Raw genomic sequence first — 108,880 nt, 5'->3', positions numbered from 1 at the left:
AAAGGTTTCATCTGCCAGTCTTACCGTTGGTCTCACCTGACAACTTCACTTGGCCTCTGAGTCTGCAGGGAAATAACCTTTCAATGCTGAGGTCAAAATTATGCATTCAGACTGTTTTTTAGAAGTTGTTTCACTGGAAATATACACTAAAGCTTCCTGTCCCCCAGAGAAATGTGAGCCATTACAGATGCATAGGAACACTTCATTGGCAATAAATAGCAATGGGAAAAGATGAGATTATGACTGTTGCTTCAATCTGTCCTGTTTCACTTGAAACCCTTCTAATGCCCTGAAGCTGCTTTGAAGAGGATAGCACCTCACTGTCTTAAGAAATTGTGCTTCAGACAAGGGTTGAACAATTTGCTGTACCACTGTTTAGAAGCGTATCATTCATATTTGTACCAGCAGAAATTATCTGGAGTTTCTCCAGCCTGAAGAAGGCAAGACTAGATTTCAATACCTAAAAAACAATAAAGAAGGCTTTTTTTTTCCTTTTCCCCCCTCCTCATTCAGACCAACTCATGAAGTTGGTCCTTTTCCAAGTGACGAGCAACATGGAAGAGCTGTATGTTGTCCCACAAAGGGAAAGTCATTAAATAATAAAAGACTGAGGTCATGCCTGTCTTGAGAATGACTGCATAGTACAAAAATTAATAGGCTGATTTAAACAAAATGAGTATGAAGCAACATATGCAAAACACTGAGCTTGGTGAAGGAAGATAAAGCAGATATTACCTAATTTGCCATGAGGGCACCCTACTAACCTGTGAACCACAGACTCAATTGCATGACCGAACATAACATGGGACACCATTAGAAGTAGAGTTGTTACAGCCCTTTGCTTACTCCGTGGATATGACAGATAACGAATCAGGAGTTTCCTGTAACTTCAGGACTCTGTGAATGTTTGCTCAGTAACTGTGCAAGAAAATCTCTCTCCTGATTTCTGATATGTAGTCATCTCCTTCCTGTCTGAATCAACTACTTTGTCAATATGAAACAGAGCTTTGACAGCACTTGCTGCCATTTTTTTAAAAGGCTATGTAAGACTTCTTCCACTGCAAAGCACACTGCATTTTTGAGTTTGTTTCATTTAAAATAAGCCATAACACTGAAAAACAAAATCCTGCAGGACCATCCTCCCCACTTAAACCAGAGCTCTGCGGGAAATTGAATACAAGTGCTGCTTCAGGGAGTGAACTTTCATGTGTGGCTGCACGATGGCTCAGTAAGGAATAGCAGCAGAGATGACTTGTGGTGGAATTATTGAGCTGAATAAAAATGGATGAATTTGGGCACATGCACAGAGCTCAACTCCTCTAATATTCACACTGGGCCTATGATAATCAGCTGATTCAACAGCAACCAGCAGAGAAATTGGGCTTTGTCAGGAGAATCTTCAGCTCAGGTGCATGCTGAAAATGTGGTCCAAGCTCTGCACATGGTTGCATTTTTTCTATGGGTGTAACTAGTTTTATTTCAGAGCATAAGTATGAGGATTAATCGTGTTCTCAAGAAGACAGAAATGCTCACACTTTATATCTCTGTGCTATGTCCTCTCATCTCTAAAATTCACAGAAATCCCAAGACAGATGATCCTTTCAGTACATGGAAAGTATCCCTCCGCCCCTCCCTACAAATGGAACATGTAGTCTGTGAGTGCACTGAGGAGATCTTCAATGACTGCATCCTTGGCAGAAGGAGATCCCAGAAATGACTCCATAAATTCTTTTAAATGTTTTAAAGTTCTTGTTTCTTTACTAAGCATCCTGTCTGTGTTTCCGGCATCAAGATCAACCACACTTTCATACTTCGTAACAGGACAATGATAGGGAAACAACTAGGGCCACATGCAAGGGCCTTCCAGAGAGACTAAAGTGCACAGAGCAGGTGGGCAGAGTAAATAGTAAAAACATTATCAGAGTATTTACTGCAGAACCCTCAAGAGAGAAAAGTATCTGTAGTGATGTGATGCATGGAGCAGGAATGGTGTTCTCCCCGCAGTCTACCTCTCTTATCTATCAGCTTTTTTTTCTGTAGATTTCAGCAATAAATTTCTTTGTGAATTCTGAGTTCCTTTTCTTCAGGTTCCCCGCCTGAAAAAATTGCCAAAATAACTTGTGGTTTTCAGAGAGGTGTTTGTACTCCCTTGATACTTCTCTGTAATAAAAAAAGGTCTCTCATCTAGAAAAATTGTCTGTGGCACAGAAGGTCTCTCAGGTACTTCTCTCCAATCAGGTTTTACATTTGGTCCTGTATTAACTCCATCCATTGGTCAAAGCAGGTCACAGTGTCCCTCTGGAAAGATGAAACTGGTATTAGGCAACAAAGAAAAGTTTGAAAGGAGACTGTAGGAAACTCCAAGCTAGCAGAGGAAAGCTTGGATTGAGGTGTATCGTGCATGCTGCTTTGGATATACTAGGAAAAGCACTCCATGGGGAAAGAGGGGTTTTGAATACTGTTTTGCAGAGACATGATACAGCCCTGTTACATTCACTTGGCCTGGTGCATAGGTCACTACATGGTAATCTTAACACTAACGTAAACATTTCTAATTTGAGTCTAGGATTGGTGTTCTCCAACTTTTCCCCTCTCAGATTTGACTGTGAGCTTTGGTTACAATATCTTTTAAAAAATTATTCCCCATTGCAAGAGGCAGGTTTAAATTTTTAAATTTTTATGTGTAATCACCTCAATAAAGTATGCCAGACATATTTATCTGTGAATGTTTAATGAAAATTAATGACTGAATGAAAAGTAAGTAACAGATGCTAATAAAATTACTCTTTATAAACACATTAACTTAGAATGAAAGATCCAAGCTCCAGTCAGGGATGAATAAATAAACAAATGAAAGGAAGAAGAACAGAGTATTTTGGATTTCTCCTTACTGAAGAGCCACCTTGAAGGGCCTTGACAGTTATACAACCACAGAGATTTTGTTAATGCCACAAAAAAGGTCTGTAGCAGAGATCCATTCTAGGAGCTTTGGAGTATGCAGAGATATAGCTCATGTGGTCCTGACCAGTGCTCGGCCACATCTTCACTTGAGTGAAGTGCTGTATTTGCCTATCTAGGTGACAGTGCTGTTGGGGATGTTTCAGTGTATGGGCAGGCAACCTGAAAGCTCCAGCCTTTCTTCCTTGCTGTTCCTTTCTTTTTATGGAAAAACATTTGTGCTACGTTTATTTATTTAAACAGAAAAACAAATCAGTGTATTACAGAGAGCCCAAACATTGCCTAGTTGTGGTATGGGTTAGGTGTTTGCATTGAAACTGATGCTCTTTATTGTCATACTTATGGGTTTGATTAGAGAACAAAATAAACAAAGGCTAGTCCCTGGGAGCAGCTGTCTCAGCACACCATTACTATCAGTTCAAGGCCTCAAGGCAGGACAGCAGAGATCAATATACATTATTCTCCACCAGGAAGAAAGATCTGCCTGAGTGCTGGAGCATCATTAACCACAAGTATGCCACACTTGTGGAACATCCTATCTACTTTGTACTGAATAGTTGGGACAGCTAAAGAAATAACGTGATTAAGGTCTATATTGCTTCTATACAAAAGGTAAGTGCTCTCTCATATTACTTACTATATAATGTGAGAGGACTGACTGATGTTACCATGGTTTTCCAACCACAAAAGTCTGGACATCACAGTATAGGATGACAATCAGAAGAAAACATTTTCCTGCTCTGCAGGATCTTCAGTGAAGAACTCAAGCTGGTTGGCAGATGCACTAAGGTGGAAGAAGCTAAAGAGTACTGGAAAGAAAATCAGAGGAGATCAGCATTCCTTGGCAGATGGAGGGTAGAGGAGATATGAGGAAGAGGTTTCTTTTGTGTCTGCTTATCTGTGATTTGGTGAAATTGCCAAGTGACTTCAAAGGAGAGAGTGCATGATGCTCTTCTGTTCTTTCTGCAGCTCCTACTGCTCTAACCTTCATATTTAATAGGACAAAAATGGTTTGTACGAAGCTACAGTTGCTACCTGTAGCAGAAACCTGCAGGCAAATCGCTGGAACATACTTAAGAGACTGAGTCTGAAACTGTATGCATTCTTTGCCCTTCCTGTAAAGAGTTTATTTGAATGTTGCTTGTTGTGAAAAGAAGAATTGTCATATTGTTTTAATATCTCACCTCTGATGGTAGTGCAGTATTTCAGAATAAAGAATTAAACCGAGGGCATTAATTAGTGTGCAGTCCTTACCTGCAGTGTAGGGCAGCTTCCACAGCTTCACAGCATGGACCGCCCTTGTCAACGTGCCGCTCTCTGATTGAACATGACAGATTTCAGCTTTCATAATTTTTTAGAGATGAGCTGGAAACGAGAGAAGGGAGTGGCACATGACTTTACAGTGTTTGGGACAAAGTTGTCAGCAGATTTTTAAACAATGACATTGCTTCTGATAGAAAATGATTCTGAAGCTGTAATTCCTTGTTCATCAGTTTATCCAGTCTCTGGCTGAAGTTCCTGGTGTTTTAAATAAACAAGAAAGTTATGTGAGTTTACCTACAACAGGAATGAGTTTCTAGGTGGACATTATAATCTCAGTTTAGGTGTAACAGATGTTGGTTTATTTCAAGGAATTGATTATAAATGCACTAAGTCCACTTAAAAATTAAAATAATAATCTCTTCCTGAAAATGAGAGGTGGACATTCTTTTTGTTGGTAAGACCTAATCATGGCTAGGCTTCGCGAACGAAGATTTGGGAAGGCACTATCCACTTTTGCTACAGGCACGCTGGTGGCTTATGAGGCCAATACGTGACAGACATATCCGATTGCAAAAGGCGCAGCAGAAAGACTCCTTAGATGGTGTATTTTGCAAGACACGGTTCTTTCTGCGTTGCCTTTTTTCCTCGAGAGTGATCCTGCGTGTGTTCTCGAAGGAGACAGCTGCGTTATAGATGGTGTGTCTCCAGGCCTCCCGATTTGAGGCCAGAGTAGACCAGTTATGGTGATCAATATGGCCAAGGCTGAGATGTTGTTTCAGGGAGTCCTTGTATCTTTTCTTCGGGGCTCCTCTCATGCGGCAGCCAGTGGCAAGTTCACCATAGAGCAGGATCTTAGGGAGGCGGTGGTCCTTCATCCTTGAGACGTGCCCTGCCCATCGCAGCTGCGTTCTCAGTAACATGGCCTCAATACTAGTGACAGCTGCTTGCTCTAGTACAGATGTATTGGTCACATAATCAGACCAGCGGATGTTAAGGATTGTACGGAGGCAGCGCTGATGGAAGCGTTCTAGGAGACGCAGGTGGTGGTGGTAGATGACCCATGATTCGGAACCATATAGGAGAGTAGACAACACTATGGCTTTGTAAACACCAATCTTGGTGCTTTTCTTCAAGTGTTTATTACGCCATACTCTTTTGTGGAGTTTTCCAAAGGCACTATATGCCTTAGCTAACCTGTTGTCTATCTCTCCGTCGATCTTACCATCTGAGGAGATGAGGCTACCAAGGTAGTTAAACTGCTGGACTGATTTGAGCTCTGATTGGCCAATGGTGATGTGGGGATGATGGAAGACTTCCTGAGGTGCAGGTTGATGGAGGACCTCTGTCTTCTTTAAGCTGACTTCCAGCCCAAAGAGCTCAGCAGCATCTGCAAAGCAGGATGTTAAACGCTGCAGAGCTGCTTCTGTGTGGGCAACAAGGGCAGCGTCATCAGCATAAAGCAGCTCCCGGACAAGATGGTTTAAGGTCTTGGTGTGGGCCTTCAGTCGCCTTAGATTGAATAGACTTCCATCAGTACGGTATCGAATGTAGATGCCGTCCTGATCATCGAGGTCTGCTGTGGCCCTTTGGAGCATCATGCTAAAGAAGACGGTGAATAGGGTAGGAGCGAGAACGCAGCCTTGTTTCACACCATGTAAGACCTAATACTGTAATCACAACATCAGTCTTGCTTCCTTGGAAAAAAAAAACTCCTAGCCTAATTGTTTCCCAAGGAAGAGACTAACTGCTAATTTTAAGGAGGCCTTCTCTATATTTCTTCTGATCCTTATCTATTTTGCATTCAAAAGCAAAGTTAAATTTAACTTCTATTCAACTTGCACACTGTAAAGAAGACTTAGAAATCATTAAAGAAATAAAAGAAATTCTGAAAGAAATTCTGTGTTTCAAAGTGAACTAACCAAACATGAAAATGCCAAGAATATTTGAAATAAGACCTTATTAGGTAAAGACCCTGGCCACAACTATTTCATGCCTGTCTGCAGTCACACCATGTTTTTAAAAGAAGGCTAGTTTTTCTAATTCAGCCATTTGGGCAATGAATGAATTTCTTCAGCTTCTCTACTTTTTCCCTGTTTTTTTTCTCGTAGAAGATGCTGCTTATTATTTGTTCTGTAAATTCTAATTAAGGTTACAGCTGCTTGAAGCTGGAAAAGCTCAAATAAAAGACAGGAACAAACACAAAGTCTCTTTTTTCATCTGCCTTCTCCACTCTTATATTTTCACTGGATGATGGTGGTGTGTGTCTCTCGCTAATCTCAAAAACTACAACTCAAAATGTATGACTGCAGCTTGTAGTGAACAAAGCTAAATGACAGCTCCAAGCCCTGCTGCCTGCAGCCAGTGAGGTTGCTCACCAGAAGTGGAGAAGTATGGGATGGAAGGGGGGAGGAGAGTCCCTTGTAGCAGGTCACACCCTTCCCCAAGGTGCTTTTCTCCCCCTGCTCAGTCCCCAAAGGTGCTTTTGTGTGGAAAGACATTAACAACCTCTTGCAAATATGGGATGAGGTTACAATACTTTTATGTACACAAGCCTACTAAAGGAGCAAGATTTCCTATACAGTAGTAAGGCTATCACAATCCAGTTCATGGAAATGAACACATAGCTTCTACCCCAAAGAATTTACAGTCAAATCAGACCCAGGCAGCAAATAATATCCCTCCTGTTTCTGACACACCTGTAAACTCCGGTACTGTAATATGATAAATTATTTTTTGCTGCAATGTGAAATGCAAAGGAAACTATCTGATCTTTTCTTGCAGTTGCTTTTGATTCTCTGTTTATTATTCAAGAGTTTCCAAGGAGGTGGTGATTTTAAAAAATGAGAAGTTAAACAAAAGAAGGAAAAAGATGAAGTAAAATGTAAGAGGCTGCACAAGAGTGTGACTGCTAAGATCACACAGATATAAGATCACACGGAGATAAGACAGATAAAACACAAAAAGGCACTGGGGGTAAAGTGTGGAAAGAGGAGGTGGTGAGGTCCACGGTGTAAGGGTGGGCAGCATCTTACGCTGATCATATGCTCATGAAAACATTGTTATTCACACATTTGCCTTATTTTATTGTGCTTTGTTGTACTTCATGTACTCTAACATGAATTTCTGTTAGCTGAGTCTGAGGGGAAAGTGTTCCTTCTTGCTCAGGCCTCCAGTATGTTGTGGTAAGTCTGGCTGTAAGTGTTCCACTATTGAATCCTAAATACCTTCTGAAGGGATGTGTGGTTGCAAAGACAAATAGACTAAGAAGCAGATTAAAATGGGAAAAAAAAATAAAGTTCGTATTTTGTTTTGTTCACAGAGTTCACTAAGCAATTATCTGTCTTTATTCTAGAGATTTTTCCAAGAAATTATTCTCAATAAATGTTTTGCATTGTATCCTAATTGTGAATCTGTGTGTAATCCAGCTGCACAAACTATGTGTATTGAATTTCTCAGGGCTGCAGATAAATAAACTGGTGATAGCAGTGCTCTGGTTTGGTCAGTTAAGCAATTTGAATGAGCCAGGGGCAATATCCTTAAAGTAGGTAAGTACTTCTCTCCCACCAATGTTGATGGGAATTAACAGCCCTCATCTCTGTCAAAACTAGAGATTAAGCACCCAAGATTTTTTTCAAGCAAACCTCTGCTGGATAACATCACTGGATACTGTTTGTGTGCATTGTGTGCCTCATTCTGTCACCTTCTCTTGAAAAGCTCAGGCAAGAATCAATAGTTTAATTAAAATCACGAAAGACTCTTTTGTTCAGACATGCTAGTTTAAAGTAGTTCCATTACTTGGGTAGCAAAATCCATGCAGTATGGGGAAGTACAGAAGTGTTTTACACAGATAATAGTTTTGCTGATTGTTTCTTTCCAGGGAGAGGAGGGTGGGTAGGTTTAAATATGTCTCCTAACAAGCAATGGTCATGTAGTTAATTGCATATGTCTCCTAACAAGCAATGGTCATGTAGTTAATTGCAATTGGTAAGTAGGGAGGAATAGTTAAATATATATTTAAGTTTTCTCACTACTGACCTTTCCATTCTGCATCATAATATCATTTAGCTAAGCATTTATGTATATTCATAAATATTTAGATTTTAGAACATCTCAGAGATTTCAGCAGTATCCTTAAGTTATCTATGAGATGAGTCCAGATCAGTCTTGAATTTCCTTTTTCCCACCTGAGATCAAAACCTTCTGATGATGCCATTTCCTCTGATTCTTTCAGACACATATTGCACTTTGACATCCTTCCTGCTGCAGGCTATACAGATGAGTGTTCTTGGTCAGCCACGGACTTGTATCCTTTTTAATTTGTCTTTCATTGTTAAAAGGAAATATCCATTACCAAAAAGGGTGTGTTTTTATATCGTCTTGGAAGAGCAATGGCTACAGGGATGATGGCTGAGGGAGAAGAAATTAAAGATGAACATTGCTGGTGTGTTTCCTGTGTGTGGGATTGAGAACTGGTGGATCAGTGAAGTAAAACTTTCACTGAACAAGACTATATGCAGTAGTGGTAAAATGAACTCATGGTTTCAGAATTAAGAGAACATAAGATATGAAGAATTTATGTACAGCAGCATGTGTTCAAGAATGAACTCAGTCATGGACTCAGTTCAGGGCATCTGGCATTATTTACAGCATTTGATTTTACTTTTAGGAGCACAGAATTTCAGGCCTGTAGAATGCTATTTAAAATACTTTTTTATGACAGTTAAAATTAAACCTAAAGTTTAGGATGAACTCTGTCAGGAATTGTTAATACCCTCTTCTCCTGCTGGTGTTAGACTTTTCTTTTTATTCCCTTTAGCCATTCACAGAGCAGCACAATGGGATCACTACTGCTCTAGGATAAAAAATGATTAAGGAAGGAATCCTGTTGTTTTATAGGTACCTGTCAGTGATGCTAGAGACTATGAATAAAATCAGAACTCTGTTGTCTTCAGTGCCAAGCTTTGTGCCAAGGCATGGTCTCTACAGGGAGTTTTGCCACTCTGGTTATACCACCCATGTTAAAGCCAGAAAAAGTTTTATAGACATGGTTATCATGCATAGACTGGGATAGCCTGTGTCGGTTTGGGAAGTGGTTAAACTGTGCCAGGTGAAATTCCCTGTATTCCAGTAATATAAGTGCTGTAGGGCAGCTGAGGTTGGGATAGAGGGGGAGGGAGTGGGAAAGAAGCAGAGATGGAGAAGTAGGGAGTTTTGGTCTTTTCTTTTGCACTATGTTGCTCTTTCTGGAAGAAATTAAAAGCTTATATTTGTCATTGCTGTTTAGAAATACATTGGCTACCATTTTGCTCCTTTCAAATTTAATTTTGTAGAAATAGGACAATCTTTGCTGTGAGATTCTGCCTTACTTCATGCCAGTCTATATTTTCAGTTTGAACAGTTTTCCAAGATTACCAACAATAGTCCACTTGAAGGCAAACATTCAATTAGTAAGTCACAGCAGTTCACTCCTAATGTTTCCCTGAAGTTCGTCATTGATAGAGAAACAACATCACAGAGGCTGTAGCTGTAGACATTTTTATACTGCACTAGGGGAAAATAAATTGCCTGAAGCACAGTAGGACGTTTCCTAATTGGAGGTCAAGGAAATCACTGCAAATTATTACACTGCAAATAGTACAATGCAGAAGATTAACACAAATTATGGGGACAGTTCTCTTTCACAGAAGACGACATCAGTATCCAGAGCAGAAACAGTAAGCCAAATGTCTAGAAACATCAACTGTGTATAAGTGAAGAGATTTAGATAACTCACAAAGAGCCACTTCACTGAGTGTATTCTGAGACAGCCAAAACTTTACTGCCTCATGCATGAGTTGTCCTTTCTGCCTTGAAAAAATGGGAATGCTCCCAAGATCTTTATTCCTAGACAGGTCTGTTCAGTTCAATGGACTTTACAAGTTACAGCAGTGAAATCCTTATGGAGGAGGAATGATTTATCATTCTTAGATTATGGGTAGGATTTTGTTACATCAGTCTTCTCTTTAAAATCTGAGGCAGAAAAATAACTTCTGTTAATACTGTGCTTCTTTCGCTTCCTTTTTTTTTTTTTTTTTAAGTATTGCAGCATCTCATACATTTTGCTTTTTCATTTAAGTTCCAGTTCCTGGAATTCCATCTTGATTTGAGTAATTCAGATTGTATTGCAAGAAAAAGTTAGTTCTGGCATTCCATTGCTGAGAGTAATCTGAAAACTTGACTCAAACAGATCCTACAGGCTCAGAAACAAAAAGGAAAGTATAGAGAATTGTATAATTTTTAAATCTCCTGACTTTTAAGCCAGCCTCCTAATTTTACTTTTTTTTATTGCTACAGTTTTGCAGTAACTTACTATCTTTATCCATCTGCTTCTGACTTTCAGCAGTCCCCTGGAGTTGCTGTTCTGGGGTTGGCAACACAGATTACCTTAAAGCACTCTTTGCTATGTGGCATATTAAAAGGCAACAATGACTTTAATTAACTTCTTTATCCAGCATGGAATCAGAGTCCTTCACTCTTCTATCTCATTGTTCAGCCTTCCTTTACAATTCTTTTATTCCATTTACCTTTCTCTGGTACAGGTAATGTATCTGGATTGAGTTACTAGTGGGAAACTTACATAATGGGTAGTTACTGTAATTTACAGTAAAAGACACCTTTCTTTCCTCTTAATCCAATCTGTGGTAACTGAGTATTTACATTTCAGCTGCCCCCTAAACCTACAGACAGCATTTCATGCCTGACTCATTTCTTGGTGACTTGCAAAACTCTTCTGAGATGCTTTAAGTGTTAATAATTTTTTCCAGGCTTTAAGTAATTTAAATGTGAGGAGCTCAGCTTAAAATTTAAGCATAGATCCGATCCTTTGCATGGATATATTCTTTTGTTTTCAGGCAGTTAACAAAAAGAAGAAAAAAAAGAAACAAAAAAAAGGCAGAAGTCCACAGCCAAACATTGCAACATAGGTTGGACGCACATCCAGGGGTGGGAACAAAATAATCCTTTTCTACAGACTGTCTCTAGGGTCTGGTCCTGTTTTTCAATTGGCAAAAAATGGTTACAAAAGATTTTACACTGACAACAAAACCTCACTGCTGTTCAGGACAAGGTTGGCTTGGGACTTTTGAAGGCAAGGGGCCTCTGCAGGTTCTGCACTCTTAGTGAATCGTGCACAGTCTGTGAAAGTGAGCAAGGGCAGTAAGTACAAAGTTGCTCAGTGCAGTTGCAGTTGGTGCTGTAGCCAAGGTTGTTAATAATGCACAACATATCCATTTGTGGTTCTTAGAACACTAGCAGGCTGGCCTACAGGGTACCAAGAAAAGTGGACAGCTGGTGTGAAACTAGACAAAATACCAAAAAATACCCAGTTTTTATTTGCCCATCCTACCAGACAGTGCATTTGATTGTATCGTATGGGGACTCAATTTGTACAGGGTATATCTTGGCTGGTAGAACCCCATGAGACATTTCAGATGGGAAGCCTGAATTCTAGCCCGTGTCTGTGCTTTAAGATGTTAGCATCTGATGTGGCTGCATGGACCTGCTGCTGCTGAAAATACAGACTTCTGGAGTATTCAAAATTGTACACATGTAAATGAAAAACGGCTTTTACCTACCTCTGCTGAAGACCCTACCTGCAGAACTGCATCCAGCTCTGGGGTCCCCAGCACAGGGGGACCTGTTGGAGAAAGTCCAGAGGAGAGCCACCAAGATGTTAGAGGGATGGAGCACCTCTCCTATGAAAAAAGGCTAAAAGAAGTGGAATTGTTCAACCTGGAGAAGAGAAAGCTTCTGTGTGACCCACTTGCATTCTTCCAGTACCTGCAGAGACCCCACAAGAAACATGGAGAGAGACTTTTTACAAGAACATGGAGTGACAGGACAAGGGGAAGTGGCTTCAAACTAAAAGAGAGTAGGTTTAGATTAGATATTAGGAAAAAATTCTTTACCGTGAGGGTGGTGAGGCACTGGAACAGGTTGCCCAGAGAAGTTGTGGATGCCCTGTCTCTGGAAGTGTTTAAGGCCAGGTTAGATTGATCTTTGAGCAACCTGGTCTAGTGGAAGGCATCCTTGTCCACAGCAGGGGAGTTGGAACTGGATGATCTTTAAGGTGCCTTCCAACCCAAACCATTCTTTGATTCTATGATTTATCCAGTGTAGCAGAGGACCAGACTGCTGAAAAAGACAGGACCCATCTGCATCTGCTCTCTAGTAATTATTGGAAACTTGGTTCTTTTTCTGATATTTTAAACAAAGAAAAAGGGAGAAAGCATTTGGTTATAAAATTTTAGTTTGACTGCAGGTTGCCTATAGGAATGGGTCCTATTTATTCATCTTTATTTTCCATCCCGGAGGAATTTATACCAGACTTAACCTGAAGTTTAGGAAAGAAAAAAAAAACAAACAAAAATTGTGTGAAGTGACATCCAGCACTGCATCTTCAAAGCCTTTCAGATCCTTTGGCAGAGATAATCTGATACCTCTTTTTTTCATCCTAAGGATTCTGGTTTTCGTTTTTCTTATGAGGAGAAATTTACATTTACCACTCACAATCTTTACTAAATAGGTATATGCAGAGGATTAGGAAACAATTATTTTTTAAAAGGCAAGTTGACAGAGGAAATTATGCAGATGAAAGCTCTAAATGTTATGGATTCTGAGATGGCATTATTTATTTTTAACCTAAATGAATTTTAACAGGATTTGACAACTTCTCTATCTCTCTGTGTAGTTGCTTTGTGAAAGCCTTCCAAGAGCAATAACGGGCATTGCCTCAAACCTGAGGAATGTTCTAACAAATTTCCTTCTTTACCAGGAATCAGGAGAACTTCTGGAAGAAGTGAAGGGAGAGACACAGTCAGAATCCATGCAAAATATGGCAAATACATATCAAAGACAGAGCAGACTTAAAAGTGATAGCTGTGATTTTGAAATTCAGAAGCATTCTGAAAACTGAGAACAAAAGAATGAAGTAACAATTGATAAACTTGCTGATTCCCAAAGTTCTAACTGTATTGTAAATCTATTGCAAAATTGCATTTTAATGCAGAACACTGAACTGCTTTGTGCTTTGCCAGCTCTGGAAAAAGAGCCCAAATTTCTTTCCAGTTCTTGCCTCACACCTGAAAATGGCATATTTTCTGTTATTGTTTTTTACATACAATCTCTGCACATGCAGGAGAGATTTTCAGCAAAGGAAAGGCTCACATTTGAAGTGATGGTGTGGAAAATGTTCCATATCATCAGGTCCTTCACACATTACATAGATGTGTCAGCATGTCTTTATAAGGATCTGGAACAGACAGTCTTGGCAACAGAGCTAGCCAGCAAACTCTTTGACCCCAGATTCCTCTATTTTGATAATGCTGTCATGCATTTGACACAGGGTCACTGCTACCCTCTTACGTACAGGAAACTTTCATAAGAGAAACTGAGTAACTCTTATTCAAGAGAAATCTAGTTTGAAGTGATAAGCTGGAATCTGAATAAGCCATGTTAATTCCAGATAATTCTATTTGCCAAAATTCTAACAAAAGCACCCATATTCAGCTCTTTCTCCAAGCCTGGCAGAGACCCCTCCAGATCCTCAGAGAATGCAAGAGAGTTCAAAAGTTCACTTGTTATTTGCACTTCAACACATTTGGTTGAAATAATGTTTCCAATCTTTCTTTACACCACAAGTGGTATGTATTACCATTCTAAGATAAGAGAAAGTAAACCAGGTTAGGAAAAAAAATCAACACGTATATTTTAAATGTATTTATGGGATTTAAGAACCAGTGTATCAATATATAATGAGTAACTATTCTCCAGAATACCTGACATTTTTTGTCCAAAGCACATGAAGTATATCTGTGTATATCCATGATTAGTTCTCTTTCTCCAGGCATGCTTAACTTAATTTTCTAGAAAATACTTCTTACAGTTAAGAAATATTAACAGAAAAAAATTACTTGGATTTGCATAGCCTAGAACACGTTCCCACGCTGTGATTCAGAGGGTGGTTGAGTAACTGGGAATTAGATGACTCTGGGAGCCACAAAATACCCCACAAGGATGATACAAAATCTAAAAAATTCAGTGTTTTCTTTCCCGTAAGAAAAATGGGTTATTTTACCACCAGACTTGATTAAAGTTAATTCTGTCTCCATGACCTTTCAGCAACCCAGAGAAGTTACCTGATCACTATGGTGAGGAAAAGTGGCCCATAAAATCTTTTGGAACAAGGTATTTGGCATAAGTTGCAAGTTCACTGCATAGAGGTTTTGCAATGTATATTCACTAGAATCCTGAATCCATGCCTTGCTGTCAGTGTGGAAACAGAAATAGGTTTTAGGAGTCTCGCTGGTGAGGTCGTCCATAAATCTACCAGAGTAGATCTTGCTCATGTTGATAGACGTGTCCATCTCTCGGTTCTGCTTTCATGTTACTCCTTGTATACTTACCCGGTATTTTATTTTTGGGAACTCTAGCAGCTTCTGTTTTCCTGTTCATCTTCTCTGTGCCACCAGCATCTGATTGGAGGGAACTCCTATCACACTTCTGAGTCTTGCGGGGGCTCTCAAACTCATGTGCCAGTAGCCTCCATGGCCAGTTCCTCTCTAACCCCAAGCCATTTTCATCTTGGAAGCATCCAACAACAGAATCCTAACAAACTCTCAGGTCTGCTTTTGGGACATGTGAAACTTCAGACTCAAATTTCAAAGCCAGTGATGTCTGATTCCTTACACTCTATCGCTTCCGCACCTCCCCCTTCCCTGCCACACACTCCTCTATTTGGACTTCTCCGAGGACTCCTTTTTATATTTGAAATATCTTGACACATGCTGGTGTGAAAGATTGGTAGGGGAGAGAGACTCTACCAGTATCACAAGTTTACTCTCAGTAACAGTTAAGAGGAAAAAGTAAAGACCCTTTTGGCTTTGTGCAGTGTGAGAAAAGTACAGCCCTCCTCCAGCACTGCTGCTGGTTTCCCAGTGTTTGTAGAGTAAGAAGGGCAAGAACAGCCAAATCTTGTACAGGTCAGATGCTCTGACATGGACCCCTAGGTGGGCCCAATTCTGCAGGTAGATACAATCTCCATCCAGAGTCCAGCTGGATAAGTCAGTCTTGGTCTGACCACACACTTTCAGAGGGATGTTTTCCTTTCAAGCTGCGCATGGTAACAAACTGCCTTTGGCATCTGAAGGCTCTCTACTCAGAATGTACTTACAAGCTTCAAAGTGGTGGTTAAAATGCCAATGAAGGACATGATTAGTTGCAAGCTTACATGTCTGTCTAACACCACAGTGCAACAGCAACACACTGTAACTTACCATCTGATCTAACCCATCCCCATTTTTAACATGCTGCTGCAGCAGTTTGACTCAACCAGCCTTGTTGTATGCCTTAGGTCAGTTCAGATGTGAATGATGCAAGGTGAAGTTGCTATGCTGAAGGCAGCTCTCTGTAACCCATTTATCTGCCCAAATTACCACTGGCAACAGAAGCAGGCTGAATTTCAGAATGTGAGGCTTCTCACAGTCTTCAGTGTGCTTCCACTTAAGCAGCTCTGCTTTGACTTCCCATTGCTGAGTTAGCTCTGCTATGCATCACTAAAACTACACTCATGACTGCTTCTGCCAGAAGTCCCTAACATTAAGAGGGCTTCCAACCATCTCTTCTCACTTTTCACAGGACATTCTCTGTGCTAGAATTGCCCCAGGACTCTGCTGAAGAAAAGAAACTCTTGAGCAACTTGTAGAATGGCCTCCTCCATTGTTTAGGAAGAATTCTTTTCACTGCATTCCTCAGGCTGTCATGAATCTTCCTCTTGCACAACCAGCCCTTCCAGTTTGACCAAAGCTGGGCCTTCATCTGTATCTTCCAAATCAGAAGTTGTTAATTTAGGTTGACATTACGCCCTCACATATGTAGGTGCTAAGAGACCCTTAGAGTTAAAAAGACAGGTTTTTGAAAGTAAAACAAAGCGGGAGCATGACAGTCCACCTTTCCATTTTGTTATAAGGCAGCCTATAAGTACTAATTTTATGACACTGCCATTTCGTTTCTCTAGTATGTTTTGGACCTAGTTGTAAGAACACACTAAAAGCAGGAGCTGTATCTAATATGAAACATTTGTTTTCACTAGCTGTTTACTGGAGAAAGTTAACTTTTAGTTTTTTTTTATCATTACCATTTTCCAATTAAACAAAGTAGCAGCAACTTTTAATTCAATATTTTTTTTTTGTTCAGTAACTTTTTAACCTACCAAGGTTTTTTTTGTGAAAGATGATGAATGAGAGATTCATTTGTTAGTTCACCATTCTTCTAAACTTGCAAGTACATTGAGGGAAAATATTTTTTCTCTTCTAGACATTAGGCTTGAATGCAATAATTTTTGTATTTGTTGCATGATATGGTTTAATTGATTTGCCAAAGTTACAGGATGAGGGATAAAGAGGGAGTGGATTATAGGAAATGAGAGCCCACTAAATGTCCTTCAAGCAACTAGAATGTAACATTCATTTGCTAAAAAGGGTGAACATTACATAGTTTAGGAAAAGATTCTTGGACTGTGTTAGTAGATTAAAAAAATAATTTGTTCCTATGTAGGACTGTGAAACAAATAGTTCTGCTGTTGTATAAAATATTTTCAATTCTGGCAAATTGAAGGAAAGTCTTTGTGGCCCATTTCTGTTGCAAACTACATGTGTGCTTGATGATGTGCATACAAACAGGGACTAAATAGCATAGTTGTAAACAGCTAGCCTACTGTAAAATAATTACCCACAAAGCAATGTGTGGGGATTGCTTTAGAGCCCTCATGAATACTCGGTCCTATAAAAACTAGTGAGAGTTTTAAGAACGCATTAACATATATGGCAAAATTTGTGGAATTAATATATTTGGAAACTGGAGATACTTGGTTTTTTTCCCCTACCAGATGAAAACTTTCCCCAGTTTTATATATAGGTTGGTTTAAAATAAAATCCCATTCAATTGGTTTACATACACACATTTTTTTTATGCCAGTTTTGTTTGCTAAAGTTAAGGCTGCTCTGCTCTTGGAACCATTTCATAGCAGAGAAGACATGTCACACAGACAAAGTATCTGAGCAGCTAAAGTACATCTAGTCAACACAGTAGCTCTGTTGGAATTTTATGCATTTCCATAGTGGGTGTTGAAGAGCCTGTTTATGGAAATACAGGAAAATAGAGGAATTATATGTATGCTTAAACATATAACAGCTATAACTTTCTGTGTGTAGGCACATACACATCTATTTCAGGTTTTTATGAACCTGAAATGATGACTCTTGCTGAAGCCTGGGGAGATGATCTGGTGTGACAGGAATGTCAAAATCACTGGATACACCCTTTCCAGCACCAGGCAGAAAAGGAGGCTAACAGCAGTGTTACTGCCACCATCAGTAAAACATGCTTTAATTCCTAGATAATAAGCAAACTGACTTTTTAAAAAGAAAATATTAAAACTTCTTCTTTCCAAGTTGTACTGTATTCTGGTAGATGAAAGGGAATTTACTGCAGATCTGTTCTGTGATGGTTGCCTCAGTAGTAATTATTATTCTTGCGGTGTGCTCATGAAATGCAATCTTAATGGGCTGTGTTTCCTAAATACAAAATAATAAAAAAAAAACCCAACAACTTGGGAGCAGAATTTATTGGGAGAAAATGTTGGTGCATGAAGGTAGATAACATTTTAATGACAGTTCCTTACTAATGTTTTATTAAATGTCCATAAAATGATACAACCCTAGTGACATACTGTAATCATAAAAGTCTGTAAGAACAGCTGATTCCCTTGCTGCTATCACATAAAAATACAAGCTGTGATAATGGAGGATGAAGGTATCAGTAGAAAATGACTGTTAGGACTAACAGCAAAAAGAAAGAATGGAAAGTATGAAGGAAACTGACTCCTGGAATAGTATAATATCTGCCTGAACAATTAATAATAATTTTTAATGAATCTTCAAAGACCCGAGCGTCAAGTAAAATGGAATTCTTTGATTGAATCATAGAATAGTTTGGGTTGGAAGGAACTTTATGGGTCATCTAGTCCAACCCCCTGACATCTTCAACTTGATCAGGTTGCTCAGAGCCCCATCTGACCTGGCCTTGAAAGTTTATAGGGATGGGACATCTGCCACCTCTCTGGGCAATCTGTTCCTGTGTTTAACCACCCTCATTGTAAAAAAATGTCCTCCTTCTATCTAGTCTAAATCTACCCTCTTTTATTCTAAAACCATTACCCCTTGTACCACAACAGGACTAAAAACTCTCTCCCCATCTTTCTTATAGGCCCTCCTTTAAGTACTGAAAAGTACTGTAAGGTCTTGCTGGAGCCTTCTCTTTTCCAGGCTGAGCAACCTCAACTCTTTCAGTCTTTCCTCACAGGAGAAGTGCTCCAGCCCTCTGATCATCTTCGTGGCCTCCGCCGGCCCCGTTCCAATAGGTCAATGTCCTTTCTGTGCTGAGGACACCAGAGCTGGACACAGCACTCCAGATGGGGTCTCACAAGAGCAGAGCAGAGGCAGAATCAACTCCCTCAACCTGCTGGCCACACTGCTTTGGATGCAGCCCAGCATACAATTGGCTTTCTGGGCTGCAAGCACATATTCATGGATCACGTCCAGTTTTTCACCCATTAGCACCACAAAGTCCTTCCTGGCAGGGCTGCTTTCACTCTGTTCATCCCCCAGCCTGTGTAGATAGTGGGTCTGCCTCAAACGAGGTGCAACATCTTGTACTTGGCCTTGTTGAAACTCATGAGGTTCCCAGGTGCCAAGTGGATTGCTTGTCCAGGTCCCTCTGGATGGCAACCTGTCCCTCGGGCATGTCAACCACATCACACAGCTTGGTGTTGTCCTTGAACTTGCTGAGGGTGCACTTGATCCCACTGTCTGCGTCACTGATGAAGATATAAAGCAATATTGGCCCCAGTACAGACCGCTGTGGGACATCACTTGTCACCAACTGCAATATGGACACTCTGGATGTGACCATCTAGCCAACTCCTCATCCAGCAAACAGTCCACTCATCAAATCCACCTCTCTCCAATTTAGAGAGAATATTGTCATGGAGGACCATTTCAAAGGCCTTGAAGAAATCCAAACATAGCTTTTCCCTTGTCCACTAGAGTAGTCACCCCATCATAGAAGGAGGCCACCAGGTTGGTCAGGCAAGACTTGTCCATGGTGAAGCCGTGCTGATTGTCCAAAATCCCCTCCCTGCCCTCCACGTGCCTTAGCAGAGCTTCTAGGAGGATCTGTTCCATGATCTTCCCAGGCACAGAGGGCCTTCACCTCACTGCCATGACTTTTCAAATAACAAGGAGGATTGCTGTTCCTGCATCACCAAACATAACATGCCTTAGTAAGCTGGACTTGCTTTAAGTGCTCACATCTTGAGTTGTACTTCATTCACTAAGGACAACTGAGTTTTTTTCACTTCTCCCTGCCCCCAACCAAACTACTGGATCCCAGTTACCTAGAACCACACAGTTATAGTGATAAGGGCTGGAAGAATAACTGCAAAATGTACCTGTAGACACTTCATCCCTAAAAAACCACAGCAACCAACTTATTTCTCTCTCTTCCTACTGTGATCAACTAAGTATGAACCATTCATCAATGGCAACTGCTAATCTCTTTAAAGGCTTAGCTGAAATGGAGTTCAGAACAGCAACATAAAGCTAAATTCAGCAAATATACACCTACTCTGGAGGCTTCAGAGGAAAACTTCCAGTAATTATACTGCTAAAGTCTCACAAGGTGACATTTGGAATGGGTGTGTTTTTCATGCAGGCTACTGATGTAGTGGTAGCATCCTGCAGTGGTTCCCTGCCTTGCTTGCTGCTCTGCCTTTCTTTTGCTCCCCTGGGTATCATCATTTCCTCCTTCCCTCTCACAGCTCTTTCCCCGAACTGGCACTCTGGCTGCCAAAGGGACTTTGGCCCTGGAGGAAGCAGAGGAAGTCCCAGATGAAATACATGTGGCTTGAGAAATACTGTAGAAGATGGTGAAACTGGGATGGTAAAGATGTAGAGTTAAGGCCATGGTACTGATGGTGGGGCTGTAACACCACAGCACTGTGAATTAGCAAGGAAGGACTTGTCATCCAACCTTTATCATTGGGTTACATAGTGTAACCCCACTCAGGTGACAGACAGGCAGTCTCTGCATCCCTGCGTGCTAGAGGAAGAGCAGAAAGCATGGAAGTACACGCCAGTGCTAGGGAAGAAGAGCTTAAGCACCAAGTCAAGCCATGGTCCTTTTAGGGAAGGGCAAAAGAAAAATAAAGGCTTGACATTGATGTTTTTTCCTCTGCTGAAGGGAGGGAGACTGGGAAGAAGATAAGATGGTAAATACAGTTGTTGACAGAAGCCCAGGCAGAAGACTCACATTAGGTTTCCTCTTGATACACTTTTGTCTGAGGTTCCAGGTCCTACAAGAGAACTGTCTCTCTGTTGACAGGTGCCCTAATTTCCATCTTCACTGATGAGCCTGGCACACAGCATGAAGATACTGGGGTCTGATGCAGCAGGGAGCAATCAAAGCCTCAAGCTGGGGTAGGGGCAAGGTCTCAGGTCCTTTGATGAGGGAAACCTTGTCTACCTTCTGATAAGGAAACCTGCTGTGGGGAATACAGGGCCTATGGTGTGGAGTGGGATCATGTGGCCCAGGAATGGGCCTCCTGCTCGGCTTCCTCGCAGGGTACAGTAATAACACAGTGTAAATAGTGCATGCAGCAATTATCACCTCACACTGGGACGGGGCACCAGACCAGTGTCTGCCTATTTTGAAAAAAGATAAGTGTTGAGGTCCTGCTTCCCTGGGCTGCGACAGGTGCCAGTAGCCATGACAGAACAAAGAGAACTGCCTCTCAGCCAGCTCTGCTCTGTGGCTGATGCCACCTGACCCAACATGACTGCAGCTCATGCTTCCATCCCATCTCCACCCAGCCCTGCTGAGCAGCTGTTCCATCTCCCTGTGGTGATGTGGCAGCCAGCAGCCCTTCCCCACCTGGAGTTGCTTCCAGCCTCCATCAGAAACCAGCTCCTTGTTCCCATGAGTAGGCCCAGACCTGAGTCACAACCACTTTCACTTTTCCTGCAGGGATTTCCACCAGCCCCTCATGAAACCAATGAGAACTACACATACGTGACAGCATGGCTGAGGTCCCTGGTCTGCTCTGTTAGAGAGTCAAGAGTGGGTAAAGGAAAAAAATCGACACTTACCTTTAGAGCTCAAATGTTTTGTCATGACCAAACCAGTTGCCCTAAACAGCCTATGCAAAACAGTAACTTGCACTGTAATAACCTGCAATTACTCTGCTGGAAAATCCTGAAGATTCCCTGGTGAAATTTCCTGAAATCTCTGATAGCTATTGCACAACCCCGGAAACCATCCTTAATTTCATATTTGCTTCTTCCAGCAGGGAGATACATCACATGATGCTGGTAGTGCCTACAACTGACTATCAAAGGCAAGAAATGAATTCCAAAAGGAAACATTTCTGCCAGAATATGTATTTCATCCAACAAGATTAAATCAACAAGGTTATCCAGAGGCTGGAGGCTGAGGCTTGGTAGATGTCAGAATTAAAATACATGCATTTAAAAGAAGTGCTACCAAGTAACTTGGTGTGGTGGCACCATTTCTCATGTGGCAAATCCTCCACTATGGCTACCTAGTTTAACCCTGTATGTCTAAATTTAGAGCTGAAAAACAGGAAAAAGGGCTGAGGAAGGGCTAGCATACTTTCTTGCTGGTGTTACATGTTATACTTGAATATAGTTATTTTCTTTAAGAATAGGACAATTTGATGTTTAGCCTACTTTATGACATGAAGCTTTGGAGAACATTCCACCACAAACTGCACTGTTTAATTTCTCCTTAATTTGGAGACATTTCATTTAATTAGAAATGTCACAGAGATGTGCAACAGTGATCAGCATTCTGAAACTTCTAGCAGGATGCCATCATATTTTTTTAAGTTTAAAGTCCCTTTTCAGAAAAGCTGTATACAAAATACATGCTGAGAGTATAAATCAGTAGATTTGGTGCCAACTTTCACTCCAAGGCAGGAATTCTTTGAGGCAGGTGTGAACCAATACACCCACACCCTTGACCACCATCTCCTATTTCTTAATTTACGTGGCTTCAACTAATACTTTCTCAAGTTTAGCTTTCTACTCTTGCCCTATCATTTTCATTCGATCAAATGTTTCCAGCTGCTCGCTCGGACCCTGGCTGAAACTGTATCTGTATTTATGCCTGGTCCTTTTCTGCCCTGTTCATCACTAAAATCCTTATGATGCAGATCACTAGAGGTGACCTTTGGCTGGTTTTTTTTTGGTCTCGTCTACCTGTTGGCTATTTTCTCTAGCATTTTAAGACTCCATTTCTCAAACCATGAACAATTTAATTTTCTAGGTATTTATGAAAACCAACAGAATCATATTTTTCTTTTCTTTTGGTGGTTTGTTTGTTTGTTTGTTTTTTTGAAGCTGGGGACAACCTTGTAAAGTAAAATTCTACATGGGTATCTACAGTTTCCCAACATGATTATTTTACATCCAGCTGAAGTCTCCATTTCTACCTCTTAAAATGCATACACACACTTCAGCTGTAAGGATTTGTCTTTTTCCTTTGTGACGTTACTGCTTCCTACTCAAATCCTTCTGTCATAGTTATTCTTTTGGTGTCAAGGAGTAATCTTTTATCTGCTTATGCAGTGAGGTCCCTTTATGATGGTTGTAATACAGATGTGGAAAGATGGTTAGTATTGGTACGATTTTATATCTCATTCACAACCATGAAGTATCCCTACTCACCCTTTACTCATCAATCCATAAAACAGTCACCTAGACACACAGTAAACCCACTGCACTTTTCATACTCACGAGTTACTTTGTTTTTCCATTGGCACTGTCTGAAGGAGAAATTAATTCCCATGCCAACACCTTGGACATAGCCTTTGATAGGGGCTTCTTGCTAACCGTGTGAAGACTTTATGAATGTCTGCGGTTAGATCTCAGCATATTGCTGCTTAAACCCTCCCTTTTGAATTGATACTACCTCAACAGCTCATCCATCAGAAAAGAGTAGTACAGAAAGTTCTCTTCCCAGGACAGCCTGGGATGCTTTTTAAATTAAAATCTCATTTCATGACAATCTATTCAATTCAAGTGATTGTATTGGCAGTGCTTTGCACTGAAGCAGTTTTACTGAAAAGATCCTTTATTTTTTCATAAATAAAAAAGAATATATTTTAAACTTTTTTTCACACATGAACGTAAAAACTCTGAAAGCCTTCAGAAATTAAAATTAACTATACAAAAGTTGGGCTATCAATGTTAAATACTTAAACTTTTGTTACCACTAACTAATTTGTATCTTCTATTGGTATAAAAATCTTCATAGTAATGGGTAATACAACATAAGAATTTCCTTTAACTGACTGTATTCACATTTTCAATATATAGCTTTTCCAACCAAGTCGTATCAGTCTATGCCTTTCTTTTTCGTGTAGTTCCATTAAGTTCTGAAGGGGCCATTTGCAGCACTTGCTGTTGCTGCTGCTGCTGCTGCTTTGTGGGACAGGAGAACCATTCTTCTGAGCTAAACAAAAATAAAAGTACAGTTGCTTATAAACAAAGCTTTTGTCTTATATATATATATATATGTAATACATATATATAACACAGAGTTCCCCTTAGTATAAATAACATAAATCCCATATTTGTGCGCAGCTTTTTATTTAATTATTTTGTTAAAATGAAGAATAGCATCAGGCTAATATTAGATACTTTAAATACATAACCATTTCAGTTCTATATGTGGATAAAAATTAAAATAGTAACCAATACAAATAATAAAGAGACATAGCAATATAGTGAACACTTGTTCAGAGATTCACAGAACACAACTGGATAAGATTTAAATAATCTTAAAAATATGACCGTAGTTCAGCAAAGAATGATGTAGTCATGAGGATGGACATGAGAAATGGAAAAGTCAGTTCCATGTCACTTTAAAGATACAGACATACAGATTTCCCAGATTCTGTGTGTGTGTGCGTTTGTGTGTGTGTGTGTTCAAATGCTCCTTAGCCACAGAGGGAATTCAGAAGAAGATACACAGGTAAAGAGAGAACTGTGTTAAATACTTTACTGCCAGTTCAGCTCAGACAGTTACTTAGAAAAAGCTGTGTAAGTATGATTCTTTATTCTGTAAAAATAATTTTTTCTCTGTTTATCTTTCCAGTATTTGAAATCCAACCTGAAAAGAGTTTATAGACCAAGTCATCTCAAATATTTCTGGGGTGTAACAGAGTTGAATATACCAGAAAACACAGGGAATGTGAATGCTAGAAGATGCCAATCAATCAGTTCATAAAGAGAAACAGAACTAGAATCATTAAGCAAATCTTTATATTAAGCTTAAATAGCAGCAGAAATTAAAAAAAAATATTGAAAATCAGCTTTATGCAAACTCTACTAATTGTTGGTTATTGCATACAAATATGAATTAAAACATATGCAAAATAAACTAGTTTTTGTTTTGAATTCAGGATATGAGAAAATAATGACTAGATTCAGAACAGACTTACCTATACAATTTTTTCACTGTTTCTCTTCGCATTCTTTTGGGAGGTATAGGAGTGTCAGACATATCTAACATTATAGGCTGAAGTAATGACTCAGCGCCTTTATCTGATAAAGCAGGAGTCATACCTATGAAAGAGTTGCAAGTCAGAACAATAAAAAAAAAAAATTAAACCCACTGGTTATAAATGGGCCCTGTAACAGATAGAGTTAAACCTCTGAAGTAAGGCTTTAGATATGCCATAAATTTTATGGTTACCTTATGTCTCAAACCAAGTTCAAAGGTGACAGGTAAAATGATCTGCTTTACTTATAACGGTCACAGAGTAAATGTTGATTTTTTAAATATATTTTGAAATATTGTAAATTATTTGATATTTACATAAACCCCATTTCTAACTCAGAAATACTATCCTTGCAGACTTAGGGGTGTTTCTTTTTATAGCACAATGTTTTGATTGTGTTTCCTTAGCAAAAGCCATTCAGCCAGCCACACAAATAGTTATATAATCTCTTATTAGTGAGATCATAGTTTCATGTTCACAAGACACTGACTGACCACATTTTTATTATCTGAACACAATACAGGGCAGTGCTGCTCTAGGCACTATCTACAGCATCATAGTACTGCATACAGTTTTTCTATTCTTGCCTTAAAGTGTGACATCTCTAAGCTCTTAATGTTAACAATTTTCCTTCATAGTTTGAACTTCTTAGTTTGCAAGAGCAGAATACATCTGGTTTCAGTTAAGTCTCCTTTAGGACACCAAAATTATAATACAATAACCTACCCAATTTCTGTTTTACTAGCTTGAGGCTTTTCTCTTGTTCAGCAAGTTCCTGTTTTTTCTTTTGCATTTCTGGAGTGTTCAGAGACTGCAAATGTAAATCAAGGTCCTTATTCACATTATCAAGTTTAACCACTGCTGCACGGTATTGCTGAAGAAGATCTAATGGAAGAATAAAATAATAAACCACAAAACAATAAATATTTGGCCATTTTGATTTAGAACACTAACAAATACAATTCAGACAATGTATAAACCTACAAGAAAACATATATTTCAAAAGCACTACTTAAAAACCACGTAAACTTATAGTGGATTGGTAGCTGTTATTAAAATGACTGTAACGGGAGGCAAAAAATTATATCCAATATTTTGATTCCTCTTTTCTTTTTGAGCCCATATCTTATTTCACAGTACCAGCAAACTCTGAAAATGATGTGGGAAACTGGTATTACTTTACACATCTTGTCCCTTGTGTCTCCAAACAAATTCTCTACCTTTGATGACATTAAATGCTTGTAGTATGCTTTGCTTTGAGCGCTACAAAGCAGAAGCTTGTATTGCTGACTTGAATTGTATTCCACCTTGTGGACCAAGAGAACATTTACCGAGTTTCACTTTGTCCTACCTACGGAAATCTAATCAAGCAGACTCAGAAAAACAAGGGTATAGTTTGTTGACAAACCTTTTTCCTCTTTTAACATATGAGAAAAAGAATATTTCCTTGTCCAGGCACTGAATAGATCAAGTAATAAAGGAAGGGTTCAAGCATGTCAGCCTAGGCTCATTCCTTTTACTTTGGTGAGCGTTAGGTGGCTTGCACCAAGCTTAACTGAACACTAAGTACCTACTTTCCTTTTATGCTACAAACATTGAAAAAGAGCATGTCAGAACTAATGCTCAGAGTGAAATTCAGTTCAAGACAAGTCCTGTGTAATGAGATGGTGTCCTTTAAACAGAATTTTACTATGTTTTTCCTTTAAATGTCTAGCATCACTCCAAGTGAAATTAAAACATGCCCTTTTCTTTTACCATGATTACAGAAAATGCCAGTTTAATTTATATGGTAATAATTCAGTTCAACATTGAAAATGTGTTGATAGACAAATATAAAGTGTCCTAAATGCAGCAAATTTTAGCCTGTGGCTGACATGCTTACTATGTTTACCCTATATGTAATAAATTTTTTACTGAAATGCCAGTAAAGATCCCTTTAGTCCTTATTTTTTTCCTCCTTCAATTGGTTAACGTTAAGTAGTTTGTTCATATATAAGGCTACTCCAGTAGGTGCATGTGTTCTCTCTCATTCTCCCCCCAGTCCTCTCCATTGTACATTTCTAGGAATACTGTCCTGGATAAACTTCATGTCCTTTTTTTGAAAATAAGGTATTTCATAGCATTATTATTTGTGAATAAGACTTTTCAGTGTTTTACTAATCATTCAGGTCAGCTGTTACATGACAGAAACTGCCAACTTCAAACTTAATTTATAACCTTTGCTCTCAAATGAAGATTCCAAGCACATAATGAAATGGAAGTGATCTCATAAGAAATAAAAGGTACCTTCTTGCTATGGTAATAATGCAGCTGTTGTGTTTATGAAATATTCTCTCTTACGAAAACAGGAATTTTTCTACCACTGCTTCATAGAGCTTACTTGCACAGTAAGAAATTCTAAATTGATGTATGGTGTTTCCAGAGTAGAAAGACCTGAAACTTGTTTTTCAAGGATGCTAGAATTCAGTCAGCTCAAGCTTCTCATGCCTGCTGTTTGAATTAATTACCACAGCTTATAGTCCCTAAATAAGACTAAGAAAAAGAGGGGAAAATCTCATTATTATTATTTTTTCTTCTTTCAGGAAATTTAATAGCTATAAGCTTTTAAGAAAAGAGAAATTCATAAACAGGACATTGTACAGGTCCTATTTCTTAAAATAACTTTATGCTTAATTGAAGTTTTCCTTTCTCTATTACTTAAGAGAATAACAAACATAAGCAAACAATATAATTTTTGAAGTTTTGTATTTTTATGACTTCATTAACCTACCTATCTGTCCAGAGAAAGTAGAATAAAGTTTTGGCATTGGTGCTCCAAATACCATTCCTCTGAGTTTGTCCATTGGAGGAGCTTTATTCTGCAGGCCTCCAAATTTTCCATTGCTGCGAATCCTGTCACCCTCCCTCGTCAGCAAGGTAGGGCAATGTGTAATTTTTACAACCTACACAAGTATAAAAAATGATACCAAATTAGTAACTCCCTGAAAAAAATCTAAGGTTTCAACAATGCTGCTGTGAAGCTTATTTTTCAACTGCAATGCAGCTTGCTCTCTAATCGAAACTTATTTTATGAAATTACATGTCATGACTTTTGCTTTTCAAGGAACAGAATGCATATATTAAAATTAAGCAGCACTGTCAATGATTATGAAGACTAAATTTTTTTTGGGGTTGTGTTCTCAGTTTTTAGCAGAACTCAGAAGGCAGAATTTAAATTTATACTGTGGAAAAAGCTTATTATCAACATATACTATGAAGCAACCGCCATCAGTACCGTTCTACATTCTTATGCAGAATCATTATTTCAATTGTAGCAAACTCATGAGCTGAAATGGAAAGTGTACCATTAAACCTAAATAAAATGGGTCACAAAGAGATCCAGTAAGTTTCACATCAAGTTTTAAGTCAAGTGGACCTGAAATTTCATCAAGTGCCTTAGACTCCTGTGTTTCATTATACATACAGTGACTAGGAAAGTACTGAAGGACTTGCATTTAACACTAACAGCAAAAGTGAAAATGTTTATCTTTCCAAACGTGGTGCCATGTGCCATGGCAACATTCCCATAACAGAATTTGTTAAAAGGAGGTAATTTTGTCAGTGTCAATAATAGAGATTTCATTCATGTTAAGTACTTTGAGACCCCATAGACAGTAAGCACACTTCCCATTAACACAGCATTAAACTTGGAAATTATACTAAGTTTGTAATGTATTAAATATGTAGCTATGCACTATATCTGTATTATAAAATATCAAGAATAATTGAAACCTACCTCTTTTCTGTAATGGTTGGCAGCATCCAAGTTATCTATAATGATAGTGTCACCCAAGAGCATACCAAACACTGAAAAATATAATTTTTTGAACGATGAAATTTCTCTGCAACAAAATAACTTGAGTTTTGAAAAGTCAATTCTGAGGCATCATTATTACATCTTTTCAGATAAGTGCAAGGGAAATAGCATGTAAATGATTTTTTTTTTCAATGAAATGTTATTCTGAGCTTGAGATAGATATGTAATCTGCTTTCATCAAAGAATTCATAAAGAAAAAAAATTAGTATGTTTAATTGCCTTTTGGCATAATTGATTGTATTTTCCACGAAGACACACATAATATAATCCCAAATGTCAGTAAATTATCATCTTTTTCAAGTCCTCGTGGAATGATGAATTTTTTTCATAGTTTCTTAATATGTTTCTCAGTATTCAATGGATCATCAAAGAAAAAAAACATTCACAGGCTGATAATCCAACTGAGCTTACTCTGCTGCTAAGAAAAGACTGTTCCATACAAAGTCTAACAAGGTAGTCTTGCATGAGATATGTCAAGCCAATGTGGTTTTAAATTCCCCCAAGAGACAATATCTAACTTTCTGAAAATGCACAGGACTAAATATTGTTTTTTATTAAGAGTAGAGAGGAATATTTCAATAGTGGGAATTAGTGAAGTCAAATAAAAAACTTATTGAACTAATTACAGATTCCAACTCTTCATATAAAGGAGCAGGTCTACTTAATTTAGGAAAAAAAAGTGTTAGAAAAGGTAGGTATTCTATGTTGTTAGAATTGAAATTTACATAAAAATTGAAAGCTTATTCTTACAACTATTAAAGCACAACATACACAGTCATGTTCAGTCTGCATGTACATAGATCTAAGCATTAAACATTTTTGAGAGGAATAGGACTGGATAAACAGCCTAACAAAAAGAGTAACTTCTGCAATTGGAAATATCAAACTAATCTCATGATTGTCAGTTTCTGCTTACAGGAGCTTGGGAATAAGATAATGCTGCAGTAACTTAAAAAAGAAAAAAACTCTACAGTACATGTAAATAGAGAAAATGAAAATAAGACAACAAGTAGAAGACAGTGGTCATGGTTGAAATTTTCACAACTGCTGTTTACGAATAATTAATACTAATGTCCTCCTCTTTTTACCAGCAGACCTCACCAGGAATGTACACTGGTATTTGCAAACATCTCAATGAAGATTACTGAATGGATTATGATTTGTGATGTCTCTATTTCATTTTTTAAAATGAAAGAAGTTATTAACAATTCCTTTCATATCATTTACCTGTTTGACAATGCTCTACGTTATCTGGAAATGTTAACAGATCTCTGGCAAATACAGGATTTCCAATTGGTTTGAAGAAGGTTTTTCCATTTCTTAAGTGAGGTAAAGGTCTGGTTAAAGAAAGAGAAGAGTGAAGGAGAAGACAATAAAAAAGCAATTTGTCCTTATTTCATTACTGCTTCTGACATTGAGTCAGAAATCTCAAACTGAATTGAATGCATCTTAATGCTTCCACATGAGGTGGTAAAATGCTCCCAACATGATCTTAAATGTCACTTATATTAAAGATGTTTTGGTCAAACACTGATTTTTAATGAAATATTATTTCCAGCAAATTCATATGACTAATTTTATGGACAAGTTTTAACGCACCATGTTATAAAAACTGAGATTTTGGACCCCACAAATAAATCTGTACATCAGATCTTTTCTAAAGGGCATTCTTCATGATATTAGCAGTCATTGTCATAAACAAATGACTTTCAGGAACAGAAATACAGTATTATCCTTTATCTTTCAGGCAACTGAAATAGCAGCATGAATTTCTATTACTACAAATGATTTTAGGGAATGTACTCTGAAATAGAATTTTGAAAAGTTATTATTTGAAGCACTAGAATTATTTAAAAATAAGTTCCTGCTTGAGAAAACAGGTAGAAGTGAAGAAAAAAAAAGGTAGATTGTCTTCTCTTTTTAATAGAAACACCTTATTAGACAAAGACCATCACACAACAGTTAAGGACATAAAGCTACGATTTCAGCTAACATTTCAAGTTACATTACTGTTGCTATAGTAGTGAACCCAGAAATTTTATACATTGAATATTTAATAGGAGTAAAGTTTAAAAAACAAATTAGACAAAAAAAAAATTTTTCTCTACCTGTTCCAGTCTGGGAGTGTCTTCTTGTAAATAGAATCAAGGGGTAACACTTGTTGCCGACCTTGAGTTTCATCAAAAATAGAACGAGCGGCTTCAGTCGTCAGTGTGACCACACAGTCCATGTCACTTGCCAAATGCCAAGAGATAACTTTTGCTGCCTCGTTATCCTCGATTTGAGCTAAATGTGCAATCTATACCACAGAAGTTAAAATAGTCAAAACAGAAATCAAGATCACCTCCCCTTTTCATGCTAAGCACAATAATCCTGCAACTTCAATCACACATTTAATTCCCCTGTTGATGGCTGTTAGAAGAGCTGGTCATCTGATTTGAGATAGCTATCTTTTTTCAAATACTCCTCAAAAACTACTTGCATATTCAGTTGGCTAATTTTTCATCACTACTGCTTCATGGAAACAACAAAACGCATTAGAAGGCTCTCTGAGAGAAAACTCACCTTGCCCAGAATATCTGGGTTGCCTTTTGGATAGTTTGGGAGGGTACAAGTTCTCCTTGGTTGCTTCATTACTCCTTCTTGATCCAACATCTTTTTTTTTAGAAGTGAATCCACATACTGAATCTGAGAACGTAAGTTTAAAATGAGCAAGCATGTATCATTGGACTGAGCAGCAGCAGTAGTTACTTTACCTCAATTAAGTTTCTAACAAAAAACATTCAATAATCTGAAACAGATTTTTAATATATAGGGGACCCACTCTACATAATCTCAGAGAAGAGGGAAGGTATCTTGTAATTGCAGCTGAACTTTTTAATTACTCCTTTTATTCTTCTTTTTAATTTTTGAAGACTTCAAGGAGTATTTCACAAAGAGCTAACAGCGCTTGATTAGGGCCAAAACTGAAGAAAGTTTAAAACAGTAGAAGAGACAGCCATGAATGTACAAAACCAAACCATTTCAGAAGGGGACTATGTCCAAGTCTGAAAAATTTAGCCAGCAGGGGGAACTTGGGTACCATGATTGCAATTTAATTCTACTGATTTGTGATTAATAACTGTAACCTGGTTTTATTTGATCTAAAGATACTTGTTTACACAGGTGGGGTTTCTTAACCTTCTTTAAAACCTTTCTTTAAAATATAATTGGATCTTTATGGGAAATTAGCAATGGGCTACATTGCCCTGAATCTTTCAAACTTATTTTTACATCAACTTTGGCAGTAACGTACACAATTCTCTAATTTTCTGAAGTGTTTTCCCTTGGTCTACTTATGCCAGAATATATCCAGTGTATATTGATCAGCCTGCAATAACCCATTATAAAAACTAGCAATACCAATAACAGCAGTAACCTTAGCAGCAATGCAAAAACAAGATCAAGATATAAAAAAGAAGGGGTTTTTTATTTCTCTTGCAGTTTTTTTAGAGATATTCACATTAATAGAAAAAAAAAAAAATCTTAAGTTTGACATTGATCCACAAATTTTCCTATGGTTTAAATTTTCATGGTTTTGGTAACAGGTGTGATTCAACAATGTTATATATTGATATCAATTTCATATTAGGATTAGCTTTATTTGAAAGAAGTTAATGGAGTTTAGTAAGAAGTATGCCTTACTATGTTTGTCTGTGGTAATTCAATTTGGTGCTTTTTCAGTTCATTCTTCAGGAAAGTTTCTCTAGTTTCAGCTTCTTTAACCTGACCTGAAACCGATAAAACCAAGAGACAGTAAGGAAATACTAGAAAGCAACAGGTCATTTTTCAAAATTACGCCTGCCACAGCTGATCCTATTTGCTTCTTAATTTTAGCCCAGAATGTCAGGATTTGTCCACAAAGATCTTGTGATTTGTGCATTTTCTAAGCAATTTCAGCAGATGTCACTCCTTCAGCTTCAAGAAGCAAAGGGGCCTAGATTTCAGATCAATCTGAGAATGTAAGCTGTTTTTAGTTTTCATCCTCAATTATCCTTCTAAATGGTTCTCCAACAGGTAAAATGGCAAGACAGAAGAGAAGAGTGCTAGCTGGCACTAATCTCTTTTGTCTGTTATAGGGGACACCACTTTCTGGACACTATTTCCTCAACTCTCATATCTGAACTGAAGCAATTTTGAAAACAAATGAGTAAACAGGTGCTTTCCATTCTCTATTCAAAACATGTTTATATTTGAAAATGTTACTTCAGCATAAAGTATAATGCTGTTCTCTAACTTACTGCCTACAGAGGTGCAAAAATCTACAAATATGAAACAAATGTTTTTTATCTTTTACACTGGAATTCAGGAATTCATATTCGTAATGGAAACATGCAGTATTAAAATTTTACAAGAAACAGCAGCATATTCTAATTCCGGCCTGCTTTATTTACATTAAGTGATTACTCAAAACAAAAATTCAAAATGCAATTATTAAAACAAATCTTCTGATCAACAGGCAGGATGATTCAAACAAAAAAAAATGCAAAGAAAACTTTTTTTTTCATTTCTCCCATTCCCATAAACCACTGCCCTCATACTACTCTTCAGTTTAACAGACTATATAAAGGATTATATTTCCTGATGAAGATATACTTGAATAGCTACACAACACTTCTGAATAATGTACACAGAGTCAAATATGAGGGAAAAAAGTAACATTTTGAAAATGTAAGACTAACTTTTTTAGAGAGGATTATCTACAGTTCACTTCCCAAAATTGGTTTTAGGCAACTGCTGAATTTCCAGATGTATGAGCATTCACACATTCATTGCAAATATGGGAGTGAAAGACAGTCACGGGGAAAAAGAATCAGGCCACCAACTTCAATTACTTCTTCTGATAATTCTGACGTAAGACATTCTACCTCAAATCAAGACCCTTTATAGGAAGGTACATCCAAATAATTAGATGCTTCCCTGCAAGCTATACTCCCTTCTGTTCTCCTCTAATTACTGTCTCTCAATTTCAATACTGATTTTTAATCCCCTTCTCTATATTCTCAAAATTATTAAAGGAAAAAAGTTAAAAATTTCGAGGAAATTGATCTACATATTTGATTGAACTTACATTTCATTTCAGCTACAAGCTGGTTAGTAGTATCAAACATCTTTCTGTAAAGATCTATGGACTTAGATAATTGGTCTTTCTCCCTTGTAAGTGTTGCCATCAGCTGCTGCTTCTTGGAATCTACAGAAATAAGCATATACACTTTTAAAAGAAAATACAGTAACATAGCTTGTTTAAACATTAGCAAAAATCTATTAACCTACTACATAGTTCTTAAAAAGTATTATGGACCTAAAAATACCTGGTTCTAAGAAAAGCAAGTATTTCAGAGCAATTGACACACACCATTGTAAAACATAAATGAGAGATGATATGGTTCCAAAGGTTTTTTCAGAGCTGGTAGATGTGGCTCAAAGACAAGAATATATTCAGTGCTATCTCTTCCAGGACTGTCTTCAGCCAGCACTAGATTCTATTAAGACAAACAAACATACATAAGTTTATGCCCACACTAGAGGTAACACACAAAATAAACATCATTCAAATACTAAATCTTGTAAGTTACCTAATGCCTGATATCTAAACAGTATTACTATGGTTTTAAGTATTCAGTTGGAAATGCCTTTTACAACTATTAAACAAAACTAAAATACAAAGATATAGCAGTAGCCATTTTATTATTTAAGAATTAAGATTGTCATTTTACCTGTTTAAAAAGTCGTATTATTTTTGGCTATATATTTTATCTCAAGAAACAGATGCTCAGAAAAAATCTCCTCTGTACTGTTCTGTAAGCAAGATTTCCTCATGTGTACTTCATTCAGTATGTGAAATGCAAACAGAACATTAAAAAGAAAGACCTGATGCATAAATATAGAGAAGGAAAAACAAACTATTCCCAGTGCTTAGTTAAAGTTACTGCTGTTACCATGGAAGTAGACAGCAAGTCCCAAATGAATGAATAATATATATCCAAACACTATCATGAACATTCTGTTTCTTATTAATTCCTTATGGAAAAGACAAACTGAATCCTTTGTCATTCTTTATAAACATGGTAAATATTACAAAACCATAAAAAATGATAAACAGAAATAAAATTAGTACAGGCAATATCTAAATGTGCTGTTACTTTGGGAAAGGTATCATGCATAAAATGAATAATGCTTATAATAAAACTCATAATGTTTCCACCTTTAACATGTAGAAATTGCTACTCAACTGGCCAAATCAAGAGAGAGGTGGTTGCAGCCTAAAAGAAGAGATAGATATATAACCTTCAAAGATAGTCTTCATGGCTTTCAAAAATATTGCAGCTACATATTTTATCAGAAGTCTGTAGTGGAAATATCTTTTCCTTAGAAAACATATGCTAATAAAAGTCTAAACATTTTTCTTCATTAAACAAGTTTAGTATTCCTGAACCTGTAAGGGTAAATATGTCATATTATCAGATTATTCCCCTCCCCATTACAAGTCATATGAAAAGTACATTGCATCACAACCAACAAATTCTTTCCACATGCGTTTTGTGAGTTGTTTCAAGTCAGCAAATTCAGTATAAACCAGATGACTGAAAACTGCCTGAAGAGAGACTGGATTCACTGAAACACAATTATTGCCTATGGGTGACTAGGGAACACGAGTTACTGTCAAAAGCAGAAGGATCTCATCAGGTCCCAGTAATGAGAAGGAACAAGCACACAACATCCTCCACCCCCTATCAAACCAGGAATATATAAGTAGAAAGAAAAAAAAGTCTGCTTACCCCCCAAAAAAAAAAGTCAAAACAAGCCAAATTAAAAAAAATCCTAACACACTCCCCCCTCCATTACATAGGTTGTTGTCACTGAAGTAAGACTGGAGAATTTAGATCACAACAGTACAACAGCAGGTACATGGAGATAAAACAACCCCTGTTATTTCTGCATCAATGAGAAGTCAGAGAAATTATCCAGTAATTTTATCTGAACTGTCAGAGGCCACCCTATGGGGTTCTTATTATCCTCAACAGTATGAAATTTGAAACACTGTTCAATTTCCACCTCATTACCAGAGGTGTAAACGCAAGATTTGCAGAAAAAGAGTTGTTTTGTTAGCCCACCCTTAGCTATACTTTTGCATTTTTTCTCACCTCACCTGCCTGAGAAAAACGTCTTCACAAACCAAATAATGTATTACTCCTGAAACTTGGTTGAAGAACAAGAGAAACTCAAGAGTGTACTGTAAATTGATTATTTTATCTGATACCTCTATTTGGTCCCTGCATTTCATTTTTCTAGCTTGTGACATTTTTTTGTCACTTTTCCTTATGGATTAGAGTAGACCAGAGTTTGGCAGATTGTTCAGTGAAAAACGTTTGCCCATGTTAACTAGATGTTTCTAGTCCTTGACTGTTATCAACAGAGAACTATTTACACTGTGTCATTAAGTTTCATATATGTAGTTCCATTAAAGCAGTCAGTGTACTGAACAAAATATATTATGAAGAAGTTTGTATGTAGGACCTGTAGATTTTAGGATTGTAGTGGGGTCTTACTGTGGTGATTTCCAATATGCATTTGGAGGTTTTGTGTTCATTGCTATGCAATGTCTGGTCTGTTGCAAAGCTGCTTCCAATGAGCAAGTTTGAAAATGTGGCTGAGAAAACGTCCTAAAAAAAGTTGGATTCTCCTTCAGTACTCCTTCTAACTGTTCGAAGACTTCCATAGACTTCCATAGACTTCAGACTAGTAAAACATCTGACAACAATCAAATGAAGTAGTCAAATGAAATTCTGCTCTGTCATTCTTATATGATATTTCAGCAAGTTGAAGAAAACAAGAAACAAATATACAACTGTTTCACCACAGGAATAGTCCTAGTTCTCTGTAGGCTTTTAAGAGAGAGATTGTGACCATTCCACAGAGAAGAAATTCTACACTCAGTTGGGTTTTTTTGGTGTGTTTTCAACAGTTTCTGCTTTTGTGCACGTTTTAACTCGTGTCTTTTGTATTATATTTTGTAACAACTGTGACAGATAGAAATTGTAGGCTTTAAAAATTTAATCTGTATTTGTTGTAGAAAAAGTGACTGTGGTGATCTGACTATAGTATGCAGTAGTTTCAGAGGTATGCATGTTGGTACAGTCAGAGATTAAAACCGAAATAAGGTAGTAATTTTTAGCAGCCAAATGCACCAATAAGTGAAATAAAGCATAAAGAAAAATGGTACTTTTATCTTTACTTCTTCAAATGATGATAGGATGCCTTTCTGCAAAGTATATATAGCCCCACTTAACTTGAGAAAATGTAAAGAGAACCTGGTAAAATTTAATTACAAATGTACGAAGAGGTTAGTCTAAAGGATCTTAAGATATTACAGCCAGAAAGTATTGTAAAATACTGCTAATATTAATGGTTTAACTACAGATTGGTGGTTATTTACATGTGAAATTCAAGTGAGGAAAATATTTGTCCTAGATCCCCCTGCCTGTCCCAGTCCCTAAGTGAAAGTACCTGTACACTTCCCTCACTTGGCAAGGATAAACAGTTTAACGAATGTCCATCCTTCAGGTTTTCTGAAAATCAGCAACCAAACATAGAAGAAATAAGTTATCTACTCATCTGTATGGGAAAGCTACAACATATACTAACCCTCCACAGAACACAATGAGATGTAAGATCAACTTTGACACTGTAGGAAAATAAACCTCATTAGATCCATTGCTCATGGAGCTCTGTATTTCAGTCACACTTACAATTGCAGCTGATCCATGCTCAAATGGAAACTCCACTGTACTGACTTTCCCCTGAAACTGTGGGATCTCTATATCTTCTTCATTAGGGCTTTTAATTTTTGCTATTATTCTGCCAACTAGTTCAACTCCAGTGTGGTTGTTATATTCATCCTGTAAGTAAAAAAGACAATAAAGTTACTTTGGTACATGAACTGAACTAAGTAATCCATTTCTATAGTGCAGTGGATTTGCATGGTAAGGTGCTAGCAATGGGGGCCTGCAGGGGTGTGAGGACAGGTGGGGGCTGCCCCATGCTGGACAGGGCCAGTGCTCCAACTGACCCACTGTAGGACACAGCTGAGCTCTGAGGAGCTGCTATGGATTGACTGTGACCCCCATTCCCCACCCACCTGCACTGTTTGGGGAAGGCTAGGGGAGTCTGCAGCAAAGTTGAGCCTAGGAAAGGGTGGAGCAGAAACTGTTTCTTTATTATTTTTAGTCTTTGTTTCTACTCAAATCTTTTTTAATTGGTGACAAATAACATTAGTTTTTCACAAGCTGAGTCTGCTTTGTTCATGGTGGTAACTGGTAAATTGTATCCCTATGAAGATGCAGAGTCCAGGAAATTTTATTTTTCATAATACAACATTTGTAAGAGAAACTGTCTCCTGGAAGAAAAATCATGGAGAGAAACATCTGCAGTATATACAAGTGCTTTCCCACCAAAATCTATTCTTGAAACAAATTCTTCCTGTGGCAACAAGAAACATGTCTGACAGCAAGGACCGAACATTTAAGTTTTGGTCATCTGTACATAAATGAAACAAGATGCACCTGTTCATACGCTGAAAAATCACAGATTTACATCTTTCTTTTTTTATGAAGTTACTCTGCAAAGAAACAGCAGCAATGCCTTACAGCAAAATTAAAAATACTTTTAGTAGTCTTATATATTTCCCTAATTATGATTTTGTATGAACGTATAGTTACCATTATATGAAGGTATAAATCCTTGACCAGTGTACGGCTCGTAAGAGCTCGAACATTGGAAACTGCTGGAGTAGCTGGTAAAGAATCAGGAAGCAAGCGCACAGGGTCATTAGGTACAACTTCAACTATAATCTAGCAGAAAAAGGAAGAAGAATAAAATAAACTAAAATAAAATAAAGACTGATGTAATTAACTGCACACTTGGGTTGCTCAAGAAGCACTGAAACAAATACATGAGAAATTTATGGACAATCTTGAAATAAATTAGCACAACCATAAAGCAGTTCTACTAGGTTGCAAATCATGCAGCTCTGTTATTCCATCAAATTTTTGGTTATAAAAGTTAATGAAAACATATTTTGATAATCAACAGTTTAAAATCAGTAACTATCAAAAATAAAAATATAATTTTTTGCAAAAGTTGCAAGTGAAAGTATTTGCATTCTGAATCTACAAAGTATCATAACACTTCTCACAGATGATTCTATATTACATGCTATTGGTTACATGCAATTAATTATAGATTCAAACCTGTTCACTGTTGAGCATATTTGTCTTATCCATTGCAAAGGTAAACTGGATACTGTAAGTGCCCACTCGCTCTGGAACCACTTTATCCCTAAATAAACCAAAAATAAAACCCAAGCAAACACGAGTCAGTACTGAAGTGACAAGTATGTAAGTATGCAAGCAATTCAAATTCTGAGTAGTCCTCCAACCAGTTACAAAGCCATAATACTCTTCTTATTTAAGGCATAATACTCTTCTTTCAGCAAGGAAGCCATCAAAGTTTCTCAAGAATTAAGATGAGACTTTTGGAAGCTTGCGTGAGGAAAGTCTCCTTCGAGAGTTTGTCTCTCCTAGCTGATAGGAAGTTTGTTGTGGCTCTACTGTTCAGAAATCTGCAAGTCTACTTCATTTCACTTCCCATTCAATGAATTTTCATAAAGGTTCTAGAGCAAAGCATAGACGCGTTTAGATCTGCAATAAATCCTCTCAAAATCTAATAAAATTTACATAAAATTTGAATAGCTAATTCCTTCCCTTACTCAGATTGTTCAAAGTCGGGTAACTTGGACCACTTGCCCACACTGAGTCCAGTGAAAGAAAAAACTGTTTTCATTTTATCGTACAGCATTACAGAGTGTAGACTATTGGCAAAGAGCCCCTACCATCAAAACATGAAGGAAAGACCAGACGTTCTGCTGCTATAAACAAAAGTTCACTGAGCAAGGAAGGCCACATGGCATCCAGAAGACCTTCACAGTGTTTAACAAGGGATAGCAGTGACTTACGAACGCTTAGAAACTTTGGAGGAGACCCAAACAACCAAGATTCAGATATTTCTACGAGGATGACTCGTGGCACTCTTGTACTGCTTAATAAGACTTCTGTTTTCAATATACAGCATTTAATCTGTTTTGTTAATATATTAAGATATTTATTTCTTCTTCTTTTGTTTGGGAAGGAGTGATATGCAAGATTCCCCGGAATGCATAACTTGTAAAAAGCAAAATTCCGAAGCTTTAATATTTCTAGAATAGGCCATGACTTTTCTGTGTTTATATTTCATATAGAGAAGAAAGAATTCTATCTTCTTTTCTGCGTTTTATCTAGCTTAAGACTGAAAGTAGCATCTGCCTTGTCAGGATGCACTAAAAAAATTGAGTTGTAAATAACCTGCTAAGGATCTCATAGCTGGACAGATAGAGGCTTTATGAAAAGAAGAAATGACAATTGCTATGAAAGTTGTAAGACTGCATAATAGCATTCATGTTACTGACTGGTAATAAATAGATGAAAACCATTTGACTATGCCAAGAACAGGAAAACTTGAGACAAACCAGTGATGCCACAGACACTGGCAGCAAGGACTAAAACGTACCTTTTCTACAAGGGCTGCTAATGGGCAGTGTCTACTGTCTTTTCAAAATTTTCAGTATGGTTGGGAGTTTTAATTCTGGACATTTGTGAACAACTAGTACACTACGGATACAGATGTCAAGATTTTCATAATTCCATATTCAAGTTTATACAGGTTAGTTTATATCACATTGACCACAGTGCTTTTCACAGGAGAACATTTATAAGCACGACTACACATCAGCACATTCATTCTAGTTTTCTTTTTATGGAGGTACAAATACATGATGCAGAGTGCCTTGTTTTGATAACATTTTAAGAAGTTCTTATGTTTTAATTATACCTACTAAATATTTCTCAGAATGACCAAGGTTACAGAAATGTACCTCATAGTGCAATCTGAAGCAATCCTTGGTTTCTAAAGAAGTTCATTTCATAACCTTGGACCAGCCACACAAAAACTGTTCTGTTAAAAGCAAAACTGCATCCTCATTTGAGTCTCCATGTGCTACAGCTGCCAAATTCAGCCTTAGACAGCTTTGGAACCTCGAATGCCTTCAAGGTAAAGACAGATCTTGGAAATTATACACAAAGCAATGCCTAAATAGTTTTTTGAGTTAGCTGTAATCTCTTAAATGAAAAAGTCTTCATATACAAATACATCACCTTGCTGTACATTATTAGAGAAGCTAAAAAGACTGAATAAACAAGGGTTGTAGCAATTGCCCTCCCAGATGGGTTAGTTTCCTGGCTGGATATGACAGAGTGAATTACAGATGGAGGTACGTGTGCACTGCATAAAAAGCTGAGTCATACCCCTGGATTTGAGTCTCAACTCCCAAGAAATAAGTTTTGAAGATTTAATGCTACATGAAGGTCTTTTTACAAACTGGATGCCTGGTTTCCGGAACTCTACTATGCTCCTCAAAAGGGAGAGGAGTTGCAGCTGAGAGACAAGTTAGGAAACTTCTTATCACCTCTTGAAGTGCTGCCATTCAGACTTTCCTGAGATCTTAACATAACTGAGATGCAGTACCCTACCTCTGTCCTCTAATGCAGAAACCAGGATCAGCTGTACAACAGTAGTATCTGCTGCAATAAGGTGATCCTAAAGTCTGCTTTCTGAAAGCAGAAGGAAAGCTCACTCCTAGGAGGCAAGAGCTTGAATCTCAACAGCCAGTACTGTAACTAGTTAGCTGATCCCATTGAGGGCCTACCAGAAATAGATGTAGAAAGAATATGGCAAGTCAGGCAGCAGCTTAGGATGAGCTCCAGTTCTGTTGCTGGTCATCTAAGACAGTATCTCTGAATAAGTAGCTCAAGGAGAATACTAAACTGACAGGGCCAAGATTATGGTTGAGGATCAACTCACAGCTACAGGAGGAATTAAATAAAGAGTTAAGTCTGCTTTGTACAGCCTGCAATTCTACATCAGTTGAACATCACACTGAAAAGAATTAAGGAATGTTGCTATACACATGACAAGCTGATGATGTAGTCTCTTCATTGCTAGCATTTCTCACAATGCATTCTAATATATTATCATCATCATGGCCAGTCTTCGCGAAGGAAGATTTGGGAAGGGTCTCTACCCACATTTGTTACAAGCGCGCTGGTGATACAGGGCTTTGCAAATGTGGGTAAGGCCTTCGAGCCTGCGCAACGGATTTTTTAGGTGAGAAGCAGCGTGCGCTGAACTGAGCCTGCCCTTTAATCCTAAGGTTTATCTGCCGGGGCCGAGCGAGCTTGGACAATGGCAGTCAGGTCTTCAGGACGCAGTTTTGATTAGAGTGACCTTCTCTTAGATGGAAGGCCTTACAGGGCTGACGAGCTCCATCTGCCCGGGTTTAGAGTTGTCCTTCTCTTCTGTGTGTTCCGGGGCTCCCCTCTCATCTCCCATGTGGCACTGTCCACACAGGCGAAGCTCCCATTCTCTCGCTCCTTTCCGTGCCCAGGGTCAGGCCGCGCCGCCACGCATGCGCCCGGGGCCGGCCGGGCCGCGCCGCCACGAAACTGATATATTATTTTAGACTCTTCTCTACTCTCAGGTTAAACAAAGTCTAAAAGTGTCTAGGGAAGAATTTAACCCCATCTCTTTGCATCTTGCCAGTATCTTTCACCTTTTCTTAGAACTGTATCCTACTAATTCTATAACAGACTGTTATTATCAAAACATAAAACTCTTGTTTCTATTTTAAACTATGTATTTTGTATAGTAAGTTGCATCAGTAATTATAAAATAAATGCTGCTATACCTGAAGTAGAAGAAGCCATCTTCCTTTTCATCCTTCACTTTACTACAGCTAAATGTTGTAACCTGTACAGAAAGATCCAAAAAATTTAATGCAATATACTGAAAGTACCTTACTTGTAACATGCTATCAAGTCCTAATGATTTGCAGTACTGATAGCACACAGTAATTCAATGAGATCACCTATAATTTAGGCACTAGTTTCATATCCTTAATTATTGGAATCTGCAAAATTCAGGGTGACAATTTTTAATCCTCTCCCTGCTATGAGTTAGCTACTGCAGAGCAGTAACATTTTTGTTATTATTGTAGTATTGATACTTGAGCAGTCTGCCAACTTGCAACAGGACAGATCCTCACAAACAAATATGGCTGATCTGTAATACTTGTTAGTTAAAATCTAGAACAGGATATAGATCTAAGTCAAATGAAGGAAAGTTTCTACTACAAATATGCTTGGCCTATTCTGGCATTTTGACATCAGTTTTGAAAATGCATTTTGATGACTTACATCAATTGGTGATCTAATCCGGCTGCTCTGTGCTTCCCACATTTTCATACAAATCCGTGCTGGATTAATATTTTTAATAATGGTGTCATCTTCAGAAAGAACACTAACCATAAAATCTGCGGGATGAGAGACAACATTCTTTGAAGATTATTTTTATTCAGAATTAAGAAGCCTAAACTTCACTAATTTCTGTGTCTGTTTCACACCTAAGACAAAAATGCAGGCATGACTCTCTCCAAGACTACAGTGCCCACCCTCAGGTGTACCTGAGCTCATCAGTAAGTCAAATAATTAGGATGTTAAAGTATTTTATTTATGTAGTATTTAATTGATATGAGGCTGTTAATAAGGAATTAATTACCTAATTTTATTAAAAAATGTAATGTCATATATACTATATAAGTTATCTCCTGATGAAGCTGTTTACTCTCAAAACCTGGATGATTTATATCACACACTACACTTGAAAAAGGTCTACCTGGCAGGGAGGTTGGAGCTAGATGATCTTTACAAGTCCCTTTCAACCCAAACCACTTTGTCATTCTGTGATTCTACATTATGCTTCCTTTAGGCAAAACTAAAATACCCTGTGAATTTAATCAAGTTCATAACACTATATGGAGTATTCTAAAGAAAAAAAACCTCTTGCAATAAAAATGTTGGCTGATCAAGTTAAGATGGTAAAGAAACAAGCCCCAACACCCCAGACTTTGTATTTGTGGGGGTATTCTGCTTCTCAGCTCCTCGTACCACAAACACATCCTTTTTATTCTAAATTTTGAACAGATGTTGTTGGTATTTCATAAAGGCTTGGGAATACAACAAATGGATTTGTATGAAGCAGATTTTCAATTTTTTTTTGTCACCTTTGGGTGACCTTCATAATCTGAGAATCCAGAAACATTTAGAAAGGAATAGATGGGAAAAAATCAGATGCTTAGGCTGATATCTCACTGAACTGAAGACGCTCCTAAGAGAAACAATTTTTAAGTCCATCTAAAGAGAAAGACTGAATTATAGGAAGGACAGTGTTCTGTAACATCTTATAGAGCCTTTGGTTAAGAAACTTGCCAAAAGCTGTTTAAGAAACCAAGTACTCTATATCAGAAGGATCGCTTGCATTCATACATTCGCCAGCTTCTTCAAATACCTTTTTAAGGCACCACTTTCCTGTACGAAAGTCATAGTTCCCAACTTGCTCCCATTTCTTAGCCATCAAGTCACTTAGTTATATTTGTTATAATCCTTCCAACAACTGCCCAGTACTGAAAACATATCACCTGATCAAAAGTTTCCTTGACCTCTCCTGAAACTTTCTGAAAACTGCATCAGATTTGCCACCTTACTTTATTCATTTCAAATAAAGGCCAAATTAAGTAGGATTAGCATATTAGAGTTAATAACTTTAATTTATAATTAAGTGAATATCATTCGGTATAGGAAATTTCTTAGCATTGCATCAAATAGATCTCAAAGTCATCTACTGAAGATTCAAATGTGAATTTTAATTTTATTCTTTTAAAATCCAAGGCAGGATTCAAATGTGAAAAAAAAAAGTAGTTGGGAAACTACTTTACTCTCCTGCACAGATACTATTGACAAAATACAGTAGGTTTCCCAGGTCTCAAGTTTATTTTTTTTTAAATTTCACTCAATTATTACTGAAGTCTTTTTATGCCTTCCTTAATACGGCATTAAACTTAAACTGACAGAATCTTCTTGCTTTCTATTTAATTTATGTAAACAGGACTTCAGCTTCCTGAAGAGTATCTTTGCAAGATACTGTATCGCCCATAGTTATTGTAAAGAAGAGTTGTTTCGCGAACTAATGGAATTAGTTAGGATAGGTCTCTTATTCATGCCAAAGTTTCCATACAGAAAAAAGCAAAAGTTTCAAATTCTGTTTCACTTTTAGCAAAAGATATTTCCTCAAGGTTCTAACTTACTCTTCTTTATTTGTTTTCCTCATTGTAAATACTACTGGGATATAAAACATGAGATGGTTTTTTGTCTTTAATGAGTCAGTGGTCTTAGCTGGAAGGAAAAGATCACTGTTTTGTTAGAGAATACATCAGGAGAAAAGAGCATTTTGTACTGTCCCTGGCATACTTCTGATCACTTTCTGGTTCCTCTTGACTCATGGTTGGCCTACAATTTCACTTCATTTCCTCTGTCACTATTCCATAGAAAAAGGGATGAGGGGAAACATGCATGAACTAGCTCAGATCAACTTTTGGGAAGATCAAAAACTGAAATATGGTATTTCACCAGAGATATAGAAGAGGTTCTGTAGTTTTACCACTAACAGATGGATAAAACCAACAATTTGGAACAAATAAATAAGAAGTCCTTTGAAATGCTTTCCAAAGATGACCTACATATTTCTTCTCTCCGAGTGTCACAGATGCATCTCAAATACAGCTGTAACAAAGAACTGAGATAAAAGAGACCAAAAAAGCAAAAAAATATACCACCAGAATCACTAAAACAGTTTTTCACAGGTTTACAAAGCTCTTGAGTGATCCACTAAAGGGTCTTTATACTTACCAGGAAAGGTACCTCCTGCTGGAAAAGTAGGACTTCTGTCATATTTAACATTCAAGCAAACGGGTTTCTCGGGATCAGGTAGGACATTTACTGTGATTATAGGACAATCTAATGTTGTCTTGTTGTATAAGGCTCTAAGCTGTAAAATGTGCTCTCCCCTGCAATATACAGAAATCATAACCGATATAAAATCTCTTCTGAAAAGGCAATTTTCAACAGGCTTCGAAAGTCTGAATCATGTATGTGAAAGCATGACAAACAATATCTAGTAGTGGCAAAGTTGTAGCAAAGAGAAGACAAACCCAGAAGTGTTAATGCAACATTAGACAAGTAAAACTGTGAGTATAAGCTATTCTTAAGATATTAGCTTACTGAACTTAATTTTGCATTATATTTCCTTAGTCTGATCGTGTTTCATTGCCTGTCTGTAAGACACTAGCAACCACAGCTTCAAGTAGCAGAAGGCAGTAAAGCAGAAAGCAAGCACAACTAATATAAATACTGTCTGAGGAGTGTTCTGCTTTGACAGTTTCCAAAGAACAAATCCAGCTACCATTCACATGTAGCAAAGTGCAGTGCCAGTATATAAGGATTTCAGTGCTATCAAATAACTAATTTTCTTTACAGTATTAAAAACTTAATTTTCAAGTTTTCACACATAACTGGGAATACGGTATTTAATTGCATAGAGGCTGTACTCCCCAGCCAGTTTTGATTATTCTATTAAGAGTATGATGATACACCTGTCTCTAACCTACAGTACTATATTGATAACTAATATTCATAATCTTTCTACCATGACACAGGCATTATAAATACACTAAGCACCATCAACAGCATTCAAAGTTATTTTCTTCCAAACGTGAAATAGTACTATGGGCCAAATCCTGCAGATATGAATGCAAAGAAATAATCTAAAGCCAACCCAGACTTGCAAGAAAAGCTCAGAGGTACAGGGAGTGGATAGCAGAACTCTGAATAAAAAAAGATACAAAAATGATGAATTTGAAAAGCCAGATGGGACATATGAGTGTAAGGGGAGCCAGACACGAGGAAGTGAGTGTGAAGAAGCACATAAAGAAGCAGGAGCCACAGGACACACATCTGCCTGGAAATAAGACTTCCTTAGTTTGAGCGCAAATAAGAAAAGAAAAATATATATTTTTAAAATTCTTTTGGACACTCCACCTAATCCTTTAAAACAATGCCTAGCACACAGAGAGAGTGGAATTTCAACACTCAGAATGTGTTCCTATTTTGAAAGCATAGTGTCTGGAACGGGACACTTAAAGACTGTACATTTCAAATCTTTTGAGTGGTTTATGACACCACTTGCACTTGGTGCAGGTTGACAATTATAAGCTGTGTTTTACCATCACCAGAAAAAAACAGGATTCAGAAAATTAGATTAGCAGCTTCTCAGTAGACCAAAAGAAGCAGCTAAGGAATTTTATTTAGTTAAGCACTTAATTTCTTAAAACTCAAAATTTGGCCATCTACCAGCATACAAGCAATTAATGTTTGATCTCAGCTCTAGATTAATACTTGGTAGGTACTTTATGAAATGCACAACTTAAATACATCTAGCAAGTAATATTTCAGAATTCAATTTTTTTCAATCTATTTTTCACTACTTACCTAGGTCCATGAATACTAAAAACTCCGAGGTTAGCCCTACCAGTGTCATCTGTTTTATGTTGCTGGTTTGAAGGAACAATCTGTCAAATAAAAAAATTTTATTCTTTTAGTGATAGAGAAGCAGCATCAAGCCTTAAAAGAAAACATGTATCTCATTTGCCTGCACACTGTCTGTCGATTTGAGCTGTAGTCTCTTTGTATTTTTGCACTCTAAATTAGGGAAAGACACTGTTATGAATACTAATTTATTATGAGTACTAATACTGTTATGAATATTAATAAAGAAGTTTCAAAAATCTCTGCCATCTTTTGTAAACAATCACTTTATCTGAAACAAGGATATTTTTCTTCATCAATATGTTCAAATATTTTATTAATGTTATTTTTTTAATTGCTACTGATACTATCATGTCATCCACAGCAGACATTAATCCGAGTAAATTTTCAGATCCAAAAGCCTTCTAAAAACTATTTATTCCCTTTTACAGTGTTTCTCTAGTCTGCACAGAGATTTCTGGGTAGCAAAAGTTAAATAATTATACAACTGCAGTAAAAACAACTACGACAACTGTCTCTCAATATCATCTTGCTGCCAAAAATGTGAGACTGTTAGACAACCTAGAAGAAAGCGTTAAGTGATGAAGTACAGTACCTTATTTATCAAACGTCATGATAAGCAAGATCTCTATACTGTAAAAAATGGCATTTAATCAAATGTTAATCATGATAACTTCTTGTCAGTGTTGTTTTGGGTTAACACCACAAATGGTTTATACATCTTCTGTTAATCTAGCACATTAATTACCTCCAATTCTAAGTCCTTTAAGTCTTATGATTAGCAGTAGCTTTGAGTCATGCCTGCCTTACTTAAATGGCAGAGAAGCTATCACTTCACTTTCCTCTTCAGCCACAACTTTTTGAAACTATTGCAGATGGCAAATGCCTATCCTCTCATAGAGACAGGTGGGAATCTTAAAGAATACTAATACACCCCTTGAGTAAGCAGAAGCTATTTCTTCTGCAAACTTGTGTGCATGCTGCTTTAGCCTTACCCAAGAAATAGCTTGTCAATGTATCAAAAGAACCTCAGACAGTATCTTCAGAGTTTGGTGGACAGCAAAGCCACGGATACATTCTGAGTTACTCTGTAATGAAGTCCTCACTAGGGAGGGAAATCAACTCTTTGACTGATGATACAATGCAACAATGTGGCGTAAATGTTTGTCATTATCTGAACAGTGCTTGGCGTTAAATTGCTTTCCCTTTACTATTTCAGCAGAAATTTCAGGAGACTGTCTAGTCTCCACTCAGACAAAAATAATGATTTTGGACCACTTGAAGTGGGCAATCTTCTTTCAAAATTATTTTCCTTCCTGAACCTCATGTCAGTAAGAAAAAGAATGAAACCACTTCGGGGGGGGGGGGGGGAAGTGAAAGTTGATTCATCATGGATCAGCTATGGGAGCATGAGTTTATCCCTAGCAAGTCACTAGAGAAAAGCAATGACAAAAAATGCGTGCTTAATGGTTCAAATGGAAGGCAGTGCTATAAAGACAGACTAAGAAAATTGCCAAACATTTCATAAATTCTTTTGAAGAGTATAATCAACTTAAAATAGGTCTGTATTTGAAACTACCATCACAGACTGAAAAGTTTTAAGTTTTACAGGAACCAGTACTTTGTGCACTTCCACCGAGAGTTCAGAGTTTTTATGTTCAGCTTATACTCATTTAGTTTTGGACCTGTAAGATAGAAGATGGAGTAAAGGAAATGCATGCTGCAACTGCATATTAGACTTTGGAGACTTAGAGACTAGGACGTGAAATACAGAAAGACAGTTTATTCAAGAATTTCAGTTCCCAAAAGCTTCTCAGTTCTTTTGTGAGACTGTGCATACAACCTATTGGAAATGCCAAGTTCTCTGAAGAGGTTCTTCAAGATACTAATGAATACTGATCTGATGTTTATTCAACAAATATACAGTTGGTTGCTCTGTTTATGTATGAAACTTAACCTTTAGAAATTACACTGGTTTTAAGCTCTAGGAGAGCATGCCGTAATAAACATATTACAACAATGATCCGCCTTGGCTTTCAGAACACCTTCTCCTGGACACATCCACCTTAGATAAAGAACATGTGGACTCTCTAAAACATGATGCTGGTCCTCCTTGGAGCAAGGCATAAAATCGGAAAAGACACAGCCTGCCACCACAACAACTCTTTGATGAGGCAGCACAACCACACGGTGTTACTGTCAAGGTTGTAGGTTCTCTCAAGAACAGCATAACGAGAAACGCCAATGAGCTGCAGCTGCCATCATAAAGACAATAATTGGGGCAAACAAAAATATCCCGAAGCATGAGGCAGGCTTCTATGGCAAGAGATGCAAAAGAGCCAGAAGAAAAATATTCAACACATCATGAAATCTCCTTAAAAAAATCCAAGAAAAAAAAGTAGTAATAGCATAGTTAAATTGGGAAAAAGGTGAGGTTGTGGCACAATTCTTGAGAAGTGAGCAAAAGACAGTTCCTAGCTGTTGTGTATTCTGAGAGAACTCAGGGACACAGATACATGGCAAGCAGGAACAAAAAGGGAACAAGACCAGCCCTGCATGAAAAATGTTATGCCCAGAGGTGGATGAATATATCCTGTACTGATAACATATACATTCAACGTAACAACCTCTGCCCTAACAGTTAGGAATGTTTGACTGCTTGACTTTTTTTTTCAATAACAAGAACAAAAATTTTAATTAATGGAGTATTCTGTCAAACTCCTTTCTTTTAACAGACCAATGTGGAGACCAGCTGACACATCTTACTCAGGGAAAGGGCAGCAACCACTTAAATTTGGGTTAGATTTGCATCCTCATTGTTTTAATTTAAATTTATTCTGCCAATGCATTTCACAGGGATAATTAAGTAGGACTTACAGACCATAAGTCATACATTCAAGAACCAAAGTCAAAGAACCACCAGATAAAAATTATTTGGTTGCTAGTTGGGACCATATCATCATCGTTACTGTCATTCAGTCAATTACTTTAGATACCGTGAGGAATGAGGTGTTGTGATGTGCACACAAAATTTGGAAAAAGGTTCTGCAGAACACCTGGAACCTATTCTAACACTTTGACACTGTCCTATAGGATTTTTGTTTTATTTGTGATTGCTATAATGCAAGGAAACTGAACGATCTGTCCTGGGAACTCTTTACATTATTTGTTGACACTACTATTATACTAGATTAATTATGCTTTTGTGTTCTTACAATAATTAACTTTCCCAAAAATGTCCTGAAAATTAAGATAATGTAGACATGACAAAAAAACCTTGTGTTAAACAAAGTTCACATAATAAAGCCTACGCTTACCTTTAAGTTGTTACTCTTCGTAAGGTTGATTTTGACATTAGGTTCAGGAGATGGATTTCCCCATTGATCACATAACTGAACAATAAGGGGCCTGTCCAATTCTCTACCATTAATCACTGCAATAGGCTGGAAGAGAAACAAATACATTATACTATTCTGTCCTAGGTATCTCAGATGTTCATGGAAGGTCAGAAATTCCCAAATCAATGGTATCCATAATTTCAACACTATTTGTCTCCCATAATAGCTAGACCATGATAGAATTGTATCCAGGAGGGTATTTCTAGAGTTTCCTTATTTACATTCTATTGTCATAACAAAATGCACTACTTGGATTGCACAGGTTACTCAAGTCGATGTGACTAAAAGGAAGGACATGTTTCTGAAGAGGACTATCAGTGTCCTTGTTGTAGGAAGAGCTAATGGCTTAAAATATTTTTTTTCTGATATACTTTAACAGCTATCTATAGAGCAAAACCAGTTACGCTACTTGCTGAACCTTTTATTTTCTTCAGTAACTTCCTTCTCCATTTTCCCAACACACCAGCCTGGATTCCTGCCCTCTATTAAGAGATTCAGTTTTCTTTTTCCCTCTTTCACTCTCCTATTCTGGTTTCTGCTGCAACTTCAGCATTATCATTCGATTAGTCAAAGTAAACAAGGAAAAACAGTTTAAAATTTGAAAAACAATTGAAAAACAAGACAAATAAATGTATAGTACCAAAAATCTTCTGCCTTCTCATTCAAGTCCTGTACTCCATTCTCCACTTACTGTAAACATTTGTAAATTTAGGTACATTTGAAACTGCCTTCCTACATCCTAAACATCAAAAAAACCCAGTAACAGATAAAGGAGAGATGATCTCCCAGCTGTCACTATCATTAAGGACTGTGTCTTTGGAAAACAGCAAGGAAAGATGAGTGTCAGGATCCAACCCACAGTAAAAAATTACTGCACCAAAGAAAGGAAAAAATATGCCACCTGTAGAAATGCAAATGGGGCAGAATAAACAGTTTAAGACATACTGAAGGAATACAGTGTTGTAAACATACACATATGACTTAGATTACTTCAAAATAAGTTCACTTTTAAAAACCTAATGTAGTTAGCTATTGCATGAAAAATGCTTCATATCTATAGTCCCATTTAAAACACATCTACATAATTAGATTGCAAAATACTTACTTAATATTGCTTGTGTTATGTTGTCCTGTAGAGAATAAAAAAATGCCTCTAGAGCAGTCATATTCTGACAATTTTACAAGTATAAATACTAAGAAATCACAATCCGTGGTCCCAAAAGCTCTGGAAATAAAAGACCTGACTAGTGATCATGTTGCTTTTTTTCCAAAACAAAACTATTGAACTTACCTTTTCTAATTCTGGCCAATCCACAAACTGCAATTTAGCAGGCAATCCTGCTATTAAATTCACCCTGATAAAGTCAGAAAATTCACGCCAAGCAAAGCACAATTCTTTGCTTCCAAGCAAACAGGGTTTGTACCGAATACCTTTTACTTTCATTGTTTGAGTACTGTCCTATTAAAAAATAAAGAAGATTTTATAAAGAACAAGTGAAGTATAGTTAATTTTTTTCAATATAGTATTTAATATTAATACTGTCTAGACACTATTTGCTGTTTTTACTGTGAAAACAGTGGATTAAAAATTAAAATGCAAGCTCTATGCCTTCTGTTAAATTTAAATGAACTTCCTGAGTAAGAAGTGATCAATGAAATTGAGCATTTCTCAGAAACTTGTTTTCCAGTGTATAAGTTATGCACAACTTGATTATATCTAGTATACTTTAAAAGGTATAGACATTAGACCATTCTACAAAGTTTTTCAAAAGATCTAAAATCAACTGTACCAACACAAATAAACACAGAAGAAAAGACTAAAAACAAGACAGAAGAACACACTGAACAATGGACTAGAAACAAAGCAAGCCTGACTCAAGCACAAAGCAAACTGGTCCCCACACTGGATAGCTGCAGCAGTGATAAGGTTTTTAACAGATGCTGCTGTATTCCTTAGAACTGGATCATACAATTTTAAAGCTTTAAGCCTCTTGTTGCACATCTTACCAACTAGTGTGTAATTTTGGTTCAATTCTGTGTGACAGAATTCAGACAATTACCACACAAATGCCACAAAGAAATAAACTATATGACACTCTTATAAATACCTGCCAAGTTATTTTCAAATTTGATTTATCAAGTCCAGGCCCAGAAACTCCTAGGGAATTTACACATGCAGATGTCACTGTCTGAACCTGATTTCCAAACTGATCTGTAATCATTACATCTGTTAAAAAAGATGATGATGATTATTAAGATGATTACCTCGGCAGCTGCTTTAATGAAACATTATACAACATATGGAATATAAACGTACACAACATAGACAGAGTAGAGAAAATTTACATGACTGAATCGCAGAGTGGCTGAGGGAGGATGGGACCTCTGGATGTCACCTGGTCCAAAGCCTCTGCTCAAGTAAGGCAACCTAGAGCCAGCTGCAGCCAAGCAGTTTCTGAGTATCTCCAAGTACGGGGACTCCACAAACTCTCTGGGTAATCTGTCCCAATGTACAAACTAAGAGCCAGATTTTATCAGAGAGTAACTCCAGAATTGTATAAGGGCCACTAGAGAAGTCTGATCATCTTTCCATGAATAAGAATATAAACCTGCTTTTTATATTAAAATAGTTAGAGATAATTTACTCTTGCTGACATCTGTATACAGAACAGGCTTAATAAACTGCAAAGAAAAAGAAATGTATCTTAAAAGAAATGGAAGAATATGCAAATACTCACCAATTTCACTTTGTAGTTCTTCGCCCATCCGCAGTGTGTTTGAACCTTTTAGTTTACATTTAATGTGTTTGGGATCATCAGGAGCTGGTCTGAAGCAGCATATGAATATTGACTTACTTTTCCCATCAAGGTAAACATAACATAATAGTAGGCATGATAAATATCTTGATGCTTAGTCATGTAATTTATTTTCCTACTGCAGATCTGTGAAATGACTAATTGCTGCAAATGTACCCCAGCATCAGTGTGCTTTGACCTAATTAGCTTATTTTAACCTATTAACATCACACAAAATACACTAATTTAGAATCAGATTCATCTTAATAAACTTCATAAAGATATAAGGAGAGCTAACTGTCTAGACTCACTAAGAGTGATAAACACACAATTTTAAGTTCAATTTACAGCCTATCTTTTTTGACGGAGAAACCAGATGCAGAACTAACTTCATAGTGATATTTCTCTTCAGTAACAAGTGACCTAACTCTAAAACTAGTGATTTTAAGAGCTATTATTTACTGAAAATTTTCAAAGATAATCTTCTTCGGTGTATGTATACTTACACAAGTGATTACTGGATACAAACAGATCACGAGTCTTTCACATAGATAATGTTCTTACACGTAAACAATTTGCACAAACTCTTCCTCCCTCCCCCAAACTTACATTCTCCTGTTAATTTGCCAGCTCATTTCATTATTTGAGCTTCGCAGAAAGACTTCTGTTTTATCTCAAAGTACAGATCTACAATGCTATGCCAACAACATAATTAATAAAAAGTATTTCAAATGAACAAACCTGACTGTGAATGCGCTCTCCAAAGACACGTGTTCATCAAGATAAGTAATCAGACAGTAACGTACATCTTTTACTGAGCTTGGTACTTTTACATCAGGTAATAATCCCTGCATCAACAGTTCTCTGTCAATTTTAGGTGTCCAGTTAACCTAAAATTAAAATGTCATAAATTAATCAAAAGCCAAATTATTAATAATTAACTACATAATACATCTTTTAACCATTCTAACATAAAGGCAATAGAAACCTTCAGTGGAAAGCCTGTACATTTCCCAACAGAAACCAACACTATCTTCCCAAATACAGTCAATTCCTCAGAAAAAAAATGCACACAAATCCAAACATACATTAAGTTGCCCTCACTAACCTTGAGTTAGAAAAGATCCAATTCTGAAAAACCTCACCTAAAAAAGCGAATCTCTATGTTTGTATTAGACTCCAAATATGTAAACAGACAGGGAGATAAGACAGGCAAACAAACCTCCATAAGGAACATGCTTTTTCAAAAGTTCCTAAATGTTGGGAAAGCCTCAGATCTGAAGAATCGTAACTATGTCCTAATTATTTTACGTGTTTAGGAGAAGCAGTGGAAATACTAACCTGCTTTTCATAGTACTACCCTGAAGCATTATTTAACATTTAATTAAATAAAACAAGAATATTTAAAAAAAAAAGTAGAGAGTTAAGTTCCCATGTTTAATAACACAGTCTTGAGGAATATTATTTCACAGTCTGATGTCTATGGATTTTAAGGGAATAAACTTAGTATCTCTCCCACATACCATGCTGCTGTTTAGTTCAAAGTACTTGCCTTGATTTTTTCTGCAGCAGCTGCAGTTATGGGTATCTCCCTTTCTGCCTCATCATACATCTGAAATATAAGCTTGTTCATGATACGGCCAGCAACGCAACTAATTTCATCCTGATGTTTAATTTGAAGAGCTTTTTGTCCGTTCATACTTAAGACTTGTAGTCTTGCAACATGACTGCTAGGAAGAAGTTTAATAATCTTTTCCACTGGTGGCACATCTTTACAATTCTACACATGGGAGGGAAAGAAAAGACATATAATTAAGATATTAAATGTAGATACGCATAGACATAAGTCCATAATAGCTTATGCCACTCTGGTTTACCAGATGTGATCAGGTGTCCAGACATGAAATCAGCTTGACTTGTCAAAAGTAAATCAAAAGGATGTGCCAGTATACTTACAACTTTTTACAGATATTAGAATTGATGCTAGCTATTTAGAATATTTTTCTATTCTAGAAATACTATGTTACACAATTTACAAAATACTTCTTAAGAATAATATAAGTATCCTTTCATATAGGTCATATTGCAATATTAGTATTTGTTTACACATTTTTCCAGGGTAAAACACACACAGGTGTTATTTTCTGCAGCAGTGTGAGTCTCCTGACTACCAGAGAACTGGTATGTTCAGTAGCATTTTTTTAAAAAAAATCATATTTCAAGAGCTTTAAAACTGAAATGCTACAAAAAACTATTGATTGCCATACCTTTTCTGACACTAAATGTTTATGCAATGACAATGCAACTTGTCAAAATAATCCAGGTAGCAATAAGGGGCAGAAAATACGCATATTTCTGAAAACACCTCAGGGATTTAAGAAATAAAGAGTAAGAGGTGAAGAAAAAAAAAAGTTAAAAAAGTTAAAAAATTCTTTGTCTTTTTATGATTTCCTAGAGATTAAAAAGTGCAGCCACCTGATTATCAGGCTTATGGTAACTAAACCAGTAACTTTTAGGGGTTGATTCATAAAAGATGTAACACAGTACAATAAACTGTTTTCAATTTTTTGTTCATGCAAACTTTCCAAGCAATACTTACAAGTATTTCAATTCTTGCTTTCAGTATCTGGTCTTTCTTGATATTCTGTACATGAATAACTGGACCAGTTAAAATGTTTGTTCCTCCATTACTGCAGTCCACAGAATACATAGGAAGGTCTGAAGCACCTAAAAACTATTAAAAATGTAAGAATAAATTTCAAGTTTCTTTGACAGAAGAAAAATGATTACTCTAGAAATTATTATTTGTACAAGTCCCCATATATATATATATATATATATATGACTATATACAGAAAAATTTGATATATTTCAGTTTTCCAGAAGCCTGCAAGACCAACACCTGTAGTTTTCTGGAGGTGATAAGAGATCTGTGGGAGAAAGGAGGAAGTTATAGAAATAAAATATACTATCCATCCAACTGCTTTGTACTAACACATAAGCATTAGTCTCTTCTGTCATTATGCAATAAATTCAATTAAACTCTGAAGTAAACATAATTTTCATTAATTTACTAAACATCACGCATTAAATGAATTTAAACATTGAGTTCAACATAACATACTATTGCAAACCCAGTCTGCAGGAAGACAATGTATGCATATAAAGTTTAAGTGGAATGCAGACTATTTTGCAGTGAGAAAAACACTTTTCTTTGTTCTTGCTGAATTTCACTAGAATTGGAAAAGTTACTTTCCTGAGTAAAAAAAAAAAGGCAAGTTGCCAAAAGAGCAAGTTTTTTTACTTCTTAAAGTCAGAGCAAGACATGCATTCTCTTCTGAGCTTAGATTCGTGCCTATGATAATAGTCTTATCCAATATTCTTTTTGGCACTAGACTTGCTTTTTCAACTTAAGAAAAATATCAAAAGTAAGCTGTAGGAAGTTATTTTTCTGAATAAATTTTAACATTGGGTATATCCTCACATAATTTTCTCCTCCATTTCTATGGTCTAGTTCCACTGATTCTAAAACTTATTGAATGATTTATAACAGATGAGGTAAGAGAGTCACAGTTTGGCTACTGAACTGTAGAAACTTCAAAAGCATTATTAAAGATATTAAACTCTATCTAGATTCCAAAATAGACTCTTCTCTCAGCTCTTTAAAAAGAAGGTTTCAAAATTCTTATGGCACATAATGAAATGCAGTTTACCTTACAATGAACAATCAACTCTGGCTGTGCTGTTATATTTCCTGATTCATCCAGTACTTCAACCTGAAAGGGAAAAGCTGTACCATTTTCAATCTTCAGAATTTCTGAATCTGGTTTTACTTTCAATTGATGAGGAGGACCTGTAAAAATGCAGAATTGCAGAATAGTACTTATATTTTAGCTAACTAGTGAAACACTGAGTTTCAGTTTTTGCTATCTCAAGGAGTTTTTAAAGCCAAGCTACCAAGGTATGTGTGGTAACAAACCATCATAACCAACTCAGGTGTATTGGTTTATATTTAAAAGTTCTAGACCCTTTTTGTCCTTCAATACATAACACCTGCCAATCTTCTGAATTCAGTATGGAATGGTTAGACAAGATGAAATACAGCATATACAAGGTGTAAACACAGGATATGGGTCTGTTTACATACTAATGGATTCACATTGATCAAAAAGAACCTTGGAGCTTTCTTCTGACATGTTAAAACGCAAAATATTCATGTTGAAATATCTGATTAATTGCCAAAGCTATCACAGCTAAAATCTGCATGCAAAGAAATGCAAAAGAAAATTTTGTTGTCATTACTTGGACAGTAAAGTGAAGCTATTCAATTAAGTCTATCTCCTTGAACATATAATTATTTTTTATCAGTTTTAACAAAGAGAAGGAAGTAATAGATTACTATTAAAAGGCAAGTCCCAAAGGAACAAAGAAGGCAAATTTTCAGAAACATTCTTTATGCATGATGCATTAAAAACTTTCATTTCAAACTCAGCAGTTGAAGAACAAGAGACTGAAATAGCTTTTATTCACTGCTTCCTCAAAAAACAGCTTTAAAAGCCAAGGATAAGTCCAGTGAGAAGAAAGAAGAAGCATCATCTCTACACTGCCAAAAGCAAAAGATTCTCACGAAGGACAAAGCTGCCTTCAGTCCAAGGTAAATAACAGCAATACACAAATACACAACACAGCCTGTCTCAAGTTCAGTCATTCCACTCTGTTTTCTATATGAAGCCTTACCTCCTCAAAAGACAAAGAATAATGGAATAAACTGCTCATTGTTGGCCTAACAAAGCTTGAAGTACACAATTTCTATGCAAAATGATACACAGAAGCCTCAAGTTGGGTAATCTGGAAGGCCAAAAATCAGCCTTCAGACTACACCTTGCACTCCAAATTCAGAAAAACCCAATTAAGAAGGGATAACAGGTCTCATATAAGGGAATCCTCAGCATCAAGACATCCACAAAACAAAGTTCTGGTAAGGGCAGTGTCCTTACAGACTTCCAGGTTCCTCTCTTGCATTATGATTAATTCAACATGTAACATTAAAATTTCAGACACAATCCAATTGCCAAAGCATCCCCTTTGCTGGGATAGGAAACTGAATGAGCACTTACTCATTCACAACATTTTTTCTACAGGGAGAACAGGTCAATGCAGACTAGTAGAGGTTAAAGATCTTAATGCTAAAGAAAAATTAGAAGAAATTAATTCATTCAATGTTGCTAGGTTAGAAAAAGATTTAAAATGATTAAAAAAAGAAATGAAAAATCAGTCTCGAGCAAGCAGAAAAATTCCAGCTGCTAGAACAATAGACAGTATTGGGCTGTATGATGTTACTCCTGCCAAGAATGACATGCCCTTACGTTTATTTAGTTTCTAGTCATCATTTGGATGAGACAGAATCATTTTTTTATACTTCACTAAATGTTTAACTTTCTTGGGAGAAGTATTTCATTAATAGTGTCAGAATAAAGTTCAACAGGCATTCATTAAATATTTTAAGAATACTTACCAGGCTGCAATCTTATTTTAATGATTTGCGTGTCTTCTTTCAAACCAGGAAGAGTAATCTTCAGATTAAAGTTCTGACAAAAAGAATATTTTAAATATTAACCTTAAAAAACCCCATACAATAAACTGTCTAACATAATCATGTCACTTCACATATATGTAAAATTTATCTCTACAAATTTTCTTGCACTGCTAAAAAAAGGGAAAAAAAAAAATCAACGTTTTTTCCCCTGTACTGAAATCTATCATTTCCATGTTATACTCAGAGACATTCAATCCAGGATTTGCATGTTATACTACATGCAAAACCATTAAAAGCAGCTATCATAACTTGTGGTTTCCTGCTTAAAGGCTGTTTTAATGGGAAAAAATATATCAGTTAAAAAAAAAGCAGTTTTAAAGAAAGGGTCAGCAACTTTTGTGTTTGTTATACCTTAGCAATGCACAACTACTGTCCATCTTATCTTTGGATAAGGCCATAAGAAAAACAACTGCTATAGCCTGCACCACTAAAAGCAACTTTCACATTAGAATCAGAGAATGAAACAGTCAAGTCAATCTTAAAAGCTCCAACTTAAAAAAACTAGTTGCACTGCAGATATGTGAATTTCATATGTTATATACATAAGATATTTGACAATATTTAGTTGCAACTCATGAACTGTCATCTGTATATGCTCAGAAACACTGTCTCTGGAAAAGTTTAGTTTCATAATCGTGGCATATGCCCTTGCCATGCCTCACAGTATATGTGCAACATTAACACCTTGTAGATTGCATGAAAACAACCAGGCAATTCTTCTGGTTTGCTTGGTGGGAAAAGTGCAATGAGGCCTGGGCAGGCGCATCACAACTGCAGCCACATCAAATACACGAGGTCCCCAGCTGATGGCCAGACACACAGGTGCATGAAAACTCTCCAGCTCTGACCAGCCACCCAACCATACAGGTCTGCTGGAAAGCCAAACAGCACGTATCAGCTGAAGCCCCACTAAAGTAGAGGGGAAAAGCAGATAACCCCGACATTAACTATTACTACTCATCATCCTAACTACAAGAGTGAAAGATTTCAGTGCTCCCTGTGATAATTCAGTGCAAAAGTCACCAGGATGATTTGGCTTAAACCAACTTCAGCACCAGTTCAAACTCAGACAGCTGATTTAGTCTGCTGGGCACACTCTACCACACATCCATCCATATGGTGCTCAGCCCCTCCAGCTCCAGTTCCATCAGATAAGAGAGTGCAGCTATGAGAAAGACAAACTGCTCAGGGTAGAACTATAAGGGATAATTTGAAAATATCCCTAAAAATAAATAAACTAAATACCTGCAGTCATTAGTGTAGGCCAAACTTACCTAACACTATGTGACAATTCATTTTACATAAAAATTACTTGTTCTGTGGGTTTTTTCGTAATATGTTACTTCAACTTTAAATATGTTAGCCTACCTTGCCCTGGCAACTATTGATACAGCCTTTAGCAGTGACACCCTTAATGACACACTTTGCTCCCACAGGTATGTCGTCATGCTTCAATGTTAATCCACTAGAAAAATATATAGAAAACACAAAAGAATAAATTTAGAAACAAACACGGTGTTTCACTACACAAGATACTTTCAGATACTCTTACGGAAATAAAAGCAAAAATGCCATCTAATTTATGTGAAAGAAATCCCGTATATCACTGAGACAAACCCCACAGTATTACTATATTATTGCCACACGAAGAAAGGACAAAAAAGGAGAGATGGTTGAATTACCTAGCTTCAAGAATTGGTCTCATGCGAGATGACAAGTGTGTTGCATGACCAAATTCATCCTGCAATTCCAAAGGAATGTTAAAAGGTACTCCAATTCGAAAAGGAAGCTCCAAAAGACCAACCAAAAATTTCTCTGGTTTGCCCTCTAAGAGAAAAGAATAACACATGTTTAGAAAGAATTATGTGTGCTCATTGGATTTTTCTTGATTAAGGTTGCAATTAAGTCAAGCGGTTTGCAGCTGCAAAGTAAACAGGCTGTTCAGAATATGTAACCAAAGTTATTGTTTACTGATTGATCGTCTTTTTTTAACTTACACTAACATAAAACAATAGTTAAAACATAACAGCATAAGAAATATAACAGGAGAGTATTTAGAACATCACTACAGCACCTGAAACTGGACCAGTTCCTTGCAGACAGCTTTTTTTAAACATTTAAGTGCTTTAACTATAGTAAAATAAAATCATTTATGCAGCAAAACATTTTTGTTCTACAACTACCCCAAATCTGAGAGATAAAGATGAGTAATAATGTGTATTAGAAAAAGAAATGTGAGTGCATCCTCCCTGTGAAATCTGGCCCCATTAGACTGCCTCCAATTAGGCCCAAATAAATGAGATCAAGCAGAATGGTAACAAATAGGAGCTTGTAAATCAGTCATGTTTCGTGGAATCGAACTGTCTTGACCAACCAGCCTTTAAAATAAAGAAGCAAGGCACTGCTGAACTAAACAGTAAATATATGTCCTATGAAATAATTTTGAACTCAAATTAACAACTACTTTCACTACCCACAGGTGTCATTATCAAAGAGATTCCTTTGCACAAGAGATGACACCTTGTACTGGCCAAAATTATTTACTGGTTATGACAAGAAAAAGATCTCAATCTTAGAGTGCCTACAGTTTTACTTACAAGTAAATGATAAAACTGTAAAATGATTTGAGAAAATAACAGTAAAATAACCACCTAAAAAAACCTTAGGAAATTCAGTTTTAACCAGCATTTATCATCATAAACTATTTTTTAGTTTATCAAGAAGAACTATAAATAGAGAAATAAAATATTTTGTTCCTCAGACAAAAATGCTGCCTTTTCAGTTTAGATTGGTTTTTTTTTTTTATTTTTGGAACCTACATACATAAAAGGTAACACAAATGTTAATATTTTGGAATAACGAGTGTGAAGATTTATGGCTGCCTTTGAGACAACACAAAACAACACAACAATAAAGACTTGAAATATTCAATTTTCAAGACTCCACATATTAAAAATGTTGAATAAAAAAAGCAGCAATACATAGCAAAAGCTGCTTTTGGTATCCCTTGTGTTAAAAGATTCAAACTATTAGTTAATTAGATTTTTTCAAGTTTATATTCCTTTCCAAGGCGATTCATTTCAATTGTTATGGCTCAGGAATCTTTAACTGAATGCTTCTATACAGGGGAACCACACTACTACTGAGAAAAATTTTTAAAATGCAAAATACAACTTCGCAACTTTTAAGATTCTCTTTTCATTTTGATAAAGAGATAAAGGAGCAGACACAGTTCATTTTTGTTCAGAGATTTCTTTTTCTTTTCTTGGAAATATCTTGAGACTTCAATGACAAGTTTTCAGACATATGTTTAGATAGTTACTTTTCTCAAGTAATGCCAAACACTTTTTTCCTGTATTATCATACAAGAATACCTCTTTCTACTGTGCCAATAAGAAAAAGCTTTTAGAAGAATATGCTACAAAGAACTCTTTTCTGCTTAAAGGGTTTGCATTCAGAGCCTCTTCTTTTGAGGAAGAAATAGGAGGCTACTGGAAACAGTGATTTTTTTTTCTTGATCTTCTGAAAACAGATGTTAGCTTTATCTACCAAAATTGTAATGAAAATATCCATTTTAAACGCTAAGGAATTAGTATTATTTTTACCTTCCTCTTTCCCCACCCTCTTGTAGATTCACAGAATGGTTGAGGTTGGAAGGGTTTTCTGGAGGTCCTCTGGCTCAAGCCAGAGGCTTGTGACCCTGGTTCAAGCAGGGCCACCCTAGAGCAAATTGCCTAGGAACATGTCCAGACAACTTTTGAATATCCCAGAGCATGAAGACTCCACAACATATTGGGCAACTTGTCCCAGCACTAGGTCACCCTCACAGTGAAAAAATAACCACAGAGAGTGGTTATCAGTGGCATGAAGTCTTGTTGGAAGGCAGTAAGCAGGGGTTGCCCCCAGGGTCAATACTGGGTTTGATTCTGTTTCACGTCTTCACTGATGGTCTGGATGATGGGGTAGATTGTACCTTCAGCAAGTTTGCTGATGATACAAAACTGGGAAGAATGGCTGATAAACCTGAGAGTTGTGCTGCCATCCAGAGGGACCTCAACAGACTGCAGAAATGGGTTGTCAGAAACCTCATGAAATTCAGCAAGAACAGCCCCCAAGCTGTCAACCAAGTGCCTCGAAAGCAGCTTTGTGGAAGATGGCCTGGGGTCCTGGTGGATAACAGAGTGCACACAAGCCAACAACGTGTTCCTGCTGCAAAAGCAGCAATAACCTTCTTGGGCTGTGTTAGAAGTGTTGCCAGCAGGTGGAGGGAGGTGATCCTTCCTCTCTCCTCAGCATATGTGAGGCAACACTTGGAGTACTGCATCCAGTTCTGGGCATATTACCTTACAACACAGAAGCATGGACATACTGGAGAGAGTCCAGCAAAAGGCCATGAAGATGATGAAGGGACTGGACTGGAGGGTGGTGATGCACTGGAATAATTTTCCCAGAAAAGTCGTTGTTGTCCCATTCCTGGAAGTGTTCATGGCCAGGTAGGATGGGGCTTTGAGCAACCTGGGCTAATGGAAGGTGTCCCTGCCCATGGCAGGAGGGTTGGAACTAGATGATCTTTAGGGTCCCTTGCAACACAAATCACTCTGTGATTCTGTGATCTCTCATATGAAGAAAGACTGGGAGAGCTGGGGCTCCTCTTCCTGGAGAAGATTCATGGGGATCTTATCAATGTCTGTAAATAACTGAAGGGAGAGTGTAAAGAAAGTGGAGGCAGATTCTTTACCGTGACAGAGGACCAGAGGCAATGGGCACACACTAAAACACAGGAGGTTGTCCTGTACATGCTGTGTGATGGAACTCGGGATGATCTGCTCCATGACCACTGCTGGCATTGAGGTCATGCTGACAGGCCCATAGTTCCCTGGATCCTCTTTCCAGCCCTTCTTGCAGACAGGCATCACATTTGCTCACCTCCAGACAACTGGGACCATCGTGGTCAGCCAGGACTGCTGGTAAATGATGGAAAGGGCTCAGTGAGCACTTCCACCAGCTCCCTTAGTACCTTTGGAAGGACCCCATCTGGCCCTATAGACTTGTGTGTTTCTAATGGTATTGCTGACCATTTGCCCCCTTGGATTATTCATTCTGCTCCTTGTCCCTGTCTTCCAGCTCAGGGGGATGGGTACTTGGAGAACAATTGGTCTTATTATTAAAGACTGAGGCAAAGAAAGCATTAAGAACCTTATCCTTTTCCACTCTGCTTCCCTTCCACATCCATAAAGATGGAGATTCTCCTTAGCCCTCATTAGCCTTCCTAATGTATTTATAGAACATTTTTTGTTGTCTTTTACAGCAGTAGCCAGATTAAGCTCTAATTGGGCTTTGGCTTTACTAATTTTCTCCCTGCATAACCTCATGACATCCTTGTAGTCCTCCTGAGTTGCCTGTCCCCTCTTCCAAAGGCCATAAACTCTTTTTTTTCACCTGAGTTCCAGCCAATGCTCTCTTTTCAGCCAGGCTGGTCTTCTTCCCTGCCAGCTTGTCTTTCAGCATACGGGGACAGCCTGCTCCTCTGGCTTTAAGATTTCCTTCTGGAAGAATGTCCAGCCTTCATGGACTCCTTTGCCCTTCAGGACTGGCACCCAAGGGATCCTGTCAACCAGTCTCCTAAACAGGCCAAAGTCTGCCCTCTGGAAATCCAGCGTGGCAGTTCTGTTAACCATCCTACTTACTTCTTCAAGAATAGAAAACTATCATTTTGTATACATTTGATCAATGTGCCCAAGACCAAGCCAGCTTCTGACCATCACATAACCCACCAGTCCTTTTCTGTTCACAAACAGTAAGTCCAGTGGGGTGCCCTCCCTGGTTGGCTCCCTCACCAGCTGTGTCAGTAAGTTATGTTCCACACACTCCAGGAATCTTCTAGAGTGTTTCCTCTCTGCTGTATTTCCTGTAGATATATGCTTAGCTGAAGACCTCCAGGAGAACAAGGGCTAGTGATTGTTATACTTCTTCCAGCTGCTTATATATTTCACCGCCTGTTCATCCTGGTTGTTGGCCTTCCCCCCACTTCTTACACAAACACTCAACCCTACTGTCACCATCATCAAGCTCTAGAAAGTCAAAACACTCCCAGGCTACCCCCCCACTTCTTCTTTGCCTATCCTTTCTGAAGGGGAACATAAATATAAATAGCCATGCAGGAAAGGCTTATAAACAAAAAGTAACCAACTACTAACAGATAAACGCAGACAAATAAATCAGGAAATGAAATCATCTTAGAGGGTAAGAGATACAGGACTAGTAAAACCATACCAAAACCACGCTGTAACTGTACATTGTGTGTCTTATAGTCTTCAACAGTGTCATTAAAACCGAAGTCTATGAATTTTGGGGGAAGATAAGATCTATACAGACTACTGTAGGCCACATACATATACACATACCAGAGTGTAAGACAAGATAGATTAACATTAAACATATTTAACAGTATTATTTTTATTCTGGTATTCTAGTTAAGTATTTTATGACAGTTAATCCAAAGAGACAGACTCAATACAATCAAATGAGAATTTAGTTTTGCACAGGATTCTTCCCTTAATTAAAAAAAAAAAAAAACCCACTTAAATCTCAACATGCATATTTTAAATGTATAACCTGTTTCTTTAATGAGTTTCTGTGGTTTATGCATGAAAGTTGGCCTAATAAATACTAGTTTTATGAAAGAATATTTATGTCCACGGCATGAGGAAAAAGAGTGATTCTAATTAAGTAGAAGTTTCGTTTTCTAAGTACATTTGGGAAAGTTCACATTAGGGAGCTTTAGATTGCATCAGAACTTTTTTTTTTTTTGTAAAACTGACTGTACAGCAGAGTCAACACACTACAGGTCTGATCAAAACCTATTAGGAAAAACTTTTTTTCCCTGGAAATGCTTCATATTTGACATGTACATGCTACTTTTCAGTGCTGAAAATTACCTCTCAATTAAAACATGAATAATTTTGATATACAATGAATCAACTAGAAACAGTAACAGTAGAAGAAAATAAGATGGGAATTCTTACCTATAATAGTGAATTTAAATACTTTAGATGGTAGAGGCCTCCCTGCGTAAGTGTCTGCATTACTTTCATTCAATACGACTTGCAGTTTCAAGGAGTAGTTCCCAAGTTTCTGAAGATTTTCTAAACAAAGATAAAAATACACTTAGAAAGAAAAAATCCCCTCTCCAACCAAAAAACGAAACCAACCAACCAAACAAAAACCAAACCTCAAGATATTGAATATGCAAACTTACCCATTTTCTTAAACCAGTATGGCCATTTGCCTCCATGCTGACTGATATGGGAAATTATTTCTTTATTCTCAGTAGGTGCTGCAAAACAAATACAAGTATTTAGATTTTACACCACAAGTTTGCATCTTTTTTAAGCATTACTATCACTTATTACTATCACTTCTAGATCTACTAAATATCAATTCAGCTCCCCAATTAAACACATTGATCACAGCTAATCCTATTTTAATTAAAAACTGCTAGCCTCAGACACATGACACAAAGTAGCAGCCTTTCATTTGGTAACCCTTCATGTTCCTGCTTCACCTAGTCACTCCAGCTTTCTCTTTCCCTCAGCTCAAACCCACTTTATTTTTTGATATGCAATGAATCAAATAGAAACACTAACAGTAGAAGAAAATAGGATTGAAATTCTTATCTATAATAGTAAATTTAAACATGGTAGAGATGGTAGAGGCCTTCCTGCACAAGTGTCTGCATTACTTTCATTACCATAAAGTCATAATTAAAGGTCAACCTAACCTTATTTTTTGGCCAAAACTTTCAAGCCCCACTTCATCGTAGCCCAGATAAAAACACTCCTCATATCCCAGATGTCTTTCCAGTCCTTTCTTCCCTGCACAAAGTGTTCCTAACTCAGCTCAGACAAGTAGTTTCTCATAGTCTAGTTCTCCTGCTATCCCACCCTTTCCTTTGGCAGCTGTTTCAATGCCCATCAGACTCCTCTGCTTTATCATTCTCTCAACCCTAATTCAAACTCCAATTTTGAACCAAATCTTCTATAATAAGACTCTCTACTAACAGACGAGGTATGAAGTTTCTTGTGACTCATCTCTGTGTGTACTCAGTCCACAGTACATTCTGCCAAGTATTCCATTCATTGAAAGAGAAACATTTTGTACACTGTTGGCCTTCACATGGTTGTAATCATGTTACTCTTGTTTGTACAATTAGGGGTTTGAGTTTGACAGGTATGCCATGCCCAAATCTGCACTTACAGGATTTACTCACTGTTCTGGTGAAGAACAGGGGAACTACTCTAGTGATACCTCAACTGACTAGAGAAAAAAGACAGGAAGCAGTAGAAACAGTTTTAAGCACAAACTGTCATCAATGAATCAAGTTGTCAGGAGACACAATAGGTCTGAAGGCAGACTTTTCAGTGATCAGAAGCAAACGGGTTTATTTCTCCTAGGAACAACACGGACAAAATAGGATAATAGAAACACCATGTCTCTCTCAAGTCCATATATCCTGAACTCAGGATGGTGTATCTCAGTTAAGGTGGCATAACACTGATTTGTCATGTCAATAATCTGTAATACGTGAACACCTTTTTTTTAATTCCAATCTCTTTATGCCCCAGCACACTACACTGGACAGTGGTCATGCACAGCAGACAGTTCCCAAATAATGAGTGCCATTAAAATATGATGTGTATTCTTATGAAACGTATACTAAACTGAAGCTAAGATACTTCTATTTGGTTTTCTATGTATCACTATAATAATCTCAGTGCTTCAGAAAGGTATTTTTTACAACTCCAAAATGATAAAGGAATTGGATTTTCCTATCATATAGGGAAATAAACAAGGTAAAAAAGATTTTAACTTTCTATAAATTTCAAATACATTTGACATGGCAGAATTGGAGTTTTCAGATAATTTAGTGTTCTAATATGTGTTCAACACAAAACTGAGTAATTTCAGCTGCCTTGGACAGAACGCAATTCTTCAACAATGCAATGTCAGAATATCAAGGGAAGCACCCACAAATGGAAGCCACAAAACAGCAAATCACAGTAAATCACTAGATTTATACTTATTATATGTATATACACAAAGAAATACATTATCCATTATGCATTTATAAAATAATAAAGACAATTAAATATACTGAAATACTCACAATGTAAAATAACCTTGAGTTCAACAAGAAGTTTCTTTGAACCTCCATGGCTTGTACCTGGAAGTTTTTGCATTGTTTCTCCTTTTTTATTCAAAATTTCTATTCTTAACGCTCCTATATTTAAAAGGAAAAATAATGGACTTTTAAAATATACTGTGGATTATAAGTGATCAGAGATTGCTGTATGCTTCCTTTTTTTAACAAGAGTGCATAATACATTTTTTAATTGGCATTTAATATTTTATTATTTGGAAGAAAAAAAATATACCTATTGGTGTACCAGCAAATCTTGTTTCATTTGGTAATAACTCATCTCCTTCAGGCCATGTTACCGATAATCTGTCAGGAAGTCTAATGGAAAAGAAAGGATGAATAGTTTTTCAGTGATATAACGAAAGGCTAATTTATCTTTAGTTGAATATACAGGAAACTATTTTTGGGGTAGAAAAAAAACCCCAAACCCTGAACTATTTCTTCTTGGTTTATAATTTTGTTTCTACTGAAACAGCTGACTGCTCTCCCATTTGGGAATAAAACTGAACTTCTTTTTGTTGCTGAAGAAATACTAAAACTGTAATTAGAAACTCCACAATTATATAATTACAACTCAGTGCTTACCTTGCCATTTCATCCTCTATGTATTTTTTAACGACTTTCTCAGACACTGTTCTGTCAAGTTTTGAGATTGGAATAATTCTCATTTCAGCATACAACGCCTGTGGTTCCTGAAATAAAAATTCAGTGCAGTTATAAATGGTCAGATTACAGTATGTCAGAGAAGACCAAGGGACTAGACAAGTTGACATAGACATAATGTAACAAACTAATAAATACTACCTGCGGACAGCACAAGACACTGTTCTAAAATTTGCTGAAATCACAACGGTTAAGAATGGTTGAAAACATACTATTGATACCAACTGTGATACTCTATTTGATATGCAAATTTAAATGAATCAGATTGTTGACACTGGATAATAATTTTAATATATTTATATTAAAACTACAGTAACTAGTTTGATTATTTCTAGATTGCTGAATCTCAAAACCCACATAATTTTCAACAGTTTAAAAGTAATTTAAATAAATCTGACACAGGATTTTGTTTAAAGATTTCATAGGTAAACTAGGCGTGTGAATCCTTTCTATATTTGTCTTACCAAAGCAATTTGAACCTCTCCTCCAGTGGCAAATATATCCCCATCATGGTCTCCATACAAAAAAAATTTCTCGATACTTCCATAGAATATTGGATGAGTCTTAATACTTTTCACCTGCAACGAGAAGACAACAATTAATGGCAATGCATTACTTCTGCATCAAATACATAGTATCTGCCCTTTAGAGGGTTCAAATCACCTATGACAAAACAAGCAAAACCCTAACCTCAGTGAGCAACTAACTTACCAGCTGTCCAGTTTTGTATATTTTTCCATCCCACTCTATTGCAGCATACATTGTCCAAGGGCTCTGCAATCTCTTGGATGGTATATCAGTACGTACAGTTATTCCTTTAAAGACTGTGAATTTTATCTGTTTGTCATATTTTTCATGACAGTCTTTGAGCCACAAAGCAAATTCCCTGTCAATTTTCATTCGCTGCTCCTATGAAGAGATTACAAAAGAAATACATATTAGCAATGTATTAAAAAATTTAAATCTGACCACTTCAGAAGCCGGAACAATTTTAAGAGCAGAGATACTGTACTCAAACATAGAAAAAACTAACAACAAAATCAAACCCCAAAGATTCTTCAGCTTGAAAACATGACAAAATTCTAGGAAAGCTACACTTCAAGTCAAAGGAAAGTGCTTCCCCCAGCAGCCATATTCCTCCATGAAGGGTGTCTTTCTACAAAAACTGTCATATAACATCTAAACAAAGTAACTGTTTGAGAAAATAAAGGGAAAAATACTGAGTCTTGTTTTCTCAGATTTAAAGATTCAGCCTTATTACTCACTAAAACAGAGATATATCTGCTACAAAGTCCTGCAGAAATGCTCAAGGTGAATGTTATTTAGAACCAGGCAATATTCAGTGATATGAGCAAATCAGCAGTGAGCAAAGGTTTCTGTATCATGTGCATTAAACTTTATCAAGAAGAAATACTTAACATAATGCAACTATTACCTGTCCATTGAAGATTCTTGTGAACAGAGTATTTTTATCTTTTAGCTTCAGCTCCAGATCCATGAAAGTGAGTTTGTTTGTGCTGACCTGGAACTTATCATTGGTAAACAATGCACCAGAAATTCTGTAGTAGCATTCAACTGGTGCCAATCCTCTCTTCTTTGGAGGAGCACACCAGTCAAAACTGAAACAAAAGGAGAAAGACATTAAAATCCACCTTTATAAAGAGAGGTTTACATTATGGAAACAGACTGGTTTACATTGTAGAAACAGATTACCACTTACTCTTCCACGGTTGTGTATGGTATTAATCTACCATTCCAAAAACATTCAAAAATAGGCCTTTTTCCTCTGGCACCTTTTTCTACTATAAAGCAGTCATCATCATCATCATCGTTTAATCCTTGATTTAAAAAAAAAAAACAGAAAAACAAAACCAACATAAATTCATTAAAAAAACTAATATAAAAAACCAGTGTAGACTAAATTAAGTTGAGCACAGTAGCAGTGCACATGATATCAAGCTAGTTATATACAACATAAGGAATTTTTTTCATATTTTAAATATACCGAGCAGAAAAACTAGGAAAGCTAAGTAAAAATTTTAAATAGGAGTTGAATATTACCAAATCTACCAAATTTGAAAGTTTTGAATTTGAATAAGTATTATTTTTCCTCTTAGTTTCAACTGATGTTCTTCTAATATCATAAAATCTCTTCACAACTAAGCTCAAGATTTTGTAAAAAAAAAAAAAAAATACCAACACAGTATATTTGAAACTCTTCAGCATTTGAAAACTCATCACAACTGAATAAACTAATTTTAAATTAAGCACTTCAGACTACATGTTGTCCTTTGCAGTATTCTGCTATCAGAATCTTTTGAATCTAACTGCTGGTATTTTATTAGTTTCTTGGAGCAAAGATCTAACAGTCAGGAAGATGGAAAGTTTCAATCTGACTACAGTCCATGAGAGTTTATAGTTTGAAATCAGACAGTGTTATGCCAAAGATCAGGTTTACACAAATAAGTTACCACAACAGCCAATTTATTCACAGGATCTGTTCATCCAAAGAATGTGAACTTTTTTGTTCTGACACAACTTAAATCAGGTAATAATTTGCACTTTGATTTCAATTGTTTTAGTTTTTATTTCATTTAAACATTTAGAGTAGTGGAATTGTCTATGATAGGACTGACAAGTAGCAAAACATTTCACTCACTTGATGGATAGCATGGATCATCAGGGTATGTTTCTTTATCATACAGGAAAGGATGATATCGGATGATGCCTTCCACTATACCTTCTTCTTCAACATGTGCCTTAAACTCAAAACTATCTGCTGCAGTATTTATATACAATGTCTGCATGTCATCTTTGATCTCCCTCAGATTGACAATCTTTGGTACTTTTCCTTTTTCGAACATTGAAATCTGGAAGAAAACAAGTTGATTTTTCCTTAGATCAAAAGACAAAGTAATTAGCATATTGACACTTGACTGTTAGCAAATGAATAAGTTCCTATGCTGCAACGATAAACAGTTTAGCTTTAAAAAAATTAAATTACATACACATCTTAAAATGCTGTAGTTGAAAATGCATGAATAAAGAGAAACAGGCACAATATGAAATAAGCTGCCATTAAAGAAGACTTTTGACTAATATGTATAAAACCTCTTACCTGAATGTCGATGTTGTTGAAAGGGCTTATGTCTTTTGTTACAGCATTAGTTTCATTTCCTTTTGGTCCATGGATATAGTAGTGATAGATATGTCTGAAATATTTAAAAAAAAAAATATGCAAAACCAGAAAGTGAAATTCAGAAATCGCACATTATAATTTAAAAAAAATCTAAATAAGCTCATATTTCTATTAAAATATCCAATTTTTGGATAAAATAGTTGGAAACAAATTGGAAAAAGATGCATAAGTGAAAAAAACCCCTATGATTGTTACATGGTTACCAGATCTTTTACATCAAAGCACAAACTAAAAAACTACTGTAAAATGTTCTGCACTCTGGAGATGAGAAAGAACTACAGACAAAGGTTTCCCCACTTTGTTTCTGATACCAGTTTTGTATCAATCATCTAACAGCAATTGAAGCATTTAACCAACAATCACTATCCTTAAGTTATTTACAAATATTTGAATATAGGCAACAGTCAAGGATGTGCTCAATTCTTCTATTTCTAAACAGTATTTTCTAATGGGCATTTTTGCTCATTTAAGAAACTTCAAAAAACACGGTCAGATAGATTAATTCATTTCATAGATACGAAGTTTGCGAAAACTGAGGAACTTAACTCCATTTACTTCAACTTCTCAGCAAGCTAGCTAGTTCTTCCAACTTCAAAGACTGAATCCTTAAACCTTAGGGTGGTGGCATGCAGAAAAATGAGATTATACGAGTCAATGGGACTGAATGCACCCGCAAGCGCTTTGCTTCTGACATCCACTACACTACAAGTGCCCCAAGGAGAAATTTTGCTTCCCAGCAAAAAGCTCCTCATGGCCTCATTGCTTAGGACTTTACAGTATGTCCAAATTGCTTAGCATTTTGTCTGCTTTTTCTCCAGACTTCAAAAGGTGCTCTCATGGCCTTAAGACATAGTTATTTCAGGGGTTCGTCTCCACTTCAAAGCATCCAAAACAATGAGGGCTCTGCTGTAGCCCATTAAAGCAGAATGAAACGGTGGCAAAAGGCATGGCAGAAGGGTATGTGGAGGTGTTTGAGGGAAAAAAGGCCATTACAGCTGACAGTGACGCACCAGAAAGCTAAATCTGATTAGTTTTACTGTAACAGCTACAGGGCATATACTTGAATAATTGCACCGGGTCCATTTCAGATGGAGGCAGCTCTTTCATTTCAAGAGATGGCTGGAAAGAACTAATGTACATAACCCACAGCGTGGGTGTTTACCTGAACAGCACCTAGAAGCTAATAAGGGACCTAAGTTAATCTGTCAGTGCACATATACCTCTACATTTTCATGAAGTTAAAAAGGGTTTTGGCCACATGCAACACTGAATGATGTTTCATACGATAAGGTATTATCTAATCCTTATGTTAATCCTCATTTTAAGAATTACCTATTATTATTAGATTACAGGTAATACAAAAATTAAAATTATAGTTCGAAAACAAAGGTCTATAATTTGCCAGATTTCAAATTTGATCCATCACTTCCTATTTCAGATCACATTCACAGAGAGACAGATCACCTTAACAGGTAAGACCAAACAATTCACAGGTATCTCAGACTTCCCTTTCTCCAGGCTCTGCAGGCCTACTGATGTAGTACTGAGTGGACAGTAGCATATATTGTTCTCCCTCTTAAACTGGGATGAAGCAGCAACACCTTTTTGTCGTTGTTTAAAAAGCCAACCAATCAAAAGATTTCAAAAAACTATAAATACAAAGCTCTATACCAAGGTTAGGAGCACACCAGGGAGCAAAATAACTGATCAAGTTATTAATAATTAGATAACTAATTATTACATTAATAATACAACATGAAATATACTACTAAAAATTACACTGCATAATTATGTATCAATTATCAAGTCACATTAAAACTGATGCTTGTAAACATCTTTGATTTAGGGGGCCACATTCGGTTGTTCTAGTTTCTGTAAAATCAGTTTAGATAGGAAAACTAATTGTAGCATCAACAAAGGCTGTATGAACAGCTTTAACAGGAAGAAGGTCAATGGCTGAGAACAAAAAGGAAGCAATCCATAATTAGCTGACTTTGTTAGTAGCCCATTTTTAACTAAAACCTTTCAAATCATCAACTTACGCCAGCTGCCTTGTCCAAAGGTGAAAGTAGTTTTTCAAGTACTGCATGTGATCTGGTTGTACACCTGTAATGACAACTGCTGTGAAACTCTCTTTATCCCTTTCTTCTAATATTAGATTATGAAGAAATCTTTCATCATCACTTGTGATGTGAGTAGAGTCAGATGGCTACAAAAAGAGTAAAATAATAAAAGTAGGAATGTAAACTGAATTTCTGAACTCCCATCAGCTTTGAAAGAGATTAAAAAACATAACAGGAAAGTGAAACAGAACATGCGATGCTAAATATCAAAAAAGATTAAAGTTTAAAATAAAAGTTTCCAAACTAAAGTCAACAAGCTGAGAATGTGACATCCCTGATCCAGTTCATTTTCAACTCACTTACATAATAGCATTTGAAGTGTTCAGCCTAGAAATGGATTTAATCATGTTTAATGTGACACTGTGGGATATCCATGTTCTTCATCCATCAAATGGGACTATTATATGTATAACACATGAAGTCTTTTTTAAGAAAACAAAGCCAGAAAAAAATTATTTGCTTTTAAAGCAGGCTGCTTTCTATAACAAAAACTGAAGTGGAAGAAACACGCTTTTGCTGTAAAAAAGAAATGGTGAATTTCCAGATGAAATATCCAATAGTATCTCACAGAAACAAAAATTCTCATTTATGGAAGCTACTAGTTATCTTTTCCTGGATGGATGCACTTTATTCTTATGACAGGTTTCTAAGCTGCACAAAATCACAGTGGCTGATGTCATGCTTCATGCTGGACCAATGGATACTCCTTTACATTTGCTACATACAGAAAAGAAGCTATTTTTAAAACAAAGATTGAGATCTTTACAGTCATTGCAAACAACTGGTACAACCGAGAAGATAAGCTGCAGCAAATGCAGCTTCGTGCCTCGTTTTGCAGGAAAGCAGGCAAAACCCACATCACTAAGCCGTGAAAGGAGACATGCCTTACCTGCCCATAGGTGGTGAAATAATTAATCAAGGGTGTTCTATTAAGACTTACTTTTCTCAGGGAATCAAAGACTTCTCCTTAACCCAGAGAATAAACTACCATGGCACTTTCCCCTACATTCTTAGCATCCATCTCAACTAGAAAAGTACTATTTACTTATTGGCAATATTAAATGGTCCAGGGAAGTGAATGCAGTAAAGACAGGTGACTATTATCCCTTGAGAGAAGATGATCAGCTGGGGTGCCATCAATGTCACTTCTCTTCAGTGTTCTGGCCTTGTTCTACAATGCCTTATGTTTGATATTGATTACATCTTGATTTCTTTGCAAAAGTAACTTCCTTTACCAACTCAATGCCTCAAAGACTCAATTATTCTTCTCACCCTAGTAATCCATTACAACTTCTATTTCTGCCATAGCATTCTCTTGCTCACCTATGTGCAGCGCAGATCATTTTTCATGTCATTGAAGAGACAAATTCACACACTTTATTTCACATTGCTATAATTAACTGGCCTAGGTATTTCAATGATTGGCAAAAAAATTCCTAAACCCGAATTATCTATCCATTACCTTCACATCTCATTTCTATTACTTGAGTTCTTCACATCATCTCTTCCCTCTTGGATAGTTCCAAGTTATTTTTTTCCTCTAATAGAACTTTACTTACATTTTTTAACTGTGTCAACTTTAATTTTATATTATCACCACAACTTTTCCAACAGTTGATTGCACCACCTTCTTGTACCACCTTTAGTAGTATCTACACACCTCCTTCAGCTACTTTCCTCCAACTTACATCTTTTTAATATTAAATACGGAGGGAAAGCATTTGTGTCCTCTACAAAAAAGCTGATTTTGTCTGCTTTTATTTTCAAAATAAAATAAAAGCAGACTATTTTATTTACAAAAATAGTGTCTATTTTTGTGACTCTACCTTCTCAACAATATTGTACAGAGATTAAAAACAAAACCCTGACAATTCAGTTTTTGTTGCAAGTCACTGACCCAAGACTGGCACGATAAAAACCTTATTCATCTCCTGTTCCTTTCTCACCCATATAAAAGGCCAAGAACACTGATATATCCCACTTCATATGGGCTTAAGGTCTGATTACCTTGTCACACACAGCACCCACTCTGCCTCCCATCTGCACCCTTAGCTATATTCTTTGCCTTTACCACCTTGCTCAAAAATATCCAAAGAACAGTTCTTTTCAGTCTTCCTCCTTATCTTACAGCTTTTTTGCTCAAGCTTTTCCTCTTCATGAAAAGCATCTTAATTTTCAGCTGAATAGTTCACTTATTTTACAAAATAATGAATATTTGTAAAACCGCTGGGTTTTGTTGATCTGGCTGGACTTCTCTCCCAGAAGTTAGTTCTTCTACAAATTTCTACATACACAATTTGTTTCCCTAATTTATTCATTGCTATTTCAAAGAACACACATTTTCTTTATGTTTCATACATAATAAAAAAATTGCTGTGCTTAGAAAAGTATTTTTAAATATATGGTATTTATGACCCTTAATTTTAACTGACAAGAGAAAACAGAATCATGTAGAAATAAAGCCTTATGATAGTGTCTTCAAGTTTCCCATTACTTCCTTTTACACTCCAGAGTGAAAATGATTCAATAAGATGAATATATTCTCAGATAAGTATTACATAAATATTATATAGTTAAATCACGTTAACCTGGGAAAGGCTTTCAATTACAAAGGAGAAAGTATTAAGGCTATTTACCTTTCTGTTTCGAATGAAACCAGTATATATTGCTTCTTTGTGTTTCTCCTTCTTTTCAAAATCCTCTTTAGAAAGGACAAGTTCATGAACATCCTGAGATTCTGCAGGTTTGCTTATCATCTGATTTTATTAAAGAAACAGCATTTAAAATCAAAATTAGACTTAAAATGAACATAATAAAATAGTTTAATGCTGTGATTAAAAGCTAGGAAATAACAATCTGATTATGTAAAAATGTTTTAAAATAAAGACTGACATTTACTTACTCTGGCAGACTGTCCAACGAAGAACACTGCTTGTTTGCCTCCAACTCCAAAATAAGAGATATCACTATTTAAACTACGAGGCACTGGCAAAGGGCGTACATATCCTGAATGATCACTGAGAAAAAAAGTGCCCTTAATAAATTTTCTCAAGACAAAAGTAATGTAAAAAAACAATGAAACTTCTAATCTAAATAGCTTATATTAAATTCTTCCTGCTTTCACCTTGTTAAAAATCCTCAAATTTAGACCTATTAAAACTGTAATATTGAAATGTATGTGCCTAAGATTCTTGATGTATTCTTTCTGAAAGAATGATGACCAAGTAAGCATTTTCCTAAGTCCTCTTATAAAACATTTCTGTCCCTTCTCACAAACTAAATCTTATTCAAATGAAAATGCTTAGAAAGCAAGCCTGATCCTTCTGACAGCATCCTTTCATAAAAATACTTTTAAGTCAAAATGGGAAATAATGCCAACCAACCATTAAATGCAGGCTTGGAAAGACAGAATATGCTATCAGTAATTAAATTCCAAGTCTCTCAAGTCAGCCTGAACAGTCTTACCTAGTTTAGGACAAACATCTGTTTTTAAATCATAACAGTCCCAAATGAAAAAAAGGTGTAGAGGTTAACCTGTTATAATCTGCCCAAACACTCCCTTTGAACGGTAGCAACCCACAGTTTAAATCTGTAGCTTTAGAATACTGTACATTTCCACTGTTACTGAACTCACCTGCAGCAATTTCAAAAAGCAGTGAATTTCTTTACATATGACCCAGAACCACTTTTTATGCACTTATCTCCAGATGTTCGAAAGATTTTGCTATTCTATTTGGAGATGCTTGCAATGCAAAAAACCTTCCATTAACCATATTACCACTTTCCACTGCCCCACTACTTTTTACAGTAGTTACTCAGATGAAAAGACTGAGGCTGTAATTCTCATCCTCACATTTACTATTCTATCCTAATATTCACACAGTACCATAAGATCAGAAGAGCAGTTTCATATTATGAAGCTTCTCTACTTCCTACCTACAAAAAGTATAAATCTAATTATGTAATCATAAAATGACAGATTTTAGCTAAGTGTTGGTACAGAGCTATGTCTTAAAAGGGTATTTTGTGAACCTTTGCAGAGTTTGTTAATGGTTGTAGAAATATTTAAAACTTTCTAACCTTTCAAAGTCACCTTGTCTTGTAAACTTTGACAATCTATATACAGCCCAGTTGTTAAGCTGTTTAGAAGTCATTCCACTTCCATTATCGATCACAGCAACAGCTGGTTTTCCTTGGGAATCATCAAATAACTGAGGGGAAAAAAACCAACACAACTCAACAAGGAGCACCAGTAAAAAGGGATAATGTGAACTACACCTAAAAAAGGTAGAATATCTCCATCTTACCAATTTTATCTGTATGCTCCGAATACCGGTATTTCGGGATGTAGCTGACAGAGAATTATCAATCAACTCAGCAAGGGCAAATGCTAAAGAAATTGAAGAAACATAACCCTATTAAATAGGAGTCAGAAAACAGACACCCACTTACCTTACCTATTCACTTAGCCTTAAGGAACACATTTCCAGCCAGACTCTCTAAAAAGAAAGTTTTATTTCCTGCAATTTACAAGGTTCTTCAGAATGCTACAGTGCAAGGTGCAAGTTATACTGGCCATACACTTCAGACATGTAAAAGAAATCCCTTGAGTATTAGTACCATGCATCAACACTGAAGCATGTGGCATTTTCCCTCAAGTTGTTTTTGAAGTATAAAACCAGTTCTACATTTTTTTGCAACTTTCTTCATTGCGAACAACAGCAGTTGAGCATCAGTTATGTGATCCATACTTACTGTTCCATATCAAAGAATAATGGTCCTTCAGCAACATGTGAAATTGGTTAAGCACGGCCTTAGATATGTGGCAAATAAGGAGCATCAGTTGCAGTACACTTACACAAACTCAAAAATGCTATTTGCTCTAACAGTCAATTCTAGTACAAAACAAAGAAAAGTAGACAGTTTACCATAGCTAGCTTGCAAATTTGAATTACTGGTATGTTGCGGAATTTCACAAAATACCTCAGTATGGTCTCCAAGAGCAAGAAATAGTAACACATTCGAAAAAATATATACCAGTAATGTCATTACAGAAGTGGATCTAAAAATTATTCTGTTTGTAGTCTTGATCATTGTAATCTCTTTATGATTGCAGAATTATGACCACAAGAAGACTTATGACCACCACAACTTTTGGGCCATTTTAAAAGCTTCTGTGGTAGCAATATGAATACATTCAGTGCACTCAGAGCACGAATCCTTTTTTTCTCTGTCACCTATTGCAGAGTACAGACAAGTTCAAGAACTGACATAAATGCATATGAAAAGTTTCTCATAAACACCCGAAGCTTGTTCACTCTTTAAGAGAGAATGATGACTTAAAACCACTGTAGCAAACTGTTTTAGCAATAACAAGACAGAGGAAAATACTGCAAAAAGTTTACCATTCCTTCAGTAGTAGAAAAGTTTGCTGTACTACTAAAAAAAAAAGAAAAATCTACCCACTTCAAAAAGACAACATTGAGATTCCATCTTTAGATCACTTCTCTGATTCATCAATAAGTCTGTTTCAAGCTTTGGGGTAACTGTATTCATGGAGAGAAAACAGCAAATGTATGTTGGTGATACTGTCCAACAGACCAAACATAAGTTTAAAATTATTTTGAACTACAGTAAAATGTGAAGAAATTTTCATTATCTAGACCTGCAAACACTGACAGGCAAAGCCCAGTTAAACTTCACACTGTTCTTGCTTGCCCAGTGCTTCAGCCTGTCCAGGTCTCTTTCCAAGAATAGCTCTCTCCTGATCTGTCTACCTCACCATCCAGTTTAGCATCACCAGCAACACTGATAAATTCACAACAGAGAAGTATCTCATTCTACTGCTTTTGCTCTTATTTTTCTTGTAGTTTCCATCATGTATGGAAAAACACAGCTTTTAACAAGTGAGTTCAGCGTCTAGGCCAGAAGAGACCTTCAAAGATTATGTTGTTCCAACCCCTCGGCCACGGGCAAGGACATATTTCACTAGATCACATTGCTCAAAGCTCCATCATTGAACATTTCCAGGGATGAGGCAGCTACAGCTTCTCTGGGTAACCTGTTTCAGTGTCTCATCACCCTCACAGTAAAGAATTTTTTCCTTATGTTCCATCTATATCTACTCTCTTTCAGTTTAAAACCACGCCACGTCCTGTCACTACAGGCCTTGGTAAAAAGCATATTCCCATTTTCCTTATAAACATATTTTAAGTACTAGAAGGCTGCAACAAGGTCTCCACAAAGCCTTCTCTTCTCCAGGCTGAAAAACCACAACTTTCAACATGTCTTCATAGGAGAGGTACTCCAGCTCTCTGATCATCTTTACGGCCCTCCTCGGACATGCTCTATTAGGTCCAGGTCTGCCCTGTGCTAGGGGCCACAGAGCTGGGTGAAAGTGCTCCAGGTGGATGTTTCACAGGAGCAGAGTATAGCTGGAGGATTCATCTCCCTCGACATGGTGGTCATACTACTTCTTACACAGCCCAGGATATGACTGGGTTTTTGTGTGCTGCAAGCACACATTGCTGGCTCACATCCAACTTTTTGATTGACCGGTACCTCCAAGTCCTTCTTGGCAAGGCTGCTCTCAATCCATTCAGCCCCCAGTCTGTATTGATAGTGGGGATTGCTCTGACCCAAGTGCAGTTCGTAGTTCCCACAGTACTCCTTTTTAAATATGAGTGTGATGTTTCCCTTTTTCCAGCTACTGGAAATTTTGCCTGACTGTCAGGTCTTTTCAAATATCATTGAGAATGGTTTGCTGACTACATCTGACAGTTCTAGACTCTAGGAAGCATCTCATGGGGTCCCATGGACTTGTATATTTAGGTTCCTCAGATGGTCTTGAACCTGATCTTCTCCCCTGATGAATGGGAATATCCTTCCCCCAGTCCCTGCCTTTAGATTCAGGGACTCAAGAATTGTGGGAGGAGCAACCGAAAGTGAAAACACAGGCAAAAAATTGTTTAGTACTTCAGTTTTCTCCATGCCAGTTGCCACTAGACCCCTCCCCTCCCCCATTTCATTTATTGAGGGTACAATTTCTTTTGTCATCGTTTTTTAATGTATCTGTAGAAATCTTTATCGTTCTTTTCACATTCCTTGCCAAATTTAGCTCTACCTGTGCCTTAGCTTTTCTGATCCCATCCCTACATTCCCAGGCAGTATCCCTGTATTATTCCCAGTATTCATGTCTCTGCTTCCACTGTCTATGCATTTCCCTCTTGTGTTTTAGTTTGACCAGGAGGTCTTTACTCAGACATACTAGTCTTCTTTGCCTGATTTCTTGCACATGAAAATCAATAGTTCCTGTGCTCAAAGAGAAAAAAAGTCTTTAAATAGCTGCTCTCTCTCTTCTATTCCTTTACCCCCAAGGGCTGTTTCCCAAGGTGTCCCATCCACCCCACCCTTAAGCAACTGAAAGTTTGCTTTCCTAAGGTTTAGAGTCCTGACTATATTTTTCACCTAGCCTATATTCATTGAGATCATGAATTCCACCAGGGTGTGGTCAGTACAGATCAGGCTACTACCCCTCTAGACCCTTCCAGTAGGTTCCTCTGTGCTGGTGAGCAACAGGTCCACTAATGGCTGCTGGCAAGAACAAAGCACAGATCTCAACAGAATGCTTTGGGTGGTCTAATATAGCAATTCCCGTGCACAGGGATACACACATCATTGACCAAACTATCAGTGCACTTTGAGCACAGTAACCCCAAACCTGAACCAAAACAGCGTCTTCATCGCAGCAGGGAACAAATGAAGCGCAGAAAGAGGAAAGGGGGAAAAGGAGACTGGTCCTTAAAAATATATTTGCTATTTATAGATGTCAATATTGTTTTAAAACAGAAATCACAGTGGGAATGGTATCATACTTGAGTCTTGATAGTTGCACTTTTTTCTGCACAATTTTGAACATGCTGCACCTAAGAAGTACATACTTAAAAAGTAATAATAGCCACAGACAGAATTTTCACAGAAGCCATAAACAGAAATTATTTTTTTCAATAAAACAATACAAAATGCTGGTTACATATTTTATACACCAGTCAGATAAAAACTAATTAAAGTAGTATCTTTTAAAACGAATACTTGCTCTTTTTGGTAAGTTAAGCCCTGTAGAACTCCTGATGGGAGGGCACACAAAATTCTACAGTAGCTCATAGAAGAACTGTTCACCAAATTCAAACACAAAGTTTCTTTTGTTTAGTATAGGAGACAAAAACCTGATAACACAAATGCTCCCTGTCTGGATGACATCCACAAGATTATTCAGTTATTTTACTTCTAAAATATTCAAACTTCTTTAAAAAGTATTTGAGGAGATACCTTTATAAATCTGGATTATTACATGGCCACTTTAATTCATTTTTAAAAGAAAAATTTGCATGAGGAACATAGTTTTTTTTACAGTTAAGACTTTTTTTTCACCAGCTATAACTAAAAGTTAAAAGTTAAACTAAATTTAACTCTTAGTTATAACCACATTATATTCATACGAACACTGTTTAAAAACAATTATCTTGGCAACTACTTACGCAAAGGATTTTGCCCTTCGCTGGCATAGTACTCGTACATGCCACTTTTGACAAGTGTATCGTAGTGGGGCAGGAAATCAATTCGTTCCTTGGTTGCCAAAAGCAACATTTGATCAACTGACTGCAGCAGATATAAAGTGACTCCATCTTGAACAAGTTCGCCTGCAATGAAGATGAAATACAAGGTTATATTGAAGAGCACTACAAATTCTGCTCTCAAAACCAGTACTGGTTTACCCTCAGGTAATCTCTATATTTTCTTAGGCATTGACTGCTCAGCATTTAGCAACAACATTTAATTTAATATCTTTTCACATTTCCATGCTTAATAATGTAGGTTTTCTCAGGTGATAGCTACATACATGCCATTTTTCCCTATCATTTACAGAATTTGTAATGGACGGTAAAAAAATTACTTAGCATAACTGTCCTTCATACTAGCAAGTAGTTGTCGAAAACTTGCTTGTGAAAGTCACCTTTGTAACAATTCTTGGCAAACTATTACAGGACTTGTACTTTCAGTTCACTATTGCATTATTTCGTGTCATAGAGCATTAACAATCATCACACGATCCTGACAATCAATATAAGAAATAGCTGTAATTATTTTGCCATCTAAGATACTTACTGAAGTTGTCTTCTGTAATTTCCTTCCTATTTGTTGTGGTGATAACAAACTTTTCATCAGTAGCTATGCCAAATGCCTATAAAAATTGGAGGATATTCAGTTATGACGACTAAGTACTCCAAAAAGATTCAGAAAAATTAAAACAAACAAATAATAAAAAAAGGTGGTCTATTTACTTTGTCACAAACTACTAAGTGATCAATACTTTTCCTGTACTAACTCCTAGAACACAGTTCAAATCCAGAACTTAACTTCATTTGCCTTCTCAGCTTAGCCAAATCTGTCTGTACTAGAGTTGTTTGTTTTTTCACCTGCTTAAAATATGCTCTAGTGAGCAATAGCAATTGTCAGAAGGAGGAAATGTCTTAAAGGTAATCACCTTGGGGGCTGAAGAACAAGAATGAACAGCTCTGCTTCAGGCTGCACCTACAACAGCAATAGTTATGACCTAGAGGGTGTCCCATATTTAACTGCACTGTTTCGAGATACTAAACCAACCTAGTATTTCTTAACATTGGATACTTATTAAAGTCTTTGTTCTTCAATTATATCATACATTTAAAAAAATAATAGATTTCTTTCAGAAAAATTCGTTACCACTAAACCACTGAAGTTTATTCTTCTGAACCTAAACAATCTTTGCCACTTTGATGCCTCCAAATTTTGAATACGTTACTGTAGCTTTTGACTTGTTATCCTGCTTTCTACATGCATTTAAATGCCTCTGCATTTGCCCCTATTTTTGCACCCTGATGTTCAACATTAATCTCTTTCTCAAAATAATAAACTAAATATCTGTATTTTCTCCTGTCTTTCTGGGCCTTTGAAACTCAAGAAAAAGTCAGATCTAGTCTCATCAAACTCCATCAACCCATTCAGTCCTACAGTCACAGCTCAGACAGGTGCTTTATGCACTTTTAGATATTCTTCCCTGAAACTCTGGAGTTCTCTGCAGCAGTTTGCCCTCATCATTTCCCATACCTCTTTCTTTCCATCCCTAGTACTCCGACTCATGAAAATACTTTTAAAACACTGCTTGAGGTTCCATTAGAAGCCTGCTTTTCATATTTCAGTTACTCTTTCCCCAACCATGTTAAAAATATATTTATTATCCATCAGCAAAATTAGCAAAATTGTCAAATTTATCATAGCACTTGGTGCAAGTGAAACAGAGATGACATAAAGAGACTGATGTTCAGACTAAAGAACCTGGAGTATTCACACTTTTTAACTCTTCTACATTCAAATCACTTGAAGTCAACCTCTCACACAAATTTCCACATGAAAAATCTGCGTAGGAAAAAATAATAAATTGCTCAGAGCAAGGAAAGTAAGCAGCAAAGGATATGGATACTAGAAAGCTAACATTCTACTGTGCCATTCGAGGTCAGTGGTTAATATAGAATAACTGTAGAGTTTTACACTGAAAGCACAGATAAGCATCTTTCCCTCTGGCTGTAATTACAGCTTCCCTATTTTCTCAACCACCCAAAAGCTCTTCTGCTCTCAAAACCTTATGAAGAGTGCAGCATTTAAGGTAGCAAGAAGTTAGGAGGGGTAGTGTTTGCACAAGACAGCCGCCTGCTGCCCGAACAGGGGCAGCCTCCTCCTGCTCCTCTCCCCTATTCCATAGGCGAGCCTCATAGGCAGAGCTACACTTTTATTTCTTGGCTGAGCTCAGCAGCTCTTGGGTGTCCACTGGCAGCAGGCCCTTTCCACCTCACTCCAAATTCTTGCCATTTCATGATAAGCTACTAGGCAGGTTCATGGACTGAGTTTGGCAGTTCTAACTGCAGATAATCTGTTTTTCTTGTCCATGCCATAATTTAAGAGGCCATCTGCTTTGTAAGCTTTGGCCAACTTAGAAGATTTCTCAGTTTGAATGCTTCACTTCGATATAAGACCTACTTCGACTTCCTCTTTCCCTCTGCCCTACACTCTTCGCTATCCCAGCCCCTGTCCCTTCCCACTATGCCATGCAGCAGTGAGATGGCTGCACAGCTGTCCCATTATGTGGATATGGTCTCCAGATGAGCTGGTCATTTGCTGAATTAAAGTGAATCTATTGGGTAATTTACTTGAACAGTTGATGACGTTTCATTTGATTCTGATAAACAACATTTGGGCAAATGTTTCATTTCTCGCTAAGATTTGTGCATGTAAGAGACAATATGATATCTTCTGTTGACTTCCTAAGAAGCTCAGGTTTACCTGCTGAGCCCTTTTCAGCCTAGCATTGTGCCCTTTTCCAAATAAGCACTGACAATGCACAAAACTTGATAAAATTCACTAAATAACAACAGTACATTCAGATTCTTAATCTGCTGGTTATTCTATGATCACTGTCTAGACGCATGACCACAAGCTAGCTTTTTGTGTCACCAAAATCTCAAAGAGCACAATACAATCACTATACTCAGAAATGCTTCTGCACATTCACGATGAAACCATGTTTGGAAGTTACTGTGTTAAAACAGCTAAGCAGAAAGATTTTATCTGTTTAGATAGAAAAGACTTCAAGGAAAAAAAGAGACAACCTTCAAATTAACCCACAAGCTAGGAGAGGTAGATGTGTGAAAAGGCAGGGATCCCTAAGCTATCGGTTACATATGATCACTACATGCAAAGGCAAGAGTTAAAACGTTACAAAGATTAACAGCTATGTGCATGCAGAAGAGGAAGAAGGCCAACTAAAACCTAAAAAGTATAATTATATCAATGAACCAAAATCTGAATATTCTGGGAAAACAACCATAGCTGTTGACTAAAAGCCAAACTGGTTGCTAAACCACACTGAGAGTACGCCGCAGGGCTTTGATGCCAGAAAGCTGTAGGGGTGACCACTGAGAGAGGAGGCCATCAACTGTCCTGAGCCAGTCATGACCAGTGCCAGATGGCTCTCAAACTACACATCCAGATTTCAACCAGAAGGGCACATGATGCTCCTGCTCAAACTTATCGAGGTAGAAATAGAAGAGACAAATGAGAAAGAATAGAGGAGATGCAGAGGACACATTGCTAGGGACCTCCATGTTCTCCACACCAGAGCAGGGATGGCCCCGAAGGCACTGAGGCCCATGGAGGACCCATGTCAGGGCAGGCAATTTCCCTTCTCTGTCTTCCTACTCTCAAAAGGCTGTGGCCTATGGACAACCCTCCATAGTGGAAAAAAACCCAGTAAAAAGCATGGAGGAGGAGAAGAAGTAGACTAAAGCCCTGTAAATGGCCCTGACCTCTCATACCACCTGTTGCATCACCAAAGGAATTGGGATTGATCAAGCGTTGTGTATTGGGAAAACAAGAGTAGCTTAGACTAGGAAGAGGGGGAAAAAAGGTTTATGACAGAAGATGAGCTTGGAGAAGAAGAAGGAAGAGCATTTACCTAAGTGTTTAACTGCCCCCTCAATCAATAAGCAAAAATTTGTGTTAATTGGCAGTAAGTCAAATTAAGAAAAAAAATCCCTGAATCAAGCCTGTTTTACACATGGTAGGATACCAGTCCTTACACCCACTGAATGGTACCTAAGGAAAAAAAAGCTGTCTTTGTACAAACAAAAGAAATGCACTCTTTATAAGCTGGAGGTTCAGTCTGGAGCGTCATCTATGCTTCATGCTAAATAAATAAAGCTAATAGCTCTCAATTTGTTGGTAGCTATTTATGGTATGAGATTAGTATACTGCTAAAAGAGTTTGAGACAGCCACATGAATGCCCCATGCCCAACAAGCTCTCAGCAGAACAATTTACAGGTAAGATACATGAAAGTGTGAGTGAACTGTGATTTCTCTAACCCTTTAATCTGAATCAAGAAGCAAGGTTCAATTTATGTACTTGCTTCAGTCACAGGTTTTCTTTACAAACTAAAAAGAAAACCAAACTCAAAACAAAACACAAGCCCACAACTCAGCAGCAAAGACTCCTTCAACTAGATCTCCATTTCTTTTCTCTTCCACATATTAGTACATAAGCACAAAACCAAGTTTTGTTGCTACTTTATCTGCACCTGCACAGCAAGGCTTACCTGCCTATTAAGCCAACTAAAACACTTAAAATGAAGTTAACATAGATTTCACCTCTAGATTTACTATCTGCCTTGGAAAAGGTGTTCAACAAGCAAATATTTAGCTTTGTGTGTATCACCACAGTTTGCAGTCACATGAATAGGTTTGCAGTGGTAAGTGAAGGAGAAATAACATGCTGTAAACACAGAATCATTGGTCTGCTTCTTCTGGTCCTACAGTCTATTGCCATAGAATAATAATTTCTGGTGGTGACTTTTCAAACTGAAGGAATGGAACACTCCATTAAGACAGAGGTCAAACAGTGAAATCAAAACTACAGTATCTTTATAGAAGACATTTAACCCCTGGCAATCCAAACTTTTCCAAAACAAAGTTGTTTCCTACAATAAGCAACTTCTGCACCCTTAAAATGCTGTCTCCTTCTACAGTAACCGACCTAAGCAGGTAGATGCATAAGAATGATGTGAAGAACTGATCCCAGAGCTTGATGATGTAGCCAAAGGATAACAGAGACTTAACAGCCACAGTTATCTTCCTCCAAGTGGCATCTAGCCCAGAAGTATTTTTCTGGCTAAGAGAACTGTACTGCCAACACAAAACTCCTAAAGGGGACCTGAATTGTATCAGTTAAATGTAAAGAAATCTCGCAATGTCATTTTCAGTGCTGTCCTTCATAGTTACTTAGCTACCCAACATTACAAAAAAAACAATACAGCTTTTTCAGTATTTCACATTGATCGAGCAGCTCCTTTGCAGAAACTTGTTCTGGAATCTGGAAAAATGAAGCCAATTCAAACTCTGAGAGGTCTGTAGCCTTCTGTAGCTTTGCATGGGATTAACTAAATATCCCACACTATTTGCCAAGTTGCCATCTGAACAACATACATTTATCAGTTAGCTATCCCACTTTATGCCACACCAAAAAGAGTTACCAGTCCAAATTGAGAGATTTTATATAGCAACAAATGGATGAAATGGTAGTACACATTTACAGAAAAGGATTTCACTCTCAAATCACAGACTTTCAAACCAAGAACTGTCTTTCAGTAATGCTTATGGATACTGAGATATTTGTATTGTCTCTCAATTATTCATACAACCAGATATATTAAGGTAATTAATAAATACAAAATTATTACAAATTACAAATACAAAAACTAAGATATAAAAAGATTAAGTGGAGACAAAGACCTTGTTGGAAGTCAGTTGGAACAACTGTACTGAACTCTTAAAAATGCTAATCAAATAAACTTTTCCAGTCCACTCTTAGGTCAATTAGTTTCAACATGATGACACTCTGCTGAGAATCTGTTATCAAGGATCTGGGGCTAAGCACTCACGGTAGCAAGGTAAGTATGATAACAATTATCTCTAATCATAACACGATTGATCTTCCTGAATATCCAAACACAAACTTAATATATAACATCTTTGGACACCAACAAAAAGGAGATCCAAAAGTCTCTAAAAAAGCAGTTGAAACAAAAAAAAAAAAGACAAATTATTTCTAAGCATTTCATGGAGTTCAAAACAAAAAGTTGCATGTTACAGAAATAGAAGAACACACAGGAGCCAGTATCTTCTGGGCAGATGGTCACTAGAGACAACCTACAGACAGAAACTAGCAGTGAACACTAATGTTCTATAATATTTTTCAACCATCCTTTATTGACAGAGCCATCTTTATCTAAAGATCAAATTACAGCATTTGCAGAACTTGAGGGGCCTTGTCCTCTGTCCTACTTAAAAGTTTCACTACTATAAAAAGCTCCATTGATATGCTTCTAAATATTTACAAAAAGTAATCAATGAAAGATGTTAAGAATTGAACAGATGGTTCAAAAGAAACACTTAGAACATTGCTACGTAATAGATCCAGTAATATAATAAAATTTTATGAGGTATCTTAAAGTTTTACCATATTTTTTTTTTGAAAACCAGAGAGAAAAAGAAGAGAGGGAAATTGCACGACACGAGACAGCTACAGAAGCCGCAAGCATATATCTATAAAATTTTGTCCAGAACAGTTGTTAACTCAGACATCTCTTCAAGATTTGCAACATATAACTAGCAGAAAGAAGCCTGGGACCCCAGAATGCCTGCAAAGAGCTGTGTTGTCATTACTAGACTTATTCCGAGTCTAGACAACCGTAGTAACTTCCATGAGACCTTCACAAACTGTTGTTTCTAAAAGCACAATTAGAAATGTTCATGAGCGTAGCTATCGGCCAAAATTTTTACATCAACTCAGTGTAAGCTTCCACCACCAAAATACTTTGTATGGCACCACTTGTTAAAGTAACAAGAATTCAGAATTTTGCTCTCCAAAAGCAAAAAGTACTCACTTGCATCTAAAAGCTTCACTTGGGTAACTAATCCTAAAGAGTGCAGATATTCTGCATCTGACTGTATTGCCAACATTCAAATTTGACCAAGAACTTAAAGGCCACGCAGCTTTCCAAATCAATCACCACACCATAAAGCAGTATCTAAGTGTACCAAGGTATGCAAACTGCATCCTTCTTCCCACCAAGAGATGCTATACACAAGAATTTCAGTGAAGTCTGAAATACAATGTGATAGTTTTGGAAAAAACTTACAATGTTGCTGCATCTTATATATATTTTATAGTACCTGCAACAGTTTCTTTAAAAATCAAGGAAAAATTTGATTTGTGTATGCACAGTACGTTTAAAATGCATCTATTTTTAATTTCTGGTTATACAGAATTGCTAAAATTGAGTAAACAAATATAGGCTTTATAATACAAAAATATAATTATTTTAAGATGGACTGATTTCATCATTAGGAATGGAAGTACTTCTATTGAGTGTTTATCAGAATGATGTTTTAGTCAGTAATCTAAATACTTTTAAATACATCTAACAGTTACTCTTTGGTGATACAAATTTTGCAGAAGTTGCTAATATTTTTTCTTTAATTCCAGATAATTTAATTAGGCATTGGTAAGCAAATATTCACCAAAAATGTACACTTATTTCTCAAGTTTCTACTACACCTATGCTTATTGTCCCTACTGCATCTTAATGAATATCCTTTTTTGCCTCAGCTTATTGAGACACTGAAATTTATTTGTGTGGACTGGCAAAAAAAATCTATTTAAATAGTAAGTAGACTGGTTAGGATATCATGATGATGATGATGGTTAGGATATAATGGGAAGCTCAACATAAGATGTGACAAAAGATTAAAAGCAAAAAAAAAATTGTTTTACTGCGATACCTGATTTTTGAGTATTTACTTCAATTACAGATATTTACTTTCAATACAGGTTACAGACCTATAATTTTTTCACACAAGGAGGTCACAGCAATGATGAAAACTTTCAAGAGAATTAAAGAAGCATCTACAGATGTATTCAGTTCCTATTTAAGTAGTAACACTAATCTTAGTACATTTAACTCTCTTCAGACTGGTACTTCACCTCAAAGACTCTCAAAAAACCCTTCACATACAGCAAAACTTTTGTGCAGTTTTCAGCACAGACACCTTTCTGCTTTAAAAGGATTGTGGTCTAAGTGCTTGGAAGGATTCCTGCCAGCTTAGCAACAAAATGAAGTGTTCCAGTTTCACTGTGTACCTGAACAACGTGAACAAGGGATCTAAGATTAGCTGTCAACAGTTTAGCTCCATTCTACTCATCGCCAATACTTATTTTTGAATTATATTCTAAGTATCAGGACAAGCAGTGGGGCATTGACCTAACAGAAGACAACAGGAAGGTCCACAAGCAATGGTATAGCCAGGAAGAGACAAAACACGGTATTTAATTCACTTATTCACCTTAAAACTTCATGGTTCTGCACACTGAAATTACATGACTGCTTCATATACGCTCAACAGAGCTCAAATGGAATAATCAGGCTAACATCACTTTTAAATAGGAGATTTCTACTTTAGGATTGACCTTGTAAGGATGGAGAATGAAGACTACATATGTTTCAGTTTCTTTTATAAGATTTTTTTTTCTAAATATTCCCCCAACACAGAATGAAAAGCTAATTTATCAGTATATAAAGCCACATCCAACAACATTGCCACACATTAACTTGTTGTCAGGGGACAGTAAAAAAATATTTGCTTCAAATATACCCCAAAAGTTTCAAAAATTATTAAAGAATATTTCAGTAATAATGGAGAAATATTTTATATGACAACGGACAGTAAGGACATGCATCAGCTCCTAAACTGACCTCTCAAGTGGCAGAATCAGCTCTTTTCTACACAAACAGGAAAATATCTTCTTTCTGCATTATGCAAAAACAATAAGTCTCAGAAGCAGAAGGCCAAGATCATGCCTTCCTCACATACTGCACTCAGGTTTAATTTCACAGTTTTTTTCAAGATTTACCCTCTCCTTTGACTCCTACATATCCAGTTATATCCATAGGAATTCTCTTATTCCACAGGAAGATGTTCACAGCAGAAATAGTTTGCGAAGCCTAGCCATGATGATGATGATGATGATGATGATGATGATGATGATGATGATGATGATGAGTTCCAACAGCTTAATATTTCCAGCATCCTTGTCAGACATGACCAGCCCCATAGCCCAGACTGGCAGACTGGAAAACACCTATGCACCTTTGTTGGTATAGCAGGATCACTCAGTTGTATGACAAACTTCCAATGAAAGCCAATTTAAAGCTGAGCCTGTGTTGAGGTTGAGGCACCAGACATGGTAGATGTGGGAACAACACTATGACATATGTGGTATTTTCCTTATCAAGCAGTCAGATCATCTCTAACAGCTTTAATTGGAGAAGGATGAATATAACAATCCACTTCATTTTAGTCAAAATCAACTGAGAATTTGCTTAACAAAAGAATTTTTCTTTCTGAACTTTCATCACTTCTCTGACATATTTTCAGCACCATGAAGTGAGGAAAGTCTATCCCAGCCAGGTGAACCCATTTATCCATCATCTTTTTCATGAAAGTAGTTAATTGCAACTTTCAAATTGGGGAACTTAGGAGTACAACCCTCCAAGAAACACACACAATGCACAAAGCTCCCAGGGGCACTGAGATGCCAGAATGTTCTTCCAGAAGTCTAAGGAGAACCTGTACACTGTTGATGCGGGAGACATCAGATATCAAACTTCTCAGACCTCTGTCTGTCCACTTTTCACTGTACCAGCATTTACTGGTCATGTCAAACCACTTGTCTCAGCATCCTTTCAGAGTCAGATGATGAAAGCTCCAAGGTGCAGAGACTCACCCCACTGAAACGAGCAGTAACAGACCCATCTCTGACTGCACTTACACACAGTCAACACATTATTGGAGAAGTCTTTTCTCCAAGTGAATGATCATTTGAGGATTTTGGTGCATAACTTCATAAGAGCACAGATTCTACTACGCAAAACAGCCACAGGACTGTTGACAACTATTATCGTGTTAACACTGCAAAAAACTATACTTGAAAAATTTTACTTTCATGGGCATCAAATTCAAACACACCACGGTCTGCTTTGCAGCACCAGACTTTTCGAATACTATGTTGCACATCTGAGCAGTCTGCCCAATGGCAAATTACTGCCTTCATAATGTCAATACACTTTTCAGACAACGAACCCCTGAAGCTGTTTGCACCCAAGATTCATCACAGTTGGTGATGACGGCTTATTTCTGTATAAGACTGCAAATATCCCAAAAGCTCTGTGAACTACTGAACATCGTAAAGATGCATGGAAACACAAGTCACTTGAGTGCACAGCATATATATAAAAATCATGAAAACACTCTGTTGTATATAACAAATTGCAAATTAGTGTTAAACTCAGCCAATCAATTAATTACAAAAGAAAGAAAAGAAAAAAACACGGGTTAATCATCCACATATTTGCCTTGACTACTGAAAGTATTATTCTGAAGTATTCTTGCAATTCATCTGCTATGTAGAGTTGTGATGGGATCCATTAAGACAAGTCTTGGAGAAAATAATGTAATACTCATAATTTCTCATAGGAGACACAAATCTTTAGAAGCCCATGAACCCACCCCCACTGTCTAACTTCTCAGAATGTTACACTGCATGAAGTGTACTAATTTCTTTATTCCATTTCACTAGTTGTTTCTTCCAGTCTTCTGAACTTTAGTGGTGCTGATCAGACCAAGGAATGTGCTAACACTCCATAGCCAGGTGACTTCTGCGTATAGAATCATAAAGGTTGGAAAAGACCTCCATGATCATCAAGTCCAACCTTGAACAAATAAAACCACACTCACTAAACTATACCGCGAAAAGCCATGTCTACACATTTTCTGAACACTTCCAGGGAAGGTGACTCCATCTTAAATAGCAGTACAGATTCAGTGCCTCTATCAGAATATGGTTATGCCATTTTTGACACTGAAATAGATGAACTATGCAAGGAGCAGGTGACAGCTATTCCTGCTGACATTGATAACCCAAAGTTTCCATTGCAGTAGGAAACTATTACATTAAACACTATATTATTTGTTCATTTATTATATTTATTTATTTACATTATTTAATAAATATGTTAATGTTATATTTTATACATTCTATTTACATATTCTTGTCATTATATACATTGTAGGTTATATTGCTATACATGAAAATAATTACATGTATTACAGGTAGAATTATTACATAAAGTTATACTTGTATAATATTATAGAAAAATATTCTATTTATTTAAATATAAAATATAGATTTATTATATCCTATCTATATACGAACTATATAATTTATACCCTAAAGAACAAAGTGCAAATTACACTGGATAAAGAAACCAAAATAAACGTTTTATCAGGCTAAATTATTGCAATTCTACAGCTTATTTTCCGGTGGATTTCACAAGACAAAACATGCAGGCAGCTAACAGGTCTATGACATTTATTACTCCCTAAAACAACGAAACCATTACAGAAGATGGGCGATGCCCACAGGTATCACCAGCAAACTACAGCAAACAGCCCGTAGGCAGAAAGGAATCTCCACCTCCAAGAGATCTGAAGAGAGAATAAGTTTCGTTTCGTTTCGCGAAACGAAGGGAAAGAAAACTGAAAGGACACGCGACAAAGCAATGGACCGCCAGACAAAGTATTTAAATGGCAGTCACCGCTGGGGGCTTCGGAGAGACAGTCACTATGCTGTGGATGGGAAACGATCGGCGTTTACCGCCAACACCTTGGACAGCACAAACAGAATCGCAGACTCAAGTAGGTCGGAAAAGACCTCTGAGACCACCGAGTCCCACCAGGGGCCGAGGAACACCATCCCTCCTGGCAGCACCCTCCGAGGCGCAGCACCGCGCCCGCCGCCGCCGCTTCCCGCGCGGGGGCGCTCGGGGCCCGCCCGCCGCTTTCCCGCGGCTTTCTCGCCCGCCGCCAGGGGCTGCTCCCCGCGCGTCTCCCGCCGCCGCCCGTACTGCCGTCCCGCTCCCTGCGGGAGAGGGGACACCGAGGGGGCAGCCGCGGGCTCTCCCCCACGCCCGCCCACCTGTGCCGGCAACAAAGTTGGCGGTGAGGCGGAGGGCGCGGCGGTCCCCCGGCAGGCGGCGGAGGCTGCGACGCCCCCGGCCGCCCCACGGTCCCCGCGCCGCCGGGAGCCTCGACGCCGCCGTGCCCGCCATCGCCCGCCCCGCCGCGTACCTGGCACACGGCGCTGCGGAAGGCGCGGTAGTTGTCCTTGCCGTAGCTGAGCACTTTCTCGTCCGGGTCTGCCTGCTCCCGGCGCCGGTCGAAGAGGAACACGGTGCGGTCCCCGTTGCCGCGAGGGGTCAGCAGCGCCGGCCTGCGAGGTGAGCGGCCGCCTCCTGCTGCCGCTGCCATGTTGGGGAGCCGAGCGGACGGAAACCGTCCCGCTGCGATGGCGGCGCCAGCGGCTCCCACTGCCGCGCCCGCGAGCGCCCCCACCTGGCGCAGCGCAACCCGGCCGGGGAAGGAGGAGGCGGAGCCAGGCGGGAGGCCCGGGTAGGAGTCGCTGCGGAGGCCCGGAAGGGGAGGGAAACGGAGGGAAGGCGGCGGCGGTGGTGGCGCTGCCCGCGGTTCGGGGTGGGGCCAGACGGGAGGGAGAGGCCTGGAACTGAAAGCGCCGCTCTGGCGCCGCGACCTCGGAACGATTTGGTGCCCTCTGCCTCGCGCCACTTCCGTTGCCGCCGCCGGGCGGGGCGGGAGCGGGGAGGGGGTCGGCGCTGCTCCGCCCGGCGCGGCCGCGGGAGGCGCAGGAGGGTCGGACGGTGGGACCGCGTGCGGCGACCGACCCGGCGCGCGGGGCGGGCGGCGGCGCGGGCGGGGCCCCCGGAGCCCTCCTGTCACCGGACGGGCACGTCCCCGCCGCGCCCTGGGCGGCGGCTGTGCCGGGGAGAGGCTGGATCTTGCTGTGAGTGCGGCAGTTTGGCTTCAGCCCGGAGGCGCGAAGTCCCGCTTCGTGTGCCTTAAACTAAATCCAGGTCCCAGCGTTGTTGTTTCACAGAAACGGTGAGGTCGGAAGGGACCATAGTGGGTCATCTGGTCCAACCTCCCTGCTCAGTCTGGGTCATCCCAGAGCACAAGGCACAGGATTCCATCCAGACAGTTCTGGAATACCTTCAGTGAGGGAGACTCCACAACCTCTCTGTGCAGTCTGGTCCAATGCTTGGTCATCCATATAGTAAAGAAGTTCTTCCTCACATTCAGGTGGATATTCTTGTGAATAAGTTTCTGCCTTTTGCCTCTTGTCCTATTGCTTGGCACCACTGAGAAGAGCCTGGCTCCATCTTCTGGACACGCTTGCTTCAGATATTTCCATACATTGATAAGGTCCCCTCTCAGTTGACTCTCTTCAAGACTGAACAAGGCCAGCTCCCTCAGCCTTTCCTTGTAAGAGAGATGCTCCAGTCCACTGACCATCCTTGTAGCCCTGTGCTGGACCTGCTGGACCCAAGGATCCCGGAACTGGACATGGCACTCCAGATGTGGCCTCACAAGTGCTGAGCAGAGGGGCAGGATCACGTCCCTCAACCTACTGGCAATGCTATTCCTAATGCACCCCAGGATTCTGTTGACCTTGGCCACAAGTGTACACTGCTGGATCATGGACAGCTTGTTGTCTACTGGGATCCCCAGGTCCTTCTCCACGGAGCTGATTTCCAGGAAGTCAGACCCCAGCCTGTACTGGTGCCTGTGATTCTTCTTCCCCAGATGCAGGAGCCTGCACTTGCCTTTGTAGAATTTCAGAAGATTCTCTGCCCATCTCTCCAACCTGTCAAGGTCCCTCCAAAGGGCTGCACAGCACTCTGGGGTATTGACCATTTCTCCCTGTTTTGTACCATCAGCAAACTCACTGAGTAGGCACTCCATGCCCTCAGGCAAGTCACTGATGAATAAGTCACACAAAATTGGTCCCAGTATTGAACCTTGGGGGACACCACTAGTGACAGGCCTCTAACTAGACCCTGTGCCACCAATTATGACCCTCTGAGATCTACCACTTACCCAGTTCACAATCCACCCCGCTGTCCACTCATCCAACCCACACTTTTTCACTTTGCCTATGAGGATGTTGTGAGACACAGTGTCAAAAGCCTTGCTGATGTCAAGGTAGACAATATCCACTGCTCTCCCCTCTTCCATCCAGATAGTTGTTTCATTGTAAAAGGCCATTAGGTTGGTGAAACATGACTTACCTTTAGTGAGCCCTTGTTGACTACTCCGTATCACCTTGTCTTTCATGTGAGCAAGGATGGCCTCCAGAACACGGTGCTCCATCACATTTCCAGGGGTTGAGGTGAGGCTGACTGGATCCTCCTCCTTGCTGTTTTGAAGACCAGGGTGACATCTGCTTTCTTCCAGTTCTCAGGCACCTCTCCTGATCTCCATGACCTTTCAAAGATCATCATGAGTGGCCTGGCTATGATATCCATCAGCACTCTCGGCATTTGTGGATGCATCCCATCAAGGCCCGTGGACTTGTGTGTGTTGAATTTGTTTAGATGTTTGCGGCGGAAGTCCCTCACTCAGCACCCTTTTCGGCGAATGAATCCACAAGAGACAGACTTTGTCCAGGCAGAACTCTCTTGTAACTTTATTACTCTGTTTATGTACAGAATAATGGTCCAAGCTATCAAGCCAGGCCAGATTTTATTTATCTGCACACATTCCACACAGACACTGCTGTGGCTGCCTTCAGCCAAAAAGAACAATCATGCTTCAAGTGGCTTTCCAGCTTGACCTTGCAATTTTTTTCAGTTCAGACTGTATCCTGGGAAACAACCCTTGAAAACAAAGGGATCCAGGAGGGATGGACATGCTTCAAGAAGGAAGTCTTGAAAACACAGGAGCAGGCTGTCCCAGTGCGCCAAAAGGCAAGCCGGTGGGGAAGACAACCAGTCTGGCTGAACAGGGAGATTTTGAAGGAAAAGAGAGAGCCTACTGGTAAAAAAGAGAGCCTACCGATTATGGAAAAAAGGGCTGGCTACTTGGGAATATAGTTAGGTCATGTAGAAAGAAAATTAGAGAGACGAAGGCACGACTTGAACTCAATCTATTCACTTCTGTTAAGGATAACAAAAAGTCTTTCTACAGATACATCAATAGCAAAAGGAGGGGCAAGGAAAACCTCCGTTCTTTATTGGACGTGGGCAGGAATATAGTTATCAAAGATGAGGAAAAGGCGAAGCTATTTAACACCTTCTTTACCTCCATTTTCAACAGTAAGACAGGTTGTCCTGAGGACAGCTGGCTTCTGGAGCTTATAGACAGAGATAAGAAGCTGCATAGCCCCTCAATAATCCAGGAAGAAACAGTTTGTGACCCACTGAGCCACTTGGATCCCCACAAGTCTATGGGACCAGATGGGATCCACCCAAGGGTGATGATGGCAGAAGAGCTCGCCAAGCCCCTCTCCGGCATCTACCAACAGTCCTGGATCACTAGGGAAGTTCCAGATGATTGGAAGTTGGCGAATGTCACACCCATCCACAAAAAGGGCCAGAAGGAGGACCCAGGAAACTACAGGCCCATCAGCCTGACCTCAGTGCCTTGCGAGGTTATGGAGCAGATCATCCTAAGTGCAATCACACAGCACCTACAGGATGGACAAGGGATCAGACCCAGCCAACACAGGTTTAGGAAGGGCAGGTCCTGTCTGACCAACCTGATCTCCTTTAATGATCAGGTGACCCGCCTGGTGGATGAGGGGAAGGCTGTGGATGTGGTCTACCTGGACTTCAACAAAGTCTTTGACACCGTCTCCCACAGCATACTCTTGAAAAAGCTGGCAGCCCAGAGCTTGGACAGGTGCACTCTGTGCTGGATTAGGAACTGGCTGGGCCCAGAGAGTGGTGATGAACTGTGCTGCATCCAGTTGGCGGCCAGTCACTAGTGGTGTCCCCCAGGGATCAGTGTTGGGCCCAGTCCTGTTTAATACCTTTATTGATGATCTGGATGAAGGGATTGAGTCTACCATCAGCAAATTTGCAGATGACACTGGGGCATATGAAGCTGAATAGTCCCCCGTAATCAAGGAGGAAACAATCAGCGACCTGCTGAGCCACTTGGATCCCCACAAGTCTATGGGACCAGATGGGATCCACCCAAGGGTGATGAGGGAACTGGCGGAAGAGCTCGCCAAGCCACTCTCCATCATTTACCAACAGTCCTGGCTCACTGGAGAGGTCCCAGATGATTGGAAGTTGGCGAATGTCACACCAATCCACAAAAAGGGCCGGAAGGAGGACCCAGGAAACTACAGGCCTGTCAGTCTGACCTCAGTGCCTGGCAAGGTTATGGAGCAGATCATCCTGGTTGCAGTCACACAGCACCTACAGGATGGACAAGGGATCAGACCCAGCCAGCACGGGTTTAGGAAGGGCAGGTCCTGTCTGACCAATCTGATCTCCTTCTACGATCAGGTGACCCGCCTGGTGGATGAGGGGAAGGCTGTGGATGTGGTCTATCTGGACTTCAGCAAAGCCTTTGACACTGTCTCCCATAATATACTTCTGAAAAAAACTGGCAGCCCATGGCTTGGACAGGGGCACTCTGTGCTGGGTTAGGAACTGGCTGGAGGGCCGGACCCAGAGAGTGCTGGTGAACGGGGCTGCATCCAGCTGGCGGCCGGTCACCAGTGGTGTCCCCCAGGAATCAGTGTTGGGCCCAGTTCTGTTTAATATCTTTATCGATGATTTAGATGAGGGGACTGAGTCCATCATTAGCAAATTCGCAGACGACACCAAGTTGGGAGGGAGTGTCGACCTGCTGGAAGGCAGGAGGGCTCTTCAGAGGGACCTGGATAGGCTGGAGAGTTGGGCTGGTTCCAACGGGATGAGGTTCAACAAGGCCAAGTGCCGGCTCCTGCACTTAGGCCATAACAACCCACTGCATCGCTACAGGCTGGGCACAGAGTGGCTGGAGAGCAGCCAGGCAGAAAGGGACCTGGGAGTTTGGATTGACAGGAGGCTGAACATGAGCCAGCAGTGTGCCCAGGTGGCCAAGAAGGCCAATGGCATCCTGGCTTGTATCAGGAACAGTGTGGCCAGCAGGACCAGGGAAGTGATTCTGCCCCTGTACTCAGTGCTGGTGAGGCCTCACCTGGAGTACTGTGTCCAATGCTGGGCCCCTCAGTTCAGGAAGCATACTGAGGTGCTGGAGCAGGTGCAGAGAAGGGCAACGAGGCTGGTGAAGGGACTTGAGCACAAGTCCTATGAGGAGAGGCTGAGGGAGGTGGGGTTGTTCAGCCTGGAGAAGAGAAGGCTCAGGGGAGACCTCATCACTCTCTACAACTACCTGAGAGGAGGTTGTAGGCAGGTGGGGGTTGGTCTCTTCTCCCAGGCAACCAGCAGTAGGACAAGAGGGCATGGTCTTAAGCTGCGCCAGGGGAGGTTTAGGTTAGACATTAGAAAGAAATTCTTTACAGAGAGGGTAATCAGGCATTGAAATGGGCTACCCAGGGAAGTGGTGGATTCTCCGTCCCTGGAGGTTTTTAAGATGAGGCTGGACATGGCACTTAGTGCCATGGTCTAGCAACTGTGGGGGTAGTGGATCAAGGGTTGGACTTGATGATCTCAGAGGTCCTTTCCAACCCGTCGGATTCTATGATTCTATGACGGGGGGGACATGTTGATCAGCTGGAAGGCAGGAGTGCTCTGCAGAGGGACCTGGATAGGCTGGAGAGTTGGGCTGATTCCCATAGGATGAGGTTCAACAAGGCCAAGTGCTGGCTCCTGCACTTTGGCCATAACAACCTCCTGCAGCGCTACAGGCTGGGCACAAAGTGGCTGGAGAGCAGCCAGGCAGAAAGGGACCTGGGAGTTTGGATTGACAGGAGGCTGAACATGAGCCAGCAGTGTGCCCAGGTGGCCAAGAAGGCCAATGGCATCCTGGCCTGTATCAGGAACAGTGTGGCCAACAGGTCCAGGGAAGTAATTCTTCCCCTGTACTCAGCACTGGTGAGACCACACCTTGAGTACTGTGTCCAGTTCTGGGCCCCTCAGTTCAGGAAAGATGTTGAGGTGCTGGAGCAGGTCCAGAGAAGAGCAACGAGGCTGGTGAAGGGACTTGAGCACAAGTCCTATGAGGAGAGGCTGAGGGAGCTGGGGTTGTTCAGACTGGAGAAGAGGAGGCTCAGGGGAGACCTCATCACTCTCTACAACTACCTAAAAGGAGGTTGTAGCCAGGTGGGGGTTGGTCTCTTTTCCCAGCCAGCTATCAGTAAGACAAGAGGGCATGGCCTTAAGCTGCACCAGGGGAGGTTTAGGTTAGATATTAGGAAGAAGCTCTTTACAGAGAGGGTAATCAGGCATTGGAATGGGCTGCCCAGGGAAGTGGTGGATTCTCAGTCCCTGGAGGTAACGCAGCCCAGCTAGGGACACGGGGAAGGTCACTCAGGGTTCGACACAGGTTGTAGGTTGGAAAGGAGTGAACCACTTTATTAAAATGGCTCCCCCTTTATAGGGGAGCTCGAAGAACTATCTAGAGTATGATAAACAAGGGGAGGAGTTGTGGGAAAGAAGAACAACGATTGGGTGCAGAACATGAGGGGAAGGATTACAATAGAATATGCATAAGAAGGGAGTGAAATTCTTGTGGGATCAAACCATTGTAAAATTTGGGGGCAGGAATAAACCATCAATTTAAAACATTAAGACAAACATTAACTTGTGATTTCTCTCCATTAAACAGTTTCAGTTAAACAAGTCCATTATCTTAGATCCAATCCTCTTCTTCTGCAATCTTCTTCAATGCTGCAGTCCAGCGCTGATAGGCTTTTCTCTCTAATTCTTCAGAGTCCTCATCCACATGGAGGTTTTTAAGATGAGACTGGATGTGGCATTTACTGCCATGGTCTAGTAACCATGGCGGTAGTGGGGCAAGTGTTGGACTTGATGATCTCAAAGATCCCTTCCAACCTGGCTGATTCTATGATTGTTCGCATTAGAGTTTTCCTGTCCCAAGGCACCATAGAATTACTAGAACCAATAATTTCTACCAATCCCAGTGTGAAATGGCTTTGAATGCCATTTTCCATTACAGATTTTTTCAATTCTTTGAATATTGGATATGGAACCGGCTCACGTGTAGGATAGTAAACCACAGGGAAAGCGAAAGATAAATCCCCTTGCTTTAACGCTTCCTCGGTACAGAATTTCACAACTGTTTTTGCCGTGTGTCAAATATGTTCATCAGCATCATTAACCCACTTATTCGCAAAGTCAATAAGAGGGGAGGGAGTGCCAGAATACAGATTTTTGGATTTTTCATTATCCGCTAACAATGTCTGCATAGGCATAAGGAGAGGGCATAAATCAGGTCCCATGCCAGGATTTATGAGTCTTGGATCGAAAGGATTTACATCAGGACCATCGTCTTTAACATTTTTCTCTCTGGACAAATCACAAATGTTCCCTATTGTCCCCCTGTTCACCCTGTTTTTCAAGAACTCTTTCTGCAGGTTGCAACTGAGACGATGCTGTAAAAATAAATCGCCAAGTCACTAAAAATTCATCTGCAATGTCAAGTCCCATTTTTTTGATAGCTTGTAAATGTTCACCAACACATTCCCATATTTTACTATTAAATAAACCTTATTCCAGGAACCAATTACAATTACTTTTTACTCATAACAATAGGGAAGTCACCTGCCTGTCACTTAAACGATATGCTGAAGATTTTAAAATCTGCTGCAAAACTCAAAAATACAAATCATGTTCAATAGAAGCAGTCTGCCCCATTTCTAACACAACCCCGCTACTCCTTTTTCAACAAGTGCCACTGTGCTCTATTCTGATAGAGCTGTGGCCACACAAAAAAATTTTTTTTTCTCTTCCTCTCTTTTTCTGTTTTTTCCTTTGCCTTTTTTTTTCTTCTCTACTCACCCGTCATGTCGTGCGTTCACCACAGTGCAGAAAAATGACTCACACGGGGCACCAATTGCGGCAAAAGTCCCTCAGCACCCTTTTTGGTGAATGAATCCATGGGCAACTTTCCAGTAATTCTGCCCCCAGCCTCTAGCATGGCACGGGGTCGTTGTGACCCAGGTGCAGGACCTTGACCTTGTTGAACCTCATGCAGCCTGTCCAGATCCCTCTGCAGAGCCTTCCGGCCCTCCAGCACATCAACACTCATGCCCAGCTTAGTGTTGTCTGCAAAGTGACTGAGGGTGCACTTAATTACCTGCATTGTTGATGAAGATATTAAACAGGACTGGCCCCAACACTGAGCCCTGAGGAACACCACTTGTGACCAAACACCATTTGGATGCAACTCCACCACACTCTGGGCCCATTTACAATATAACAAAGCAAATTGCCTAGTGGAACTGAGCAGTGGGGAGTTTGATGAGAACAAAGAACATTTGTACTACCTGGTTAAGAGATGAAGGGTCTCTTGAGAGTTTTTATATAGGCTGTGACTCAGAGTCCCTTTTTGGAAGAGTGCATCAAACCTCACTACTTTATGACTTTGTTAAACAGAATTTTGTTTTTCAGTGTACTTGTGTTTCTAGCCTTGAGATAGGACTTTCATTTTAGAATGCTAACTACTTTGGAAAAAAAACTTGGTGAATTTTTCCACCTAGTTTCAAAATTAATATGGCAAGGGGGAAGGGATGGTTCTACCTGAAATGCAGGCATGCACTTACATAAAAGTTCCTCACTATTCAGCCTATCTGCAAGCTGGTTTAAAGAGTTCCTGCAGTTGCACAGTTTTAATTCTGGAGTATGAAGTATTTTGTTCTAGTAACAACTGAGTAATAATTTTCAGTCCTCATGGGAAAGAACTTTCTTTGCTGGAAAAAGGAAGATTGTTTACCTACATCTACTGGACTTTTAAAGTCAGGTGTCATGTTATTTTTCAAATTAATAAAAGCAGTAGAGTAACCAATACTTTCTTCATATTGCCATTTGATATTTTAGATGATGCTCAGGAATGCGTGTGTGTCCACGAGGATGTATTTATCATTATGTCTTGCCTGTATCTAATTTTTTCATTCAAGGAATAATAAAAAAAAAGAAATTAGATATTTAATTTAAGGGCCAAGTTCCAGCCTGGACATTTTTAAATAGTAAATATTTTGTAAACACATAATGAAAATTGCTGTGTCTTCACTAGGAGAAAGTGCACTGCCCCTCTAGTAGGGCTTGCTGCAGTGGCAGAGTCTATTGAGTGATACCGGATGCTACTGCCTGCATATGCTCTGTAGGTACAAAACTACAAACTCCAAATGATCTAAGTAAAAGGGCTTCTCCTCCTCAAGGTAACAAAGGTTTTATATGTAAGAAGGGGAGCCTGTGGCATCTTACATTTAGAACTCTGTGGGCCTTTGACCTGATTCGTTTGAAAAAGTACCTTAGTGAGAACTCCTGAGGTGTGAAACAAAAGAATATAGTTATTTGAACCACTAAGGTGTGAAACCATAGTGCCATTATTCAGAAAACCAAACCATCTGAGAGACAGAAACCAAAGAATATAAATAAACAGTGAATTGTCATCATAACATGCAAACTAAGGTAGATGTGGAGAAGTGGGTTACTGAAGTGCTCTCTGGTAACTTTTTTTCATTTGCTTCTCAGTAACTTGACCAAAATTAGTAAGCAACTAAAGTGATAAAAGTTTGTGAAACACAATCCACTTAGTCGAGCTGAGAGGACTGTAAGCACAGTCCATGGTTCTGAAATATCTGACCAATGTGATAACAGATTAAATTATATTTTTAAATATTGGAGGAAACTGAGGGAGAGATGGTGAAGGAGGGGAAAGGACAACAAACCATTAGTTCAACATCCTGTAGTCTAAATTAACTCTGTCAGCTGGGCTTTGTGAGTAAAATTCATGTAAACTCCCACTGTTCATTGTGTACTTCATTAACAAAAATACGATGTGACATGCTCATTTAAAATCCAGTGGAAACAATGGACTCTGAGGATAGGATATAACAAATTGTGGAAAGTGTGCCTAAAGTGACTGGGATTTCCAAACTAAAAAAATATTATAGTTAAAAGTATAAAAATAGGAAAGATAATCAGGAACTTCTAGTCTATCTCATGAAGAAAGAAAGAAGGATATGGGTTATATTAAAAATATGCAGAACTGATAGGAAGATCTACTTTTCATAAAACGTTTTACTGAACAATGGAATATGTTTTCATGTAATGAGAACTAATAATTTAGTAAGATTTAAAACCATTTATTCTTTATATGAATAGAAAGGAGATAAGGAACTAGAAAAATAAAGAATTATTATTTTCATGAGAATACAAATCATATATTTTGGCCTTAGAATAAAATATTCAGATATTACAGCCAAATATGATTGATAGCAATCCACTGCACCTTGTGAGTCCCAGACTCAAGTCTCTTCTGGGAAACGAGGATGTACCAAATCTTAATAACTTCCTTCCTCTGTGAGACAAAGGAACACGAATAATTCTCGAACAAATACATAAAAACATATCTGACAAATGCACATTTGGAGAAAACGCAGTTTTTGATTTGCAGAAAGGCTGTTGGAGTGTAAGGTTAATGTCTTCAAGCATTAATATTCTAATAGAACACTGTTGATGTTCTCATTGCAAAGATTTTTAAGATCGTGTCTGAAGAAGTCCCTCCAACCACACTTTTAAAAAACTGGAAATACATCATTCTCTCCTGTAAGATGAATAAGAAATAGGAAAACTTCATAAACACGTTGTCACAGAAAAGGTCTAACCACCTGGGTAGGACACCATGCTTTTCCATTCAAGTTGCTATTGCTGCTGTATAGTCTTACTTGAGTATCTTCCAAGCTTTTTGTAGCTGAGCATCATTACTATTTCTTTTTCTCTGGAAGGCTGCTTCCTCTCTTTACTGTTTTTGTTGCCTTGGGTTTTGACATTGTTTTCCAACCCTTCCCTTTCCCCTGGCCCCTTTCTCCTCAACCATCAAGGAGTGCTTTTATCACCAGCTCCAGTAGCAGTGGCACCATGGACTCTAAGACCAGGCAAGGCCAGGCAAGACCAGTTGAGGGCTTAGTTATTTAAATGTCTCTGCATGGCACTGCCCCATACTCCAGATTTTGGGATGGTGAGACTGTAACCATTGCATTTTTGCTGTGAGTGTGTTTTGCCATGCAGAGATTCTGCAAGCATGTATCATAGAGGGTTTTTTGTAGCATACACAAAAGACAGGTAGAATTTAAGGAGCTTCTAGGCTAAACATTTGTGTTCTCAGCACTCCTGATAAAACACCTAAGGAATAGCTTATGAAGATTCACTCAACTGGTCACTGGAAAAGATCTCCATTAATGCTGAATTGCCATTCCCTGATTTCTTGTTTATACCCTTACAATTCTATATCTCTCAAGTTAGTGATTTTCCTCTTAAAAACCTACACTTGTCTGAACAGTGCAACCTCTGATTGTAGTTTTCCCTTTCTTATCTTCCTTATGACCTTCTTACAACTGATGGCCTAAACCTTGGGAGGGTGAGAGGACAGTAAGTCACGATTCAGTACTAGTCAAGCAGAGCCCATTGTTTTCTGTTCTCTCTGCACTTCAAATGTAATGTAAGGCTAATTAAGATAATTAGAATTAGTAACTCCAGATGCTCTTTTCCAGGCAGAATAGCCTTTCCTTTCAGCTGGGCACACCAATAGTAGCGCATGACTGTGCTGTTCTCAAAAAGGCCACATGGTTTCTACCAATACAAGGGATTTCACTATTCTGAATACTGGTAGGAAAAGTAAGACAAAATTACATTCATCTTGCTTGTTTCAAAATATTTAGACACATTCCATCATAACTTGTCTTTCCTTCTGCTTTGGAGTCTTGCCAGACTGATAAATGTGAGTGTAATTCACTGTAGAGGTGAAATTGGAATAATGCACAATATGTCTTTTAAATCTTAGCCCTGTGCAAAGGCTTCTTGAGACTACAATGCTGATCATATAAGACATTACCAATTAAAACTGTGGTCTCATGCATGAGGTGCTAGGGAAAACACCATAGAGACCACACGGAGCTATTGATAAGAACTTCTGGAATAGAGGGACAATGCAGGCAATCATCCCGTGGATGGACACATGATCCTGTCTACCTCAGGCAAATACTGGGACTGGTAGACACTTATGAACCAGTGTCATGTGAAGAGGGGAGATATCCTTGATCCTTAGTGTGGGGAGTTTTACTCCACCCTTAGTGTTTGTCTGTCACTGCCCCAGGAAAGCCGAGACCCTTGTGCCCAACCAGTCTGTGTCCTGTTATGGGGACCCTTCACAGAACAGTCCTGCTGGGTCAAAGGGCGATTTGACTGGCTTATTCAGGGACACACACCAACAGCATAACAGAGACCCCTCAGTGGGTCTTCCCACTATTCGAGTGTGTTACCTGCTGTCAGCAACTGCTAGCACTTGGGAAGGACCACCACTAACAGGTTATGGAATAACACTCTTTAGCAATATGAAATTGTGACAGATTGAAGATTGCCAGTGATAATAGCTGACTGCAAAAACATATTTAAGGCAGTAATCTCAAGCTCTAATCCCAGTAAAAGTATTCAGTGCTTATACAGTTCTTACCCAACAGGTGTCCCTATGGGGGAGAAGACAGGTTCAGCCCCTCAACTGATCTCAGCAGTTGTGATGGAGTCTTCTCTAACTTTCCCCCCATTCTCAACTTTTATATTATTTGTTTATGCTTAAGTGGAGCTTGATAGTCCCTCATCCACTGAGGGCTGTGTGAGTCTTCTGTGCTTCTTCCATTCCTTAAAAAGGAATGAATACCATCAAAAACTTTCAACAAGCACCTAAAAAGTAAAATCCCAATGAAGATACAATAGTCCTATATGGTGGAGAACTTTGCAAGGAAAAAGACAACACATAATTTCATCATGCCAGGAACCCTTCATAGCCAAAAAAACGTAGAAAACAAGTATTGAAAAACCAGGTCAATTCCCTGTTCTATAATACTGCCAAAAGAGGAGGGTTAACTGACTCTAAAGGACACACTAAGATTTCCAGTATTAAAGCAAAACAGCGCTCTCCAGAGAAGAGTGGAAAGTTAATATATAGTCTCTTCAGATACTTTGCAGTGCTCAAAATACCTGCATACCAAATAATCTGTAGAGAAGGCATACATCAGTAGTACCCTCATTTACAAAATCTCCACTTGCATAGTCACTTGGCATGATAGACCACAGTCTTTCCTTTTTAATGTAGAGTTCCCAACTCTTATTAGTGAAAAGGGAATATATTCACCTATAGGCCTTGTCTTCTTTTGTACTCTTTCCAAAAGTAAGATAGAAATGTATACATGGATCTTCAATTCTACCACAAAAGTTGGAGCAGAGAGAACTCCCATTAAAGGCCAAAGTAGACAAAGTAATAGTATCACAGAACCACAGAGAACATATTGTTATCTAGCTCTGAACTAAAGGCTTGCATAGGCATGCACTACTGGACATCAGCAAAAACAACGAGAATAGCCCAAGTAGCCTCATAAAAAGTGAGCTGAGCAGCCACTACACATTTAAAGCCTCAGCACACTCAGGTTGCACCAGGGAAGGTTGAGATTGGCCATTAGGAAAAATTTCTTCAGAGAAAGGGTTGTCAAGCATTGGAACTGGCTGCCCAGGGAAGCAGTTGGAGGCATTTATAAGTTATGTCCATGTGGCACTTAGAGACACGAGGTAGTGGTGGACTCAGCTGTGCGGGGTTAATGGTTGGACTCAATGAACTTAGAAGCCCTTTCCAACAGGAGTGATTCCATATGATGTGCTCAAGAAGTACTCCAAAAAACCCCCATGAAACTACCACATTCTTGACAGTGATGAGAGTTTCCGACAACAAAAATAAAAATAACATACTGCAGGGAAGAGAACAAAGCTATAGATAGA

At 38.3% G+C, this 108,880-nt stretch overlaps 1 protein-coding gene and 1 long non-coding RNA gene across 2 annotated transcripts; both read right to left on the bottom strand.

Annotated features, from left to right (window-relative positions):
• Positions 1 to 1,495: 1,495 nt before the first annotated feature.
• On the bottom strand, positions 1,496 to 4,432 carry LOC116794704. Its single transcript, XR_004359865.1, has 3 exons — positions 4,213 to 4,432; positions 3,596 to 3,767; positions 1,496 to 2,298 (listed from the first exon to the last, which is right to left on the bottom strand). It is a non-coding gene; the product is annotated as an uncharacterized LOC116794704 (long non-coding RNA).
• An 18,282-nt stretch (positions 4,433 to 22,714) lies between these two features.
• Positions 22,715 to 95,631, bottom strand: SMCHD1 (structural maintenance of chromosomes flexible hinge domain containing 1). Its single transcript, XM_032696277.1, has 48 exons — positions 95,187 to 95,631; positions 83,519 to 83,594; positions 82,891 to 83,052; positions 78,661 to 78,743; positions 78,434 to 78,564; positions 77,256 to 77,370; positions 76,990 to 77,109; positions 74,273 to 74,439; positions 72,150 to 72,243; positions 71,691 to 71,901; positions 70,752 to 70,869; positions 70,467 to 70,650; positions 69,743 to 69,940; positions 69,496 to 69,609; positions 68,954 to 69,060; positions 68,604 to 68,686; positions 68,336 to 68,449; positions 66,428 to 66,505; positions 66,195 to 66,314; positions 60,852 to 60,996; positions 60,538 to 60,634; positions 59,089 to 59,161; positions 57,287 to 57,426; positions 56,173 to 56,307; positions 55,126 to 55,353; positions 54,315 to 54,463; positions 53,517 to 53,605; positions 52,887 to 53,005; positions 52,070 to 52,237; positions 50,698 to 50,823; positions 47,324 to 47,403; positions 45,686 to 45,843; positions 43,139 to 43,254; positions 42,631 to 42,692; positions 39,044 to 39,131; positions 38,513 to 38,644; positions 37,544 to 37,693; positions 34,150 to 34,276; positions 33,865 to 33,984; positions 32,439 to 32,524; positions 31,320 to 31,442; positions 30,863 to 31,053; positions 29,982 to 30,091; positions 28,674 to 28,744; positions 27,669 to 27,840; positions 25,625 to 25,783; positions 24,839 to 24,962; positions 22,715 to 23,847 (listed from the first exon to the last, which is right to left on the bottom strand). Exons 1-48 carry the CDS (start codon positions 95,364 to 95,366, stop codon positions 23,736 to 23,738), a joined length of 6,105 nt encoding a protein of 2,034 aa, XP_032552168.1. The 5' UTR covers positions 95,367 to 95,631; the 3' UTR covers positions 22,715 to 23,735.
• Positions 95,632 to 108,880: the final 13,249 nt, after the last annotated feature.

Source organism: Chiroxiphia lanceolata, chromosome 1, assembly GCF_009829145.1.
Source record: "Chiroxiphia lanceolata isolate bChiLan1 chromosome 1, bChiLan1.pri, whole genome shotgun sequence".
Lineage (NCBI taxonomy): Eukaryota > Metazoa > Chordata > Aves > Passeriformes > Pipridae > Chiroxiphia > Chiroxiphia lanceolata.
Note: the sequence above shows the minus strand (reverse complement) of the source record. Positions and strands in the feature narration are given on the sequence as shown.

Bases quoted from the DNA above. Each gene is read 5' to 3' on its own strand.
- SMCHD1 (XM_032696277.1), bottom strand. From the start codon at position 95,366: ATGGCAGCGGCAGCAGGAGGCGGCCGCTCACCTCGCAGGCCGGCGCTG. The intron at 83,053-83,518 runs GTAAGTATCTTA...TCTTCATTGCAG, and splicing joins AATTACAGAAGACAACTTCA to GCGAACTTGTTCAAGATGGA. The intron at 55,354-56,172 runs GTAAGTATTGCT...TCCCATGTGTAG, and splicing joins AAGCAAGAATTGAAATACTT to AATTGTAAAGATGTGCCACC.